The sequence below is a fragment of the Miniopterus schreibersii genome (assembly GCF_964146895.1).
Source record: "Miniopterus schreibersii genome assembly, chromosome: 5".
Lineage (NCBI taxonomy): Eukaryota > Metazoa > Chordata > Mammalia > Chiroptera > Miniopteridae > Miniopterus > Miniopterus schreibersii.
The window spans coordinates 10925873-11070051 of NC_138106.1; the positions used below are offsets into that span (position 1 = coordinate 10925873).

The following is a 144179-nucleotide window of genomic DNA, read 5'->3' on the forward strand; positions in this document are numbered from 1 at the left end:
ATCTTCAAAAGGAAAAAATTAAATAAATGGGAAATTTTGTTTGAAGAGAAGACTGCCTGTACTGGAGGTCAAAATTTCCTTTTTAAACTATTTGGAAGTAATTTACTAATGTTTCCAAAGGTAAAGCACTGCTGATTTAAAGTCTTCATTTCATCAGAAACACAATGACTATAAGCTGCTTTGCATAATAAACCGGCACTAAAGGGTAATTAAAAAAAAAGAGAGAGACAGAGACAGAGAGAGAGAGAGAGAGAGAGAGAGAGAGAGAAAGAAGCCAAACCAAACCAATTTTCTGGCTGAGGTATACTTCTCAGTTTTTTAAATCTCTGACAGGAAAAACAGAGATCATTTCAAAATTTTTGTAATAGTTGGTTTATTAGAATTAAATGCCTCTCTTAAAATAATTTAAATTCTTGGCCTGACATTATGAATAATCTATACAGAAAATCCTTAAAACTGCTTGAGTTGAGCCAGATTTAACTCTGGATCTTCCTCCTTAGCGCTGCTCTTCTGACAGTCAACTTACATCCTTCACTTGCAACTATATAAATTACTTTAATAACTTGATACTATTGGGTTAGTAATTTATTAATATTATGCTTTTATTTGATATGACTCTTTTAGCTCTGCTTGATTAGATGAAACAGGCACACATGCTTTAGCTGTTAAAATTCCATTTTCTGGTTCTATGTAAAGCAACATCTAAAGCAGCAGAGAAGGGAAACAGGTATATTTTTAAAAATAGTTAAGCCAGACTGTTTCCTGAAGATACTTCATTTATTTTCCATCCTCAGATGCTACTGGCTATTTTTGGTAGGGCTAGACATTAATACTGACCAGTTTAGCTTTCCTGACTGTTAACAAACTATCCCACAATGAACTGCCTTCATACTGAAGCCATTGTGGTGAACTTTAACATATACATATTCTAAAATATATGCTCAAAGTAAAAAGATCCAAATTCACAAGAGTATGAAATATTTATAAAAAAAATCATGCATCAGACTGTACAGCCTAGAAATAAAAGAAGGTTCAAATTTAGTAATAAAGGTAAGAGCAATACTTGCTCTCGCAGTTAACAAAAGACCTCGCAATCCCAGCGGGCGCTGGGCTCAGTTATCCTTTTCGGCCTGAAGAGAGGCCGCAGCCAGGGCCACTGCTGTGACAGGCTGGGCTATGCCGTGCAGCTGCATCTTCGCAAGTTTCTTCTGTTCACACTCTGTGACCAAACGGTTCAACTCTGCCGCACTGTATCCAATAAGAGTTTTCAAGTCACAAACAAACTTGTACACAAATCTCTTGCCTTGAACTTTACAAATCATGTCCCCATCATAATAATACCTTTAAAAACAGAAAAACACATCAGTTATATAAAGAAAACTTCAAAACATTATTTACTAAAATTTCGATTCTCGGTACTCCAAAACTATAAAGTTTATATACTAAATTTTCAAAGCATACTTCCCACAATTATGACAAAACACTGATTTTAAAATAAACATTATTAAACAAAACAAAAAATCTTGGGAGCAGTAACAGAACTTACGAACAGGGGTTGAGAGTCAGAATGCTAAGATTCGAAATCTAGCATCTTTAACTTTATTTCCTTTGTGCCCAGAAGAAAGCCACCTTTTCTCTAAGCTTTTATTCTTCATCTAAAAATGGAGTTAAAGCCCAGCTGGGTGTGGCTCAGTGGTTAAGTGTCGACCTAGGATCCAGGCGATCAGGGTTTGATTCCCAGTCAGGGCACATGCCCGGGTTGCGGGCTGCAGCTGATCAATGACTCTCTCATCATTGATGTTTCTATCTCTCTCTCTCCCTTCCTCTCTCTGAAATCAATGAAGATATATTTAAAAAATAAAAATAAATAAATAAATAAGTAAATAAAAATGGGGTTAAAAACAGTACTTACCCTCACAGAACTGGGGGGGGGGTGTGGTGTGGTGTGTGTGTGTGATGAGAAGTGAATCACAATCTCTCACTGTGAAACTCATACACAATATCCAAGTGAAACATGAAGTAGCAGTAAAAATGTTGAGAAATACAGAAGTAAACTGCAGAACTACGTTACTATATTCACTCTTCAAAAAATAAGAGACATAATTCTATGACATTCCTATATATTCTACTTCCCAGACTCTTAAATACATACACTGAATTTCCATCATTGTAGTAAACATAATTTCTTATAGTAATTACATCAAAAATTTCATTCCAGGTAGGGGAAATTATAAATAATTTTATTCCATTCCACTTTTATTAATGTAAAGGTTGGATATTCAGATTTAGGCAGATTGTACGGGGAGAAAAAACAAGAAAATGGGCCAATATTTTGTATCTTATTATAAAAAGACAATATCTGCATACTTGCTCAAGTTTATACTCAATTCACCTATGCAAATGACAGTATCTTTATCTGTTATGTAAATAATAGAAACCTCAAAGATTAAAAAATGTTGGTTTTAAACAGAGTTGTATATGCTTTTAAATAAAATAAAAACAAGTAACTTTTCCCCATTAGGCTATCAGATTTCTCAGCAATGTGATAAGCTGGGAGTGAGTAGAATGACATTCGAAATAATAAAAGGTAAGAACTGCCAGCCAAGAATAATCTACCCAGCAATTAATCTTCAGATAACAAAGAAGAAATAAAGGCTTTCCCTGATAAACAAATAATCTAAGAATAACCTTTTTAAAAACTCTTATGTACCTCAAAATTACAAAAGATATTTTTAAAAGTCATTTTTGCATGTGAAAACTTTTAGTTTTTTTTAATATATAAAGAAAACAACATCTTATGAACAAGTATTTTAACATCATTACCTAACAATGTTTACACCTGGAAGAAGTCATTTTTCAGAAAAGCTTGATACTCATTTTAAAAAGTACTAAATGCTTACCTTAATGCACGACTGAGTTTCTCATAGTTCATTGTAGGTTTATTTTTACGTTGTCCCCATTTTTGTGCAACCAGTTCAGGCTGATTTAGCTTAAACTCGCCTTCATCACCAACCCAAGAAATGCAGTCTCGAGCATCCTTGTCAGTAAGAAGTTCTAGCAAAAACTGCCACAGTTGAATCTGGCCATTGTTTCCTGAATTGACAAGGGGAAGCATTGACCATAGTGCTATGAATTAACAGAGGGCAAAGGCGATAGGTTCTCTGGTTCTTATCTCAGCCATATTAAAAGCACAGTTTTTTCAAATGCTAAGCACTGCCAGAGAACTAGCCTATACTCACAATTTTATAGGGAAATAAAACAAAACAGACATAATCTGACAGATTTTATGAATACCAGATGAAAATGCAAAAATACCTGTTCTGTTCCCAGGTGAACTTCTATCTTCTCCTGAAATCCTGGGAGCTCTTTGGACTTTAGCTGCCTTTGCACTGCTGTTTATACCTTTAATGGTAGTAGGTGTAGCTGACTGTACGGATGCTGGGATAATCTGGACAGCTGCAAAGAAAGACAAGGGAACAAACTGTCTTCCCTTCTAATACAAGCAGTGAAAAAAACTACTGAAAGACAAAATGCAATTAGTTTAACTAATGCCCCTCTAATTACCTCAACAAAAACCCTCATTTCAAAAAAAACCACCTTAATCCATAATAGTTTTGAACAAAATTACAAAAAAAGTTACAAGGACAAGGTATGATGTCTGTTTGCATTATGGTTCATGAACCTTAACTTAGTGCATAACAGTTGGCCTTATTTGTGAAATAACTTAGTGATGTATATGCAGTTATAAACTATCTGTTCATTAAAAATGGTTTATTAAATGCTGGAGAAAATGTGACAAAAGAGAACTCTCATTCCACTACCGATGAGAGTCCAAATTTATATCAACACTTTGAGAAAAATAACTGGTAATACCTAGTAAGATTGAAAGGTAGAAACCTTATGATGCTACAACCAGAATCTCACATATATTGACAAATACTTATTCAGTGTAATGTTAATGAAGTTTTAACATACAGCAGTGAAAATGAACTCGAGCAGTAAGTATCAATATGGGTAAGACTTGTAACTTTTAAACAAAAAAAGCAAGTTATAAAAGTATATTCATAGTATATTACCATTTTACCCGAAAAGTTTAAACATGCAAAACAATGCTATAAAGTGTTTATGGTTACATAGTTGGTAAAAATATAAAATATGCAAAGAATGATAAAAAGATTTAGTTTTTAACAGTGTATGGTGTTATGGTGTACAAAGACGTTGGTTAGAGTTTATTAGTTCTTTGTATACCTAAAATACTTCATAACTATTTAAGTTTTTCTTTTTATCCCTTGCAGTACTGAATGAAACATATCTTATTGATAAATGGGCTGTATACTATGGCATGAATACTCACGTTGATCAATTGTAACGATCTCACTCATCTGTTGTTCTTGGCTTGCCAATACATCTGAAGAACACACATAAAAATTTTTGTTTTCATTTAAAACCAGAAAGGCCAACCCAATCCAGTAAAACTGAACTTAATAAATATTCTTTTAAAAGAAACTCCACAATTACAACCAAACAAGAAAAGCAAAGCATCCAATAACTGAAACTTACTGGCATGGTAACTTTAAAAAATATTTGACAGTCACTTTAAAACGAACAGATATTTTTAAGGGGCGTAACAGAGAGAAAGCTTCAATTTCTTTTAGAGTTCATTATTCAGAGAACCACGGTTTTCTAAATATAAATGCCTATACTTAAATCTATTTACCTATCTACACAAAACCATGTAAACATGAAAATCTTTGACACCGATCAGAGATGGGAAGGTACCACACTGAAATTACTTAGATATATATTCACCACCAAAATGCCCCTCAAGACGACCTGAGAAATCTTCACAATTTAACCATCTGTTCTAACATCCACTTTTAGAGCACTCATTACTCATCTTTTGCTATTCCTTACTCAAATGCTCTTTACTTCTCAAACAAGAGATATACTTCCCAGTCTCTATTCCTTTAGCCTATTTAACTGCCCATCACTGCCTGGAAGCTTCTGTCTTGAAATTGAATTATACCCACCAGCAATCGTGTGTACTGAGAGTAAGTCCTGGGACCTGGGCTCCCAACACAGTTCTACTTAGGGTACCACAGAGGGATCCCCTGCCAGACACACACAGCTAGAGAGGGCTGGGGAACTAAAATGAAGTCTGAATCCCACCTGTTAGGTGGGAGTTTTCTTTGGGGGTCCTGGGTTTGGGGGTTTAAATAATTATATGGGACGAGCCTCACAGAGATCTGGGTTCTGACCTGAGCACTCACTTACTGGATGTGTGACTTTGGTTCAACCAACCTGAACATTAATTTCCTTGTTTAAATGAGATATCCCCCACCTACCACCTCATGAGGATTAAAAGAAAATGCTTTTCAGAAGCACAGTGCCTGAAATATAGTTAACTTCTCAGTAAACTGAAGATGCTACTGTTTTATCCAGATTCCTAGTTCTGAGCATGCTCCCCCAAGAACTGTTGTCTCTCTAAGAAAAATCCACACCATATGTTTGTGGCAGATTTCCCCCCAAAATTTTATAAAAGAACCTTGAAGAGGCAAAGTGCTATTGAAATGGAAATTGTTCCATTCATGACTGTAAATAAATAAAGGTGCCCTGGACTAAAAAGGCAAATGAGAGAGTCACCATCACGTAGCACAGGTGTGACCAACCTATTAAGATCATCTTCTAAGTCCTGATTCTCAGGAAAAGTTTGGTCTGTTCCCTGGGAACTATCAAAGTAAAATAAAAGGCACAACTTGGGAAGATAGAAGTTTTTGAAAGCTTGGAATAAGACCATATAGGCACTCTGCCTTAATACAGAGATTAAATAATACACATAAAACTCTTAGCACAGCCTAATTCAGTTAATAAATGTTAAGTATTATTGCTATTATCGATAAGCAATTACAATAACAAAGTTATAAAGAAATAAAATTAAACTTAAGTTACAATGTAAATAGGTAATAACTCCAATTTATACATTTTCGAAGAAGCTCCAGATGACTCCAGAGAATTTCTCCCCGAGGGACCCGCTGAAAAAAATCTTCTTGGTTGAGACTACATAATTCTCGTCCTGAAATGTTGAGTGTGCTGAGGTCTATATCAGTCATGCTGAATTCCTTCATTACCCAAACTACCCAATGCAAGACTTGGTCTGTGGACCACTGTATAGGATCTAAAAAGAAAAATATTACCATTAACCTAGTTCCATCTTAGATATTATATACATTTACAGTTAAGCTATCAATACACACACACACACACACACACACAGATAAAATCCAGACAGCTTTTTCCCATCAAGTAAATAAACTCAGTATATAAAGTAAAAAGACCTTTATGCTACATTTTCTCCTCAGCTCCTTTTCCATTTCTTCAACTAAATTTTTTATGGATTCATGTTCGTTCCACATCAGTCAGTCTGAAATTTTATCAAGACAAACAAAATGCAAAATTGCTCTCCAGTGGGTCAAATGAAATGGGAGATAATGTAGTAAATTGTCTTTTCTCATCTACCTTCTCTCACTTCAGCTACACTGTGAACACCTTAAGGGTAGAAGTGTTTGTTGTTGTTAATCCTCACCTGAGGACATTTTTTTCCGTTGCTTTTCAGAGAGAATGGAAGGGGGGAGAAGGAGAAAGGAAGGAGGGGAGGAGAGGGGGGGGAGAGAGAGAGAGAGGGAGGGAGGGAGCGAGCACACTCTTGAGCAACACAGCAGTGAGAGACACATCAACTGGTTGCCTCCTGCCCCCGCCCTGACTGGGGTTGGGGGGTGGAGCGAACCCCCAACCAAGATACATGCCCTTGATTGAGAATCCAATTCATAACCCTTTGGTGCATGGGGCCGACACTATCCACTGAACCACATTGGCCAGGGCTAGAAATTTTTATGCAATTGTGTGCTGCATTATGTTTCAGTCAACAATGGACCACATTCATGACATCGGTCCTATAAGACTACAATGGACCTGAAAAATTCCTATCCCCTACTGACACTGTAACACTGTGTGGTGCAAAGGTTGCAAAAATCAACCAGCTGTGGTTGAGATGTCAGAAAACTTAACCTGGGTGTGGAAGAGGAGGACACTGAGTCCCAGAGGTGGTTCCTAGGGAACTGACTCATGAGTTGCTGGAACTGGAACAGGAACACATAGCTGAAGAAAAGGCAAGAGAAAAGGAAACTGCAGAAGAAAAAGAACCCCCAAGAAATCTGACAGCGAGGGTTTAGCAGAAGCTTTTGCAGACCTCAACAAGCTCCTTAGAGAATTTTAAAACATGGACCCCACACTGAAAGGTTTTCATTGACAGAGAGGAATGTTCATGATGCATTATCTGCTCACAAACAAATCTGATAAAAACAACAAAACAAGCAAACCACTATGGACATATTTCTAAAAAGAGTGACACCTCCTCAATGAGCGCCTCAGGCAGGTCCTTCAGGTATTCCAGAAGGCACTGTTCTCATGGGAGATGACAGCACCATGCCAGTTCTTTATTGCCCCTGAGGACCTTCCAGTGGGAAGAGGTGGAAGACAGTGATACTGATGATTCTGACTCTGTGTTAGGCCTAGGGTAATGTATGTGTTTGTCTTAGTTCTTAGCAAAAAAGCTTAAAAAGTAAAAAAAAAAAATTTTATTTTTAAAAAGCTTCTAGACTAAGGATATAAAGAAAATATTTTTAGTACAGCTGTAAAATGTTTGTGTTTTAAGCTAAGAGCTACTACAAGAGCTGAAAAGTTAAAAAAATTAAGTTTATAAAGTAAAAAAGATACAGTAAGCTAAGGTTAATTTATTGACAAAATTTTTCTGTAAATTTAGGGTATCCCCAGTGTATAGTGGGTCAAGTCTACCATAGTGTACAGTAACTTCCTGGCCTTCACATTCATACCGCTCACTCACTAACTCCCCCAGAGCACCTTCCAGTCCTGCAAGCTCCATTCATGGTACGTGTTGCACAAGGGTATCGCTTTTATCTTCTATACCATATTTTTACTGTACCTTTCCATGTTTAGATACACAAATACTTACCATTATGCTACAACTGCCCACAGTGTTCAGTACAATAACACGACAGACAGATTTACAGCCTAGGAGTGATAGGTTTGTGTATGTGCGGCCTGTTTGCACAATGACAAACTGTCTAACAATGCATTTCTAAGAATGTATCCCTGTCTTTAAGCAAAGCATGATTGTATTTCTTTGTATTCTTAGCACGCAGAACAGTATTTGCCCATCATGTGTTACGGCCAAAAAAATGACAGCAATACAGAAAATCAATATTCTTCCTAAAAATCCTATATTTAAAACAAATTATAACTTATTTATTCTAGTTTCTTCTATGTCAAGCTTAATTCTTTTTATTCCACCTAAAATGTAATTATGTATTTTCTTACCATAGGGTATCCCAAGGCGCTCTTGCTCTTTCCTATAACCTTCCAGCGCGGCAGCCCATCTTGTCACTTGTTCTGAGGTTTCATCTGAAATGGTTGTAATGTGTTTTGTGCCATCGAGAGTTATCACCTGAGCTTCCTCTACAAGATGTGCTTCTGCCTCAGCGTGGTGAGCATCTGGATCAATAACTACTTCAACTGTTTCCGCAGGTTTAACAATTTCAAGGATGTTGAGCTTTGGTTCAATTCCTTAAGAGTGAATTTAAAAAAAAAATCTAAATGAAAACACAAAATTCACTAGGAAAATTTAGTTTAGTTTATATGTTTTCAAATGACAGAGCAAAACTCCATTTTAAATGTTTAGCAATATGTCTAGAGAATTTAAGAGATTCCTATTCAATGATAAAAACATCAATTCAACAGAACTTTAGTAGATTAGATAACAGTGTTGTGTCAATATTTCCTAATTTTGATAACTGTACTGTGGTGATGTAAAATAATTCCTTGTTTTTAGAAAACACATGCTCTGATGTATTTATGAATAGAAGGGGATCATGCCTGCAACTTATTCGTAAACAGGTAAAAAAAAAATTAGGGGGCAAGAAAGAGAATAAAGCAACCTCCTTTGCAAATTCCTCTTTTTGTGCTAAACTGCAAAGAACAGATCTCCTTGCAGCAAGGTTTACCCGATGTGACTTAGGCTCTAGAATCACTGGATGAGCCTTCTATTGAAAAATGAGTTAACAGGAAATAAGTAGGCACATGGCATCCATTTTTCAGCTCCTGTGGATCACTGAAAAGGCTGCATGGTTCCAGACCCTGGCAGGCAGGGCAGCAGCTTCCCTGGCAGCTCAGTGCTGCAGTGTGGCTGAGGCATTCTTAGAAAGCCATCTAGAACCTGTTCTTCCAGCCCTCTCTGTGATCCTGTTATTTACTACCCTACAATATATTCCTTGCTGATTAAACCAGGTAATATGTGATACTCTCTGCTTCATCCTGACATAAAATAATTCAAAACCATGAATATCTGGCTATAACATCACATTAAGTAATTTAGACAACCATCTAAAACATCCAAAACTTATGAGTTCTCATATTGGAAAAACACGAGTAAAGTTTTAAATAACTACACAAAAATTAACTTACCTTGGTAAGAAATTACCTGTACACTAAGCTGTACAGTACCATCTGTCTTTACTCCTTGGTCAAATAAACTTCGTTCTGGATCCAGCTAAACATGGGTAAAATGAGTAAGGTTATTTTCACACAATCATCTAATTTAATAAAAATGGATGTATCAAACTGTACTTAATTACTGAATTAAATTATAAGAACACAATTACCCAAGTTGTCATATCATTTCATTATTTGCCAAAATTTAAAATATTTTAACCATTGTGGGAGTAATTAAGGACTACATAAAGAACAGGATTTATTTTATATGACTATTTTCTCTAGCTCTGGAATCTAGTTTAGGATTTTAAATAATGCCAACAGACAACTGTTTATTCTGTAAAAGTATCTCAAGTGGAAAATTATGCAATTTATCTGTCATGAAAAAGCAAGGGTGTTTAATTAGTGGGGACAATTTAAATAAATTTATTAATACTTGCCACATGTCCTTTGTAACCAATGATATACATTTAAGGTCAGGGTTAATGCTAAATCTCTAATCACAAAATTAATAAAGCACTTATGACTTCACTACTTGACCTAAATATGAACATTTTTAATCATAATTTGATACCCTTTAAATATCAGTTTTCCCTTCATATAGCCTTACGGTGAATATATTTCACACAATGACAGATGATGAAAAGTTACTATGACTTCTAGACATTTTCTGTCACCTGTTTCAAAACAGGCTTCCACTGTAATTATCCAAATAGTGTCTATCTATCTCTATGTGTCTGCATATCATAGAGCTGGAGGTACAAAGCTCCCCACTCATTCCCAAGAGTTCAGTCAGTACTGACACATTTTGTAGTCACAGTACAAACACATTTTCTAATATCAAAAATGTGATACGTATAAAGCCTAAAGCCTTAAATGACTATGCATCTAACTTAATCAGGGACACAACAAACTGTGTAAACCCTGCAGAGAGAGAGGTCAAACTTGCCAGTTTGTCTCAATATAATGGTCTATGCCTAACATTTCGGTAAATATTCTCCTAATATCAAGATTTCTGCCCTCTCTAGTGGACACTGGTATAATCCACTAGGAGTGATGGCATGCAAAACTCTGAAACTGAGCTCTCAGTACTGAATACATGAACTAGTTCAGTAAAACCTGGCACAAGGACAAAACTCAAGCGTGGTATTTGATCGTGGGTCACACTCCTCAAACACTGCAACTCAGCTGTTCCATCAGCTTTGAAGTGAACACTCATGTGAAAACGCAAAAGCATTACCACAATCAGACTTAAATGCTAAAATATAAATCTCAAAAAAAAGAGATTACCTGAATATCTTGTAGACAAATTTCATGAGCATCCAAAGAACACTGTAGTCTTGGTTCTAGTAGTTTCTTTAAATTGCCTATTGGCTCATTGATATCTATGGCCTGGCTTACACATTCAGCTGGGGTGTAGGTTTGTTCTACAATGCTGAATGTTAAAGGATATAATGGTTAAAAATTATGTTTTTACCCTGAACATTAAAGTAACAATATGCTCAAACCAAAATTGAATAAATACTAAAACATATTTCTGGTCTTTGAAACACATTTCTGCACAGGCACCATTCATAGTGGTAGACTTATCACCAACTGGTGTTGCCAAAAGACTAACACAGAAGTGATATATGGCTTCTTAAACTAGGTTATGTAAAACAACACTGCAGCTTCCATCTTGGTAAGCATGTTCTCTCAGGACATTTACCATGTCATGAGCAGCCCTACAGAGAGGCCCATGAGGTGAGGAAGTCAATAGTTACCAGTCTTATGAGTGATCTTAGAAACAGATATGCTAGCCCCAGTCAACTCTTCAGATGACTATAGCCAGACTGACAGCTTAACTGCAAACTCATGAAGTACCCTGAGCCAGAACTAAGTTCTGGGGTAATTTGTCACATGAATGAATGAATGAATGAATACATATGAAAACTAAGAGAGACATGCAGTCACTATTGTTTCTTCTGCTGGAGAAAATAGCATAGTCAAACATGTTGAAATCCTCTATTAAAAATTTAAGGTCTCTAGGGCAGTCATGACCTTTTCTGTCAGGGACATATTTCTATGCCAGGGCATGGTAGCAGAGGACAGGACCGATGACAACTAACATGGGGTTTGTCTTAAGAGCTAGAGCCAGACCTTTCCCCTGAGAAGAGGAGGTGGCATAAATAACCACAGTCTACTGGCAGAAAACATGGGGAGTTGCTAAATAACTGGTATAAATCTCAATTATGCCAGATGAGTAAGTTCTAGAGATCTGTTGTATAACATGTGCTTATAGTTAACGACACAGTATTGCACACACAAAAATTTCTTGACGGTAGATCTCATGTTAAGTGTTCTCACCACAATAAAACAAATTTTATAAAAATTAAGGTCTTAAATCTCAGCTGCACTCCCAACACTCAGCATCCTATTCAACCTTAGTAATTTGGTCCATTCTCACTGCAGTTATTCTAAACCTTTATTACTATACAGAAGCTCTCTACTACTCTTTAGTCCCTTCTACTTTCAGCATATTATCTTCATCTCTGCAAAGCAGGACCATTAGCCCTAACCCCTAACCTTCCTTAACCTTCCTCTTGACTCCCAAATCTATTTTTACCTATATTCTCCCTCTGGATTCTGAATGTACAACCTCTGCCCTCCTTCCTTAATGGAGTCAGTATTATTCTATTACTATTCCAAGAACTAACACCTTTCACTACTGTATATGCTTAGTACTGTGCACATAATCACTCATATACCTGTATGCATCCTCAAATACATGGTGGCCTCTACAAGGGCAGGTAACCGTCCCATATATACTCCTGGCAGTACACAGTAGTTCCTTACAGATATATGTTAAATCAGTTCAGGTTGTGAACTAAATAAACACTATAGGAAATCAAAATAACCAGCATAGATGAAAGAAAAAAGAAACAGTGCCCTAAGGGCTAAAAACCATCACAATCAATTGCCTGATCATTACTAGCTATGCATATTACTATCTTTAGTTTAAAACTATCTTTCCCTGCCAGCCACAAATTAGAGGAAAAAAGCAATACATTATCCCCAAAAATGCTAACATCAGTTGAAGGAAGAAAAAAAAAGGCCCCCAAAGAACTCTGGCTTGATTCTTAATTTTAATTAGGTATGCTGATAATATAAAATGTGGTAAATTCAGATAGCACCAACCTTTCTTCTGTACATTCTGGTTTCTCTGTTCCATCAATCTCAATTTCTATCAGCTCCTCTGCTTCTCTTTTTGTCATGGTTGAAGTATTTCAAAAGCTTAGCCCTGCAAGAGTTAAATTTTAAGACATCTTGAACTTATCTACACAAACAGAAATGCTACACAAGTAGAGACCAATTCAAATAAAAGCAGAGGGCAATAGAACAGGAAGAAGTAATCTTTACACATAAAAGAAAATCCACATGATGCTGACAAACTAGTTTTTGTTTAGATGGTACTTAGTAGCCTGACATGAATTCTTCATCTTTCTATTGGATTTCTTGGGATTTGTTCAGCTCAATCTCAGTCAATAAATTAACTCAAGTTACTTCAAAATCAAGTGAAAGGTATGTCAACTATATTACAGCAACTTCACTCTAAACCTGCAGCTTAAAAATCAACATGGAGATGAACTACAACTGTTCAATTAAAAGCTGTACTGTATCAGCAGAATGAGAATGTGCTTTACTAGCATTGTACTGACAGTGATATAAAATTAAAGTTAACCCTAGCTATGATTTGTGTTACAAATTACATATCTTGTAAGCGCCAGTACAATATTCTAAAACAGCAAAATTAAGTGACAGAAGTTATCAATATGCACATTATTGTAGTAATTCATTACTGCAGCACTAGAAAACTAGTAGAGTCTTCTTTTCCACTTTAGCAAGGGCTGCACCTCTTCTCAGGTCTCAACATCTCCAACTACTGGGAAGTTGGTATTCTGTCAACTTAGTTCATAATTAACTGGCATCAAAATCTAGAATGCCTGGTACAAAATGGTCTGATTTTCCTCACATTATTAAGGCTGATCTCACATGTGCCCTTATAAGAAGACCAATATGAGTCTGCGGTTCTCCAGTAGAATAGAAATACATCATGCCCATCCAGCAGTCCAGCAGACTGCCTAGGCCCCAGCAGACTTTTGTTTGGATAATCAAAGAATGATGGACTTTTGTTTTCTTTTGTTCTGACCCTAGCCTATTAAGTCTTCCCTTCCCCCAATAAAGTCTACTCCTTAACACACTATGTATAAAACTGGAATTCATCCTGAGCACTAGAGCAAAATGGGTGGTGACTCTGTAGGACAACATAAGCTCCACGTGGTTTGAAGGGATATTTGTTTGTTTACAGATGTATACAAAATACTTTGAACAGTACCTCACTCTTGGTAGGCACTCTATTAAAAAAAATGTCATAAGAACTATTATACACCATATAAAATTGACTCCAGATGCCTTAAAGGCTTAACATGTGAAAGGTTAAACTATAAAGCTAATAAAACAAAATGGTGGGGATTTTTTTCTTTGTGGTTTAAAAATAGGAAAGAATTTAAAATTCCAAAAATTAAACCATAAGGGAAAAGAATGGATTTGATTATATAAAAATTAATATTTACGTTCAATAGACAGGTTATAGACTGAGAAAAGATATTTCCAATACCCGAAAGTGACAAGGGAATAATAACTGGAATAGACAGCAAACTCCTACAAATTGATAACAACCCCCCCAAAAGTCAGGACAAATTAGAAAAGCAGATAAAATATAGAAAAAAGAAAGTTACATAGGGAAAAACCAAAATGGCTAAGGATATGAAGAAATGTTCAAATTCAAATCATACAAAAATGCAATTTAAAACAAAAACTATATACCTCGATTGCATGTGTATGTGTGTAAAATTAGAACAGAATACTGAAAAGAATTAGCAGGGACGTGGGGACATAATCCTCTGCCTCTCGATGGAGTACAGACAGGTCCAGCTATTCTGGAGAAAAATCCAGCAGCACTTGCTTGAATCAAGTAGCTTATACCTATGACCCAGAACCCTGCCCTTAGATAAGCATTCCAGAAATAGTCTCATACTGATTGATAAGGATATTCAGAGCAGCTTTGCTGGTGATAGGTGGAAGCTGGAGCTAGTAAAAGTATCCATCGTAAGAAAGTATTGCAATACATGAAAATGTGAAAGAAGCACACACCATGGAACCTTAGCAGCAGTTAAAACAAGTAAATAATGTACACACACAAAATCATAAAAAGGGTTGTGTATTGAAAAAGAAGTGAGAAGCAGTAAGGTTTATAGCAGAACAGAACTTTAAAAGATATTTATGTTTTACTTCCAGGGCCCATAAAGAGGTCCACTCCTCTCTCCATAACCAATTTTTTAAAAAATAGATTAGAAAACAAGTGATTTTTCCAGGAACTTTGGAAAAAATAAAAAAGTATATGAGTAATCAACCAGGCTGAGAAATGGCCCTAAAGGCTTATCGGCAGGGTTACCTGTGGTTCCCCATAATATATACACTAAACAGGGAGCTGTTAAAAAGAAATGTATCCTGTGACCTTCCAAAAAAGTTATAGATCAGTCCCTAGAAGGTGTAAAATTAAAAAAAAAAATCCCATACACTTTAGAAAAAAATATGCATCGTCTCTGAAGTGATCCTTGTCTCTTTCTCAGTTCTCTAAACTTACCCTCAAAAGTTAAAGAGATTTAGGAAGTTGTCCAAATTGTTGGTACCACTGCTCTTTTTCTGGAACCAGGATTCTTTTTCAAAACTTACAATGGAGGAGAGAACATTACTTGGGAGCCCTTCCACCTAACGGTGCCCCCGACACGTTGGTTTCTCCTAGATTAAGTCTCACCTGGGGTTCAGAACCCTTCACAAAATGGATATAAACGAATCTTAACTAAAATGTCCAGAAAAGGCTAGTTTTTTAAAAAAATACAGTTATGTTTAATATTCTCTCTTGGAGCCCTGGCCGGTGTGCTCAGTGGTTAGAGCATCAGCCTGCAAACCAAAGGGTCTCAGGTTCAATTCCCTGTCAGGGGCTCGAACCTGGCTGGCCGCCAGTACAACCCCTGGCGCTGTCAGGGTGCTTTCAGGAGGCGACCGATCCGTGTGTCTCTCCCATGTCAACATTTCTCTCTTCTCTTCCCTGCCCTCTCCCTACCTTTCACTCTCTCTAAAAATCCATGGAAAAATATCCTCAGGTGAGGATTAACAAAAAAATAAAAAAGTATTCTCTCTTAGAGTTACAGATAAACCTGAGGATTAGTCTTCTTCATTGGAACACATTGTTAGTTTAGGACAATTTTCCCCAATAAGGACAATACTTATATGTAATATAAATCTGTATTGAACATACAATATATATTAAAGATATGATATATAAAATGTGTATCTAATATAAATATGTAAGTGTGATCTGTGAGTACATACTTGATCAACTGAACATTTTCTCAAAATAAAAAATACTTTTAAATACCTGAAGAGATTTTTTTTAAAAAAATTGTTTTTGAAAATAAAGTCACTAGCCCAGCTGGCGTGGCTCTGAGCTGTCCCGTGCAACAGGAGATCCTCGGCTGATTCCCGGCCTCGCACACGCCCAGGCTGCAGGCTCAGTCCCCAGGGGCATGGGGGCGGCCGATGCCTGCAGGGGCGTCTCTCCCTTAGCCCATGTCTCTGTCTCTCTCTCCCTACCTCTGAAATCAATAAAAAAATATTTTAAAAATGCCTCCCCCGCACCAGATGTCGATGTCCACTGTACAGTCTCATTGTATACTTTTTCAATTTTCCTGGAGATTTGAAGTTGTAAAAATAAAAGTTGGAGAGATTAAAGTTTTAATTTAGCATTCAGCCGCCACATGCTCGTATGAGTGGCCTCAATTCAGCGTCTAGCTCAGTATTTATCTACTTACTTCAGGACTACATGGCCCTCGTAACACATGGCCCTGTCATACGCAACCCAGGCAGAATTGGCTTAAGTCCCCCTAGTGTTAGAATATGCCTGGAAGTAAAGCAGCCTGGAAAGTCGGGACGAAGCCCTGAGAGCGGCGTCGTTCCCTGGGAGCGGGGTGGAAGAGCCGACCGGTTCCTCCCGCAGTGGAAGGCAGCGCGCGAGAATGCCGCCCCGCCGAGCGGGCTGCCCGGCCGCCGCTCCCACGGCCCGGCCGCCGCTCGTCACCCCGCGGGCCGCGTCCGCCCGGCCGGAGCCTCGCCGAACCCGGAGCCAGGGATACACACGCGTGGAAGCAGCTTTTCTCCCAGCCCACAAAAAACTTAGAAAGTTCGCAAACTACCCTAACCCACCGTGTTCCCCTCGTCTTCCTGCCTCTTTGAAAAAGAAACCCAGTGGACACAAAAAAGGGGCTTGGACGCAACCGCGGGGCAAGTCTAGAAAGACAACTGGATCTGAGGGGGACCGCAGTCGCCCCGTCGGCGAGACTCGTCTGGCATCTTCCTTTGAAATCCCGGGTCGGCAGGCTCGCTTCCCGACCGCGGAGACTGCGGACCGCGGCGGGCAGCGGGGACCGAGCGGCGAAAGGTGACAGGGGCCGCCCGGCCGGGGCGCGCGGCTCCCCCGAGCCCGGCGCCGCGCGCCCCCCGCCCCTGCGCTCCGCTCCCCGCACGGCCTCCCCGCCCCTCCCCACCCCGCTCCCTCAAGTCTCCACGAACGGAAATGGGAGTCGCAGCGCCGGGGACCAGCGGAAACAAAACACAGAGGTGGCCGCGGGGGGGCCGCTTCGGGGGAGAAGGCCCCGGAACGGAGCCGGCCCGCGCGGGCCCGCGCTCCCCTCCTCTCCCGCGGCCGCACTCACCCGCTCCGGAATCCACCGGGTCGCCCCCGCCCGCGCTCCAGAGCCGGCTGAGAACAGCAGCGGCGCGCGCTCCACGTGCAGCGTCTCTCCCGGTAAAACCTGCAGCTCCCGCGACTCGAACTGCGAGGCCCCTGGGCCCTTCCCGCGGAATCGGCGCGGAGAAACTCCAACCCCCCTCCCGCCTCCCAGGCACCCCCGGGTTCAGGACTACAACTCCCAGCAGGTTGCGCGAAACGAACGCCCCGAGGCAACGGAGGCTCGCGAGGCACAATGGAGCACAACGCCCCAGTCCGCTTTGTTTTACAGTCTTGTCACTCTGTCGGTACGTTCAGACACCTCAACAACCCAAGGAACAGGACTACTGATTCGGGGCAGGAGGGGCTGAACTGAGTGAAAGGCCAGTTCCAAGTGCGCAGGCGTACATAGGCAGGTTTCCAAGCAGATCTAGTTAGGGGGAAGGAAGATGGCGGAGGAGTCGCTAGGGGACCCGGAAGCACTTACCCTCCACTTCCTCCTGTTTGCCTTCTGCCTCACCTAGAGCCGTCCGGTCGCAGACTGTCTCCGAGACGCTTCCTGTCCGGTGAGCGCCGACCGACTGAAACGGCGGCCCATAATGCATTGCGATGGCGGGTAGGCGGGTGGGGGCGGAGCCAAGGCCGGAAGTAGAACGGTGGCGGCGGCGGCGGCTTTGGCAGCTCGGGACTGAGTGCAAGGTGACTGGGTGGGAGGGTGGCCGGGCTGGCTTGGCCCCTTGGGACTGCGATTCTGAGTTTTTTCACGGGGACGGGGCCGCCTGTTACCTTTGCCCTTCTTGAGAGAGCAACTTTTTGGCCTCGGGGACCTTGACGGCCTGTCCCGAGGTCACTGCAGACCTCGGCGCCCTTAGGCCCTGCAGCGTGTTCAGGGGGCTCCATGTGTATTGTAGCCTCGATTCACAGGCCCGCTCTGGCCGCGAGCCGGGGGTGCGGGGGTCGGGGACGCGGGGCTTCCACGGGCCGCAGCCCAGCCGGGCAGCCCAAGGTCATGCCCCGGGGCAGGTCTTCGCCAGGCCCGCCCAACCTGGGCGCCGCGGAGGGGGAGTTGTCATGAGCTATTGAAACAGACTGGGCACCGTAAGAGGGTGGTAACATAAGAGGCATTCAGATCTGCAGAGAACTTTTTTGAGTTTATTTGAGCCAAGCTGTTGACAAGTGCTGGGAAGCAGAACCTCAACAGATTGAGATAAAGCCCCGGAGAATGGCAGTTTTGCACCTTATACATTATAATGGAAAGAGGAGATGCACCTGGGTTACTTGAGATCCATTGGTGATAGATTAAGGAGGTGGGAGGAAGCCGAGCGGGGAAGCCTCTGGGATTGGATAAAAAGTAAAAGGACAGACACATACCTCTTACTTAGGTGGGTACAGGGTAGTTAACCATCAACAATTAACATGATAAAAGAGGATTCACCGTCTCCACCCTAGTTGGGGCCTGTGGCGTCTGAAAAAGGAGACTTACCTGACCTTCCAAAGGAATGTTATTGTAGTTGCAAAAGATAATAGGCTTGGTTAAGGCAGTTTCACCTTTGGGAAGATAACGGGCCTAGGACCTGACTACCCACCGTAAACTGCTTTTTAGTTAAAACATTTTAATTTCCGCCTAGCCGGTGGGTCAGTGGTTAGAGCATTGGCCCACAGACTGAAGAGTCTCAGGTTCCATTCTGGTCAAGGGCACAGACCACATACCACAGTTGCAGGCTCCATCCGAGTGCATGCGGGGACGCAACCAATCGCGGTCTCTTAAAAAATAGTTTTAGTGTCAGACCATCCTTTGTGGTTACTTTAGGTCTCTGAGTTTGCAAGGCCACCATGCAGGCCTTCCCTGAGCTAGTCTGGTTAGTGTCCTAGGGCCTTTGGTTATGAAGTTAAAACTTGCAATGGGCAGGGTATGCAGCGGGGATCAGGTGACTGTTTTTAGCATTCAGTGAGTTCTGGTATGCTTGAAGTTCTATAGCAATTAAGAGAATTTGATTCCCACTATGTGATATAGAGGTGTTTTACATTTATATACATATTAAAATATATTAACATTGTGGTGCTTCTTTTCAGTAACAGAATCACCATGATTCTTCAGAGGCTCTTCAGGTTCTCCTCTGTCATCCAATCTGCAATCTCAGTCCATTTGAGGAGGAATATTGGTGTTACAGCAGTGGCATTTAATAAGGAGCTTGATCCTGTACAGAAACTCTTTGTGGACAAGATTAGAGAATACAAAACTAAGCGACAGTAAGTGGGTAGATAATTAACCATGGTGTAAATATATTCAAAGTATGTAGGTTTTGGGATGGTAATAAAATTACTTGGTGTTTAGAAGTGTCTAAAACTTTCACTGGTCAGGCAAGTGCGGGAGGCAGCCAGTTGATGGGTCTCTCTCACATTGATGTTTCTCCCTCTCTCTCTCTCCCCCTTCCACTCTCTCTGAAAAGCAATGGAAAAAATATCCTCAGGTGAGGATTAATTTAAAAAAAAAAATGAATTTACTCACATGATTTTGTTTATAGCTTGAAAGGGGTCTCAAACCCATAGAAGGCCATTAATAGACACAGCCAGGGGTCTCCTCAGGTTACAAACAATTGGTATGAAGGTTGGACAGCTAAATGGGGGTGGAAAGAGGATATCTTTTAGGAGGAAATATGGTGTGAGCTAAGGCATGAAAACTAGAAAGCATACTTGAGAAATTGTGTAATGCTATTTCCCAAGGCTATAGAATATATGAAGAGTGTAGGGAGCAATAAGGGTAGAATGGGGTTAGAATGAGGGATTATGGAAGGCTTGATTATAGACTGGACAAGTAAGATATATGAAAAGCACATGTGACCTTGGGCAAGTTATTTAACCTCTGTACCTCAGATTCCTCATATGTAAGACGGATGATAACAGTACGTGTATCATAGGATGTTATAAAGATTTAATAAATTAGCATGCCTAGTATTTTTTTAAGTGAAATAAATAAATCTCCCTTGAGTGTCTGCTTTGTCCCAGTCACCATCTAGAACAAGATGGGCTGGGAGACTTGTAGTCAGTTGAGAAGGTAGGTGATTTTGTGGCTCCTTTATATTTGTAAGAGTACACATTTGAGTTGTGACTGCCATCAACCTATCAGTAACCAGTATATTCATGAGACTGGATCTTTTCAAAGCATTTTCTAAAGCTTGTGGATCCCAGAGCTGGAAGACAATCACCAAAGTATTTGGTTGAAGGCTCTATCAAGAACTGCATTGTATGTATCTCAGTAGCTGTTACTCACATGTGACTTTCCAAATTCTAATTTAGTACAATTAAGTTTATTTATTTATTTACTTATTTATTCTTAAATATATTTTTATTGATTTCACAGAGAGGAAAGGAGAGGGAGAGAGAGAGAGAGAGAGACATCAATGATGAGAGAGTCATTGATCGGCTGCAGCCCACAACCCGGGCATGTGCCCTGACCGGGAATTGAACCCCGATCGCCTGGATCCTAGGTCGACGCTTAACCGCTGAGCCACGCCCGGCCGGGCAGTACAATTAAGTTTAAATAAAAATTCAGTTTCTCAGTTGCCTTAGCCACATTTCTAGTACCCAATAGCCAGATGTGGCTAGTGGCTACCATATTAGACAGCACAAATACAGAGCATTTCTGTCATCACAGAAAGTTTTATTGCACATGCTGATCTAGAAGAAAGTTGGGTCCATAACAAGAATATCATTCGTAAGCTCTTAAATTAGAGCTGTCTCTCTATTTTGTGAAAATTCTGTAACATAAATAAGACCATATGCATAGGCATGTGTGAAAATATTATTACCCTTGATGGACTTTTCACTTGTAAATTTTTTGTTTATTGTTCATTGATACTTGGGCAATAACATTATGACACAAGAATTTATGCAAAGAATTAAGTAAATCTAATTGGCCTCATGGTGCTATATTTATCTTCCAAAGCACGACTCTATTTTTGTCATTTTATTGCTTAGCAAATAACAACCTCCCAGGCTTAACATTTCAGGGTTCCCATAATCTGTCCTGATGGGTCTTTTTCATCTACACTTATTCTTCCCACATAAAGCCAATGCTTTACCTCCTCCATATCTTTGTTTTTCAGTCTTAGAAGGTTGCACATTAAAATCTGACCCAAATGCAAATGCATGATTTGTCAGAAATACCACTTTTTTTTAATCCTCACCCAAGGGTGTTTTTATTGATTTTGGAGAGAGGAAGGGAGAGAGACAGAGAAACATCTATCGGTTGCCTCCTGTAGGTGCCCCAACCAGGAACGGAGCCCGCAACCTAGCTATGTCACCTGACTTGGAATTGGACCTGCCACTTTTCAATGCTCCAACCAATTGAGTCACCCCGCCAGGGCACAAATGCCACTTTTTTTTTTTAATGAAATTTCTTCTGATTAGCTCAGCAAAAGTATCCTCTCCCCAACTTAAGTAGTTTTTCGTTAAACCACTTTGAAGCTTATCACGTAACTCCCTTACAGCATAAATGTTCTAAATGGCAAAACCTGTGAGGATAGGGAATGATTTTGGTTCTGTAACTAGTGCCTAAAATGAATTTTTACTTGCTCATTTACACACAGGTCATCTGGAGGACCTGTTGATGCTGGCCCAGAGTATCAGCAAGACTTGGAAAAGGAGCTTTTTAAGCTTAAGCAAATGTATGGTAAAGCAGACATGAATGCCTTCCCTGACTTCAAATTTGAAGGTAAATCTCTTTAATCGTGGCTTCATCCTGTGTTACTGTTTTGACCAGGGGACCTCTGGAGAGAGAGCCGCTGGGACCTTCATTTTCAGGGGTTTTAAAGGCTGGGTGTTTAGAGGTGGTCTTAGGTGAGGATCAGTGGAATATTCATCAGCTTTATGCTGATGTACCAAAATGAGATTTATTCTCTTAATTTGTCTGTCCCTGAGTATGATTGACAAATAGCACTAATTGGGTTTCTGTTACCAGTCTTCCAGAGTAGGGTGATTTACGCTATTACCCTTTGGTTGGGGAGGAGAAATGCAAACCATTTACTTTTAAGTGTCCTTGGTTTAGGGAAGATAGGATTTACTAGTTGGCTGCTAACAGCTGTTTAACTATATCTCTCAGTTTCCCTGTTCCACTTGTCCTGGAATTTTCCTAGCTTACTATTCTATAACACTTGTGGGAGATCACTTTAAGAGGAAAATATGTTTACTTATTTATACTTACTTGGATTGTTTAGAGGATAAATGTTAAGTACACGTAGATTTATTAGGACAGTGTCGTGTGCATGGGAAGCTGTGGGATAAACAGTTGCCATTGGTATAGGAGATCACATAACATAGAGGTTAAATGATGGGGCTCTGAGATCAAACTCCCTGATCTTGAATCCCGACAGTATTACTGACAGACTGTGATCTTAGATAGTTAACTGGTACCTGTTTTTTCATCTGACGTTTGAGAAGAATTATAGTACCTTCCTTATGTGGCTTAGTTAAATGATATATATAAAGTCAGTTAATACCTCGCTCATAGCAAGTGCTGGATAAATCTTTAGCAATTGTTAATATTTCCATGTTGATGTTTAGAAAACAGTATTCACTAAAAAAAAAAAATCAAAAGATTGGTGAGTTAAATAAGCCTTCTCAATAAGGCATTTGATTGCAGTATGGCTAAGCTTGAACTTTTTTTTCCTCTTAGATCCCAAATTTGAAGCTGTGGAAAAACCCCAGTCCTGAAGAAATGTAAAATTTATTTGGTAATTTGCCCTAAATAAGTGTACAACTGATCAGAAGTATCAGAATAAACATACATTTCAACAACTGTCGAATGTTCTTTCATTCTAATTCCAATGAATTTGCTGATGTTGGGTGTATGCTTAATTGTATTTAATTCTATGCTTTAGCATTAGTTTTAAATCTTCCCATTTGATTATAATGAAACATGTGAAGTACTTGGATAAATTGGGTACAGCTTGTTTATAACCTGCCAGACTCTTCTCAGTGTACAGGGTATCGCTTACATTGTGGAGACCTACTGCCCAAGGGGAGCCACAGACCTAAGGAATGTTTGCTATAGAGGTATACTCTACCAGAAGCCCAGGCTAAGGAGTTTAGTAACAGATTATAGAAAAAGAGTGAAAGGCTTTTAGCAAGGGGAAAGGAGAAGGGAGTTGACATTGAAAGTAATTTGGCAGTGACTGACAGGGTGGGGAGATGGAGAAACTAGAGGGCAAAGGAGCCTTTAGAACATGGAGAAATTGTGACTAAGAAAGAGGACCTTTAAGGGAAGAAGTTCCCCAGAAGACAAAGGGTGTGAGATAGTAACAAAAGCCTAAGATAAAAGGATTAAAGTTGTGACAGTTACCAAATGTGCCAATGAATGACAGCCAATAAATGAATGGGAAGTTAAAGCTGGGAAGATTTAAAGAGATTAACCAATGAATTTATATGCATATATGCTGCATAATCCAAGGACAGACAATAGTGCAGGGAAGGCCTGGGAAGAGGGGGAGAGGGTGTCAATAAGGGGGAGAGGGACATCTGTGATACTTTCAACAATAAAGATTAAAAAAAAAAAATGGGGAGCTTTAGAAAAAGGGTGGTATTGATGGTGATAGAATTTAAATGTATTCATCATGATTAGCTTCAGTATTTAAAAAAAAAATTTCTTTAATCCTCAAATTGATTTTTAGAAAGCTAGAGAGAAACATCACCTGCCTCCCTCCTGTACGTGCTGTGACCTGGGACCAAATCCACAACCTAGGTATGTGCCCTGACCGGTAATCGAACCTGCAACCTTTTGGTGCACAGGATGATGATCTGACATACTGAGCCACCCGGCCAGGGCTAGTTTCAGTATTTTTAAATAGATGATGTGGGCATCACTGGTGAGGGGAGAGTGGACAAGAGTGAAACAGCCCACCGTGCCATTTAGACTAAGTAGAGGAGAAAGGGAAGACAGAAAAGTGTTTTGGGCTGTGAGACTAGGAACGGGTGCCCAGACCAGAGATTTCTGAAAATGAAGGGGAGGTAAAGTACAAGAATTTGGAAATTTAATAGGAATGTTGGGAACAGAGAAAAACGTCTTCATGTGAAACATCTTGGATCACATGCAGTCACGGACCCTCAGTCTCAGTTTCCTCATCTGTAAAATAGGACATTGCCCACTTTATAATATTGATGAGGTAAGATTTTCTCTACCCTCTCCATTTTCCCCACCTCTAACAGATATAAAATGTTCAATAAATAGCTGTGGCTTTTATTTTCAGAGCTTTTTTCCTTTTCAGTGTTTGAGAGGTTGGCAGGTATCCAGACTGAGAGATGATGAGATTCTAATCTCAGGCAGCTAAAGAGCTAGCCTTATAACTACAGGCAGTAAGAGGGTGTAGTTTCCTGGGTTTCACTGAACAATAGGTGGATGACTCTTTCCCTGCACTCTTAAATGAGGCTAAAAAAGTTTAACAAGTCCAGCTATTTATATTAACGTAGACTTTCATAAAACAAAACCACCTGTGAGATGAAGTTTTTTGCGAAGCTGTACTGAAAAACAACCAATTGTTCCAGATTTAGTTAGGTTAAACCCCCAACTAAAAATAAACCTAGCCCGGCCGGGCGTGGCTCAGCGGTTGAGCGTCGACCTAGGATCCAGGCGATTGGGGTTCAATTCCCGGTCAGGGCACATGCCCGGGTTGCGGGCTCGATCAATGACTCTCTTGTCATTGATGTTTCTATCTCTCTCCCCCCCCTCCTTTCCTCTCTCTGAAATCAATAAAGATATATTGAAAAAAATAAAAGTAAACCTAGTTACAACAGCAACAATAATAACTAAAACAAAGCAAAACTTGCTATTAAAGATTCTAGAGCCCTAATCCTTGTATAACACAATTTCACTGAAGGAAAATAAAATCCAAATCCTCTAAGAATTATAATGAGGTTTTACTAGTTGTTAGTGTTCAAGTCCCTCAAATAAAAGCCGTTGGAAACACAAACCCAGACACAGGTGAATATAGTTTTAATAACTGGAAAGTGAGTGCTCAGTACTTATCCTTTGTGTGGGAGAGAGCATTCTTCACACAATGATTTTTACTTAGCTGTGTACAATATTTTAAGATAATGTCTACATATTTGACATAAAGTGTTAGATGTTAACACTGCCTAAGGTGAATCCTTTCATCTGTATGGCCTAGAAGCTTTTCATGTATTAGTAAAGCTAAGGCACTACGTATTTCTTCCCCACAAAATGGATTTGTGTCATTTAAATCAAAGAAGTTGATCTCATGAGCAAGTAGGTAAGCCTGAAGAGGCATCTTTAAGACTCCCATGTTCCCTTGGCACTTGGCAATGCAAGAGGAAAGCATTCCTCAAACCAAAGCAACTGGAAGCTTGGGCAACAGTTGGCCTAATTTCTTATAAAAACTTACAGATAGGTGTTTTTTCATGCTTTACCACTAGGAATTGGGAAATTGTGTGTTGGCCAGATCTTATCTGTGCTTGCTGTTTTTGTAAATAAAGTTATATTGGAACACAAACATGGCTATTTAATATTGTCTATGGCTGCTTTTATGTGATAATGGCAGAGTAGAATAGCTGTAACAGACCATATAGCCTATACCTTGTATTGCTTAATATACCTATCTGGCACTTTACAGGAAATGTTTGAATGGGGATTGGTGAGAAACATTGAATGCCACAAACAAGTGTTTACGTGGTGGGGGAGGGTGCAGTCTGACTACAGGTGAATCCTGAGAATTTGCTTTGCTTATTGGGCAAAAAGAATGGAGTCCTTTAAAAGCAGCTTAACCATGTTCAAAGTTGTGAAAGGTAGCAAGTGACCTTTTCATCTAAATTTGCCCAGAACTGGAAAGATCCTAGCCATATTTTGTTTTTAATATGAATTAATAATCAAATTGTATTTTTAGCTGAGTCTAAGTGCTCTTACTATTAATTAGATCATTGGAATTTTAACTTTGTCACACTAGTTGGAGCCTTTGTAATTAAGCAGTTGAGAGACCAGAGGATTAGGCCCATTCTTCATTTCAGCCACCATTTCTCCTGTGCCCGAGATGTAGCAAGGGGGGTGGATGCCAAGTTCAGGGAGCCATAGGGAACTCTTTCAACTAATTTTACTTGTCAGACAAGCACTTCTCTCCTCCGTTTCACAGCTTTGTGATTAGCAGGATGGGCAATCCACTGACCATAACAGCAAGGGACTCGGCCCAGCCCCAAATTTCCCTGCACGATTTTTAGAGACAGGTATGTGAAGTCACAATCCCAGGAAAAGGTTTTCTGCAGGGTTCTGTGTGTTGGCTCCAGGTCGCTGATCCTCTACAAAGGGGTCTTAGTAGAAGGAAATAGCATCAGGCAGGTCTAGGGGTGAAATAAGTTACTTGGGCTTGGGTTTGACTGAGTGAGCTCTGGTCATGAGGTATTTTTCTTCATGTTGCTTTTGGTTCTTAGAAATGAAAGTAAACATGGAGTACAAATCCTTGGATATAAAACTCACTCCCACTACCTCCCTTCTGTGGAGGAATGAGCAAGAGAATAAGGAAAGAGGATTCTGGTGGAAATGAGACCAGAGGTTCCTTTGCATCTGTCAGAGTATTCCTGAACCCTCAAAATCAGACTCTTGCACAGAGAGTGCAAGCAGTTTATATTTGCATGCTCTGTGATTGCACAATCAATATATATTTTAGTAACTCTCTAGAAGTTAGGATATTTAACATTTCACAACACCCAGAATATTATTACCATGTATTTTGATTCTTTTAACTTAGTCCAGACTGTATTTTAGGTGCAGTCAGAACAATTGTTGTTGTTTTCTTAATACTTTTTATTTTTCAATTACAGTTTACATACAGTATTATATTAGTTTTAGGTGTGCATCCTAATGATTAGACATTTATATAACTTATGAAATGATTACCCTGATAAATCTAGTACCTACCTGCCACTATACATAGTTATTACATTATTCACTATTCTCCTTATGCTGTACTTTACATCCCCATGACTATTTTGTAACTACCAATAAGTACATTTTAACCCCTTCCCCTTTTCACCCATCTCTTCAACCCCCCTCCCATCTGGCATTCATCAAATGCAGGATCAGTGACCTGGAACCTACACATAGAACCCTGCAGAAAACCTTTCCCTGGGATGGTGACTTTACATCTCTGTCTCTAAATCTATGAGTATATTTGTCTTGTTTTGTTTTTTAGATTCCACATATAAGTGAAATCATGTGGCATTTGTCTTTCTCTGACTTATTTCAGCGCAATATTCTCTGGGTCCACCCATGTTGTTGCAGATGATAAGACTGCATTTTTTTTTATGGCTGAGTCATAGTCCATTGCATATATGCATCACTTCTTTAGCATTCATCTGTTGATGGACACTTACGTTGCTTCCACATCTTGGCTATTGTAAATAATGCTGCAATGGACATAAGAATACATGTCTTCTCAAGTTAGTGCTTTGGGTTTCTTTGGAATAAATACCCAGAAGTGGGTGTGTGAGAACTGACTGTAAGTACAGTGGACAAGTGGTTGTGCAGGGGCTGATTCTGTGGAGCTCGACTCGCTTTAGCAGGGCTGTGGCGCCTGCCAAGTCTGCCCTTTGAGTGTATCATTTGTGTAGGTGGTTGGGTGGTGTGCTCTGAAGCTGACTACCGGGTGTGTTGGTTCTGGGGTTATTGGGAGGTGCAGGCCAAGGTCAGCAGCTGCTTATGCCCTGCCCTGGGCCAGATGATCTGTAGAGGATTGCCACTTGTGCTGGGCTTGGGGCTCCTTAGCAAGAGGTACAGGGCACACTGCGGCCAGATGCTGCTTGTTTGGGGTTTATGAGCCTTTGAGTGACTGAACCTTAGGAAAGTTCGCAGCATGAACCAAGGCAGGTGGTTTGTTTGTCTGCAGAAGCCGCTGGAATTGGCTTGGGTGCATCTGAAAGTCGGGTGGGCAGGGCCTCAGGGGATCACCAAGGCAGGGTGAAGTGTTGGCCAGGTTAATGGAGACTCCGATATGGCACCCACCTGCTGGCTCTCTGGAGGGAGGGCTGTGCGAAGGGACAGTGGCCTTTGCCAGCACTTCTCTCTGGGAGAAAGCTGCCCCCCCAGCTCTTGCTCTGATGCCAGACAGTTCAGTTCCTCTCCTTGTGTGCTTTCATGCTGGTATCCCAGCGTGGGAGCTCAGCGAGTGAGTCCCGGTAAGTCCATCTGTGGGCTTTCAGGAAGAATGCCTGGGACTCTAGCATCCCTCCGCCTCACTCAGCCACAATCCCCACAGGTTTGCACAGCCAGGAGTTATGGGGACTTCTCTTCCCGGCACTAAAACCCGGGGCTTGGGGCCTGGTGTGGGGTTGGGACCCCTCCCTCCTCAGCAGGGACCTCTGCAGCCGAGATATCCCTCCCGATTTTTAACCGCCACATGTGGGTGTGGGACCAGCCCATTCTGCACCACCCCTCCTACCAGTCTCAATGTGGCTTCTGTATATCCTTAGTTATAGGACTTCTGTTCAGCTAGATTTCAGGTGGTTTTCAATGTTGGTTGTTCTGTAGTTTAGTTGTAATTTTCATGTGGTTGTGGGAGGAGGCAAGTATAGGGTTTACCTACTCCACCATCTTGACTAGAAGCCCAGAACTATATGTTTAAAATAACAATTTCAAATGATTTAGTGTTTATAAAAATTTTAATGAAATACCAACTTCATCTCCTTATGTACCTCTTGGCAAATGTAAGACAAAGCAGAGTTTTATAATCTTTTAATAACTGTGTAACAACTGTGGTATTGGTGTATCTCAAAGGTGGAATTCTTTTAAATTATGAAGGATTTCGAGTGCTTGAAATCCTATGGAAAGAAAGAAAAACCAAGTTTAAATATAGAGTATTAATTTATATTGAAAGAAATGTTTAAATCTTATGAGTATAAAGCTACATCCACTATAAGAACCTTACAGGTACAAACCAGCATATATTGAATTAAATCTATTTTATGGGGAATTAAATAATTAAATACTAGGCAACACAGTCTTTGAAACTATGCCTAAAGAGTAAAGCAATAGCCCCGTCCGGCGTGGCTCAGTGGCTGAGCATTGACCTATGAACCAGGAGGTCACGGTTTGATTCCCTGCCAGAGCACATGCCCGGGTTGCAGGCTCGATCCCCAGTCGGGGGCGTGCAGGAGGCAGTGGATCAATGACTCTCTCATCATTGATGTTTCTATCTCTCTCCCTCTCCCTTCCTCTCTCTGAAATCAATACAAACATATATTTTAAAAAAGAGTAAAGCTATAGGAGTGGGACTTAGAGCAGGAGAAATCTCCTTTGCTGGGGCTATGCTATGGGAGCTAGTGGGTCAAGGTCAGGGGTGCTGCTAAGCATTCTCCAATGCACAGGGCAGCCCCCCCAAAACACCAAATTATGCAAAATTATAAGAATTCATTATACAAGAATTATAAGAAAATGTCAATAGTGCCAAGGTTGAGAACCCTTTCCCTAGGGTAAAACGAGAACTGGAGACTCTAGCTCTCAGCTGATGAGAGCAACTGAGAGGAGGAAGAAACAGTGAAAGGCTAGTGCCCTTCCGACTCGGCCCCAGAGTGCTGTTTACTGTTTGGTGGGGTGCGGTTATTTTATTCCACATTCAGAGAATATTTTCCACAAGTGGTAGGAACAAGTATGGAGTGTTACATATCACTTGTCTGCGAATTAGAGGATAATACACTTTCTGTAGAGTAAACTACAAAATAAAATGACTTCTGTGATCGACAGATTCTGGCATAGATGATGTAAAAAACTTTTGATAGGAAAAATTCTTTAGAGCAGTTTGTGGGTGTTCAACACTCGTGTCAATCAGAATCTCTTCAGTGTTTAAAATACTGATGCTCATGCCCCACCCCCAGCTCCAGTGAAAGGAAATCTAAGAGAATCCCTGCCACAGATACTAAAGAATTCGGAGAACTAGGGCTCCATTTCTCAAGAAAGGGCTCAGGCTTCTAAAATCTTTGGAAACCTTCCTCCCCACACTGTGTTCCTGAAAAATCATCTAGAAATTTGAATATCCATCCAAAGAGCTACAGAATCTGAGCGATGTATTTACTGCTTCACTGTAGTGTTCACGAATGCGCAAGTACACCAGGTCCAAGTGCCTAAATTATGTCCCCTTAGCCATCTAAGTTAGGTAATAACTGCATCTTTTCAAGGGCATCTGAGATGCTCCTTTCAGCAATAGCAGAGGATATTGTACATCCTTAAAATTTCTCAGTGCTTTAAATAACCAAAGGAGCATCCTGGGACCACAGATCTGCAGAAGCGAGCTACTTGGTCGAGCTGAGAAAATCAAGGTGCCTGGTTCCCAGCTCTGCCACTGTAGTCCTCTGAGAGCTCGTCTTAATTTCCTTACCTATAAAATGGAGCTGATAATGCCAGCCCTAAAGATACTAAGAGGCTGACTAATAACAGAAAACACCAGAAGATAAAATAATGGCGTGGTAAAGCCGCCTCGCTCTACAAACACGCGGCAACTTGATCATGCCACCGCAGTCAGAGATGGAAGCTAACTTTATTCAGCTCCTAAGGACCAGTGGTAGACACTAGCACAAAGTTTATTAAAAGTGAGAATCTATGATTTCCACACAATTACTTCATTTCCTTGCCATATTCCCGAAACATTTGTTCTATAAATATGCTTTAAAAATACTCACATTTTCACTCACTGGCGTGGCTTTCGACGCAGAGCTACTCTTCCTGTTTGTGGAACGTAAAAGACAACATTTAGTCCACGATCGCTTCCAATTCTGAAACATACCCTCTTTCAGTTAATGTTACCTCCAATTTCTCAACAGGAAGATGAACATTTGTAGCCAGGTGCAAAAAACAGCCAGAAATCCCAGCTGAAGTTCTTATATTCATAGACAATATTCACAGAGAAAGCTATGCAACAAAGTATTAGTGTGTGTGAAGCCCTGTGTAGCTGGTTGGATGTAGGAAAAGGCCAGCAAACAACAAATGAACTCTGAAGGAGTTGGGTAGCAAGCTTCCCAGGATCGGAGATGTCCCCTTGAAAACGAGGGAGGCATTTCTGCCAGGAACTGAAAACAGATCCTTATCGATCTGGGAAGCTCGCCCCCAGGAGAGTTATGGCCTTAAGGAAAAATGTGAAGCATACAGCTCAGAACAAAGCCACTTGTTCTTGCGCATTTTACGGTTTCTGCTGATCACTATCTTCCACACCTGCTCTTCTGTGGCTCACAATAAAAATCGCTGGATGGTGAGGAGGGTGGCTGAAGCGCCTCCGGAGCCTCAACCCTCTGCATCTCCACCTAAATTCTACATTCTCCGTGTCTCGAGTTTTCTTCACGAGCACAACAGTTGGAGCCTAGGGCTAGTATACTAATGATTTTTGTGGAATATGCAAAACAGATGTACTAACATTTAACTTTTTGAAAGCTTGAGATTATAATCTCAAATTTCATTTTTTCCTTAGAAAGAAAGTTCTATGTGGTGACTATGGCTATGGGCTGAATTGTGTGGGTGCATCCCCCACCCTGTTTTGTTCACTGCTGTATCACCAGTCCCTAGGACAGTGTTGGGCAGAGAATCGGTATTTAATTAAATGTAAAAATGACCACTGAGTAAAATTTTACTTGGAAAATTTCAATTTAGCAAATTACAGAAAATATATTTTTAAAAGGAATACTATGGAAATGCCTATGAAGTCAAATTAAGAATGTGTTTCTTCTCTAGGTAATTAAACATCATTGACAAGTGGGCATGAGGTGTGAGCTGGGATGTATTTCTCGATGAACCTGAGTCACAGTCACTTACCATAGGATTAAAAACCTTCACAAATTAACTCAGCTTCCCACTTTGGACTTTAAATAGATGATTAACAGAAAATTTATTGATATGGGAGAGAGGCATGCATTTTAAGAAAGTATACTTACTGGAAGGAGGTTTCTTCTACAAAAAAATAAGTATATATCATTAATACAAGAGTTCATATGGCATGATACAGATTCATATAAAAATGAGTTTAAGCTTAATTTCTTTGTCTCAATCTTGATTCTCACGTGCTGGCATTTGTATCTTCTAAATCAAGGTTGCCAAACTTTTTCTGCAAAGAGCTACATGGCAAATATTTTAGGCTTTGTGGGCCAAGAGGTGAAATTGAGGATATTACGTAGGTAATTATATAACGAGAGAAAACAAACTTCCAAAAATTTTTATTTATTTAAATTTTTAATATAATAATAAAGTCTGGTGTCTACTAAACAGAAGAATGGAATTCTTTTGAGGGAGATAACATTTCTTTTAATTGGGACTCAAGGTGAGTGTTCCCTATTATCAAAAAATTGCAAATGTCCATCTTTAAAAACCATTCTTAGCTCATGGGCCATAAAGAAACAGGTGGCAGGCCAGATTCGGTCCACAGGCTGTAGCTGGCCCAACTCTGTCCAAAATGCACGTTCAAGAAAATGGTTCTCTTACATAGATTTTCTGCCAGATGAAAATGGGAGTCACATTCTTAGGGAATGAACTACTAATACCCACACCAAATCATTAATTCAGTATTTTAAGAAAAAAAAAAGTGTTTACCAAATCTTCAAAAAATGCTTATATATTATTTGCAAGTAGAGAGAAAGATGACAAGAATTTGAGCACTCTTTTGTCTGTACTTTCACTGGTGACCAGCAGGGGGACTCAGCAGATTCCAGTCACAAAGTTACACTGGACTGGACTGTGGCACTACTATACGAAAGGACAAGTGTTTATTCACAGAACGCTTCATTTTAAAGAATATCCTTGAAACCATGTTCATGGAAATATTTTATGACAATATCCACTTATAGGTATTATTAGAAACCCCTTTTCAATTTTTTTATTTTGGTATAAAATATTTTTTTATACCTAAACTCCCAAATTAATGTTCGCTGTGAAACAGTGGATCTAAAACTAGCTTACACTGTAAATTTATGTATTATTCCATTAAAAATTCTACTTTAGGAAGGAAAATGAATTAAGAGAATAAAACAGATTATTTTTAAATCCCACACATTTACATCAAACCAATCACCAAATGGGGGGCTAGAATTATAAGACTTCTAAACACGAAGAACTAAAAACCTTGCATGGAAGGAACTCTAGTATAACAGGTGTCTAGTTTTTACTGGGCAATCTCTTCTAAATACAGTTGTGCTAAATTTGACATTCAACATTCCACTGTTCTCTATTATAAAACAGCTGACAGATTTCAATGAAATTTCTCATCATAAAACTAGAAATCAATTTACCACTTGAGATAAACAATTCCTAACTTAAAAGGCTCTTCAATACATGTACATGTCCTATTAACAGCCATCCGCGTGGACTATCTCTTGGTATCGCTGCACTACGCCACTCCAGAGAGCCTCCTGCGGATGCGGCGGTGTCCCGGGAACCTCGGGCTGGGGCAGCTCTGCCTGGCTCCCTATGTTTACCAAGGTGCTTCATGACTCACCTGCATGTCATCTTGGATATTTTCTACTACTGAAAAAGCAATGAAAAATATTCTCCACAGTTTCTTAAGAGAAATGGTGTCTCATAAGAAAACTCTCTGTCCACAGGAATTTATCTAGCCAAGGGTGAAATTCACTTACTTGAAAAGTAGCCTTTCCTCTGAGCATAGCACACGCCAAGGCCACAAATGGAAATCACTAAGGCAACGACTACCACAGCCGCTATGATGCCACTGACGTTGAGATCATCTGGAATGCAAAATAAACCACGAATTCATGTCAAACAGACGGACAGATGTAGTCATTAAACTGAAAACGTTCAAGAAAGCTCCCATTTGCAGCTATACCATAGACAGATTTATGAATTCATTTTATTTTATTTTAAATATATCTTTACTGATTTCAGAGAGAGGGAGAGAGAGAGATAGAAACATCAATGATGAGAGTCATTGATCGGCTGCATCCTGCACACACCCTACTAGGGACTGAGCCTACAACCCGGGCATGTGCCCTGATCGGGAATCGAACTGGTGACCTTTTGGTTCTTGGGTCGATGCTCAACCACTGAGCCACAATGGTGGGCAACTTTAATTTTTAAACTAACTTATACAGAAAGAGCAGATATATGGAAATCATGTTCAAATTAAAGTGGTACTACTAGCAAAACAAACTATCAAATTTTATTTGTTATGTATTTACTGCATGTTGGGAAAATGTAACTAGGATGTCAAAACCATAACATCACATATTATTACTTCTTAAGATTGGCTAAATTAGGCATTAAAATTAAACATGGCCATTTAAAGGAAAAAAATAGTAATAATATGAATGGAACAAGGTTACGGTAAAAACCATGAGGCCAGTATGTGAATGAATGAAGTTAGGAAAACACTGGATCGTGTTAATTTTTGTAACAGATTCTGATTAATTTTCCTAATGATATGTATCCCTGAATTTAAAAAACACTGGAAATTCAAACTTACTGTGGAAATTAGACTATTGAATATATTATACTTTAGGATATCCTGAAGTCTAATAAGATTATATTTTCCTTAAAAAACAATGCTGAGCTTAATCATACATAGACAATGCACATTACTGCACACATATCTCTATACCCTTAAGTACACTGGGAAAATGAATTTCTGATCCTAAAAAGCTGAGGACAAGCTCCTAAACCAAGGGGAACCCTCAGACTTCTGCTCCAGGGTGCACAGTGACCTTTAACCCCTTGGGTACCATCTCAGCTCAACCTTCTCTATTACACAACCACTTTAAAAATGCATGGCTTTCACACAGGAAGAATTAAACCAAATTATTAAAAATAAAATGAAAAAATAATATGAAACTCTTATAATCTGAAAAGATCACTAATTTTATTGAATTTTAAGTTTATTTTGTGTAACATAATGTATGGCAGCTACCTTTTATAGCAACCTAGATCCATAATTATATTCAACGTCTTTTTTTGAGAGCCCACTTTGCAGTAAGTCTAAGCATAGTACTTCAGAAGATTGACAAAATTAACAATAATAACCTGATAGCAAGTAAACAGCACACTTACATAGCGCTCACAATATGCCAGCGCTACTCTAACACTTTCAAATATTATTTTTATCTTCATAACAACCCTGTGAGGATGGTATATTAATATTTCCATTTTGGGGGAGACCGAGGCACAGAGGTTAAATAGTTTGCCTAAGAGCATGTAGCTACTGTGTGGCAGGGCCCGAATTCAAACCCCCATACTGAGTCCTTGACCCTGAGTAATTTACAAGACTCACCTTTTGTCTGAAAGAAGATTGCTCCCATGAGCACAGTGTCAAAACAGTTATTTGAAAAATCTGTCAAGTATAATAAAGCTAAGTATTCTTGGCTTGTTTGCGAGATGGATTAAAAACAGTATCTTTGCTCCTTGCAACACATATGTCAAGCTAGTCTTAAATACTCCCTCCAGTTTTTCCTCCCAAGCACTCAGCCCTTTCCCACTCCTTGCTCCTTCCACCCCCAGCCACTTGCACCTTCTAGCTGCAAGCCATTTGCTCCTCTCGGTATTTCATGCTTACCTACTTGCATTCGTTTCCCAGGGCACCTGCGAGATCCAACAGAATTACGGGCTTCGCAGTAATACTCTCCGGTGTCCAGTTTTGAAACAGTGTTAAATTGCTGGAATTTTGTAGAAGAATAAAAAATAAATGTATTTTTTAAGCAATAAGTCTGCAAGTAGACTCCTAAAATAACCACGTCCTTTAAATTTTTGCAGTAAGTTGGTCTTTCCTTTTCAATGACTTAAGACTTTATATTTTTACTATCAATTGAAAAATCTTCCGTGCCTTCAAGGAGTAAATAGCTAGGCCTCCTGCTTAATTTGACAAAGAAAGACTTATGGAGAAGCATCTTTTTGTGTGTGATACTGTGAAAGATGTGCAGTTACGAAGGCAGTGGGCATTTTTTACAGTTTATAGTACACTTTGGTATTAAGTATTCCGGGTATTTCTATTCTCCTAGGAAATTCCATTTGTAAGTGAGGCCTCCTTGACCTAAACGGGCTGATCCTTTCTGAAGTCACAAGTGAGTCCAGTGCAGCAGCAAATATTAACACGCCCTCTAAAGAGCCAGAGTTACCACTAGGAAGAAATGTGGAGCCTGGGGAAATCATAATTGATGTAGTTCATGGGACTGTAAATCCTATCAAGCTGTAGAATTTTTTAAAATTCTGAAAACATAAAGTCCAGCCCTTGCTCCTTCCACTCCCTGCTAAAGCTACTGAAAGGAAAGGCTTTGATATGATAGGTTCATACTTGCTATTTGTAGTTTTATCCCCTTGGAGAATTTCTGGGAGGGAGTGGGGCCTTGACTAGGTGGGGACCCCACCAGGACCAGCACAGGGTAAGAGTGGCTCAGAATAGTCCCTTCAGTGCCCTCCTGTCACGCCCTCAGTCCCGCAGCCATCGCTGCTGATGGCCACGAGAGCCATGGACCTCTAAGGAGCACCTCCTCATGGTCTCTGATCTTCATGCAACATTATGTTCCTAAAAATAGCCAAGGTTCTTATTTACTAACACCTTTCCTCTCTCGCTTTGCTTTACCCACTACCTGCCTACTTGTCCTTTCTGGGTACTTCAACACAGTGAGATTAAAGTTTTTCCTCATTTATTTTAACTCTATGGAAGCATCTCTCTCACTTCTCCAAAGCCAGGACACTTAAAATATTCACCATGAGCTCAAGGCCGAGGTATGCACAAACCATTAGACTACACCAATGACCTTCCAGCACATTATAACTGATGATTAAAAGGAAGCCACTGGCATCCGAACACTGGCATCTTGGTTGCTCATTTCTCAGCAAATAACCCAGTTCTGCCCTTGACATCACAAGATATTTCAAGGGCAGCTGAGGAAAGTGAATCTATATCATTTCAGACTCGCCTTGGGGCTTTTATCACCTGCTCTGAGAAAAAATAAATTTGAAAAGTAAATATAGCAAAGTGTGACGGCAGGTTTTCTGCCCAATTTCTCCGTGTCAAGTCACTGGGACCTGCTGACTGGCGCTGGTGACGCCCTCGGGGCCGGAGCGGGGCCTTCCCCAAGGTGTAGCTGCATCTACTGATATGCTTTGTTATTTACCAGAGAGCCGAGTTTTTAATTGGTATCATGCACTTGTAGACTGAAGGCATAAAAGGAAACATTATACCCTCCTTTTAAAATTCATCTAATGCTTTCAACAATAAACATAAATTTCAAAGACTGAAATAAAATTCATCTAAATTATTGGGGGGATGGAGCTGAAAGAGTACACAGAGGGGAAAAGTGGTGATGGAAAAATAAAATAAATCATCAAAGTTATTATTACCATGCCTTTAAGATTTTTTGATAATGGTTGTGGTAGTGATTCTGCATTATTGGAAATCAGACATTTTTAAACTGATGTTATATTTCTTTGAATGAAAACAATAAACTTCAAGCCTAATGATCTTTATTTTTACTTCCACCTCTACCCTGAAAAGTCAGAGACAAACAAATGTAAAAACACTTTTATTTTTAAATGTCATTAACTTTAAAGAGCTTATTTGTTAGGTTTCCATCAGTATTCCTAGAAAGGCTCTTCAATCAGTCAGAAAATCTGGACAAAATCTAAAGTCATAGGTTCTTCAGTCACTGAGCCAATGGCTGATGATACAGTTATGGAAGAGTTTAATGACACAGTCATGCTATCATAGGTTGGGAAAAGTCACTATTCCTACGTGGCTGGCACTGGGGTAAGGGCACCCCCACCCCAGAGGGGTTTTGTGCATCTCCCTGATACTGTAAATAGGGGCCCGTACTTACTGCCTTTCCAGGCCAGGAAGGCAGCTGCAGTGAACTACCCGATTCGTCGTCGTGAGTCAGACGTGCTCTGTTTCAGGTCTCTGTGCAGACCTGTGTGCAGTCCCATCTCCCGTCGCAGCCCTTTCCCTCACTTCTCTGTGGATGCACCCCCATCTTTCCTGCCACCCTCTCCTCTCTCCACTTAATAAGCAATGATATCAGCCCTCTATCCTACATAATTTTAGCTCCAATAATTCTTTCCCCCTCCAAATGCAGAACAGTTATTATTAGGCCAAGGCTTGCAATGCCCTCACCAAAGTTCCAGACTTAGTGTTCATTGTGTACGAGCTGTTGGTGGTCTGGGTGTCAAGCTTCGGATTCCCCGACAAACGGGTGCCATCCTTAAACCACGCGTACTCAGGAGCTGGAATCCCTTCTTTGTCTTTACATCGCAGCTCCACCACGGTTCCACTCAGAGCAGAATTGGGTACTTCGCAGGATGGCACTCCTGGGGCCACTGAGGGATGAAGTCAAATGGCATTGGTTACTTATATGCTAAACAAGGATTTTAACAGCCAGAAGAAGATTTATCAGGTACCCATGATAGAGATTCGCTACTTGTTCCAAAGACCTGCTGCCCATCTTCGTGGGCACATAGCTAGCTCACATTTGCCAGCCTCCTTGCTGCCAGGTGGGGTCATAGGCACAAGCTCTGTGCCATCTCTAGGCCTGATCCATAAAAGCCTCCTGCACGATTCTCCATTCACTCACCCCCCACCCCCTCCCACTGCCAAGTAGGTGTCAACACCCATGGTGACCACAGAAAGCCATGTATTGAAGATATGAGACCTATCAGGTTGGGTTTCTAAAAATCTCATGAAGTAGAATAACATTGCTCCACCAAACTGCCCCCACCATTCAGACTTGACCTACATGAGAAACTTCTATCACCTTAAGCCACTCGCTGAGAGTGCTTTTCTGTTATAACAGCAACCATGGTGTTAGCTCATATAGCAACTACTCTTTTTTGGGTAAACAATCTCTACTTTTCCCGTCACCAATGATTTTAACGTTTTTATTACCAACTATATTCAAAAGAAATCAACCAGAGTATATTTTTTCAGGCCCAGTAGGATTGTATTCTGCCTAGAACTGGCCAAATTAGTGAATACTTGAGTTAGGTTATTCTGGTCCCAGGGATTTGTAAAGTCAACCAGACTTTACTAAGCAACTAAAATCCAGGAAAATCCAGAATTCTAAGTGGTGGGCAGAATTCTGAGTCCCCCAAGTTCCCCAGCCCTGGTACCTGTAGGCTTTCTCTCATTCATTCCATCAAACACTGATCTAGGTGCCACTCTGAGGGATTTGGGAGATGCAGTTAAGGTCCCAAATCCACTGTCCTTCCAATTGGGGCTGACCTAACCAATGACCCCTTTAAAAAACCACTTTAAAAGTGGTGTTTTCTGGCTCATCACAGAAGGGAAAATGAAAGATTCAAAGCACAAGAATGATTAGATATTCTTCTGTGAGACTGAAGATTTCAGCCTCGTGAAACCCTGAGCAGAGAGCCAGCCCGGTCACGCTGGCCTTCTGATCCGCAGAACCGTGAGCTAATAAATCGGTGGGGCTCCTACGCCTCTAAGTTTGCTATCATTTGTTACGAGCAACGGAAGGCCAATACACCAGCTCACTCTCCTGCAAGGTTTTCTGAATTTCTTCTGTACAAGTACATCACTAGTATTTTAGAAAGAGGATGAACTATTAAAACAAAAATAGTAGTGATTTTTCACTCCTGTACCAACAGTAATCATGACTTGTTAATATCCATCAGGGATTTTTACAGTAATTAGCTGTAGGGCTTTAGGGTTAACCCCACCAGGCTCCAAATCCTGGCCCAGACACTGACTAGCTGTGCGGCCTTGGGAAAACCATTTAACTTTGTTTCCTCATCTGTGAAAATCAGGTTGTCAGTGACGATGAAGTAAAATTACATATTTGAAAGGGCCTGACACATACTAGCTGCACAATAAATCCTAATTTAATTCCTTTACCAGGTAGTTTCTAATACTTCCCATGGCCTACCTTTCTGTTTTACTGCTTTTTTGTATCATCTCACGGGATACTATTTTATGTGGTAGGAGAAACACTACATATGCTAAAAGCTATTGCAAAATAAACTCTCGGGGGAAATGCTCCTACGTACAGTGTAGGACCATTAAGACTGACCTCAATCTTGAACAAAGAGAGGTTTTGTGATAATGAATTAGTCACAGTAACATTTCATGAGCCAACGAGGTGAAGAGAGAAAGAGGGGAGACTCTGCAGGAAAGGAGGTGCTGGCGGTCTCTGTGACTCAGCTGCCTGGGCCCCGAGGTGCCTCGCTGCCCCCAGGGCTGGGTGATGGGAAGGAGGGCGGGGACAGAGTAATGGCACAGACACAGGGACATCACCTAATACTTCCAGAGTGATGGTGTCCTCTTCTAGGCTTTGGCCTTTCTCAGATGGGGTACTAACTTCACAGCGGTATTTCCCAGCATCGGTTCTTGTAACATTTTTGATCCTGATACTGAAATCCATCATCTGAGCGCGATCTTTAAATTCACCTTTTAGAAAAAGAAGACGATGTTGGTAACAATGCGAGTAACTTTCTATATGCTACCTACCTCAAGTCGCTTTATTCAGTAACCCAAGTATTTTCCTGTTGGTAAACTCAGTCTAAGAACTTAAAACTTGTATGCGGGCGCCGCTACTTCAAACTTTTTTTTCTTTAATGGCATATTGTTCACAAAAAAACATTCGGTGCCATATTCCTATATTTTAAAGAATTCAGCCCCCCCTCCTGCCTCACGCCCTTGCTGGTAGTACGTTTATAAAACGATTCCTGCCTTCAAAAGGGACCAAAAGCCTAGTGTCATGAGCTGGAAAGTAACTTTCCCTGCTGTGCGGGGGCCCACATGACACTCCACAGAAGAAAAGGTGAGGGCGTCTTAAAAAACATTCTTTCGGTTAGTTTTTATAGTAACGTGTATGGAATTGAAATAGCGTTTCGTATCGTGTTTAGGTGCCGGAATTGGCAAATGTAGAAAACTCAAGTCGAGGTAGCTGTGCTATTAGCACCCTAAAGTCTGTAGCCTTATCTTGACAGGTAAGAACCAGAGGGATATATGAAATATTCTGGAAATACTTTAAGCATTTGTTTACTTATGTAATTCTTTAAAATCAAAGTAATGCACACTATTTTAAAATAACGTGTTTATTATACTTGTTAAATTATATTTCCAACTTTAAAAATTGTAATGGCCCATTTCAATCATACACAAAATTAGAGAGTGTAGTAAAATGAACCTTAGTGTACCCATCACCCAGCTAACAGCAATTAATGCATGGCCGTCTTATGGTATCTATACCCTAACCCCCGAGTTATTTTGAAGCAAATCCCAGACATCCAAGCATTTCTTTCATCCATTACTATCAATACTTTAAATCAAATGCTCATCACATCTTCAGTAGGAAGAACAGGGAGTAGAAATATAAAACAAAAAATAAAAAAGGAAAGCACTGGATAAATGTAGTTGTATTTACCCTCCTCTAAGTCTTAACTCCCTAAGTGTCTCAGTGATGGCCTAGCTTTCTGATGGAGATACGGAAATATGGGGAAATTATTATAACTGAGCAGTGACCCTGCCTCTCGTCTGCCTTTCTCTCAAGAGTTTAATCTACTGGGCCAGTAAGAACAATTGTATTTTACACCCTTGAGGACTGAGCTGAGCACCCAAGGGTACGGGGCTTCAGTGGAGGTCACCTACTTCTGTGTTGTGTTCCCTGGTTTTGTGGCTGTGTCCTAGGGCTCCATCACTCACTGTTGGTTTCATCTCACACTTACAAAAACACATTTTCAGTAGCCAGCTATGTCCTGCTCTCATTTGCAAACTAAAGGATCCCAGCTGCCCTTGGTGTTCATTCTCTGGCTCTCTCCTCATGTCCACAGCTTCTTACCTCTTAGAGACTGTTGATAGTAGACAAAGGAGACACTCTGCCCCAGTTTCTTCCACTCTAATCTGGAGGCCGCGGACTTCCGTGGGTATTTACAGGTTAAAATCACCTCTAGAAACAACAACAAAAATACTTATTAGCAAATTGTCCCTCTGAAATTATATTTCACTTAATTAAGCAATGAATTTTTAACATCCTTCAGTTATCCCTTTGTATTTCTATTTATTCCATTCATTCATTCATTCATTCATTCATTCATTCATTCATTCATTCATAAGTTCCCTCAACATGTACCACATTAGCTTAACCCAAAGGTAAATTGAAAACATTATAGCTCCTCCCCATAATAACTGTGAGACACTCTGTTACTTTCCCTAGTTCTTCAGCATCAGCTACCGTCTGTAAAATGAGATAGTAGCTCAAATTCTTGTGAGTCTTCAAATACAGTAATACATGCACAGTAAGTACTTTAAAATGGCAGCAATGACTGATTATCTTTTTCTTTCCAGGCTCAGACCTCAAGGATTTTATCGTCTGGAAAAAGAGGCAATTAAGAGAATGCAATTTCAGCCCAGTGCGATGAGCGCCAGCCTGGAGGCAGCAGAGCGCGCTCCCCCCGAGTGCCTAGGAGGGGCACCAGGTCCCGCCCAGGCCACGCTGTGGACACCCACAGACGCCCCCGCAACAGGCTGCATTCTCACTCAGCCCCTTCTGGGACTGCCTGCTCTACAAACAGATTAACACAAACCCAGTATTGTCTTCTAACAAACTGCTGATTCCTACTCCTTCCCTCAATCCACATACATTATGTTAAAATTCTCTCCACACCTCAGATTTTGATATTAAGCAGATTTGATGACATCTTAAAAAACAATTCAGGATATTACATGACACAGTAGATTAGAGAGTAATGCTTATAATACACACAGGTATGGGCAAAAAGCCTGTATAAATCTGTATGAAAATATTAACCCAGTGATGACTTCTGTGATAGAATTACGAATTTTCTTTCTGTTATATGTAATTTCTAATGCTTTTCAGCTCCACATGTATTGCTGGAATTACAGAAATAGAATAAAAGGGAAGGAAAATAGAAAGGAGGAAAAGAAAGGCAAGAAAAACACACAGTTGTTTTTTTCCAAAGATGCCTAAAGGTTTAAAGGCAGGTTTTACGTTACAGAGACATCATTTTACAGGCATGTTTACAATTCTACTGCAAAGACAAATGCGTGCTGAGGAACTTGTCTGAGGAAACACAGTTCTATTCTGTTGATTAAGGAGAATGGGTGGTGACTTCCCGGAGTCTTGAGTTTTAGATAGGTTTCCTTCCCGTATTTTGTTGAGTTTCCAACAATTAAACACACGCCCACACTCATTTTTTAGCCCATACTCCTCAGTCCTAGGAATAAATTTACACTCAATTGTTTTAACTAGACACACGCACACCCCTCTTGGTGAGTTCTTCCTAATTTCTGTCCTCACGGCTCTACGGGGATCCTCTGCAGAAATTATATTAAAAAATGCAACCAGTGATTTTCCTAAGTGCAGGGGACTCCACTCCAGCCTCACTGGCACTGAGCACGTCAGCTGGGGAGGCATGGTCTACCCAGCTTGTCTAAAGCACACTGAGCACCTACTGTGTGCCCGGCAGCGCTCTGGGGTCATGTCAGTGAGCAACACAAAGGGCTCTGTCCTTTTGGAGCTTACAATTTGCAGGGGGTCAGGCACACGAGAAACTTCGTAAAGTAAATTATACAGTATGTTAGGAGGTGATAAGTGTTATGGAAATAGAGTAGATCAGAACTGATACTACTAAGTAGTTGTTAAGAATTACCTGATATTGCTTCTGTGGAGAAAAGCATGCTGTTAAACCTCGATTTACAGCTCTCAGGGTTGGACACTCTACATAAGGCTGTTCATATAATTTACAAGCCTGGCAGAGCTGCCCTTTTTTCAGTCTTATTCTGCTTTTGGCACCACTATGGGAAGTGATACAGAACAGCAGTACTGAAAAGGAGGAATTAATTCATGATTTACTGACGTCACAGTGACAGAGACAAAAAGCTGAATGAATTGGATGGAACACACATATACACAAATCACAAAATATTTTTGACTGCAAGTAAAATTAAGTTACTGCCTAAAATATCCTATAACTAAAATGTGGAAGAAGGTAGAAATTTATTTTTGCTTTATGGAGAGCCAAGTTGGAATGACTGGGGGACAGAGAAAATGGAATCAAAATGTAATTCTTAATTAAAAGGAGCAGAGGTGAAACAAAATGATAGAAAATATTTATTTGGGAGCAAGACTAACATTTGATTGCAATAAACTGTAGAAGGATTTTCCACAGTAAACACAAAACACTCATTAAAATGTAATGTAAAGGCCTGGCCGAGTGGCATAGTTGGCTGGAGCATTGTCCTGTACACCAAAAGGTTGCGGGTTTAATTACTGGTCAGGGCACATACCTAGGTTTCGGGTTCAATGCCCAGCTGGGGTGCATACGGGAGGCAACTGATGTCTCTCTCTCTCAAATCAATAAACATATCCTCGGGTAAGGGGTGAAAAACATACTTAAATAAAAGTAATGTAAATGGCACAGGGTTTTGGCCTGGAGCGATGGAAATGTTTTGAAACTGGAGAGAGGTGCTGGTTTGCACAACATCGTGAATGTTACCCAATGCCACTAAATTGTTCACTTCAACAGGGTGGATTTTATGTTATGTGAATTTCACCTCAGTGAGTTTTTAAAAAATAATGGAAGACTAAAGAATATAACTTTGGCATTCTAATTCAAATATCATGGCACAGGGCTGAGGGGCAGGGTGGATGTATATCCACGGTACCCAGTTGCATCCAATGGTAAGAACCTCCAGGAAAGTAAAAAGTAGGAGACATGAATGAACTTTTCTCCCTTTGTCCCTCATGAACATCCTGACCTATCTTCCTTTCACTGCTCACGCTTTTGGCCTTTCCAGTGTCCTTGGCACCTCCTCCAGCCCTGTAACGCCCTTCCCATCAGTGCACTCCCTAGTCCCAAAATACTCCCAACCATTGAATCCCCATCCCCACCTCTGCCCATTTAAAACTAAGCCATTATGCCTGCTGATGTTTCTCTCTCTCTCTCCCTCTCATTTCCTCTCTCTGAAATCAATAAAGATATATTTAAAAACAAACACCTAAGCCATTATGAGTATTTTTATTAGCTTAATCATGTAAAATATTAGGACTTACGTGACTTATTAAGTGATGCTCTCTCTTTTTTAAAAATATATCTTTATGGATTTCACAGAGAGGAAGGGAGGGGAAAGAGAGAGAGAACCATTAATGATGAGTCATTGATCGGCCGCCTCCTGCGGCCCCCGACTGGGGATCGAGCCTGAAACTCGGGCATGTGCCCTGACCAGGAATCGAACTTCGACCTCCTGGATCATAGGTTGATGCTCAACCGCTGAGCCACACCGGCCGGGCTAAGCGATGCCCTTTTTGAATGACAGGCTGCCTCTTATTGTGGCATATTTTTACCAAATAAGCACATATAACACAAAGTGCCAGGTACTATCGTAAGCGCTGATATAATACTAATTCATTTAATTCCTCCCCACCCAGTCCTCTTCTATAATCTATCTTTCCTTGAAATCTCTCTCTCTCCAACTCCGGGAACCTAAGACACTCTGGAAGAATAGGAATCAGATGTTCAGGACTTGTTTCTAAATACCTGCAATCTCTGCCTAAACGAGCATATTTAAGACAGAGTCACCCTTCTATTTGCCTAGTATTATTGTGTTCTAGGTAAAAGAGCCTTCAGGAAAGTAGTAGATAGTCAATATTTGAGGTAAACGTACAAAAGCCCTTATAAATTTTGGGATATTTGAACCTTAATTTTTTTTTTTTTAATATATCTTTATTGATTTTAGAGAGGGGAAGGGAGAGGGAGAGAGAGAGATAGAAACATCAATGATGAGAGAGTCATTGATCTGCTGCTGCAGCCCGCAACCGGGGCATGTGCCCTGACCGGGAATCGAACCCTGATCGCCTGGATCCTAGGCAGATGCTCAACCGCTGAGCCATGCCCGGCTGGGCTTAATTTTTTTTTTAATTGTGGTAAAATACACATAATTTAAATTTAAAATGTTAACGATTTTTAACTGTACAGTTCAGTAATGTTAAGTATATTCACACTGTCGGGCAACCAATCTCCAGAACTTTTTCATCTTGCAAAACTGAAACAATATACCCATTAAACACCAACTATTCCTTCTAAATATTTTGAAGAAGCTAAAATAAATAACAAAATGGCACCCCCAAATAGGCTATATTAATGCCATCTTAAATACATTAAATATCATAAGGCTCGTGGTGTTAATTTCCATTCACCGTGTCTAGCTGGCTGGAAACTTTGCAGGATCGCCATCTCCCCAGTTTCACAAATTAGATTTGTTTTGTTGCAGATAACTGACGCAGTAAGAGACCTTTTTTGTTTATCGGGTCTTTCATCGCATATCCAAAATTTCCATTGAGGAGGTAAAGAAAATGTTCCCAAGGTATAAATGGCATTTTAGTGTGAGGTGAGGCAGGGGGTGTGGACAAACAGAAGGATAACATCATGTATGTCATAGTCTTGAGTCATTTAAACAAAACAGTCTGTGAAAATCAGGAAAGTACTCTACCTTGGTACTCGATTGCTGTGATTACTTGATGGTCTTTTGGGGCAGACGATCCATAGGCCTTATGACCTGGAAGATGAAAACAGATAGGATAATTAAAATAGTACAAAAGGTCTTTTTTAAATGTTTGAATGGGGTGCAATAGTAAAGAAAACTGGCCTCAAGTTTGGTGACAGTCTCACATAATTCATAGCACATAAGTTTTAAAGTATCAAAGTAAGAAAAACCGAGCCAAGCCATTATATGTCTCTTCTATGCTCTGTATTGTGGTTTTACCCTTTAAGCATTTCCTAAAGCAGAACCTATAAATCTATTAGGGCCCCCACCAGAAACAAGACACTTTCACAAGCCTGACTGTTAAACAAGAGTGTATGTCCTTAATTCAGCTAATATGTGATGTAGGGTCACAGGATATTGTCTCCCAAATAAAAACTAATAACATGTAGTACCTCATTTAAGGGTATAAACTGTTTTGCAAACTTATCCCTGACTATACCTACATCATCTGGAATGGGTCATTATGGTGATTATGGTGGCTAATGTGATCTGATAAGTTATACAGTGACGATGATGATGGTGACATCATCATTCCCATAATCTTATACAAAATTTTCATTTAAAAAAAGTGCACATATATACTCTTTAAAAATTCTATAAAGTTCAATATTCAGAGTGACCTTGTGTGCTCAACATTACTTTCTTTTAAATTTTTTAAAATTTTTTGCCCGGCCAGGCATAGCTCAGCCGTTGAGCGTCGACCTAGGATCCAGGCGATCGGAGTTCAATTTCGGGGTTCAATTTCCGGTCGGGGCATATGCCCGGGTTGCGGGCTAGGCAGCTGATCAATGACTCTCATAATTGATGTTTCTATCTCTCTCTCCCTCTCCTTTCCTCTCTCTGAAATCAATAAAGATATATCTAAAAAAAAATTTACTTTTCAATTACAGTTGACATACAATATTCTATTAGTATCACATATACAACATAGTTATTAGGCATTCATATACCTTATGAATAGACATACTAAGACCTGAAGCAAGTAGCAGAACCAGGAACTCAAACTTTCTGATTCAATCTTTGATATGTACCACTTTGTGTTATGAATGTCATCCTACAGTCCAGTTTAATAACCGCATTTAAAAATAATCTAAATCACTTCCTGGAAGTATACATCTCTGAAATACAAATGTTACAGGGGAAAGATTTTTACCTGGTGTATTCTCTGATATAGCCTGAAAACCTAGAACAGTGCTGGGCATAAAGCAAGGCACAGTAAATATCTGTTGAACAGATAAACAGTACCACTCCATCCATATTGTATGCCATGGAGAGGAATTCAGTAAATGGGGTCATATCAAACCAACACTAATGAAGGGTTCCTGAAGGCAAGCAATTCTTTGGGGAAGGTGTTGTAAGTATACAATACTGGCTGGTATTAATTAATTACTTCAAAATCAGAAAACAAAGCATTCTCGCTGATTAGCTTGAGTAAACAATTTAGGTCAAATGATCCAACTGCTGTTCTTCATTACTCACCCCTAAAATCATATATGAAGTAATCTAAGGCCACAGTAAACTGATCATAAAAATCTTAAGGTTATTTCTTGAATATATTTCTACAGTTTACTAGAAATGCTGTTTCTCTGTTCATGCTATCATCTGCCTTCTGTCTTCATTCGATCCACAGACCCTGTTTGCACCGAGGAACAAACCTACCTCACTGTTGCCATATCCAATGGACAGTTTTCAGTGTTTATCTTACTTGATCTCTCTCTGACATCTGACTCCGTTGACTTCCTTGGATTGTATGTTTCTCTCCTAGTCTTCATTCTGTCTCTCTTGTGTGTTCTTCCCATCCATCCATCCATCCATCCATCCATCCATCCATCCATCCAGTCAGAAACTGCTTTTCTGACTCAACTAACTCCTTTCTATATAATCTTTTATACTCTCATTGACTCAACTACCATTTACTTGCTCAAAAGTTCTAAATCTGTATCTCCAGCTCTAATTTCTCTACTGAGATTAAATCCATAAACTCCTCTTTCTACAGGATATCTATATCTCCATTCCCTGTAAGTACCACAAACTCATAGGAAAAAATAAACTCATATGTTTACCCCAATCTTTGTTTTCTTTCTACAAATCCCATCACAGTGAAAGACACCACAATCCACGTGGTCACTCATGCCAGAAACTCAGGTGTTGCCCATGATGTAACATCGTTCCATCTATTTACTAATCAGTTCCCATCTACAGACTGAGAACTGCATGTGATCCAAGACAACGTTTTGGAATATCTGCCCTTCCTCACCTTCATGCAGCCAACGGCTCTTTGCCTTAGGAGGGGATATAGGTAGCCAAAGCCAGAGAGAGAAAAGCAGGGTATTTCCAGCCTTTCCACATCTAGTAAACCTTGGCCATGAAGGAAACAGAAATGACTCATAGCTTATACAAACATTAAGAAAAATCATACTTTCTCCCCAGCCTTAATAGAGTGGAGGAAGTGAGTTGGAGAACATGGATTTTAATGGACCCTTGAAAAATAACAATAGATAACATTTATGAAGCACTTAGACGCTAGGCAACATCCCTAGTCTTTACAAATGTTAACTTACCTAGCTCTCACAACAATTCTCTGTGGCAGGGTACCATTTTTATTCACATTTTTTTCAGGTGAGGAAACAGAGGCACAGAGAGGGTAAGAAACTTGTCCATGGTTATACAAGTAGTAAGTGGTGAAGTTGGGATTTGAACTCAAGCCAGCCTATACCCAAAGCCACTTCCATGCACAACCACTCCCTTAAGCATTAAGCCCTAGGGATAAATAACATCTAGGCCTCAGCTGTGTTTCAGCTCCAAGACCAGAAAAGCAGCAAAACCAGACAAGCAATGCTGTGGACATTAGGACCCTGCCCTGGCTCTGGACCCTGAAAAGACACACCTGGAAAGCTGATGAATTTCCTATTGGGATCCTCCCCTGAAATATCCAGATAAATACCCTCAAGACAAAGACCCAGTGCAGCTCTCCCTCCTGGGAGCATCCTCCCCTCCCTGCCCCGCCCTGCCCCACCCCGCCCCAGGTGTGTTACCTTTACCTTTCCCTCTCCTAAACTCCAAGGGCGCTTGTTTTGCCTTTGTAATTTGTTTCTTGAGCCCATTTCTTCTACTGCTCACTTCTTTGACCCCTGTGACTTTCTAAATAAACTTTCTCTTATAGTTTGAGTCTTGGCTCTGAATTCTTTCTTAGCCAGAACTCCAGTACCGAGGTTGCTGAGCCAAGGTCAGGTCTGACTCCTCTGGTCTAACACCTGGTGCTGTTTCACTACTGCCAACAGTTTGAAGAACCAGGAATAGAAGTAAATAAATAGATTAAAGGAGAGCAAAGAACCATGTATTTAAGGATTTTGAAAGTTCCTATAGAAATTTCTATCAGAACTTCTCAAGTATGAAATAATTTATTATACTTCTGGGAAGTAGAGTAAAATCTTTCATACAACATAGCACCTTTTCTTTGATTTATTTACCTATATGTAAATTAGCCTTTCACTGTGCTAGACTATCATTTCTAAGGAACGCATGCTATTCTGAATTTTCTTTTCTCTCCCTTAGAAGCCTGAACAGCAAATCTAATTATGGGGGGGGGGGGGGGGGGAAGGTCAAAAATCTACAGGCCTCGCCCGGCAGGGAGTGGCTCAGCAGTTGAGAGTCGACCTAGGATCCAGGCGATCCGGGTTCAATTCCTGGTCAGGGCACACGCCTGGGTTGCGGGCTCGATCCCCAGTCAGGGGCGTGCAGGAGGCAGCCGATCCATGACTCTCTCATCATTGATGTTTCTCTCTCTCTCTCTCCCTCTCCCTTCCTCTCTCTGAAATCAATAAAGATATATTTTAAAAGAAAAAAAAATCCACAGGCCTCAAATTTATCTAGCTCCCCTGTCAAACATCAGGCAACTAGTCAGGTTGTGTCTTTCTAATTTGTAAACATCTCCATTAGGGAATTTGGCACCTTGATGTCTGCGTGAAGAGGGCAGCACTGAACTGATCCTTTTTATTAACAGCTGTAAATAGATTTGTACAAAGCCGTGAGCCGCGTCAGGGCCGCTGAAGAATAATTTCAGAATAACTGTTTTGCTTATGACTTTAAAAACCATGAAGGGGGTCTAAGCAATCTTTTTAAAGGTCATTTTTCCCTTCCCCTACACTTCTGTCACATACCAGAATATGTCCCGTGTTCCTCTGAACTCCCCCCCCCCATGCCTTTCTTTGGCAGCTTTCCCTCTCCTTCCCCAATTTTGTTTTGTAGCATCCAGGGGTAGGGTGGGGATCTTCAGAGAGCAGAGGAAGGGGAGAGGCTAAGCTGGTCAAGCCAGACCCCTCTTAAGTGAGCTGCAGAAGACGGGGCTTTGTGCGTTCTTATTGTATTATACCTGCATTTAAATCATATGCATTTTTATTTTATTTTTTTGCCGGTGATTCTAATTCCAATCCATTATTTTGTGAGACTTTCAAAGCACACTTCAAAAAAGACTCCTTTCTCCTTCAGCAACATGTACATTAGTGCCCTCAGAGACATGCCACTTAGGACTGGTGTTTCTTGTCATTTTTAAACTACTTTAGCATTTTTCAGACAAAACAATGACTCATATTCCCTAGAAACCAGCTGAGGGAGAAGTCCGGGCGCAAGAGGGAAAGATCATCTTTGTTCCCGCCACACCATCATCTCTGAACTGTTCAAACACCACAGTGCCCACTGAGAGTTTATTTTCTTCAGGGGGCCTGCGCCTTCTTTCATTTGAGGCAAATGTTCGTTCACCTAGAGGCTGGAAGATTGGGACTGGGGTAAGTCATTTCCCTCCTTTTCAATTTTTCTACTTGCTTAAGCTTCCCTTGAGAAGAATTTCTTAAAATTTTCAAAAATCACTTTAAAAGTTCTATGGAAATTAACAGCTCTTAACCTCAGATTTTCTTAAGTCCCTCATGACTTTTATACAGGGTGTCTCCAAAAAATGGATACACACTCCTAACCCATTATGAATTTCAATGGGTTAAATCTGAAAAGAAAGAAACATCAGTTGAACTATCAGCTGTTAAAGTGTGTATGTATATACTTGAACAGAAAAAAATAATGTGTCCCAGACACTAAAAAAGTTGGGATTGGTTGAATTGGCAAAATTATAAAGGCAAAATAGGTAAATAAATAAATAAAATGAGGATCAGTTTTAATGAACTAATAAATAGGTAGTTGAATACTTATTTTTGTGATTTTAAGCACCTTCTCCCAGCTACCTTCCTTCCTCTAATTCTATTTACTTCAAGATTTAATTAAGTAAAAATAATTAAAATATGTGGTTGCTTATATTGAACTTATTAAAGAGAAAGTTCTAAATCTTTTTAAAAAACCATTTATTTATTATAAGATTTCTACCTTGTTTCAGCCTTTCTAGTCTTGGCATTTAGTTTTAATTTTTTAAAACTTGCACTCAACTCTTCTTATGAAAACAAAATGTTGGATTCTTGTATAAATATTTCACTAACAGATGTTAGGGATAGTCTCTGTTGGCTGCTTTCTTGAGCTGATTTTTATTTTTCCTTCAGTTTTCTAGAACAAGTTAAATAGGAAAACAAATAAAATTGTCATGTACGTCCGCTGGTTGAGGTCAGCAATTGTTTTAACATTCGCTACAAAACATCTTTAATCGTTATGGGTGTGCGCCAAAATCTCTGGCAGAAGTTCATAAAATGAGGTTAAGAGATGATTATTTCCATAGTTGCTAACAACTCCCAGTCAAGTCAAATGAAACCTTTGTTTCTTCCCCTCCCCAACTGTAAAGATAAAAATTGTTATATTGTTTACCACTTATCTAAATAATCTGGTTTGACTAAAAATAAATACTTATTTATACTACCACAATTTTAAAATTTACTATGAAACTGTTTAAATGAACACTTTTCATTAAAAACATATTTAGCAAAAATTGACATGTTATAGAAGTTTTTTATTTTATTTTAAAATACATTACAGAGACCACCATGCACACAAGCAAGTTATAAAAACTGGATATAAATTATTTCATAAATTTTCAAAAATAAAAATTAATAGCCATATGGTTTTGATCATTACTAATATACAATTACATTAGCAACTATAAGAAAGATAGATACACAGGGCCAGCAGTAACAAAATGATACCACCCAATATTTATTATGGACAAATATTTATATGACTAGAAAGTAACCCAATGAGTTAGGAGTGAGGAGTTGAATACTCATCTTTCTCACTATCATTTAGCTATAGCAGGTCTAAAGAGTGGGGGAGAGAAAGGGGAGAGGAAGACAGATGTACAGACAAGACATGTCCTTCTAGTCTCTCGAACTGGACATTCTGGCCCTTCTTCTTAATGAGACATTGATACTCTACTTTCGGAGAAAGGGAAGCCACAAGGAAGTGCAAGGAAAAAAAGAAAAGATGTGGTTGACTTTAGAGCTAATGGTTGCTGACGTCCTGGTGAGTTAATGATGGCCTGGAGAACTCGAGGGTGACTTGACTATGAATATATTTTCCCCTTTAGAACCGAACATCTCAGTAAAATGTGGCTCCCCTGTGTTAGCACCCTCATTTGGCAGATGTGAGGGCCGAGGGGTGAAGTAGCTTTTGCTCAAGGTCACAGCACTAGAGAGCAGGGAAGCCACGGGTGCATCTGCATCTAGCGGGTCTGGCTCCACATGTTCTCCCCGCACCTAGTCGTTCTCAAGTTCGTGCAAGGCTTTGTGAGAAAGTGCTCGTACCAAACACAGTACTGCCAGGCACTGCAGAGAGCTTCATATCCATTTGCAAGCCTTCGGGTTCAGAGATATCATCCAGAGAGTGCACAACAACTTGCTATTTTTAGCAGAGAAAGGGTTCATGGGCAAATGTTTATGGCCAATGAAGTAATCTGAGTAAACCTTGTATGTTTATTATATACGGCACAGAAGTTTTCCCGTTTTCTGTTTTTTTAATCGTTTGAGTACAAGAAGGACGATTAGTGTTTTAGAACTGACTTTAAAAAGTTGTTTACATATAAGTTACATGCATTAGTAAATTTAGGGAAATTTTCAGGGCATTCTGTTACCCAAACAACTGGACAATTAAAATTTTGGGGTGATATTAGATAGAGATGAAGTAAATAAATCAACTTCTTACAGTTAAATAAATTCTCAGAATTTTCAAAGAAATGTCCTTCAGCACATCTTCAAATGTTTAACGGTGGCCAATAGCATCGAAGGCCATCAGCGGTTGAGCTTCACCAGGTAGTCCCCAGGAGGTAATAAAAGAAGCCATTTTAGTTTTTTGCGAAATTCCATTGATATTCTCCAAGTGACACTCTCAGACAAATAATATTCTTTTACCAATGGTATGACCTATAGATTTTAAATAGATGATATAAGTCAACTCAAATCCAGTAGAGACTCTTAAAACAAAAAGAAATGTCATTGTACAAAACTGATGCCAATAAGAATCACATACTCCAAGGAAGGCGTGAGTGCTGGTCATTCTATGCCCTAACTGGTTCTCCCCAAGATTAAGGTGCCAAAAAACAGTATCCCTAAAACTTTATTAGTGTGAAATAAGAAATTATTACTAAAGATGTCAGATATCAAAATAGACACATGATGTAATGGTGAAGAGCACTAAAATGGGAGAGGTGGGAGTCACAACCCAGAGCGTCTCTCCTCACTGTCTCATGTGGTCTGGGTTGTGTCTCAGGCACATCTTAGAGTGGAGATGGTGCATCAGGTTTTGAGAGCTTGATGACTTTTTTTTTTTTCTTAATATGTCTTTATTGATCTCAAAGAGAGGCAGGGAGAGGCAGAGAGAGAAACATCAATGATGAGAAAGTCATTGACCAGCTGCCTCCTGCACACCCCTAATGGGGATCGAGCCCACAACCTGGGCATGTGCCCTGACGGGGACTTGAACCTTGATCTCCCGGATCCTAGGTCGATGCTCAACCACTGAGACATGCCGGCTGGGTGAGAGCTTGATGACATTTTAATTTAAGATCATTCACTGCCCTTTAATCTGAAATTTTAGTTACTAATTCCTGACCTTAATATGGTTTTTTAAGAGTTAAAGTCCAGAACCACCAGTATTTGATAGTTCTATTTCTCAACAGGAATGAACATATTAATATACTTGTCAAATAAATACTTTTTGAGAGCAGGCACCGTAAATCATTCCTCTAGAGTTTTGATCAGCTCTGGGAAAGAGCTAAAACTGAGTTTCTGAATCTGGGTCCTGAACTCTGGTTCTGAAACACCAGCGTGTGGGAGTCTGGGAACCCTGCACAAATTGTCCTCTAACAGCTGATACACAGATTACTCAGTGGCCATCTGGCTCAGGGAAGAGTGAAATGGTTATTCTGCAGTCAGCTGATATTTATAAATCCACTTAAGCAACAAATGTGAGAAGATAGCACTCTACCATCTACTAAGCTCTCTGCACCTCCCACAGGACACAGGTGTTTGTTTTAAACTTTCTTTACACCTTCAGTGTTTTATTGCCTGGCCTTACTAAGTGAATTTTGGGAATCACAAAATGCATCAAAAGTTTTTACTTTTTGAAAGCATGAACACGCAGTTATGAATAAAATTTGTGTATTGTAGAGGTTAGTACCAAAAGGATCAAAAATTTGTTAAATTTATAATCTGCAAATGAAGTTATCTTTGAATTTCTTTTTTTTAATTTTTAAAAATTGTTTTTAGAGAGAGAGGAAGGGAGAGAAAGAGAGAGAGAAAGAGTGAAAGAGAGGGAAAGAGAGAAACAACATCGATTTGTTGTTCCACTTATATTTCATTCATCGGTTGATTCTTGTATGTGTCCTGACGGGGCATCAAACCCACAACCTTGGCATATCCAGACGATGCTCTAAACAACTGAGCTACCCAGCCAGAGCTATCTTTGCATTTCTTAAATGAACATAGAGCACTGCTAAAGTTTCCTATCTTTTTCTGAGTTAGAAGTGTTATAAATATAATGAAAGACACATAAAGGGAGGCAGACTGACCAGGAATTTAATGAGGTTTCCTTTGGGGTTCTCACTTGCATGAGCACCTCCCCCCAAAGGCCCTGTGGTGAGGTGGGGAGGGCCTAGCAATGTAAGCATATTTTGTAAAATCTGAAAGAATGAAATTTTTTGTTTAATTTTTCTTAGTGAGGGCTCCAATAATCCATTTCTGCACACAGCTATGGACTTCTCATTGAGTTTATTTAGCTTTCTAGATCTGACCACCCACAATAAAGAAAGCAGCCTCCAGAGTCCATTATCTGATAGTTCAACCTTTAAAATACTAAAAATTTTATATGACCAACAACTTAGAGCTCGTCTGCTCATATACACTAGCTCTCTCCCAAACTTTAATTCTTAAAATATATTATGTCTCAGTGGTTGAGCATCGACCCATCAACCAGGAAGTCAGGGTTCGATTCCCAGTCAGGGCACATGCTTGGGTTGTGAGCTCCATCCCCAGTAGGGGGCGTGCAAGAGGCAGCTGATCAATGACTCTCTCATCATTGATGCTATCTCCCTCGCCCTCTCCCTTCATCTCTCTGAAATCAATAAAAACATACTTTTTTAAAAAATATGAATGTTACATGAATTTTATTTTTCAACTCTCGTGTTTAATGATGATTCATAAGAACTTTAGCCCTTACATTTCATACATGTGATATAAACTTCTGTTAGCATAAATTCTTCCAGAAGACACCTGAAAAGTAGGGTCAATACTCCAGCTTATTATTGCTTCATGTTTCCTTTGATTAGTCTTCAGGAAGCCGAAGGAACACGAACCATTAATTTTGAAGTACAGACCGTAGGAACAATGGCTTGGCATTGCTTAAAGGTTGTATTTTACAACTGTCAGGGAAGATTGCTCAGAATTAGTTACCCTGATTTCTTGAGTGCTCTAAATGGAATCAGTGCCCTTATAAAAAAGACTCCAGAGAATTCTCTCACCCTCTAAGCCATGTTAGGACACAATGAGAAGTTGGCAGTCTCAAACCAGGAAACCAGACTCAGCAGACACTGAGTCTGCCAGGGCCTTAATCTCAGACTTCCAGCTTCCAGAAATGTGAGAAATGAATGTTTGTTGTCTGAGCCACCCGGTCTATGGTAGTTTTCTTACAGCAGCTAGAACTGACTAAGACAATCTGCATACGTACATTCAAACTGGAGCTGCCTACTGAAATGGTCAGAAAATGAATATGAGCTAATAGGGCTACAATTTTTGCAACTTACTCAGATCAAGTATTAAAAAGATGGACAAAAGTATTTGTGTCCAAATATGGCATGCAAAAGTCTAACTGTCATAACATAATTCAGGCAAAATGGTTGTTTTGATATCCTGTATTGCACAAGGATGACTGCATTTGTGACAGAATCAACCAGGTTATTTGAAATTATGCAGTCGGTCTTAGAGCTTCAGTTTTGGATGCGGTGGTATGAGAACTGACTTCTCACCCACTGGGTAAAGAGCTAACTAGTACTATACCACCACCACCATTTTTAACACCTTTGCTTTTTTACTAAATATCTGAAATCAAACAAAAAGCAACATGGAAGTACAGATGGGCGAGGAAAGGGTAGTCCATGATAGATGCGGCCTGAGTATTACAGATGGAAACAGATTCATTCTTTGTCCTCGGGGGGTCATAACTGAAGAAATGACCTGGCTAGGTTTAAAACCCAGTGCTATGAATCACTGACCACACAACCATGTGCAAGCTTTACAGCCATAACCTTCTAAACCCTAGTTTTCATTTGGGTAAGATGAAGCTAACCATGCTTTCTATGGGTTGTGAAGATTAAATAAAGTGTGTCATTGCTTGGCCTAGTTCCTGGCATATGGTAGATGTTCTGTAAGTGCTTGTTTCCCATATTTCTCCTCTAACCCCACGTGGCTTTTAATCAAATTTAGCTTCATAAGTGATTCCACAAAAGCCATGTATTAGGAGGGACTGAAGATAGACAATGACTAGTTAGGGGAACATTGCTGTCTTCCTTTTGAAAGTGATTAGCATGACCTCTTCATTAGAGTGGCTGCTCAGAGCAGGAAGGCCTGGGTCTGAATCCCGCTTCCTCTGTTTTTGCCATGGCGTGTCTGGGACAGTTACGGCCTCTTTGGGCTGTTTCGTCATCTGTAAAACATGATTTACAAGCCTTCCCTAGCTACCTTCATTGGAGACAATTCACCACACCCTTCTCCTTGATAACTTCTGCACTTACTGTCCAGAACAACACACTTTCCCAGGACGGATCTTATCCTGGGTCATCTCCTCTATCTGTACAGTACTTCCTTCTTTAATGATGTGACCCAGACTCATTGCTCTAAGCAGAGGCTAACAACTCCCAAAATATATATCTCCAGTCTAGATGTCTCTGCTGAACCCTGGACTCATCCAAATGCTTACTCAACCTTGCCACCTGAAGGTTTAACAGACATTTCAAACACTATGCCCAAACCTCATCTTTCTTTCTAAACCTGCTCCACCTTCCCCCACCCCAGATGATTCCAGTTGCCATAGCTCATATCCAAGTCATGAGCAAATCTTACTAGCTTTCCCTTCAAAACGCACCCAGACTCAGACCACTTCTCACTACTTCCATTGCTGCCACCTGGTCTGAGCACCATCATCTCCTGCCTGCAAAAGAAAAGTGATGCCACGGCTGACATCAAGGCCAGCTGCATCGACTAAAGATAATGTTTCTTTAATATAAAAGAGAAATAAAAATAATGCAATTTATAGTGAACTAAAATATATTTCAATTTATAAATGCTTACACATGAGAGTACACTAGAAGATACAATGAAGTTGGATATTAGTCTATACTTACAATGTTAAAGAGATTTAAGAGAAAAAGACCAGCAGCCATTCCGAATGGTGCAGGAAAATAAAGAACAGAGCTACTGTGGACATTAGAATAGAAACTTGCATATCTAGTTATACATATTAAGGCTGTGCAAAAAAAAAGGCTGTGTTTATAGGTAAAATAGTGTAAGTCACAGGCTTCGATAGTTATAAAGTTTTCACTTCCATGAACATGCAGTAGGACTTGAAAAACCATGACGGATGAAGGACACAGGGCAATTCTTTATCTTGCAATGTTGTCAGGCACATAGATATTTATCAGTACTGGTCATACGTCCACCAGAACTCCACAGCACCCCTGGGGCAGTGACAGCCCGCCTGCTGGGAGGTCCCTATTGAATTACTTGAATACACTCTCAGCTAACAGGTAGTTGTAAGCTTTGTTTATAAACTGAGAGTGTTCTCTGCTTAGCTGATGTAACATGAGCATAATGCTAATTTTTTTAAGAGTAAAACCTATGATCTACATTATAGTCCACTGGCGGTACTTGTTCTCACAACTGTGGACAAGAGAGGGGTCACACGCTAAACCTGACAAGTTGAGGAGAGGCCAGGATGGCTGGCCTGTCCACATAGGAGGCTCTGAACATGAAAATGCCTGAGGAGGAGCCGTCACTCCTAGGCCTGTAGCTTCTTGGCTAAAGGTCAATCTTTTCCTTAAGTGAGCCTGCCTGTTGACTTTTTTGCATCTAAGACAACATAGCCTTTTCGAGATGGTTTAGGGTACAATCTGCCACCTCACCAGAGCAGAATTCCTCATGTTATCTTGCCTGTATACCACCTCAGGGAGCATTTTCTCAGTCCGCTGGGATTTTGCTTCACTGCAGTTGTCATCAGTTTGGCTCAAATAAACGTATAAAAGTTCTCTACAGGCTTGAATGTTTCTTACGTCGACACAACAAAACTACGTAAGAGGTACTGGAGGGGACACAGGATTTATTTGAGACCTTTTTTTGTACAGTTTGGAGGCTTTTTCTTTTTTAATGTCTTTATTGATTTCAGAGAGAGGAAGGGAGAGAGACAGAAACATCAATGATGAGAGTCATTGACCGGCTGCTTCCTCTGCAGGCCCCCGACTGGGGACCAAGCCCGCAACCAGGGCACGTGCCCCAACCGGGAATTGAACCCCGATCTCCTGGACCCTAGGTCGATGCTCCACCGCTGAGCCACTCCGGCCGGGCCAGTTTGGAGGCTTTTCAATTCTGTAATTTTCTGTCTTACCTCTCTTGACTTTCAATTACTCACTGCTCTAAACTGAAGCCCAATATAATTCTTCCTACTCACAATACACTGTATTACAAAGGATAACTTTTCAGCTAAGAAACATTTAACCAATGTTGATGAGTTTAACTGTGATGACTGGTGTCTCCTTAGCTGTCCAGAATAGTATGCCTAAAGATACTTCATTTTGTTTAAGCATGTTCTACCACACTTAACTAATTTTAAAGCTCTCTGATCCAAGTCTTTAACAAAAATCGTTGAAAATGCAAACCTATTGTGAAGTCATAACCCAGTTTTCTACACCTTCAAAGATATAATACAGAGACTCATATTAAGTCAGCTATGAGTGCCTGAAGCCTAATTGGGAATACTTAACTCAACATTCTGAGGAAGTCTCAAATACTTTCTGACTGATTCCATTTCCATGGAAACTTAAGTTGAGAAGTAGTAAAAAACAAAAGAAATTACACAATGGTACCAAAGAAATCAGCTAAAAGATAAAACATCCTTGTGTTCCTCTATCAGATAACGCATAGCAACTTAAAAAATAATACCTATACAAAATCTAGGAAATACGCGATGTATAACAATCTTTATTTTTACTTAAGACAAATTAATGTTTTTCTTTTGATGTTAACTTTTAGAAAAAAGGCAAGAAAATTATGGGGACTTTTTCTATTTCCCTTTTAAATGATCTGTAAGGCTGCTAAAGTGACTAAATTTGATGATAAATCCCTCACAATATTGGATGTGCTTAGGTTTAGATATTTTTTCCATTTACTTAAACAATATTCTCCAGTCATGCAATATTTATTACAGGCTTGTGGCTTACCCTTCAGGTTAATATTACTTTGAATTCAATTTGGGTTGTGAATGTGGAAAGCATTTATATATGTTAAGAGACAACCACAATGCAAATAAACTAAATGTCAAAAAGCATTGTAATAACACATGAAGATACTTAGAACGTTATCCGCAATCTAAACAGAACATTCAAATTATTTTCTTAATATTCTAGAAAGGTCATCCTCACTGCACGCTGATTCTAAATCCATCAATAACAAGACAGAGGCTCCTTCTCTCCTGTCCTTCGGCCTTCTTCATACTGCGGAAGCGAACACTAGAAAACACCCACATTTGCCCTAAAATCTCCTCAGCCTTCTACCTTTCCTTACACCTTTCAAGCATCTTTGTCTCCCATACTGAGCTAGGATTTGGAGTCAGAAGTTATAACTTCTTCAAGTCCTGCCTCTGTGTACCCTACAAACATTCTAAGCCTCTGCTTCTCATTTATGAAATTACAATAAAAATAGTTCTAGGGACTGCACAGAGATGTTAACATGAGAGTTAAGGAATAGAATTCCTGTAGAAGTCAATCCTAAAGTTCTATCTAATAAATATACTTAGAAATATAGTTTATGAAACAAATCCACTTAAAAAGTGCAGGTGAACCCTGGCCAGTGTGGCTCAGTTGACTGAGGATCATCCCATGCACCAAGAGGTCGCTGGTTCGATTCCCAGTCAGGGCACACGCCCAAGTTGCGGGCTTGATCGCAGTAGGAGACGTGCAGGAGGCAGCCAATCGACGGTTCTCACTTATCAAAGTTTCTCTCTCTCTCGATTTCTCCCTCTCCCTTCCTCTCTCTCTCTCAAGTCAATAAAAACATATTTTTTTAAAAGTGAAGGTGATTCTGCCCACCATCTCAGTCAGTGTGAACATGCTCAAGTCACCCTGTCAGGGAAGATGTAACTCCGATATTGTTTCAGGTAAAAGATGAGAATCTGTTGGCCTCTGAAAAGAAACATTTATATTCAACACACTCATTGGTGAGATAACTTGGCTCTATAAAGGAAGTATTTCCATATCCCACTTCCAAAATCATGTTCTGTATTTTCTAACAGTTAGAAATACATTTCCTTGGATATTCTAGCCCACATAATGAAAAAGGCTGGTCTTGACGGTGTCATCATCGCTTGGCAGATTTTGGTATCTGACTGTGACAGATAAATCGTTGAACGTATGAAATGGTACCATCAAGAGAGACCCAACTTGTTTGTTAAAATAATTAGCATTCTAAATAGAAATCTATTAAGGGTGGTGGTGCAATCTTTCTTCATTGGAAAACTAAGAGTTAATGGAATGGGAGAAGTAAAAGTCCTTTCTCCAGTAACATCACACTCTCTTGCTCATAAATTCATCGTGTATTTGGGGAAAGTGTCATCCAGCAGGGAAACAGCTTCCGACACAAGTGACCACATCGGTGTTGTACATGAGCTGCTGACACAGGCTCTAGGCTGCTCCCAATGGATAGTGAACTGCCTCTATTCCTTCCATTCTTTCCCGACAACCATAGTCTTCTCTAGAGAATCCTAACAGCTTAGGGATCTTCAGGGTTACAGCAACTATGGGAAATTAAATCATATAAAAAACTCATTGGAGCCCAGCTGGGAGTGGCCCAGCAGCTGAGCATCAATCTAGGATCCAGGAGTTCACGTTTCTATTCCCGGTCAAGGCACATGCCCGGGTTGCAGGTTCGGTCTCCAGTCAGGGGCGTGCAGGAGGCAGCTGATCAATGATAACTCTCCCACCACTGATGTTTCTATCTCTCTCTCCCTCTCCGTTCCTCTCTCTGAAATCAATAAAGATATATTGAAACAAACAAAACACCTCATTGGAAAGCTGATATTAAGTTATTAATGACATAGATTTGAACATTACATGAATATTTTAAAAAGTATGAGTAATTCTGAAATGTGCTTGAGTTGATATGTGCAATGCTGGAGACAACCTTACCCTATAAGAAGCCTGCAAGAATTCTCTTTTGTTGATTACAAGAGCCAGAGGGTTGACCAAAAGAGCTTGAATGAACCAGTCTCCATTAAAGAGGAAATTTTTTTAATTTTCAGGAATTTAATCAACTCTCTTTTACATTTACCTTTTCTTGCCATCAGTCCATGGATATGACATGCACTCATTTAATGGTTACTTTTACATTTTAAAAAATAAAATATTAAAGCCCCTTTCAAATGAAATGAACAGAAAGGGCTACACTACTTTGTGAATAAAAATGTAGCCTTTATGCAGTGGATTTACTAATGGACTCTGCTATATAACCCAGTATCTTGGAGTTCCAGTTAATGACAGGCTGTGTGTTTGTTTTTAAGGCATTTTAGTTTTCTACTAGTGTGAAATAGACTGAATAGATTAAAAAGTGGGCCGTTCAAACAAAATCTGAGTTTCTAATACTGACTACTCTGGTTAAAGTGTAGAGTTTAAGAAAATGTATATTTCAGTATTTCAAGTAGACTCACTTTGGTCTATTTATTTTCTCTTTAAACCAGCAGACACCAAGGTGAGGTATACAAGAAAACTCACAGGGGTGAAGAAAGAAAACATTAGAATTTCTGTACCATATTTATCATATTCTACTCTTTTTTTCTGTTTTTTATAAGTTTAAATAGGTTTTATTATGAAAAGTTTCAAACATCCACCAAAGTAGAGAGAACAGAACAAACCCCCATATTCTGTATTTATTATCAGAATTCAACAGTTATAAAGATTCTGCCACATTTATTTCATCTATTGTTTTTGTTTTGAGGAATTTTAAAATAAATTCTATACATCAATTTTCTTTTCTATTTTAGTAGTTATCAATGCAAATTAAGGAAATATCTTATTAGAAGCGAATTTCATTTGTTTGATATTTATTGCATGTATGTTTTTATAATTAATGTACTATATTGATACAGAAATGCATGTATATATAATTTATAACCAGAAGCTTATGTTGGGGCATATGCTCTTTGTATACGAAGTAGGATACGGGCCAAAAAAGTTAGAAGACCAGTGCTCCTGGCAGCGATGTTTGAAGATCCCGCACCTTCAGAAAGCTTTCCTGGGGGAGTAGCCCAATAGAGCCAAGGTCCTTAGGATGTGCCAATTCTTGACATTTGTCTAGTGCTCAACTCGGAGATAGTATCCTTGGAACGAGATGATGAGTCACCTGCATTCAGGGAAATTTTTTCAGGCTAATCAACAGGAATCAAGATCCCACAAGAAGATGTTATGGTGACTGGACAGGAATGCTCAGGAGAACCATCTGCGGCTTAAAAATAAAGATCACTTTATCAGGCCCTGTCCTCTCATCTCTCTATAAACTTTTGCCTGCTGCAGGACATAGACTGCTGTGACATCAATGAGTGTCAAAAGAGGTGGGGCAAGTCTGCAGTTCCCTACTCCAGAGAGCACCTTTACAATGTTCTAGCATCCTATGTTGTGTTATATCTCAGGTAACTTGCACGGAGGTGCTGTTTGATTCACCCGAGTTTTTAATCGACGCTTACTGACTCAAGGAAGCATCAGGCAGTCAGCAAAATTTCTCAGAACTCTGAAAGGCTAGACCACTCTCCATATTTCCTTGTAACTCTACGTTGGCCATGGTTAATCAGGAAGGAGGGAGTTCTAAGAACAGGACAATTAGGCATTCGCTAGGGACTATTAAATTTACATGGGTCCCGGGGTTTTTATGATTAAAAAGTTATGTAATTTTATGAAGCCATGAAACAAATAAACCAACGTTACACTCCCAGTTACTTACTTCTATTTAACGATTAAAGAATCTCTAGGTGCCAGGCACTACAGTAGGTGCTAGAGACACAAAGCTGTGTTGTCTCTGCCCTCAACAAACTCACAAATGCAGAGAGATGCACATGTAAGAAGTACCATAAAAGAACCAGGAACATACCAAGAGCACCGGGAGTCCAATATGCAGGGGACACTGGCTCTGAAGAATGGATGAGATGGGAAGGCTTCTGAGCAGAGGTAAGGGGTTTTGGAGTGAGACCTTCAGAGAGGAAGTGCGTTTGGCCACATGGGGAACATTGCAGAGGAGAGGGAGGTCAGAGAGGAGAAACATATCGGGGTAAAGTGGCATAGAGGTTCACTCCCTTACACACACACACACACACACGGGGCACAGAAGAACCTGACTGGCTCTGGGACCAAAAGCATTATATGGGACCCAAGTATCATAACCCCACGGGTCCAATCGGCTTATGTAGAGTGTTCATCATATTTTTTATATGGCTTGCTGCATCTTTACATTACTTATTAAATAGTAGATTAACTCACTAAGTATTGGATTAAATAGATTCGTGTCTACACTTGAGTCATTGCTTATGCCATCATGTCAGTTCTCCTTCTGATCAGAACCTTTCCTATTTTAAAGTGTCTCTAGAGCATTTCTTAGGACATTAGCACCATTCTCTCTTTTCAAATTTAGCACTTTCCCAGTGGTTCAACATGTTCCCTTTTTATTTGTGGCCATTCCTTCTTCTTTGGTCTCCTTTAAAAATAGCCCCAGCCTGCACTTGTCTGTCAGTCTGAGCGGGTGCCGGTGTCTCTGTCTTCCCTGGGCGTTGGTCCCTACCCTCTTCTTTGGCCTTGTTCATTGGGTCTGGGTTGGAATTTTCCCCTTTCCAGATTTGGGCACTGGTTTGGGGGCATATTTCCCTCTGTTCTGTTCTATCTCTGTTTCACCACTTACTTCTGGTAAGTTTTAACTAGAAGGTAGCCCCTACTGCATTTTGCAGGAGGGTTTTAAAGGCCTCTGTAAGATGTCACCAGGAGTCCCGTTTCTGAGAACTAGCCTTGAGTTGCCGCTTCATTACTAGTAAAAGTAAGTGTTTGTAGGGAGGTGAAGAATACTACATATAACGTGATTTGACTTGTTGAAAGGTGACAAATGGTAAGCAGAATAAATTTTGATTTTAATTTTTAAAGAAACTATATCATATATGCTGCAACTATACTCTTCCTCCCAATTTTTCTGGAACTATATGCAAGAAACCTAAGTGGGTTACTTGTGAGGAGTGGAGTCGAAGTCGGAGGGCTGGAAAGAAGCCGTATTTTTCATTTTATAACCTTTCTGTGCAGTTTGAATTTGCCATATACATATTTTTAAACATGTAAGTAAAGGCATTTAACAATGACCTATTTTTGTCTTTGGTTATGTCCATAATAAAGGAGTTACCAAGTTCTTACAGTGTGAGCAACGCTAAAATTAAAAACAGCAGGTGACTGTTGTGAGCGAGGACACTGGCCTCACACAAAGAAAGACCCACCAGGCTTTTCTACTCCTTACAAATATAAAGACAAATCTGTCCCACACTGTCCCTGTGAGACATTGTGAAAACTCAAACAAAATCCAACAAAACAAATAAAAATGTAATGCCGCCTGGCCGGCGTGGCTCAGCAGTTGAGCATCGATTCATAAACCCAAAGATGGCAGTTCGATTCCCGGTCAGGGCACAGCCCTGGGTTGTGGGCTCGATCCCCAGTCAGGGGCGTGCAGGAGGCAGGCAATCGATGGCTCTTCATCACTGATGTTTCTCTCTCTCTCTCTTCTTCTCCCTTCCTCTCTGAAATCAATAAAGACATATTTAAAAAATAATAACCAACTAAATAAATAAAAATTTAATGCCAATGACATAAGGAAGAGGCAGAGAGAGGCAAGGCTCTGGACTTAGGAACGACACTGAAGTACTGGCTTAGCATTACTGCCCCGACGTCGCTATGAGATGAAAGGAGTTGATATTTTAAATAATGGCCTTGAATGTTTTCTGCTGGTCTGACTTGAACAAGGCAGGCCTGCTGACCAACAAGAGAGGCTGTTCCTCAAGTCTAGAGTCCGAAACATCTTCTCCACCCAAAAGGCCCCAGGAGGGAACCAAAGTGAAGGAACCCACGGGTAGAGCAAGCGTATGTAAATTCACATGGGCCCTTCTCATTGAAGCGCTCATGTGGAGGGATAATTAGTCTTCTCAGCCACAGGAAACTCCTGGTTCTCTTTATGCTGATGTTTTTGTTTTGCCTTTTAAAAAAATGATTTTAGAGAGAAGGGGAGAAAGGGAGAGGGGGAGAGAGAGAGAAACATTGACGTGAGAGAGAAACAGCGATCATTTGCCTCCTGCAGGCACCCTGACCCGAGACCAAACCCTAAACCTGGGTTGTGTGCCCTGCCCAGGAACTGGACTGGTGACCTTTCAGGGATGCTGCTCAAACCAGCCGAGCCACCGTGGCCAGGGCCTGACTTTATTTAAATGTCATTCCTGTCACAGTCTGGAAACGGCTGTTGGATCTACCAGCCAGCCCACCTGGATCTTCACGTTCATCAGATAATAAAACCGCGTGAGGATGGAACCAGTTCTCTTCAGCGTTCGTGATAAAGCTTTGCTTTCAACAATGTTTACAGAGGGCAGAACCTTCCTAGTTGCTGCTTTGGAGGAACCTTGTGATTTTACAGAAGATCCAGAAGACCTTACAGAAGACCCCTCGCCAGACCCCGCGGTCCTTATCAGCTGATGAGAAATTACACACGATTCAGGCAAAGTCGACTGGCTTGGGTTCCAGTCCAGATGCCTGAGGACCCGCTGCTACCAGCCATCAGAGTCAAGGACAGCACACTGCTCTTGCTCACAGTCAACTCCTCGGCTTTGAAAGATCCCAGGGTGCATGACCATCTCCTCCCCTGCCCCCCGATACTGAACATTCACTTCTTTTGTTTTTTCGAGGTATCAGCTTAAATGTCACCTTAGAGAAAACTGACACCCCGCCTACGTAGGGCTTCATGGTTTAGAATATAATCATCAACTTCCTCCAATTTCTTCCACCCACTCCACTTCATCCCCTCCCGCCAAACCAACAGGTATATATTTATACCGACTACCAACCAGGCACTTTGCTCAGTGCTGGACCAACAGCGGTGAGCAAACATCGAGAAATTCTCTCCCTTACGGAGCTTCCATTTTGGTGAGAAATAAAAGTATAATTCAACTAAACACACAAGTAAATGTCATATATCAACAGGCACACACTGAAAGCATCGTTTAAATAACAGCAGCAACAATAAAAAGAGTCTTCCAGGCTACAAAGGAAGACAAACAGAAATAAAAGGAAGAGTGGAATAAGCATGGTATCATACACGCTGGGACTGGGACAGAAGAGCGTACAGTTATATCTGGATAAATGTTAAGATGAGTATGTAATTAGAACATAAGAAAGCCACTAATTCCACTAAATCTACTCCATTCTCCTCTTGAATAAAGACAGCACAAGGGTAAAGCACTCAGAGAGAAAGATAAGAAATCCAGCTCTCTCTGGGAAAATCCTCAGATCTTTAAACTCCAGTTGCATCTCCTTCCAGACTAAATAAGCGGGCTCAGACAAGTAACTTAGTGTTCCCGAGCCTTGAGGCCTCTACCTATAAGTTTCAAGATACGTTCTATTGCTCATTCTCATGAGTTTGTCGAGACCTTAAAAAGAGACTGTAGGGTTAAGGGGAGATACAGCCCAATTCCCCTCTCAGTCGGTGGAGAGGTGTCCACCTGGCCAGAGGCCACAAGGAGCAGAGCAGCTCCTGCCCAAGCGGTTCCCACGTCCTTGAGGGCTAACGAGCGTCACCAGGCTCTCTGTTTGTCCTTGGTCTGCACGCAGGCCTTTCCCAGCATGGCTCCCTCCCTCGCCCCTCTGCTAGATAAGCCATTAGCTACCCTGGCCAAGTGTGGAAACTCACCCGACCTACCTACCGGACCTGCCAACTGACCAGTTGACCGGCCGCCATCAGGTCTTCCCCAGATGTAAGTAATGAAGGCTTTGTCTTTCCCCTCTGGTCCCCCCCCCCATGGTTTTTTCAGACTAGCAAAGAACAGCGTGGCACTCTGGAGTTGGAGCTCCTACAGTACAGAGATATACAAGGAAGCCCTTAGAAAAGTGTCTGCTGTACACATAAGACTTCAATACACTGTTTTTGGGTCTGGACATGAACCCTGAGTAGATAGATCACAAAGAGGATTGTAGAGTGAAACAGCCTTGAAGAATATTCTTGTTTTTCAACAACACACCCTAATGGCAATGAGCATAGTTACTGCCCAGATTTGGGTTTCTAATACCATTCTCCAACCAAAGGAACCAGGGATTCTTTGGAGATATGGCTGAGTCTAACAGTGGAGCATGAAATATACAAGATCAGCCTGGAGCATTGTGTGGTGCCAGAAAGTAAAGAAATGTTAAAAACACATGGGGGCTGAATGATGGAGATATGTCAAACGGACATAGAAACCAACTGAAAACATTCCCACTGGCCAAAGCTGAAATAATCTGAGTACTAAAATACGTAAAATAGTATTGGACTATAATCCAAAATATAAAATAAATGTTCATGAGTGCATACTGATATAAAAATGAATGAATGAATGAATGAATGGGGGATGGGTAGGCACATCTCCCAAGGAGAATTCCAAATAATTTATGGAGATGCTCCATCTTCACGGATATGAAACATAACTCTCCTTCCTTAAAGTGTGATTTGCACATAATGACTTTCCTTTCAAAAAATACAGTTTTGAAAGGGAAAAAGAGGGGTAACCTGAGGAGAAACCTGATCTATATTACCTCAACCAAGTGATGAAGGTCAACAACAATGGCAAGTCATGTTCATAGTATAGGGTGTCCCCAAAAAATGGATACACACTTTTTTCTGATAGCTCAATTGATGTTTCTTTCTTTTCAGATTTAACCCATTGGAATTAGTAATTATTCAAAGTGTATATACATTTTTTCAGGGGCATATCCTGAATGTACCCTTCAGGTGATGTGATGAAAATGCCACTTTACCTCTGTGACCTTCCTCCAAAAAACCAACAACAAATCACAACTATTAACTCAAGTCTAGTTATAAGAAAAACAACAGAGAAATACCAACTGAGGGATGTTCTACAAAATGAGAAACTGTCACAGTTAAGAGGAGCCTAAGGAGACACAATTATCACATGTAACATGGTACCCTGGGTAAAATTCTGGAACCAAAAAAAAGGCATTAAGTAAGAATATAGGAAATATAGGTGTGGGCTTTAGTTAATAACAACATATTAATATTGGTTCATTAATTGTGGCAAATGTGTCATACTAATGTAAAATGTATAATAGAGGAAGGTGGGTATGTATAATAGGAATTCTCTATACTATCTTAGCAATTTTTCTTTAAACCTAAATTGCTATAAATTTTAAAAGTGTATTTTAAAAAGGCAAAGGAAAAAAAAACAACCACATTCTTGCAATGCTAGACCTTTGGGCATCCCGGAACAAGGCAGAAAAGACCCCACATTAACTCCCTGTAGGAGTCAGGGTTGGGAGAGCCAAAGCGTTGGATTCACCCAAAGCCTGAGGACCCCGAAGTTATCCTGCGCATCCCTCCAAGCCTGTGTCACTTGCTTCTTGGCTACAATGTCAAACTTGGGGTGCATAGTTTTCATTCTGATTACTGAATACAAACAGCACAGTAAAACCCTTTTGTCTAACCAGTGACAATTCGACGCTGAAGTCACAGTCTTCTTTAATGTGCAATTCAGGATGGTCAACAACCACGTAACTTTCTCAGCAGCCGTGTTGCAGTTCCTGCAGCCTGACTTTTTGTTGCCTTTCAGCGTGAGCGCGTTTTGTTTCTCTGCGTGTTCAGTAGGACACCAATTGATACTGCAAAACTGGAGGCTGGTTTTATTGTGAAGCTTGCCTTCCCGGTCTGCTTTTCTGTAACATGTAAGTCAGCATGTGGCCCTCAGGGCGCCAGCCCGCACCTCCCATCTCACTAAGGAAGGAAGCGCAGCGCCCTGGGCTGAGCAAGCTCCCGCGGCAGCCAGAGCAGGACAAGCCGTCGCACTAGGGTTTAGGCGCCCATCTGGCAGGTTACTGTAAGTGTTATTATATTACCCAGACTTGAACAGCAACAATAACTTATTCTATCAAAAAAAAAAAAAGAAGAAGAAGAAAAAGGAAAAATGACCCAAGGGAAAAACGAAAGAAAAAAGACTTCATTGCTTAGGTGCTTAAGATTTGGTGTCATTTCCACCATTTTCCTAAAAAGTTAAGGAGAAGAAAAGAAAATAGGAAACGTTCTCAGGATTTTAGCTCTCATGAGCCCAGAATCCTTGAAAACCCCATCTGGAACCACCCCTTGAAAGTGGCTCTGGGACGCGTCCCCTCGTTTCACCCGCAGCTCAGTCACTCGGCTCCGGCACCTTCCTGACAGTCGTCCCCTCGGGCGTCGCCTGGAGGGCACAGCAGCTGGCGGGAGCCCCCAGACCAGAGGGGAGCCGCACGGAGATGTGCAGGTGGAGGGGATACGGGCAATTCTGGCTCCGCAGCCACGAGCTCCCCGCGCCCACCGCAGCCCCACAAGTGCGCGGCGCGTCGGGGCGCGGGGGACCCTCGGGAGCGCGGGGACTGGGAACACCGCCCCCTCCTCCCGCACCGCGTGCGGCCCGCGCCGCCTCCCAGCGATGCCATCTTGGGATCTTAGCATCTCGCAAGTAGTTCGTGAGTTCTGCATTCCGGTCACGTCCCTGCGCCTTCGAAAACTTAACCCAACTTTGCCAGACGACAAAGAACCTGGTGGTGTGGACCCTTCACGGTCTCGTAACCAGAACAGACAGAATCGGATGCCGCCCACGACGAGCCGAATCCCCCGGGGCCCCCGCGCCCCCGGCACCGCCGAGCCCCCGCGGGCGGGGAGCCAGGTCCCGTGCGCCCCGGGGACTCCGCGTCCCGGGACCGACGCAGCCCCGCGCGGGCGCCGCGCCCGAGGCTGGAGGGTCGGGGGGCCGGGCCCCAGCGGGAGCGGGCGGGGAGCCCAGGTACCCAAGCGACTTACAGCCCAGGGCGACCACAAGGTAGCGCAGCAGCAGCAGCAGGAGGCGGTGGCGGCTCCTCCTCGCCATCTTCCCGCGGGCGGCGGCTCCTCGGGGCGGAGGGTGCGGGCGGCCGGAGCGCGGAGGCCGAGCTGGGGCCCCTGAACTTCTGGGGCGCGAGGAGAGGAGAGACTCGCGGGGCAGTGGGAGGGGAGGGGAGGGGAGGGGAGGGCAGGGGAGGGGCCGGCGCCGGCGACGTCAGTGTCTCCCGGCCCGGGGCGCTTTCGCGGCTGGCTGGCTGCCTGAGGATGGGTCTTCCGTGCGCGGGGACGGGGGCGTCTGGGCCTTCCTCTGGGAGGGGCGGGGGCGGGGGCGGGGGGAGCGGTGCCGGTCCCGGCGCGCGGGCAGGAGGAGGCGGGAGCGCAGGGCAGCCGGCGGGTCCCCCCGCCCCGCGGGGCTGAGCGGCTTTGTGTCTGGCCCTGCGCGCGGGGCTGCCAGCTGTCCCCGGGGCGCGGAGCCGGCGCGGGGGGCGGGGTGGGGCGCGCCTGCCTCGCTCCAAGCCCCCGCTGGCCCTCCTTGGCACACAACTTTTTGGGTCTGCAGCCTGGAGGCGGAGATGCTTGTAAGATTTCTGGCGGAGAGGCGCCCCGGGGAGCTGGGGCTCGCCCGCCCCGCCTCGGACGCGAGGTTCAACAAGCACCGGGACTCGAGCTGGAAGGCAGGTCTCAGATTTTGGCAATCGCCTTGGCCCCTTCCCTCTGGGAGCATTTTGCTTCGGAGAGCTAAGGTGTGTTTCGTGTCCTTCGCTTTGCACGTGTCAGAGCTGGAAGTTCCTCTAACCATGTGAAATATTCATCGTGGTTCTTTCTCGTTACATAACTGCCGCCTGTGGAGCTTTCCACATGTTAAAACTCCACAGCTGCCCTTTCTCGGGTTTATTTTTGGCCTACGGGGCTTTTAAAGCGGAAACCCATGACGCGTGTTCTGTTGCGTGCTTTAAAATGGACCCCACGCGGGCTGCCACACCGCCAGGCCAAACGGGCAGCCTTTGGATTTGCTCCTCGGGACCAGAAATGTCTGGTGCATTTAAGGTTATTGACAGGTCTGGACAAAGGCCATCACCAGGAGACATTGTTAGACATCTTATTTTTTTAAAGCTAGAATAATGGATCTAGTGGTGTGCACACAAAGAATTTCGCCAGCTCGCTGGACGAAGGCGCGAGTGTAGATATGCGGAGCTGTGAGGAATGGGGCATCTCGGCTGTTTCCTTGGTGACAGTGAAGGAAGCTTAGTACCCAGAGAGGAAAGTCAAAACGGGAAGATGACCCTGGCCGGTGGCCAGTTCAGCTCCTGTCGGGGCCCAGACCTAGGCTTCTGGGTCCAGCCTCGGGCCAGGGAGTGTGCAGGTGTTCGCTCTCTCTCCCCCTCCCTTCCTCTCTAATATAAAAAAACAAAAAGAAAACACCTATCGATAATTTTTTTTTTTAATGGCAAAAATGTTCAAGTTCATACTGCAGTCAAGTAAGGAGAAGCAGATTTAACAACAGAATTACTCCAGTTTTTCTGGGGCAATATCAAGAAATGTGGCAGGTAGACAGACAAGAGCAGAGCAAGGAAGATGGGCCAGGTACAGAAGGTCACCAGGGTGGAAAGCCCTGGGCAACTAGCAAAGGACAGTTGTTCCCAGGGCGACCTTTCCTCCCCAGCATATCTATGATCATGCAGGTAGGACCCCCTGACCTTTCCTCCTTACAGGTAACATCTAGGCCTCAGTCATATTTCAGCTCCAGGCCCAGAAAAGCAACAAGAAATAAGTATAAATATCATCAGCACCTCCTAGAACAGTTTCCTGCTCCTCAGAATCCCCTAAAATCCTTAAATAGGATTCTCGGCTTAAAATTATGCTAAAATTCTGATCCTCAGACGTTACAATCTCAGGAGCATCTGTGAAGCTGTATTCCTAATAAGCACCCTGGCTGATTCTGATGCCACTAGGCCATGGGCTGGTATTTGAGGACCTTTCTAGAGGACAGGAGAAGCCATGAGAGGGAATAAATGACAGCAATCAGGGAAAAAGGTGAATATTTATCTAGAGATAAACCTAAGAAAATAAATGCAGTAAAAGGTAGGAAAAAGACCCATGCCAAAAAAAAAAAAAAAAAAATCTAGACATAGCCCTTACACTCTTCACAAAAAATCAACTCAAATGGATCACAGAGCCAGAACTATAAAAATCCTAGAAGAGCCCTGGCCAGTGGGTCTTGGTTGATTGAGCTTTGTCCCACGCACTGAGATTGCCGGTTCAACACCTGGTCAGAGCACCGGGGCTTGCTCCCCCGTAGGGGGTGTGCAGGGAGCAGCCCAGCAATGTTTATCTCTCAGGGATGCTTCTGTCTCTCTCTCCCTTCCTCTCTCTAAAATCAGTAAAAACATATATATATTTTTTTAATCCTAGATTACAGAGAAAATCTAGATGACCTTGGATTTGGTGATCACCTTTAATTTTTAGTTATTTAAAAAAATTTGTTTTTAAATTCTTACCTGAGGATATGTTTTTATTGATTTTGAGAGAGAGAGAAAGGGAGAGAAAGAGGGACATCAATCAGTTGCCTCCTGTAGGCGCCCCAACCAGGGATCGAACCCGCAACCTACGTATGTGCCCTGACTGAAAATCGAACCCGCCACCTTTTGGTGTATGAGATGAAGCTCCAACCAACTGGGCCACCCGACCAGGATTTAAAATTTACTCTTTAAAATTTATTTTTTAATTATTGCTGATGTAATATTATATTGGTTTCAGGTATACAACCTAGTGATTAGACGTTTACATATTTTACAAAATGATCACCACTTTAAGCCTAGTACTCACCTAGCACCATGCATAGTTATTGCAATATTATTGGCTACATACCCTTTGCTGTACTTTACATCCTCATGACTATTTTTAAAATTGGCAGTTTGTGCCGGGCCGGGTGGCTCAGAGGTTGAGCGTTGACCCAGGAACCAAGAGGTCACGGGTTTGATTCCGAGTCAGGGCACACGCCCAGGTTGCAGGCTCGATGTAGGGGGTGTGCAGGAGGGACGTGCCAATTGACTGATCGATGTTTCTCTCTCATTGATGTTTCTATCTCTCTATCCCTCTCCTTCCCTTCTAAAATCAATAAAAACATAACTTTTTAAAAATTGGCAGTTTGTGCTTCTTAATCCCCTCCACCCTTTCCACCCATCCCGCTGAACTTCACTGAAATTAAAAACTGCTCTGCAGCCCTGGCCAGGTGGCTCAGATGGTTGGAGTGGCATCTGTACACAGAAAGGCTGCGGGTTTCTTTCCCTGGTCTGGGGGAGGCAACCTTGACGGATGTTTCTCCCTCACATTGATGTTTCTCCCCCCTCCCTTCCTCTCTCTCTAAAACCAATAAACATATCCTCTGATGAGGATTTTAAAAAACTTGCTCTGCAAAGGACAGTTTGAAGGGAATTAGAAGACAAGGCATAGACTGGGAAAAAGTGTTTGCAAAAATATATCTGATAAAGGACTGTTATCCAAAACATACAGAGAACTCTTAAAACTCAACAGTAAGAAAACAACCAGATTACAAAATGGGCCAAAGACCTTAACAGACACCTCACCAAAGAAGATGGCAAATAAGCATGTGAGAAGACGCTCCATATCATATGTCCGCAGGGAAATGAAAATTAAAACAGCACTGAGATACCACTAAATACCTATGAGAATGGCCAAAATACGGAACACTGACACCACCAAATGCTGACAAGGATGTGGAGCGAAAGGAGTTCTCACTCCTTGCTGGTGGTGATGCAAAATGATACAGCCACCTTGGAAGGCAGCTTGGTAGTTTCTTAGAAAACTAAGCATGTTCTTACCACACAATCCAGCAGTCACACACCTCGGTATTTACCCAAAGGTGTTGGAAATTTATGTCTCTTACAAAAACCTACACACAAATGTTCATAGTAGTTTTATTCTTAATTGCCCAAACTTGGCACCAACCAAGATATCCTCCAGCAGATGAGTGGATAAACTGTGGTACATCTAGACAATGGAATAGTAATATTCAGAGCTAAAAAGAAATGAGCTATCAAGCCAAGAAAAGACATGAAGGGAGCTTAAATGCATATTACTAAGTGAAAGAAACCAATCTGCAAAGGACACACATGGTATGATTCCAACCGTAGGGCGTTATGGAAAGCTCAAAACTATGGAGGCTGTACAAAGGCCAGCGGTTGCCAGGGGAGAAACGGGGTGAGGAGGCAAAGCACAGAGGATTGTTAGGACAGTGGAACTATTCTGTCTGGCAGATCCTACAGGGGTGGATGAATGTCCTTATACATTTGTCCAAACCCAGAGAAGGCACAAAACCAAGAGCGAACTCTGCGGTGAACGGTGGACTCTGAGTACTGATACGTCTGTGTAGGTTCATCAGCTGTGACAAATGTACCACTCTGGTGAGAGATGTTGACAATAGGGGAGGCTATGCATGTGTAGGGGCAGGGAGAACGTGGGGAATCTTTGTACCTTCTGCTTATTTTGCTGTGACCCTAAAACGGCTCCAAAAATTAAAGTCTACTAACAAAATTGAGACAAACAAACGAACCAAAGAAGACCTACAGAAAGAACACAAGAAAGAGCAGTCAGAAAAGTATGAGAGGGACCAGGAGAGACTAAAACCAAAAGGCAAATGCGCAGGTGTCTATAGCGTCAAGTGCTAAAAATCAAAACCAACACCAGCTACAACAACAAAGACTGAGAATTGTCTCCTGCATTTAATAATTGTGAGGGCGCCAACCACTTAGACAACAGAGAAAGCAAGCCTTAAATCAACCGGCAGAAAAAATTTACACACTGCTGTTCCATGGTTAATAAAGCATAAAACTAGTGCATAAGGTAAAACCATAATGAGATGGTTACAAATAGCAGCAGCAGGATGGTGAAAGGAATAGCAATAGTTAATACAGCTTCATGAAGGAGTGGCCGGACGTTGGCTTCACTACTGCTCCGCTTGCAAGAATCCCTAGGCCAGCAGCAAGGGACAAGCTGCAGGGAGTCGCTCTAAACTCTGTCCTAGTCTCCATGACCATACTCTCCCTCTCCCAGCTGCCAAGTGACATAATCACTTTCACTCTGACACCAAAAGCAGTTTTGTCAGGTGAACATAAATGGGGACTTGGTGTTTTAGGACATCTTACCATTTTTTATTCTTCCCACCCATTCTAATTCTGAATTTGAAGTAACGTTGAGGGGGTGTCCAGGCACATTGCCTCAAAGAAGCAACGTAGAGAAGGGGTGGGTTTAAATTGAGTGACTTCTCACAACATCTCAGACTTGGTATTTCTGCGTTGGATGGGTTATTTTTTCCCATGGGTGTGGAGAAGGTGCTGGAAAGTGTGCCCACACACTGCAATTTAGAGAAAAGGGAGAAAAAAAAATCTTCCATTTTCAAAACCACACAATTTCCAATGTCTCTCATATAAATTTTAAAAAATTTATCTTTATTGTTGAAAGTATTACAGATGTCCCCTTTTTTCCCTATTGACCCCCTTCTATCCCACCCCTGCCCACTCCCCAGACCTTCACCACACTATTGTCTGTGTCCCTGGCTTATGCATATATGCATATAAATTCTTTAGTTAATCCCACCCACCCCCACCTTCCCTCTGAGATCCCTCAGTCTGTTCCATGCTTTTATGTCTCTGTATCTATTTTGTTCATCAGTTTATTTTGTTCATTAGATTCCACATATGAGTGAGATCATGTGGTACTTGTCTTTCTCTGACTGGCTTATTTCACTCAGCGTAATACTCTCCAGTTCCCTCCTAACTGTCTCAAAGGGTAAGAGATTCTTTTTTTTTTTTTTTACAGCTGTGTAGTATTTCACGGTGTAAATGTAACTAAACCCCTATGGATAGAATGTAAGGTTTTTAACTAACTGGACCCTCATCATTATTTCCCCAGATCGTTTTTTGGAATAAGCCTGATTTCAACATTCCATTCTGATGTTCCCACAAGCACACTCCTCCTGCTTGTGCTCAAACCACAGTTCTGTCCAGACAAGTAAACCTATTCAGAGAAGCTCACAGCGTCCCCAGTTTGTAGCCTCCGTGACTCTCCCAAAGTGACATCTTTTTTCAGGTACATTATAACAACTCAGAGCTCAAAACTTTCTTCCATGCCTAGCCTGCTTGGCTTGGTGGTCAGAGTGTCCGCCTGCAGACTGAAGGGTCCCAGGTCTGATTCCGCAGCTGCAGGCTCCATCCCCCACCCTGGTCGGGTGTGTGTGATGTGTCTCTCTCACATCGATGTTTCTCTCTCTCTCTCTCTCTCTCTCTCCCTTCCACTCTCTGAAAAGCATGGGAAAAATATCCTCAGGAGAACATTAAAAAAATAAAACAAAACAAAACAAAAAAACTTTCTTCCAAGGAGACAAAAAAAAAATTAGCCTCACCTAGTTCTAATTACTACAGGCAGGAACATTCCTTCCTTCACGTTTTCTTCTAGATTACTCATCACTAAGTGATGATTACTGTCGTCACTGCCAATTAAGTGAGGTTCACCAGTGATCAGTAAATTAGTGGTTAAAGCTTTCTTTCTTTATTTTAAGGCACATTTATGATTAACTTAACAGTTGTGGTGTGTTTTTTTAATTGAATGACAATTAGAAATTTCATAGGGAATTAGATAATATGAGAATGATTTTTTAAATGGAATTTACTCGGAGGAGCTAGTGTTACACCAGCATTTGCCTGGGGCAGACAAAGCACGGACAGGCACCAATTAGTCTACCAGCAGGGAATCATAGCAACTGAGATGTGGAGAGAACTTAGAGATAATTCCTAACTCCATTCCCTTCCTACATAACCCTTTGCAGAGTTAAGATGTTGAGGCTCGAAGTGGTGAAATGACTTACTCAAGACCACACAGCAAGATGAGGAAAGAGCCAGGCCTGGAACGAACACCAGCTATGTCTTTCCTGTGCAGTCCCCCAATCAGCATAGGTTCCTCTGCACCGTCTGGGAATGGAGTTGCCATTTTATATATAACTTGGCCCAAGTTATAATTGATTTTCCCCTGGAGATCCCTTGCCAAGGACAATTATGCTTAATATATGTCTTTAATTCTGGAGGGAGTGGGAGGGTAAGAGCTCTGCAGTCTAACTCAACGTCTTGGAGCTGGGGTGATACAGCCTGGATGAGAGGATGCTGAAGGGATTTGGGAAAGATTCAGTGATTCTCCCATTGGGTCGCTGGTCCCCAGAACACTCCTAAAGATAATGATGGTATTAAACATCAACAGCTATTAAGTACTAACACGCTTGGCACCGTGCAAAGCACTCACAGGCATCACCTAATAAACAGCTTTGTGAGGACATACTATTGACTATCTTATAGATGGGAATAAACGCTTCGAAAGTTAAGTCCCTCACCCAGGACCAGGCAGCGATAAAACAACTGAGCCAGATTTAGACCCAGGTTTGTCTGATTTCCAAGACCCATGTTCGTAACCACTAAGGTATCTGAAAAGACGGACTCCCGAGAAATGCGTTTGTCCCTTCTAAGAAGAAGGAATAGCCATCCTGAGTATTGCTATTTGGCCTCTCGAGTGGCAATGTCATGTCCATTTGTTTGACACTTGATGTTTTGGAATTTTCTTCATATGCGTTTTCTCTCTGAATCTCTGCAGCAACCCAGTGAGGAAGCCGGGGAAAGGTATGATTATGTGTGTTTTAATAACCCTTTATCTTTAACTGACAGATGACAAACCGGTGGCAGACTCTCATTTCTGCATGATCAATACTCAGCTGTTCTGAGGGGCCGGCTGGGGAGAGAGCAGCCCGGGGACATGGGAAGCATGTTTTGGGAGTCTGGCTGGCTGCAATAATGTCCTACGTCTCTCTGCCTGGCTTTAAAGAGGCTCAGAGATGGTATCCTGCGCATGTTCACACAGTTAGTGCCCCCTAAGCACCTGTTTCCGAGACCCTGCTGTCACCCATTCCCTTGCTTCAGTTGTCTCCCATGTCCTAAGGACTCTTTAGTCTACATCTCTCAAGCTTAGATCTGTCTTCTCTACTCCAAATCAGCTTTCCTTGCTTTTAGAACATCTCTCTCCAGATGTACCACTCAGAATCAATGAAAATTGATTTTAAAATTTTAAAATTAAAATCAAGGCTAAATTGAACTGATCTCATTACGTCTTGTTCCCCCTCATTTCTCCGCTTTTTCCCTCCCTCCTTCTCTTCCGTCCTTTCTGCCTTCCATTGTCCAACATGAGATAAGCACCTACTATCGGCCGGCCGCTGTGCTAACTGTGGGAGACACAGTTATGTGCAATCACAGACAATGTCTCATCTCGCAGAGATGCAGGTGGGGGAGACAGACATCAATCAGGCAAAGCAAACGTGTTCCAAGGGAGGTTTTCACAACGTGCTTACCTAGTTGAGGTCAGGGAAGGCTTCTCTCTGGAGTGACGCTTAAGCTGAAATATGACGGAACTAGGAGAAGGCAGGTGAAAAGAACAGTCTATGAAAAGGGGACATTATGTGAAAGACCTGATGACAAGTAGGAGAGAATGGGAGTAGGCAGGTGGGGCTGTAGCACCAAGGTGGGGCGGGAGAAGACGGAGACTTTGAGTGCCACTGCTTAAAACCTTCAGTGGCTTCCAGCAGCTTTTAGAATAAAATCAGAATATACAGCAGTTCCCCCTTATCCACAATTCTGTTTTCCACAGTTTCTTATCTTTTTTTTTTTTTAATTTTAAATATATCTTTATTGACTTCAGAGAGAGGGAAGGAGAGGGAGAGAAGAGAGAGAGAGAAACATCAATGATGAGAGAGTCATTGATGGCTGCCTCCTGCACGCCCCCTACTGGGGATCGAGCCTGCAACCCGGACTTGTGCCCTGACCGGGAATCGAACCTCAATCCCCCGGATCATTGGTCCATGCTCAACCACTGAGCCACGCAGGCTGGGCTGTTTTCCACGGTTTCAGTTACCCCCAGTCCACTGTGGTCCAAAAATATTAAATGGAAAATTCCAGAAATAAACAATTTGTAAGTTTTATATTGTGTGCTGTTCTGAGCAGTGTGATGAAATCTCCCTCCATTCCACATAGGATGTGAATCAACCCCTTGTGCAGAGTATCCAAAGTATATACGCACCCCACATGTTAGTCACTTAATAACCATCTGGGTTATCAGGTCAACTGTCTCAGTATTGCGGTGCTTGTGTTCAAGTCACCCTCATTTTACTTAACACTGGCCTTAAAATGCAAGAGTAGGGAAGCTGGCAATTCAGATATGCCAAAGAGAAGCCATAAAGTGCTTCCTTTAAGTGAAAAGGTAAATATGTATAGAAAAAAACATTATAAATATACATATGGTTTAGTACTATCCGAGGTATCAAGCGTCCACTGGGGATCTTGGAATGTATCCCTCATGGGTAAGGGGGGACTACTCTATATCAGGGCGTCATTTCTTCTTTTCCCCTTTAGTATTATCTAGCATTTATTGAATATTTCCTATGTATTAGTTTCTATGCTAAGCCCCTTTCATATTATCTAATTCAGTTCTCATAACAATCATATTAAATAAGGAAATCTATTATTTCCATTTTACAGGTGAAGTCATTGGGACAGAGGGATTTAGTGACAGGCCCAGACCCACAGGAGCTTGTGAGTGGCAGAATGTGGTTTGGAAGGGCACCTGGCTGACTTCAGACTCAATATTCTAACTTATGTGCACCAACCTCTTTCACCCCCACCCATCTCATCTGGTCAAGACCAACTCATCCTTCTGTCTGCTCAACTTCCATTTCTTTAGGAAATGTCCCTGCTCTTCTTGACTGGATCAAATCCTGCTATTATCAGCTTTTGCTACCTCCTTCCTCTCTGGACTTTACACTCAGCTGATCACAATCAGTAACCAGCAATAGACTATGGACTCCATGAAGGCAGAGTCCATCTAATTTTTGGCTCATTATTGTATTCTATTTGCCTAATGAAGTGCTTATTAGTTAGTAAATGCTCAATAAATATTTGGCTACTGATGAATATGTAGATCTGTATATTTTTGACAAGAGTGTGATTGTTCTGTACGTTTTTCTAACTTAATGTCTTAGTCAGTTCAGGTGCTATAGCAAAGTACCATAGATTAGGTGATATATAAACAACGGAAATTTGTTTCTCATAGTCTGGAGGCTAGAAGCCTAAAAGCAGGTTGAGAGCATAATTGAGTTCCAGTGAGTGTCCTCTTCTGTTTGCAGAGAACCAACTTCTCTTGCATCCTCACACAGCAGGCAGAGGGTAGCTACTTCTCTGACCTCTTCTTATAAGGGCTCTAATCCCAAAACAGGGAATAAAAACTTTATACTATTCTGACTAACCATGAAATGGAATTAGAATTAAATGTACTAACAAACTGATAAAAGAAACTCACATACTGACATTTCCTCAAAAGCATGTTTTAGGCAGCAGCAGTTCCAGTTCCCCTTTTTGCCAGCCTCGGTCCCAGGAGTATAGCAGATGCCAATGGCTGGCCAGGCTTGCAACATCCTGTCCTCAGACATCAGCAATAAAGCCCTCAGAGAGAAAAAAATGCCAGATGCTGACTCACAAAAAAAACATCAAAACCACAAGAGAGCGGGAATGTGAAACTGCACAATTCCTTAGTTCCCCTCTTCCCAGGATCCCCCTGTAAAAGCCCTTTGCCTACCCAGAGATGTTAAGAGCCTGACATCTTCTTAAGTTGTTGGCACATGAATAAATCACTTTCCTTCCATTAGCACCTGTGTCATGTGTTTGGTTTCACGGTGGCAGGCAAGAAAACCTGAGGGTCATTTGGGCTGGTTTCAATCCCATTCATGAGGGCTCAACCCTCATGATCTAATCATCTCCCAAAGGCCCCCCACCTCCAAATATAATCACACTAAGATTAGGATTTCTTATGAATTTTGAGAGAACACATTCAGTCTATAACACTCAACAATGTCTTTTTAAAGTCAATAGTACTTTTAAGCTTCAGTATCTCTTTATGGCAATCTCATTGCTAAATACTCTATTTTCATTACCTCCTTTGATTCTCCATAGGAAGGAAAAGAGTTGGACTGAGGTACAATAAATTCCCCTAGGACACCCAGCTGGTCAATTGCAGAATAAGACAGAATTCCAAGTCTGTTTATATCTAAAGCGCTACTCTACAACACTACCATGTTACCGCCACTCTTCTAACCATCTTTCCAAGGCAATCAATCGAGAGAGACAGAGAGAGAGGGAGAGAGAGAACACATACAACTCAACAATAAAAACAAACAATCCAATTTAAAAAATGGGGAGAGGACCTGAGTAGACACTTTTCCGAGGAAGACATTCAGATGGCCAACAGATATATGAAAAGACGGTTAACATCTTTAGTTGTAAGGGAAAGGCAAATCAAAAACACATTGAGATACCACCTCACACCTATTAGAATGACTATTATCAATAAAACAAGAAATAACAAGCGTTGGAGAAAATATGGAGTAAAGGGAACCCTTGCACAGTGCTGGTATGAGTGTAAATTGGTGCAGCCACTATGGAAAATAGTATGGAGGTTCCTCAAAAAATAAGAATAGATATACCATATGACCCAGCAATCTCTCTTCTGGGTATCTAACCAAAAAATGTAAAAACATTTATTCGTGGAGATATATGTACCTCTGTGTTCACTGTAGCATTATTCACAATAGCCAAGTCATGGAAACAATGTAAGTGTACTTTGATGAGTGACTGGATAAAGAGGATGTGGTACATATATGCAGTGGAATACTACTCAGCCATTAAAAAGATGAGATATTGTCATTTGCAACCACATGGGTGAATCTTGAGAGTATTATAGTGAAATAAGTCAGATGGAAAAGAAGAACCATATGATTTCACTCAAATGGGAGATAGAAAACAGAAAGCAACAAACAAACAGACAAACAAAAAGCAAACTCATAGATACAACAGCATGGTGGTTACCGGAGGGGAAGAGGGAGTGGGAGAACCATGAAGAGGGTGAAGGGCGGTGAAAGGAGGCTAGACTTCAGGTTGTGAGCACACAATAGAGTATAACGATCTTATGTGATTACAGACTTGTACACCTGAAATTTATATAATGTTGTTAACGAATGTTATCCCTGTTAAGTTCAATTAAAACACGAGAAAGCTGTGATGCACACCTTTATATATTTGTACTCTTGTCTGATTAATTCCTCAGGGTGATTGGTAAGTAAAAAAGTCAGGCAGTTTTTGAAGTTTCTGATTCATATGGCCAAATTGGCAACAGGGATATTTGAGTTTTTAGTAGTGAATTCTATCGCCTACCTATTATTTGCCAAGAGCGTTTGCAGAAACAAAGAAAAACATGACTTAAAATAGTTTTTGCATTCTGGTTAATTTGTCTTGGAGTACAGAAAAAAAAGATTGAATCCGTGGTAGCCCTTTTTACTGGGGCCTAGTCCTCAGGCATCCTTCTGAAGTGCAGAATTTAGCATGCACTCCCATGTAAGGCAGATAAATGGGGGGACGTGTAGCAAAAGCAGGCTGCTTGTAATTCACTTGGTATTTTACTGCCGATCCTGAGCACATTTTTCTCTGATGTGTCTGCATAAACTTTCAGTTTTTTTGCATAACCAAAGTCTTAATGCTGATGAAATTCTATACCTAGAGTAACTTTTCTTGCCAGCATGTCAACTGCGTTCTTTCATCTTTAAGATCTTTGGGAAGGGTTAGAGAACATAATGAACTTGGTTTACCTTGCTACAGCAAAGGTAACAGAATGATGCTTTTTCACTCCCAAAGATTTAGGAATCCCACTGTGTTCTTGGATCTGTCCCCTCGAAACCAGGTGGATAGTTTTAGTCTTTCTAGAATGTTCTTTTTGGCCCTGATGAAAGGTAGCTGACTGGAAGGGCAGCAGAAAAGTAACAGTTAGTTTCACAACTGTTAGCACTGTCACAACATTCTGTGCACCACACAGGCCAAGATTTATGTTTCTCTGGAGAAGTCATATTTTTTTTTTCATATGATAGCCCTCAAAATCCTCTCAATGCTTTGCTGAGTCTTCAGGCTCGCTTAGTGCCTTCTAGATGTGAGTGCTCCTAGGAATGGAACAGTTGTCAAAAAAAGATGCACGCTGCGGTTCGCCGAGGTGTTGGGGATCGTCACGGGGGTTCAGGCGCCTGTCTGCTGGCTGGGAGCCAGTGAGCACAGCGGTGGGGAACCGTGGGGGCTTGGGAAATGCGCAGGGAGGTGGGGCTGTTTAACAAGCAGGATATGGCATTTAGAGGGCACGGCAGAAATGGCCATCCTTGTCATTCCTTCCTGGACTAGGGACTAAACATCCCGAAGTAGTAAAAATCACAAGTGGAGACATGCTGCTCAGTCCACCAACAGCTTTTCCCCTAGAAACGCTCTGAGATAGCCACCTGTGGGACTTCCGTTCCTCCCATGCAGAAAATGGGACCCAGGATGGGATTTTAAAGGCATTTCCAACTGTAAAACTCGACTGCTATTACGACCGAGTCTTCAGATTCAGAAAGGAAAGAGAAACAAGTCTTCTCATGACAATACCATGTCGCCCTGGTGCCGGAAAACTGTCGCTGTAATAAGCAACCTGAGCTCAACTACTACGGACTTTTTCCTTTCTCCTCTTGCCCCCCAGCCACTGAAACACCCCCCCCACCTCTCTCTCATGAGTAAGGTATACTTAATTTTATCTTAGTAAGTCAAATATATTAGAATAGAAAGGAAACAGGAGGCTAGAGGGAAGAGGTGCCTTGATTACGGCATTGGAGTTGGAGTTTATAAGACCATCTATTTATTTTCTCTTCTGATTTTCCTCTTATCACCGCTTTTCTCTTTTCTACTCTCCCTTCTAAAACTGCAATAGGTTGACTGAGATTCTTAATTCAGAAAAAGCCGCTGGGGCATAGCCAAGTCTCTCCACAGCAGTTTTCAACGAGGAGAGCTCTGACTTTTGGCCTAACTTGACCGCAGTCTTTGTTAATAGTTTAGAATGAAAGAGAACTTTGCTTTCTGTTGTCAGAGCCCCTCTGGAAACACCAAAAACTAATGTCTCAGCTGGTCCTGGGACCAATTCAACAGGCCCAAGTTTCTTCCCTTGTCTCCTGCTAGTAGGGGAAAAAGTGATGGGAATAATAATGGAAGCTTTGTGGTACTGAGACTCTCTCCAGTTTTAGCCTCAAACATTTTAGTCAAGTATAATTCATCTTTTGTGTAAGAAAATAATTTAAAAAAAGATACACAGACAAAATAGGGGTTATAAAAATGTCATAATATCTGTAACATTAAAATACTTTAGAAAAATATAGGAGCAAAATGCGGCAAAGGGTTAATCTAGGAGGTGGGTAGATGGCATTTGTAATGCTATTTTTTCTTCTTTTCTGTGTGGCTGACATGTTTCACACACATTTCGAAATTTCGTAAATGTAACCAAAACAATAAAAAAAAAATAACCTCATTTTCATAAATAAAGAACCAAAGCATATAAAGTGAATTTGCTGTTTCTCCCCCATGCTAACTTGCTGGCTGTTCGAAATAGCAGACTAGATAAAAACTCTGTACATCACTGGCTCCAAGAGAAACGATCACCATCAAAACAAATGTAATTGTTCAGAGGCCCTGGCTGAGACTTGAAGGCCAATGCGGCGGAGGACGGAAACAAATTTCTCTCCATTGTTTTTATCTTGCTCTTTCCATGAATTCTAACACCCCTGCTTTGGGGGCAAAAAGAGCAAAGGAAAGAAAAAGATTGGGAGGCAAGGCAGCGAGACACGACTTCATGGGGATTTCACTTGAAAGGTAAATAAAATTAACCTTTCTCAACAAACAGATAAATAGACAAATGACACCCAGTTCCGGGTTCAAAAAATAATACTGATGGCTTTTAAGAAAGAAGCTTGCGTAGTCAGGACTTGAGGGAAAGGAGTGGGGGGACTTACCTGCTTTTAGGGTCTATGAATATTTTTTGCACTCACACCTTATTTTCATATTTTCCCACCGAGGGAGGACCGTACACTGTCCTGTGAGCCAGTGCTTCTGAGACTCTAACGGGCCCCTGAATCTACAGAGGAGCTTCCTAAAAGGCAGCTGCTGATCCAGGGGGCCTGAGGCGAGGCTGAGCGTCTGCGCGTCTAACGAGCTCCCAGATGCTGCTGCTACCGCTGATCAGAGGCCCACAGGAAAGAGCAAGGTGAGCCCTGGCCGGTTGCTCAGTGGTTAGAGCGTTCGCCCTCGGACTGAAGGGTCCCGAGTTCAGTTCCAGCCAAGGGCACGTACCTCGGTTGCAGGCGTGATCCTGTGTGTGGGGGGCACCCAGTTCATGTGTCTCTCTCACATCGATGTTTCTCTCTCTCTCTCCCCCTTCCACTCTCTCTGAAAAGGAATGGAAAAAATATCCTTGAGTGGGCATAAAAATAAAAGAAAAGAATACAGCAATAGCCAATGTAATTGAGTAGCTGCATCCTTTCCTGCCACTGACAATAAATAACAAGCTGCAGGGAGAGCGGCGTTTAGGAAGATTGTTCATCTTACATTCTCTTATCATATAAATCTGAATATTCCACTACATGAATTCTCAATGGATGCAATATTGTTCCCAAGGGGAAAAAATTATTTGTTGAGGCTAAAAAAGCTTAAACAGATATAGAGTGTGTCAATGGCACTGAAATGTCATGGGGGCTTTTGTCGAAAAAAGCTACTCGGGGAAGGTACAATCATATGAAGTTTGAGAACCACTGTTCTAAACTGTTATAAAATCTTGTGAGACCGGTGCAAGTAAAAACCAGCCAGCCAGCTTGTTTATAAACTAAATATTCAGCTACCAACATTTTGGATATTTTACTACCTAGCTTCTCAAATTCTCATTGACAAACATGACAGCATACTGGGTTTAATTCTCTAGCCTTTCAAGCGCCTAAAGATTGTAGATCGCAAAGGAAAATGCACAGTGACTAACAGGTGATTTATACCAACAGGAAAATTAACTTAAGTCGAACACGAAACAATCAGATTATAAATAACTGAAAAATTTAAAACTGGGATAAACAAACGCACTCCCCTTTTTCAATGTTTTATTAAATGTTCACTGCCCTCTAAGTGCATTTCTTTGTATTCCTCATATATTTTATGTATAATTCCTTTTCTAAGAATGGGATAATGTGAGTCCCTTTTATTGTTACACACTTGATGGAGAAAATTTTAAAACGAAATAACACGTAGTTTCGCTTAACTACAGATGTGCACTAAACCACCTCCCTTCCCCAATGGCCGGGCTGACAACTGATGGCAGGGCAAAGAGGCCCAGCGCCTCCTGCTAGGTTAGGGAGCCCAGCAAAGGCACTGCTGTCGTCTCCATGTGACGCAGAAACATGTCCCAGGAGGCGCCGGGTTTGAAGATGCCACTCCCAGCGACAAACTGACCTTACTGAATGTGCCTGTAGCCTTCCATGTATTAACTGCTTTAATCACCCCCAAGTGCTATGAGGCAGGTATTATAATTACTCAGATTTTTCAAATGATTAATTGGAAGCGTGAGGTGCGAAAAAACTTTAATAAGTCAAGGGCTAGGAAGAGGAGAGGAGGGATTTGAACGTAGGCAGCTGGACCTGGAGCCTGTGCTGACTCACGTTCTCTTCTGGGCAGTTCATGCCGATTGCACCCAACTGGGGCGGTTTGGGGTTGTCAGGATCCAGCTCGTGTCTTCTCCCCAGGACATCCTCAAAGAGACAGGTATGTGTCATGACCAAGGGACTAGGAATAAGGCATTTCACAAGAGGCCAGCCAGACTTGCCAGGAACTTTTAGAAATAGATTTATTAAGATACAATTCAACCTCTTTCTGCCTCCTTGGACCCCGTGGAGGCCCGCTTGGAACAGGACTTCTGTAAGGACAAGCATGGCTGGAAGGCTGTGGTCCAAGGCCATTTTTGCCGAATATAAGCTGGGTCTCCAGTACCAGAGGGAGCACACAGTTCTTCTTAAAATTGAAGGTGTTTATGCTCCAGATGAACTTGAATTCTGTCTAGGCAAGAGGTGTGCTTATGTGTACAAAGCAAAGAAGAACACAGTGACTCCTGGTGGCAAACCAAACAAAACGAGAGTCATCTGGGGAAAGGTAACTTGTGCTCACGGAAACTGGTGTGGTTTGTGCTAAATTCTGAAGCAACCCTCCTGCTAAGACCATTGGACAGAAAAATCCCTGTAATGCTGTACCCTTAAGGATTTAAAGTTATCGAAAAGTAAATAAATAAAATGGGAAAAAGGATATAATTCACATGCTGTACAATTCAGCCATTTAAGGTATAAATTCAATGCTATTTAATACATTTGCAGGGATGAGCAACCAGCACATCGAATTTTAGAACTAACTTAGTCCCTCCTAAAAGAAACCTAGTACCCAGTAGCAGTCACTCCCCTAACTTCCCAACCCTCTTCCCCAGTCCTAAGTAATCGCTGATCTACCTTCTATCTCTATGGAGTTTTCTATTCTAAACATTTAATATAAATTCAACGATGCAGTATGTGATCTTTTGCGATGGTCTTTTTTCATTTAGTTCTCTAGACTCATTCATGTTGTAGCATGTGTAAGTATTTTATTCCTTTAATTGATGAATAATATTTCATTGTATGAATAAACCACATTTTGTTTCCCATCTAGTAGTTGACGGACATTTGGGTTGTTTCCGCTTTTTGGCAATATGAATAATGCTGCTATGAACATTCAGGTACAATTTTGTGTGGCTGTATGTTTTTATTTCTCTTGGTATATGCCTAGGAAGTGAATGGCTAGGTTACATAATAATTCTATATTCAATATTCTGAGGCACTGCCAGCCTGTTTTCCAAAGCAGTTGTCCCACTTCACTGTCCACCAGCAGCGTATAAATGTTTCAATAGTTCCACATCTTCACCAACACTTGCTAACTTCTGCTTTTTAACTTAAAGCCAACCTAGTGGCTTTAACACCTCATTTGGCTTAGATGTGCATTTCACTGATGGTTAATGATGTTGAGGATCTTTTCATTGCTTTTCATGCTTGCTTAAACTTATTGAAAAGTAAATTTAAAAAATGGGAAATAAATAAAAAAGTAAATAAATAAAATGGGTATTTGTATGTCTTCTTTGGAGAAAAGTCTATGCAAATCCTTTGCCTATTTTAAAAGTGGATGTTGTCTTTTTTTGTTATTAAGTTGTGTTTTTAATGTATTCTGGATACAAGTCCTTTGTTACAGATATGATTGACAATTTTTTTTTCCCATTCTGTGGGTGTCTTTTGACTTTCTTAATGACTTACAGCACAAAGTTTTTATTTTGATGTAGCCCAATTTATCTATTTTTTCTTTTGTTACTTGTGTTTTTGGTGTCTTATTTAAGGAACTACTTACTGCCTAACTCAAGGTGAAAAAGATTTACTCCTATATTTTCTTCTAAGAGTTTTTATAGTTTTGGCTCTTACATTTAGCTGTATAATCCATTTTGAGTTAATTTTTGCATTTGTTGTGAGATAGAAATACACTTTTTGTGTATGATGTCTGGGAATTATATTTAAATAAATAACTCCATTCTTTGCATGTGTCTCTCCAGTTGTCACAGCACCATTTACTGAAAAAATTATTCTTTCCTCACTGTGGCTTGGCACATTTGTCAAAAACCAATTGGCCGTGAATGTAAGGATTTATTCCTGGACTCTCAATTTATTCCATTATTCTCTGTGTCTATTCTCATGCCATTGCCTCATTGTCTTGATTACTGTAGTTTTGTAAAAAAATTTGAAATCATGAAGCATGAGTCCTCCAACTTCATTCTTCTTTTTTCAGTATTGTTTTGTTATTCTGAGTTCCTTCCAATTCCAAAAAAGTAAATAAATAAAATGGGTATTTGTATGTCTTCTTTGGAGAAAAGTAAGAATTTTAGGATCAGCTTGTCAATTTTTTCAAAAGCCAGCTGGGATTTTGATAGAGATGACATTGCATCTCTGAATAAATTTGGGCAGTATTGCCATCTTAGCAATATTAAGTCTTCTGATCTATGAACATGGGATGTCTTTCCATTTATTTAGGTCTTTAGTTTCTTTCAACAATGTTTTGTAGTTTTTAGTCTACAATTCTTACACTTCTTTTGCTAAATTTATATCTAAATTTATTCATTTTGATAGTATAACAAAGGAAATTGTTTACTTAATTTTATTTTCTGAATTTTTATTTTAGTCTATAGAAATCCAATTGATTTTTGTATACCAATGTTAAATCTTGCAACCTTTCTGTACTCTTTTATTAGTTCCAATACTTTGGATTTTCTATATACAGGACCATGTCATTTGCAAATAGAAATAGTTTTACTTCTTTCTTTCCAGTGTACATGCTTTTATTTCTTTTAATTGTCTAATCGCTCTGGATGTAACCTCCAGCACAATGTTAAATATTAGTGGAAAGAGTGAACATTCTTTTCTTTCTTGTTCCTGATTTTAGCCGAAGTATTCAGTCTTTCACCATCATGTATGTTGGCTGTGGATTTTCATACGTGCCCTTTCTCAGGCTGAGGAAGTTCCCTTCTATTCTAGTTTGTGTGTGTGTGTGTTTGAATCAAGAAAGGGCGTTGGATTTTGTCAAATGGTTTTCCTGTCTATTGAGAGTGTCCTGTGTTTTTTTGTTCTTTATTATATAGCACATCACATTGATCGATTTTCATATTAAAGTGCTGTTGCATTCCTGGGATAAATCCCATTTGGTCATAATATATAATCTTTCTACATATTGTTGGACTCAGTTTGCAGGTATTTTTTTATTTTTTCCATCTATCTTCTTGTCTTTGTCTGGTTTTGGTATCAAGGTATTTTTGGCCTCATAAGAGATAAAAGTACTCCTGCCCCATCTAACTTTTATAAGAGTTTGTAAAGAATTAGTATTCATTCTCCTTCAAATGTTTGGCAGACTTCGCCTGTAGAGTCATCTGAACCTGACCTTTTATATGTGGGAAGTTTTTAAATGACCAATTTCATCCGTTTAATTGTTATAGCTTTATTCAGATTTTCTATTTCTTCTTGAGTCAGTTTTGGAAGTTTGTGTCTTTCTGGGAATTTTCCCATTTCATCTAAGTTATCTAATTTGTTGGTATACAGTTGTTCATAGTTTTCCTTATAATCCATTTCATTTCTATAAGGTTGGTAGTAATGTGCTTTTTCTTATTCCTGATTTTGTTGGGGGTTGTGGGAACGGCACCAGGTATTAGACCAATGGGGTCAGACTGGACCTGGGTTTAGCGATCCTAACCCTTGAGTCCTCGGGGGGGTCAGTCTACCTAAAGATTTGTCAATTTTGTTTATCTTTTCAAAGAAACAACTTTTGGTTTCATTGTTTTTTTCTATTGTTTTCTGTTCTCTATTTCATTGATCTTGCTCTAATTTTTTAAAATATATTTTTATTGATTTCAGAGAGAGGGAGAAAGAGAGAAACATCAATGATGAAAGAGAGTCATTGATCTGCTGCCTCCTGCACACCCCTGATGGGGATCGAGCCCGAAACCCAGGCATGTGCCCTGACCAGGAATTGAACCTTGATCTCCTGGATCCTAGATCGGTGTTCAACCACTTAAGCACACCGGCTGGGTTCTGCTCTAATTTTTATTATTTTCTTTCTTATGCTAGCTTTGGGTTTATTTTGTTTTTATTCTGGTTCCTTAATGTGTAAAGTTAGCTATTTATTTGAAAAATTTTTAATGTAGGCATTTACAGCTATAAATTTGGAAGAAACCAGGGTTATCTTTAGCCTGAAGAAGATTTAATAATCTGATAGAAATCCACCAGTAAGGCTGCATTATAATTTTACTTGGATGCCTTTACTTAGCCTCTGATACTATGGCCTGGCAACATTCAGTATGAACAAATTAAATCCATAAACTCCAGTAAAGCTTTTATTTTAATAATGACAATTATTCAAAGAGTTCAAGTAATTTTTAATTTCGAAGGATGATTTATTTGATGACAATTGTGAAACATTCTCAAACCTGTCATGTCTAGTAATTCTGTAGTCTGAGAAATTGTTACTGGCATTTGCAAGCATGGCAGAAATTTAATAAACTGCCGCCAAACCATTTGCTTGTTTGAATGCCAAGGTTTCCTTCCCCACATCACATGCAATGTCCTGCTGCCAACAGTTATCAAAATACTCCCACAGTTGTCACAGAGAGAATTGTTCAGGGAGTTTTATTGCTTTATTCTTATTGTCCCTATATTTCACTGCCTGGCCACTTCTACGTGGAGTTTTATTTGAATAACCTGACTAATGTCAGATTGGAGCAGTTAGATATTAAATAATGGATTGAAAAGTAAGAATATCTGAGATAGAGCTATAGATATAGAATGCAGCGGGAATGGAAAATATGACTTTCACACTTTATGTAGCTAATGTCTGGATTTTTATAGAGAGATTATATTACTTGCGTGATGTAAAAAACCAAAAAATTTGAATTTGCATTTTCTGCAATGACTCCAACAGGTAAATATCAGACTCCAACAGGTAAATGCCAGGCCAGGTTAGAAAAACTTCTGTATATAAAGAAAGGTATTTCTTTTGAAAGAAGGAAGAAAGATGGACCTCAGTCACAAATTCAATGGTGCATGAAAAGTGTAGCCTTTACTACCATGATAATATTTGCAACCATCACCTAGCATGAACATATATCTGCTTTGGTCATGTATGTTAATGGCTTTGATGGGCACGTTGGCAGCACCTACCAACATTTAAAATGCATATAACCTTGACCAAACAATTCCACATTGGAACTGCTAGGAACCTCTTCTGAAGAAATACTGAAAGAAAGTATGGTTAAGTAAACATGGTTCAACTTGTCCCAGTGACCTCCTAGATCATAGGTCGATGCTTAACTGCTGAGCCATAGCGGCCAGGCGGTTTTTGTTTTCTTAAAGGAAAGATTTCAACCAAGAGACAAAGTGTAGAAAAGCAAGAAAGAATTTATTTACTGCAGCAAGAGCACACTTGGGACAGTGAGACAAGGAAGGACATCGAAGCAGCCACAGGAGAGCCCAGGCCGGGCTGCTCTGGCTCACTGGGAAGTCAGAGAGAGGAGGGGGCTTGGAGACAGGCTCCGGGGGTTAGCCTGGGATGAGCTGCCCCTGCCCATTGCTCCCCTGGCTGCAGGTCTTGTGGGATCCCTTGGAGTTTAGGAGATACATACCTTGGGGGAAAGAAAGGGGGAAGCGAATGGCATGGGTGTGCTCCCTGAAGGGAGAGCCGCTGGGACCTTCATTTTCAGGGGTTTTAAAGGCTGGGTGTTTAGAGGAGGTCTTAGGCGAGGATCAGTGGAATATCCATCAGCTTTATGCTGATGTACCAAAGTGAGATTTATTCTCTTAACTTCATCTGTCCTCGGGTGTGGTTGGCAAAGGGCACTAATTGGATTTCTCTTACCTGTCTCCCTGCGTAGGGTGATTTGAGCTATTCATCCTCTGGTTGGGGAGAAGTGCAAACCATTTACTCTTAATAACTTGCCGACAGGTCACAAGTATACAGGTGTTTCTGTGTCCAAATGTTGCTGACCGGTCACAAGATAACTCGTGTCTGCACTTACATTAATGTATTTTAAACACCTTGCTGACCGAAGTAGCCAGGTGGACAGGTGAGTTCTGGCTTGAAAGAGCTAGTCAGAGAGGTGTTAAGTGTCCTTGGTTTAGGGAAGATAGGGTTTACTAGGTGACTACAAACTGCTGTTTAACTGTCTCAGTTTCCCTATTCCCCGTGCCCTGGAATTTTCCTAGCTTCTTATTGTCCTATAACACAAGGTCATAGGTTAAGAAGTAGAGATGCGAGGCCCAGGAGATAGATCACAGTTCGATTCCCGGTCAGGGCCCATGCCTGGGTTGCGGGCTCGATCCCCAGTTGGGGGCGTGTAGGAGGCAGCCAGCCGATCAATGACTCTCTCATCATTGATGTTTCTATCTCTCCCTCTCTTTGAAATCAATAGACATATTTAAAAAACAAAAACAGAGATGTGGGAACTCACCTAGGCCTGATTCCCTCACCAAACTGCATTTCAGGAGTTAGTGGGTGTAGGTGGCTTTGGGTGATCAGCACTCAGCTTGCACGGTCTCCAGGATATCTCAGGATTAGGTGGTGGGAAAGGAGTGAGAACAAGCAAGTGTCCTAGCCAAGGGGTAAAGAATAGGCCTGGGGAAGTCAGGAGTTTAAAGTGGGAAAAGAGCTCTGTATCGTTAAAGGAGACGGATTCTGGAGGAAAGCATTTTGTTTCACCAAAAGAGCATTACCTCGGCCAATGCTCGTCCCACTCCCAGGAGCCACGAGCCCCACCCTAAGAGACCCTCAGTGGGCTTGTAGGTGGTGTGCCCGGCTTCCCTCACGGAAGCAGGATGGGGGGCTGAAGGAGAAGCTGAAGAATATATCTGTCCCTTTTCTTCAAAGAGCATCCATACTAACACATGTCCGAGGGATTAGTACACTTTGAAACCCTAGGCAAATGGGAGGGGCATTCCTGCGGCGCTCGCAAAACTATGAAATGAAGGATCTGGTGTGGCTGCTGCCCCGTGGGACGATCCAGAGCGTTTCAGAGAGCACATGTCAGTTTCGGGAGTCCTGGCATTTTCCGCATACCCTGGTGTTTCCAGTTATTTCAGATGCTACATTACATTCCGTACGCCTTGAGACGAACACTAGCCTTTCTGTCACCCGTCTTCTCTGTGTGGTAAACGAGGGGCTGGGACAAATGATCTTTGCTATCCATAATCCCTTCAACTTGTGATTTCATTTATCCTGTTTCAGACTTACTGAATTATTCACACTTTAACAAACATTATTTGGCATTTATTAACAAGGGTAAGAAACACAAAAATTGACTTTCTTAACACAATTTGTGGACTTTTTTTTTTTTTTTTGGTAAAATGAAACAGAAAATACTACCCAGGGAAAGAACTGGTAAGATTTCCTTCCTTCCTTCCTTCCTTCCTTCCTTCCTTCCTTCCTTCCTTCCTTCCTTCCTTCCTTCCTTCCTTCCTTCCTTCCTCCCTCCCTCCCTCCCTCCCTCCCTCCCTCCCTCCCTCCCTCCCTCCCTCCCTTTTTCTCTTAAATATGTTTTTACTGATTTCAGAGAGAGGGAGGGAGAGGGAGGGAGAGGGAAACATCAATGATGAGAGTCATTGATCAGCTGCCTCCTGCACGCCCCCTGCTGGGGATCGAGCCTGCAACCTGGGCACGTGCCCTGACCGGGACTCGAACCCTGACCTGGTTCATAGGTCGATGCTCAGCCACCGAGCCACGCAGGTTGGGCCTGGTGAGGTTTATTGAGGTGTAAGGAGGACAGGGGTGGCTTAAGGAGAGGTAGCAGGAGTGAATCTGTGTAGATCTTTGCATCCCACTGTTTCATTCCTCCTGAAACCCAGTGCGCGCACACTCTCCACGCCGCCTCGGCCCACTAGGGAGCTGGTAAGGAAGGGTGTGGGTGAAGGTGCCACTCAGCCCAGGGCATCACATACCAAAGGAGGCAAAGCCGTGGGCACACCTGCTCTCTCCTCCCGTTCTCAGGAGCAGCATGTTCACCCTCACCCGTCGGGCCGGCGGGAGTGGGCGACGTCGAGCCCTGATATAACCGATACGAGTGCTGTGTGTGTGTGTGTTTAATGTAAATCATAGCTAGTGCTTCTTTCATTATTTGATTTCTGAAATGCAGCTTATTTCATGTGCTTCACTGGCCTCAAATTACAGGGACCATGACTGACCAAGGGCCCCAGTTGCTGAGCTGAAATCCAATGTTTTTTGCTCAGACACTCAGCCCCCCTCCCCCAACCGCTTCAAGCTGAAGACCGAGGGTGGTGGGATACTGAAGCACGCCTGCTCCTGGGACACTGGGGCCCTCAAATGACGGACTCCGGCTCGAGGACCCCCCCCCAATGAATCTTCTTTAGGCTGCACAGGTCGTCAATAATCCCTCCACTTTATCTTCCTTCTCCATCTCATGTGGGGCCAACCTTACCTGGCTCCTTGCCCTTTTGTGTTACAGATATTTCCCCTAACAAAATCCTTACACATTTAACTCTGTGTATTTATTTGAGTTAGCAGAGAGAGGCATCAAGAACTGCTACCCTGTGGGAGGCTTTGGTAAGAACTTGTGAATGGGGAAAAGAGCTAGGGGAGAGGCTTTTCACTGGGGAACTTACATTTTTGATTTTTCCAAGCAAGTGCATGAATAATAATTTGAAAATGTAAAATCAAGTATTTAGATAAAAACACATGAATTTGAGAAAGAAGGAAGTGTAGGCTTTGGAGACTGATCTGAGTGTGAGTCCTAGCTTATCTTTGTGATCTTAGGAAAATTACTCAGTGCTATTGGATTTTTTTTTTGTATCTAAACAGATATTTTTATTTTTACTTTTTAAAGTTTCTTTTTTTAAAAATCACACTTGACGCTCATTATTATATTAGTTTCAGGTGTACAGCATAGTGGCCAGATATTTATATAGCTTATGAATCGACACCCCCCCAATAAGTCTAGGACTCATATGACACCATACATAGTTATTACAATATTACTGACTATATTTCCTAGGCTGTACTTTACATCCCCAGGACTATTTTGTAACTACCAATCCGTACTTCTCAGTCCCTTCACCTTTTCCACCCCCCCCCCCGCAATCTGGCAATCAGTTTGTTCTCTGTATTTATGAGTTTGTTTTGTTTGCTTGCTTGCTTTCTAGATTCCACATATAAGTGGAATCATACGGTACTTGTCTTTCTCTGTGTGACATATTTCACTGAGCATGAAACCTTCCAGGTCGATCCATGCTGTTGCAGATGGTAAGATCCCATCCTTTACTATGGCCTAATGGATTCCTGATTTCAGTGGTTTGCTTTCAAACACTGGCCTCCTGCAGAAGGCATGCACCTGCCGACTGGACTGCCAACAGGCTTGGCTGTGGGAGTCGCTGGGGACGGGACAGTGAGGCTGAGCACTAAGTGGGCCTGAGCAGGCCCCAGGCTCAGAGTCCTCCTTGGTCTTCTTTCCCTCTGCCACCGAAGCACCAGCCCAAGGAGGGGGCTGCTGCCACAGCTTGGATTCTGGAGTAAAACCATGGAGCCACAGCTGGCCTGTGGCCACGGCCACGGCCACCGCCCTGCAATGTGAGCTGCACACACTTCTGTGGTTTAAGGACTGTGCTTATTCCCTCAACTTTTTATTTTGGAAAATTTCAGAATTTTTTTTTTTTAATAAGAGAACATTTATTTGGAAAATCACAGAACTGGAGAATTAATGCGTAGAAGAATTGGGATTAGGAAACAAGTTACCGAGGTAAAGGAAGGGCCCTTGGAGCTGAGAAGTGAGCAAGGTCAGGGGGACGGCGGGAGGGGAGGGAAAGGCCCCGGGCTTCCAGGGGGGAACTCACCGGTCCTCTGCCCTAAGGGCTTCAGGGTGGAGATTTTACTCCCCTAGCAGCTTCACGCACACAACAGGGCATTGCTAACGCTGTCAGCATGTTATTCACGCATCCATCCCTAGGGCTTCATCGCATCGCTGGAGGTCCAGCCCAGGACCCTCGCGCCCAGCCCGGGGGTCGCAGCCTCGGTTCCTTAGCCGGTGCTTCCCCCTGGCGGCGGCGCGCTCGCACTGCAGGTCGGGGAGAAGCGGGAAGGCCCAGGGCAGAGCCCGAAAGCCGGGCGCCCGGAGAGAAGCCGCCGCGCTCGACGCCGCGGGGGGCATTTCCACGCCGCGCCCAGGGGACGCCTCCTTCGGGAGCCGGAGCTCCGGCACCACAAAGGCCGTGACTGCCCCGCGGCTTCCTGCGAGGGCGCTCGCTCCCGCACTCGCGCACCACGCCCCCGCTGAGCGAGCGAGGGCCAGGCGGCTCAATGAATGGAGGCCCGACCTGCAAGCTCCCCTGCAGGACGAGCGCTGAGCCACGAGCGAGCTGTCCTGGCGTGGCCGCCGGGACGACCCCGAGGCAAGAGCGAAGGGAACGTATCTTTCCCCAGTTTTTCTCCCCAGGAGTATTCTTGGCGGGAAGCTAGGGCTTCGCCCAGTCGGCCGGGCTCGAACCCGCGGACGGCGGAGGGTGAGGATGCACGCCCGGCGCGGAGGCTCCAAGAGAGACGCCGGCTCGAGGTGGGGATCCCGGCTCCCTGGGGGTCGGCACCCCTCTGCGCCCTCCGCGCCCCGGCAGCGCGCCCGGGCTCCAGGCGCCGGACCTCCCGCCAGGGCGCGTGCGCGAGCCGCGGACCCGCCCCCCGAGGGACTGAGCCGGAACGGAGCCGTCCGCCGGAACCCGAGTGCGCGCTCCGCGTTTCCGGGGGGAGGCGGACGGAGCGGACGGGCGCGCGGCGGCTCCTGCGGCGGGACCGGGGCCATGGCCGCGGGGGTGCGCCGGCTGCGGCTCTGGCGGGCCGCCCGCGGTGGCGGCGCCGGCTGGAGTGAGTGTCGGGGGCCGTGGGGACGCGGGGCCGGCGGCGACGCTTAGGGGCTGGAGTCTGCCTGGAGTGGGCCGGAGGCGGGTCCTGGGAGGTCCCGCGGGGCCCTGGCGGAGGGGGTCGGGGGTGGGGCCCAGGCCCAGGCCCCCGGGCCTCGGGGTCGGGAAGGTCGGGGGCCGGGGCGCCCGTGGGAAGGAGCCCACGTCCCGGCGCAGCATGGCCGCATTCGCCGTTGGCATACTCGTGCTTGCCTCGCCAAACCCTGTTGCTTGGCGTTGGGTGGATGCGCCCGGCACTTCTCGCCGAGATGGCGGCAGCGCTGGCCGGGCACCGCCGGCCTCCCGGAGCTGAGTCCCCAAGGCCTGGGCAGGGGACAGCTTGGCCGCCTGCCCAGCGACTGCTCTGGGTTCCATTGCCTGGTTACCCTTTTGCCCCTAGCTGTAAATCACAGATGGGAATACGGCGGAGGAAAGTAGTGGGACCTGGAGATCCGACGGTGAAGCCAAGGCGCGGGCAAGGCGCGGGTCGGGGCCGGCTGGCGGTTTAAGGGGTAATATTGGCAAGTGGTCGGACTTTGCCCCTGAAGGCGTTTTGACCAAATTTCTGTCGCGTCCTGCCTCCTTTCCGTGTAGGAAGATGGTGATTTGGGAGCATACGAGGTGGGGTTGGCACTACGTGATTCACTTCTTCAGCTTTCTAATTTATTGTCATTTCTGCGCAGGATTTATAGCAACATCACCAGCTTCCCAGCCGTCACCAGCCGAACTGATAGAAATGCAGAATGATGTCTTTAATAAAGAGAAAAACAGGCAGTTGTCGCTGACTCCCCGAACCGAGAAGATTGAAGTTAAACACGTTGGGAAAACTGACCCTGGCACTGTGTTTGTGATGAATAAAAACATTTCGACTCCTTACAGTTGTGCCATGCGTAAGTAATGAGTCAGTCAGGGTGCAGTTTTGACTGTTTTTACCTAAGCTGTGTGGGAGGACAGGTGCAGAGGAGAGAAGAGGCTGTTATTGCTCTCATGAGTGTCCCAGAAGTTCTACCTTTTCGGAGCATCTTACTCTCTGTCCACTGTCACTTTAGCTGTACAGGGTGCCGTGGGTCTTGCAGGGTTGGTACTGTAATGCACAGATTGTGCTGGTATTTGTGTGAAGCTGGCTAAATATCAGGTGCTGTCCAGTTGTTTCTGGTAGAAGAAGGCAGACGTGAAAACATTGTTACTAGTAGCTTGTCTCTTTTAGATAGCACTCTGATGTAATGAGAACAGTCCCCATAAGGATCTCATTAAAGGATTTGGGGGTAAAGGCACTACCCTGGCTCCAGATGACCAGCTATTTTGGCTTCTTTTCCTTTCTAGTCCTTACAGCCTAACTTAAATCATTTATCTGCTTACCACATGCCTCCTTCTGTGTTGTGTTTTTGTTTACATGTATGTGTGGTAAATGTGAGAGTCGAAATGTGCATGGGGTGAGTGTGATTGGGGTAAAAATGTGTGTTGTGTTCATACCTTTTTTTAAAAAAAAAAATATTGATTTCAGAGAGAGGGAGAGATAGAGATAGAAACATCAATGATGAGAATCATTGATCAGCTGCCTCCTGCACGCCCCCTACTGGGGAACCCTGTACATGTGCCTTGACCCGGAATCGAACCACGATTGCTTGGATCATAGGTTGATGCTCAACCACTGAGCCACGCCAGCTAGGCTGTTGTGTTCATACTTTAAGGGAGAAACTGCATTGTGTGTGATTTGGTGTGCACATGAAGGGAACAGGGTCTCAATATTTTTATTTTTGATCAAAATGCTTGTATAGTACCTTTGATAGAACTGGTAGTATTTAAAATTAGCCCTCGCCCCAAGTAGCTGTACACACACATGCTCACTCATGTATATGACTAGCTGCATTGTTCAAACTTGGATAAACTCAGTAATGATTCCATTTAAGTGACAACTTTAGTTATCAGCTTTAGTTGGCCTATACACTCTCATTGTTTGTTTACTCTGGCATTTGAATTAGTGTTTATGATAACTGTTATTTGTTTTTTGAGCATTTATTGACCCTCTTCTACATGGTAGGTGTTAGGATTTCAGATGAAGATAAGAGAAGCTCAAAGCTCAGGCCTTAAGGAGCTTTATTCACATCACGTAGAGAGATGAATGAAGCTTCTCAACCACACTCAACATGACCCCTGCCCTGAGACTTGCTTGTCATTCATACCTTCAGTCAGTCAGTGAAGTTATGTTGAGTACCTAGTATATTTCAGTCCTAGTACTAGGCTTGGGATGTGCTGATGAGTGAACAAGAGTAGACATGATTCCTGCCTTTATGGAACTGATGTAGTGGCTGATAATTTAGACCCTGTAGTTTGACCACCACTTTGAGTAGCTGTGTACTTGAAAACCATCTAATTAGGGAAGTGAGAGATAGTTTGGGAGCAAGACCCCAAATCCACCTACAACAGATTTACTGTGGAAGTATAGTTAAATATTTTTCCTTCTAAGTCGTGTGTGCATATATCCAAATGTATCCATGCTGCTGCTCTCTGAATACATAAGTGTAGCTCTTGGAAAATTGTTTATTAATTAATGATTGACAAATTAATTTCAAACTGGACTTAGCCTTAATGAGTTTTGTAAATGGTTTGGGTAATTTTCTTAATAACAATACATTGCGTGTGTTGGATATTAGTTTTTATTGATTACAGAGGTAATATGTAATACTTTTATTTCCAGAAAAAAGAATCTTGCAGAATCTTGCTTTCTATTGTTTTATTTCTTAATGTAGCCCTTAAACATGCCGCTTTTCACTTTTAGATTTTATCTTTAATCTATTTTAAATTCCTAGATTTAAGTGAGTGGTACTGCAAGAAGTCCATTCTGGCTCTTGTCGACGGACAGCCGTGGGACATGTATAAGCCTTTGACCAAGTCCTGTGAGATTCAGTTTCTTACTTTCAAAGACCGTGATCCAGGAGAAGTTAATAAGGTATTTCTGTCTCCATACTCTCTTTCCCCTCCCTCACCCCCAGTTTTTTTCTTCTCCTTTTTATTAAAGTCTGTTTTCTTTGGCGTATGAAATGTTCAAAGACAGCCAAGGTCAAATGTACTGTACTAGGTTGTGTTTTACTTGTTAGATTAGGCATTTTCATGGTTTAGATAATACCAGTAGTAACCATTTCTCTGTATTTTGATTTGAGGAAACGGTATGGCATGCGTTTGGCATTTATATCTCTGTTCAGCTGACACTTATTGATCACCCTCTATGTTGTGAGTGATTTTATTCCAACTACTACTGCTGGAATTCAGCCTTTGACCATCTTTTCTGCATTTTTTCAGGAACTTTTTAACTCTCTACCCCCACCCCCCTTTTTTAATACTAAAGTCTTCCTTAATGGTTCTGTAAGAGTTTTATTAAGAGACATGACTAAGGATCATGTCACTTACCCCTAAAGAACTTGCCTACATGATAACTGTTCATGTAGCTTTCCAGGACCTGTGTGATCTGACCTCAGCCTGCCTTACCTCCCACTGCATCTTTCCACGTCATCTTTGCTCTTGCCACACTAGAGGACTTTGTCATAAATGGTTTATCCTGTGTTATCTATCCTACTTGCTTTTGTTGATGCTCTTCCTTCAACTCTTGAGTATTTTCTTTCCTCCTGATTAAAATGCTATCTGCTCTGTACAACCTTCTTGTTGGAATTAATCTCTCTTTTCTCTAGGACCTCACAACACTTGGCTAATGTCTCTAGAGACAATATTTTAACTTAAATTCTAGATACAATATTAAATTTTTAATTTTTAATATTTTAATTTTAATTTGGCTCTTTGAAGACAGGGATCATGGCCCTTATGGGACCCTGTCCGTAACTGACATACAGTAGGTATTTAATAATATTTTAGAAATAAAATACTTAAATAAGAAAATGATAGACAAGATAATAGTAATAGCCAACACTGAGTATTTATGATGTATCAGGCACTGTCTTAGGTGATTCATAGGTATTAACTCATTTAATCCTCATAAATGCCATAAAATCGGTGCTATTATCTCCATCTTCCAGATAAATAAACTGAGGCTAGTGAGAGTTTCACTAGCTTAACCAAGGTTACCAGTTTAGGAAGTGGTGGAGCCTGGATTTGAACCTAGGCATTCTGTGTCTGGAGTTCAACAGACATTATAAACATTTATGTAGGATAGACGAAGAAGTACATTTTCCTACTTGCCTTCAAGGCCCGTGTTTATACTTATTCTTAGTGTATGTGATGTGATTGTGTAGAATACATTCTGGAGCAGTCTGCCCTGCACAGCCAGGTGAGCCCACTCTTGTCCTCAGGTGTGGGGAAGAGCTGATAAAAGTCAAGTAACCAGTTACAGTAGTGCTAGTATGGGACATAAGATGAGCAGGTGTGTGCAGGACTCGTGTTTCTCTTCATGACTCTGACAGTCATTGGATGGTACCGTCTCAGGCATGTCTGTGGATCAAAATGTGCTAGGAAAATGAGAGCCTGGTTAATAGGGCGGTTGCTTTGCTATAAATATGTTTAATTTGAGTGATGGACATGATGTTAGGTATAGGAGTCATAAATAATTCTTGAAAGTTGAGTTTTCCCTCCGTATTTATATATGTTATAGATGTATATATTAATATATTTATTTTACTTTAGCACATGTAGGTTAACAAGTTAACTTTATCCTGGCTTAAAAGTGAAGTTACTACCAGATAATAAAACTATTGGTTGATAAACATCATGGTGTCTGATATCTTGCACAGAAACATTGCTAACAACATGAAGTTGTTTTATTATTTCGTGGTTTTAGTTTAGTACAGATAGTGTCATGGCCTGATGGTCGTTACTGCTACGTGCTGACAATGTACAGAAATTTAGAAGTAGTTCCTAAGTCAAAAGTCAACCTAAATGTTAATGTTGAATAGATCTCAGTGAATCTTAGTGTGTATGTCAATTTCATTTTTCCAGGCTTATTGGCGGTCTTGTGCCATGATGATGGGCTGTACAATAGAGAGGGCATTCAAAGATGAATATGTGGTCAGTTTGGTCAGAGCTCCAGAAGTGCCTGGTAATGTACAAATATAAATATAAATACAAATATACTTTTTGTAATCTTTGAATATTTTGGTACCTGTCTTTGATGTATAGATTTCATTTCTAATTTTATCTAGTATAAATTAACATACTTACATTCCACTTATTGTGGGTAACAAAATCCATATTTAATTATGGAGGTCAATAATTAATGTAATAGGATTAGAGGAAAATGTTTCTCTTGAATGTGAATTTCATTGTCTCAGTGTTTTTTTCTTATCATGTTAAGCGTTTATTTCCACATCGAATGTGTGGAGGACAAGGAGATGGGAGTATAAATAGACTTCTGGAGAGAGCTACACTTAGGTTATACTATGTCACCAGAAATGGCTGACACTCTGGAGAAGTTCATGAAAGAGTTACTTTTTGCAATTTTGCTAAAACTAGGATTTTGTAACAGTATGTGTAATAGGATTACATTTGTATTTTTTTAAAATGTAGAAGTATATACAACCAAAAGTATTTGGAAAGCTCAATAAAGGGTTATAAGAACAAAACAACAAAAATAAAGATATGTAGGAGATACCAAAAAAGAAATTCACCATTTCATGTCCACTTAGTCATTTACCTGCTTATTAGATATCTTGTTCCTTTTGGAATTTTTATATCTAGGGGCTATTTAAAATCTCTGTGGCAACATTATTTCTGAGGAAAACTTGAACATTTCAAAAGTACTGGTGATCTTGGGCTAATAATGGGAGAGTTAATTTTTTTGGATGAGGGAATGTTGGTAGAGCTCTGACAAGCACCTGGAAAACTGGTAACATTTTTATATTTTGTAGAGTTGGGAAAGATTGCTAACCATTTTATGGTTAAAATATTCAATTGTTGCAAATTGGTAGCTTTCTACCCTAATAGATTTGACTTTGCTTTTAATTTTGGTTGGGTTTACAGTAATCGCTGGAGCCTTCTGCTATGATGTAGTTTTGGATAAGAGACTTGATGAGTGGATGCCAACAAAAGTAAGTATACTCTTTGGAGTATTAATTTTAGAGTGTGTGCTTTTCTTTGGTGGAATGATTCCTGTGTTAGTATTGTTGAATGGTATGGCGTGTTGAGGATGTTTAAAGGAATGAATCTATCCATCTAGCATCCCTCTATCTATCTTGTTGCTTTCTTAGTGTATTTAAGATAGAGACATATGAATGAAGGCAGTCTCAACAGTATGGAAGCTGTATGTCCTACTTGACCTTTGCTTGTAATGCTTTCTTCCTTGTACTGTTCCTGCTGTTCCTTAAGATAGTGGTTTTCCAGATGACCAGAATATAAAATGCAGAAGCTTAACTATCTTGGTTCATGTGGTGGTAGGGGGCCTGGAGCCTTAAACTTGGATCCCCACAGTGCAATTTGAAAACCATTGCTCTAAACCCTTTAGCCTGTTGCATACCGTGAGATCCCCCTAGATGCAAGCGTCACATTGAGTGGGGGCAACAGACTAAGCAGCAAAAAACTAGACTGTGCAGATGGTCTGCCTTCATAATGCAGGTGCTCCTTGTTGGTCTAGGACTTGGGTAGCAACAGGGCCTGGCTAACAGGGATGATCTAGTCAGGTGTTCTGTAGGGGGAGAGTGCTCATGGCCTTCAAAACTCAAGCCTAGAGGCTTAGTTATGATTGAGGAGAGCAGGCAAATGCCCAGTTGTTAATTAAGCAAAACTCTATGTCCCACAGATTGGAAATCTGGAGATCAGAAAAGGGGACATGGTGTAGCATCCCATTTTATCAGTTCCACTCTGTACATTTGTTCACATTTTAATATCTCCGAAAACAAACATGTCTTAGAGTAGTTGGCGTCTTATTTTAATTGATAGTGTTTTTTCCTTAGTGGTACATCTTAGATTTAGTGAAATGCTTAATTTCTAAAAGCAAGAATTTAAAACAGATGCAGGTTAAATTCTGGCTTTGGAAGTTATTTCTTTTATAATCCTACCCATATTATTTTTTATCAAGAGGGAAAGAGAGGAAGGGAAGAGAGGTGGAGTGAAGGGAGAAGGAAGGCCAAGGAAGGAACTGGAATGTTTCTTCACAGGCTCTGGATTTGTGTCATTGTAACTTCTTCCCTTCCAAGTATGCCTCCAAACTTAAGAAGAGATTCTTTATTGGAGCAATTAAGTGAAAACCAGTAAGATCAAGATTCAACTCTCATTACCTGTGGAACTTGCTGCCTCCTTTCCCTTTTTTTAAAGATAAAACTTTAACAAAGAAATGTACTAGATAATTGCTGGCTCCATGGGATTGGGTGGATGGCTGAGAGAAAATAGGGAAGAGTTAAATTCAAAGAACATCTCTGTTAAACCATGAATGTAGATTCCTTATACAGTAAATGACCCCTTCAAGAATGGAGAAGAGTGATTTCATGCAAAAAAAAGTCTAAAAATAGGAAGTTTATGGAAAGAATTTTATTACAAAAGTTATTTGACTAATAGTGATCTTTTCTGTGTTAGTAATGATTTATAGTATGAAAACCTAATTACAGTTTTTATTAAAAGTCATATAAAAGTTGATAAATATATTATTAATCATTTTAATTATGTAAAATTGATATTTGCATTAAACAGAAATTTAAAATATTGGAAATAAGGTATATTTTGTACAGGGCCAATGATGGTATTACATGAAATTTTCTGAATCACATAAACAGTTCTTTCCACATGCATTTAAATAGCTTAATTTTGCTCATAGTGTAAACAGATTTTTGTATCATACTACTTATTTATTATCATTTCTATTTGTTATATCATTTTAGTAAACATTTATAAGGTTATATAATTTGAGTGAAATAGTTATTAAAATTTCTTCATAGTATTATCTTTAACAATTATTAATACAGGCTGATATTTTAATTACAAATAAATTGCAAGTTTTATAGTTTGTAGAGTTGGGAGAAATTGCTAACCGTATGTTCCATGGTCCAAATATTTAATTATTGCAAATTACCAACTTTCCTGACAAATTTGCTTTCCTTTTTAGTTTGATTTACAATATTAAGCATATAACTTAGCTTATTTGCTTTATGTTGAAATACTTTTAAGTAAATTGTTACAAATGTTAATACTTTTCTTTTTTAAGGAGAACTTACGTTCTTTCACAAAAGATGCTCATGCTTTAATTTATAAAGACCTCCCATTTGAAACTCTGGAAGTTGATGCAAAAGTGGCCTTAGAAATATTTCAACACAATAGGTAAGTGCAGGCTTGCTTTAAATAAGATTACAACTCCCTAAGTTACATGTAATGAAGGAAATTCAGGTCTTAAGAATTCTTATATTCTTAAAGCTGAATGTAAAAATTTAGGAAAAAATTCTAAATAAAAGCAAATTTTGTTGGGAAAAAATAAAAATTGAGCTTGTAATAGATATATTTTATGATAGATATATTCTCTGGTTAGCTCATGAAGTCCTCCTTTATCAATACCCTCCCTGGGTTGGCATTTTTCAAAGTGTTGTGCCTCAGGAATATTCTTCCATAAGGCATTAATTAATTTGCTGAAAAGCATGTACTGTGTTCAGCTGAATTTGGAGAACAGTGCCATAAAACAGTTTATTCATGTGCGCTCTAAACCCTCCCAAAGTGGACATAGAAGACAATGATTTTCAAACGTAGTAGCTTGTGCAACTCTTTTTTAACGCAATTTTTAGCATATTCTGGAACCAATGTACTTAGAAACTAGTAAGAATATACTATTTTAACTGAACCAGAGTAAAAATAGTACTATAGAACCAAACCACCATTGATTCTGTAAGAAAATTCCTTGGATTATCAGAACATATCAGGTCACCATGCCAAAATTCTTGGGTCATGCTGCCCAGCAGAAATACAATGTGAGCTATCTTTAAATTTTCTAGAGGCTACATAAAAAAAAAAAAAAAAAAAAAAAGTGAGGTTAATTTTAATCATAAATTTGAACAATATATCTAAAATGTTATTTCCACATTAAAAATGGTAATGATATTTTTTATTACCCTTCTCATACTAAGTCTTCAGAATCTGGTGTGTATTTTACACTTAGGCACATTTCAGTTAGGACTAATTAAATGTGAGTGTTCCATAGCTACCATAGTGGACGGCATACTAGACTTTCATGCCACGTACGCTAGGATTTTCCTTTCCCATGCTCAGCTGTTAGAGTCTAGCAGAGGTGTGTAGGACTTTTGTAGCTTAGTTGAATGTGTGGGGGAGGGAGGGTACGGTTTGGGGGTAAGTTTGAAGGGACAGAAGAGTTTTGGATGATTCATGGTGTATCAGTGATCAGGCCTTGGCTCTCAGGGGACAGGAGCATCTCTTAGAGGTGGGTCAGGAGATATAAATGCGGGGGTGGGGGGCGGGCCCTGACAGTAAGTGAATGTTCTTGTGTAGGCTAATTTTCCCAACCTTCCCACACGCTCACATAATATTTGTTTAGCACTCTGTGGTGAATAGACAAGGCTCTTGATAGTAAGTGGTAAAATCATGATTTGAACCTGGGCTGTGTGGCTCATCTCTGCTATTAGCTCTACGGACAAAATGGGGTAGATTTGGGAGACAGGCTGAATTGACATGACTTGGTAATGAACTGGATATAGCGGGTGTGGTGGGAGAAGCAGGAATTAAGGAAATCTCCCAAGTTTTTCACTTGTACATGTGGTGGTTGGCAGTGTCATTTACTAAGCTAGGAAAATAGCAACTAAGCTCTCTTATTCCTAAGCTGGGAATAAGAACAAGTTTGGTGGGAAAAGCGGGGGTAATATTTTGTTTACTTTGAGGATTTGGGAGTTTAAGGGACTGGGGAACACCCTAGTGGATGTCCATGAGGGTCTTGGATATACATTTTAGGGCCCAGGAGAGGTATGTGGATTAGAAGTAGAGCTGTGGAAGATATAAATGCATAAATGGTAATTAAAGCTGTATAAACCAAGGAGCTAGCCCAGCAAGGATGCTCAGAGTGAAAAGAAGATCTAGAAAAATCCTTGAAGGCAGAGAGAGAGAAGGGTGGCCAGAGAGTTAAAATAATAAGCATTTTGAGACGTGGAGGTGAGCAGTGGTGGTAAGAAAGTGAGGACCCAAAGTGTCCGTTAGGTTGTCATCAAGGAGGCTTCTGTGGCTTTGGTGAGACAGTTTGGTGGAGTCATGAGTGAAGGGGGGTCCTGAAGGGGAGTGAGGAAGAGGGGGCTCCAAATGTAAACCTTTCTTTCAAAAACTGCTGAAGAGGAAGAGAAAAGATTTCTTTAAACTCCTTTTTGTATGTTCATAATTAAAATGTTTTCCTTTGCTCCATTTTAGGTATAAAATCGATCTCATAGAGGAGAAAGCATCTCAGAACCCTGAGAGAATAGTCAAGCTGCACAGGTAAGTAAAAATTAAATAATTGGCTGCTATGCTAATTTAGAGTAAGGGTTTGCTTAGTAGGTACCTGAATGTAGTGTGCAACTAGAAAAGATGGACTCGTGTCGTAGGCCATTATTCTCATTGCCTTGTTCTCTATTGCTTTGTTTGCTGTTTTCATAAAGTAGTAATTGGAAGCTTTAAATTATCTTCAGGAAGTCGTGGTTTCTGTTCCTCATTTTATTGTTATTTTTATTTCTGCATTTCAAGGGTGAAAACCATTGTTCAGAAATGTAATTTTTAAGAGATAATTTTGAAGTTGAGCAAAATAGTCACAGTTATGAATTGCACATGATAATTTGTGTGTATACGGAAATATGAATTCTGACTAGTTACTCCTTATAATACATACAAGTAAGTTAAATTGGAATGTGCTTTCTGATGTGGGGATGAGAGAGGTAAGACAACTCATTGTGCAAAACTGACTTCATGGTCTGTGACTGTTTACCCAACCCCATGTTTTCTTGATTTGGACTTAACTTTTTCCTCTAGAAAACTGTTCTTTGTTGCTGGACATAATCTGTCCTACATATTGAATTCTAACCTCTGTTGCAATGAGTTGTAAGATTGTAGGTTGTCAGTTTTAGACAATGGATCCACTTGATAGCATGATGTGTTCAGTGATCTTAAAAATCTTGAGGCTCTTCACTTGAGATTTTTATGCCATGGCCGTTAGAGGCTGAATGGAGTCATGTAGAATGTTCTCGATTAGGGATGTAGCAGCAAAGAGAATGAATATATTTCCCCCTGCAATGTATTGTAAACCATTTGATTTTGAGGTTTTGTTTATTTTAAAAATCAAATCAGATTTGGTGACTTCATTGATGTGACTGAGGGCCCTCTTATTCCAAGAACAAGTATTTGTTTCCAGTTTGAAGTGTCAGCGGTTCACAATCTTCAGGCCACCGGATCAAGTCTTGTACGAAGATTCCAGGGTCTCTCCTTACCTGTTCATTTAAGAGTAAGTTAAAGTTTCAGGTCATCCAGTTTGGGTGTGGGTGTGAGTCTAGTCTTGATTTTATACCAGTTTGAAAGCCATAACATTTTAATTTTCATTAAGTTGTGTGACACTAATATTTTAGAAACTTGGGTTTACAACTTAAAAACAGTTTTTCCTAAAATGTAAACAGATAATTTGCAGAAGAAACATTAGTTGAAAAAGTTAAGTCAAGTTGAGATAGCATTTTTAATTTTTCAAAGCAGTATGGGAGAGGGTGCATGAAGAATATTGGAGTGCTGATTGAAAAGACCGTCTGGAGTGCCTTTTGGCCTTATTTTAGCATGCTCTTCTCCCTAATTTTGATGGACCATTCATGACCAAAGCCTTTTATGTTCCATATTGCTATCACCTTTGGTAATTCTTTTATTTTTTAATTAAACTTTTGATTTTGAGATAATTGTAGATTCCTATGCAGTTATAAGAAATAATATAGAGAGATCTCAAGTACGTTTAACCATTTTCCTCAATGGTAACATCTTCCCAAACTACAGTACAATATCACAGCTAGAGTATGGACACTGATACAATGAAGATACAGAACAGTTCCTTCACAAGGGTCCCTCATGTTGGCCTTTTATAGATAGCCACATTCACTCACTCCCCTGTTCCCCGCTCTCACCTCCTTACCCCTGGCAACTGCTATTCTCTTCTCTATTTCTGTAATTTTGTCATTTCAAGAATGTCATATGAATGGGATCATGTATTATGCAATCTCTTGGGATTGGCTTATTTTTTCACTTAGAATAATCCTCTGGAGATTCATCCAAGTTACTCTATCTGTATGTCAGTAATTCATTCTTTTTTGCTGCTGAGTAATTTTCCTTGGTATGGATAAGCATTCACCTGTTAAAGGACATTTGGGTTCCTAGTTTTTTGGCTATTGTGAATAAAGCTGCTGTGAACATTTGTGTACAGGTTTTGGAATTTGTTTTCATTGCTCTGGGATAAATACCCAGAAGGCACATGTTTAGTTTTTAAGAAGCTACCAAACTGAGTTCCAGAGTGGCTGCATCATTTCATTCCTACCAGCAATGGGTAGGAATGAAATGTTTTCAACTCCTTGCTAGCATTTATTTGTCACTCTTTTCTATTTTAGCCATTCTGATTGGTTCATAGTGATTTCTCCTTGTACTTTGAATTTGCATTTCCCTGTTGGCTAATTGTGTTGAACATTTTTCATGTGCTTCTTTGCCATTTGTATATCTTTTCTGGTGAAGTGTCTGTTTATGTCTTTTGCCCATGTTCTAATTTGATTGTTTGCTTTTTTTGTTGAATTTTGAGGGTTTTAAAAAATGCACTGTAGATACCAGCCCTTTGTTAGATAAGGGTTTGCAAGTGTTTTCTCTCTGTATTTTGTCCTTTCGTCCTCTGAACAGCTTTTTGCAGATCAGAAGTTTTTAATTTTGATGAATCCATCTCATCAGTTTTTCTCTTTGTTTTTCACGCTTTGGGTGTCAATTTTAAGAATTCTTTGCCTAGCCCTATATCGGGTTCTTTCTCCTAAAAGTTTTATAGTTTTATATTTAAGTTTGTGGTCCATTTTGTATAAGGTGAGATTTAGGAGAAGGTTCATCTTTCTTGCCTATAGATGTCAAATTGCTCCAGCACCATTTGTTGAAGAGGCTGTCCTTTCTCCATTGCATCGCTTTTGTACCCTTCTTAAAAATCAGTTGGACGTGTTTGTATGGTTCTGTTTCTGGGTTCTCTCTTCTGTTCCGTTGATCTATGTGTCTATCCCTCTCCCATATCACACAGTCTTTAGCTATAAATAGGTCTTGAAATCAGGTAGAATAATTTCTCCTATGCTATTATTCTTTATAAAAATTGTTTTATCTATTCTAGGTCTTTTGCTTTTCCTCTAACTTTAGGGTAATTTTTTCTATATCGACAAGCTTTGCTGAGATTTTGATAGGAATTATATTAACCCTGTATATCAATTTGGGGAGAGTCGACATCTTTACTGAGTCTTCAATCTATAAATAGTATATCTTTTCTTTTATTTAAATCTTTCTTCACCTCTTTCATCAACACTTCATAATTTTTAGCATACATGTCCTTTACGTGTTCGATGTTTCTCTACATGCCTGCTTCCTTTCCTAGCTTTCCCCGTCTCAGAAAACAGCATTGTCATTTACCTGTTGGAGGTAATCCTTGATTCCCTATTTCCCTGATAGCCATGCCCCATCCCTTCCATCAACAAGTCCTTTCAGCTCTTAATTCTCAAACATACCCTGAGCCCATCTGCTGCATAGCTTCTCATCTGCGGCTGCCCCCACCCCAGGCCCTCTTACTCTCCACTCCCCTTCTGTTTTCATTCTTGTCCCCACAGCGCATTCTCCACTAAGTAGCCATGTGACCTTTTTAACACGCAAATCAAATCATGTAATTCCTCTGCCCCAAACTTTCCAGTGGCTTTTTGTGAACAAATTCTAACCCTTCCCTGTCTGATAAAGTCCTGCATTATCCCGCTCCTGTCTGCCGCTCTGACTTCATCTTGTACCTCTTCCTGCATCGCCCGCCATAGTCCGTCCACACCGTAAGGTCTCTGCACCAGCTCTTCATTCTCCCCAAGTCAGGTGTGGTTTTCCCTTTAAACATACCAATGCTGCTCTTTTTTCCGAAGGGTTGGCATGTACATAGTTAGTAATTTTACCTTTTATTGTACATTTTACCTGCTCATTCACTGTGAAATAGTCCCTGGCCCACCCTCGTGCCTCATTAACCCCTTCAATTGACGTAATCAAATTGATGTGGTCATTATGCACTTTGACAGTCATTAATACATTCTGATAATCCTCTACCACATAGAACTGTTAAGGATTAAGGAAATTAGCTCTATAATTTGTTTGTTGTTTTTGTTAGTTTTTACTTGCTCTCAAGGGTAATTTGCTAAATCCTGTAGGTCTGCCATTTCAGTGTGAGGTGGGAGATCTCACGGTTCGCAATGAACCTATCCTTGTGTGTGATTAAGATGCGAAGAATGGCCTCTAAGCACGTTGAAATTGGCTACTTAAGGAAAGGACTGTAATCTACGGGAAAGTGGGGCAGATTTTTCTTCCCATGATAAGGAATGCTGTCTGTGATGGTAGTGATTCAGAACAAAAGAGGAAGAGTGGCGTATTCAGGGCTCAAGACTTTTCTTAAATGAAGCTGTTCTTTATGGTACATTGTTCTACTCTAATCCATGTTTATAACCATTTAGTCCCATTAGTACTATGTATTTGTTTTGTTTTAAACCTGTATAAAGACTCAGTCCCTTTTATTTTAACTTTACTGATTTATTTTTTCATAGTAAATCTTTTTTTTTTCCAAGGCACATTTTACGATATGGGATAAGCTATTGGAAAGGTCTCGGAAATTGGTAAGTGTTTTTGACAGCTAATGAATACTCTTCTACAAAGAAATATTCATTGAAATTAAGCAAGCAACAACAACGAAAAGAAAAGAAGGAAAAAAGTAATTATTAGTTGTCTCAGTAGTTAAAGCAGCTTTGTGGTTGTTGTTTACACAGTATTTTGGCAAGAGAAAAACTGTAGCTTGAATTGTTTTGATTTTGTTTGTTAATATTATGGAAATGATACTGTAGAACTTGAAGAGAAATAAGAATATTCTATATAGTAGTAATAGTTCTTAAAGGTTGTAATGGTGTTAATTGGGTTTTATGATAATTATTTTGTATTCCTAATGAGCATTTAAAAGATTAAGATTAGTCAGATCTATTTTAAAACTGCCTTTACCGTTGGCATTAAATGTGCAAGTGTCCTGAAAAACAAATTTAAATGCTTGTGTTTTGTGGTTTGTTTGTCATTAGCATTTAGATTTCATAAGTAGGAATGATAATGTTTTTTGACCTTAACTATCCCTAGTCACTGTCATAGGCTGTGTTCATCTTTTGCTTAAATTATCTGATAGCTGTTCTGTGTAATCCGGCTGCATTGCATGAGCCCTTTACTAGTTTCCCTAGTGTTGTACTCTAGTCAGGCTGCAAACATACTGATCAGCACACGTCAGACTTGTCTTCAGGCTTGTTTATTTCTCCATTTCAGTTCTTCCATCGGGGGCTCATGTTCCATCCTTCTGTCTGCTTGCATCCTGCTCATCCTTCAGCACCTTCTCCACAGAACACTCTTAGTGTCGTTGCTTACCAAATACCCATTCGAACAGCTTCTGCATGATTACATACCTCCTCTTGCTGTTTTCTGCTGCTTTTTGCTAGTGCCTTTACATTCAATCTCTTAACCTATTCAGGGTTTATATGTATGTGTCATCCCAAATTTTGAACCCAGCATTTGGTACACAGGGTGGGGGGCTTACCCAATAAATATTTATTATTTTTGTGATGATGTTTAAACTTAGTCTACATGAATGAATTTATAGGTAGAATTTGTTTTTTAGGTACTACTTAGCCATAATGGTCTTGTGTAAAGCTTATGTAACTTCCTTTGATGAGAAAGTATATTTGAATAGATGGAATAACTTTGTCTCTTTGGTTGATTACAATAATTATTTTAGATGAAGGAAAGAGAAGAAATGAGTGTAATTTAGGGGAAACTCAGGAAGCAATAATAACTGAATACTTTAAAGCAAGGAAAAATGCAGAAAAATAGCAGATACAGTAACCGAGACTAGTAGAAATCAGCGAGTAGCTGTTTTTGAAACATTTATTCTGGTTTAGGTTTCTCCTTCCACTGTTCATTTTGCTTGTCTGTGAAGAGTAGGTTAAACATGATTCATTGATGCAGCCAGCATGGACTTATTAGGGTTTCTGCCAGGACCTGTAGGTATAAAAATGAACAGAACCTCTCACTGTCTTCAAGGAAGTTACTTTCATGGGGTAACTAGACATAAGCAGCCAATCAGGTGGGGGATACAGAGGAGTGGGACTCAAACCAAGCCCGGAGGGTGGTTAAGGAAGGTTCCCAGCAATTGGTGTCTCTGAAGCTTGTTTTAAAGGATGAACGAAAGTGGGGCAGGCAGGTAATTTGCTGGGGCATAGGTTGGGGGTTATCTCAGATGGGAGGAGAGCATGAACGTGAGATGAATCTGAACGTACAGTCCTGTGTAGAGTGAGTTATGAGTCCAAAGAAATTTGCTTCAAACAGTGTATGAAGGGCTCATCTCCCATGATGTAGAATTTTCATTCCCCTCCTGAGGGTGATTGGCCTAACTGGAGAATTTTAACAAGGAAGTGAGCTCTTGGGCAGCTGTTCCTGTTTAAAAGCTCATTGGGGGGAGGGTATGGGAGATAGCTGCCACTTAAGTCAGCAAGTACTCTTACTAAGGGCATAGAAGATGATGAGATTCTAAAGTTTAGGCATGGCAGTGAGAATGGCTGTGAAAGTTACTCAGGCAGAGTTAGTAGGACTGTTTATTGACTATGCAGGTAAGAGAACTGTGGATTCTCTAATACCCTGTGTGGGCAACTGGGTAGAGCCCTTCACTGAAATAGGTATGCAGGAGGTGGAGCAGGGTGTGGGGTGATGAGGAATACAGATTAGCCCCGTTTGCTTGATGTGTGCGAATGACACAATAGACAGACAGCAAGCTCTTTCATTCATTTAATGTTTTGTTATAAAGATGCTGTGGGAACCTCACTGTGGCTTCTCTCAGTTAGCCTATAGTATAATTGGTTTCTTTATATGGTGTTTGGCTTAAAGTTGCAGAACCTATTGATGACATTAAGTAAGGACTTACTGTATGGACATACAGATACCTATTAGTACTAAGCCTGTAATATACTATGTTAAAAATAGTATTATACCTCCCAACAAAATAGTGATTTAAAATATGTTGTTGCAGCACTGCTGGTGTTTTTGTTACACTGACGATTCATTTTATAGATGAGAAATAAAATGACAGCCTGGAGGAGCCTAGCTGCGGCCTCCTCCGGTTATATTGTTAATGGAATTGTGCTCTACTTGATAGTTTATATTGGGAACTTGGCCTTGTAAGTTTTTTTCTCTTTCTACTTAACTTTCTGTAATAATTACCATTGGAGAAAGACAAAGGTCATGTAAGGGAAGGACTGTGGGATGGTTTCAAGTGGCGGGTGGGGGGTAAAACTAAGTGCTCTTTAGAAAGTAAAGCTGTTCATGTTTTCACAGGTAACCGAAGATCAAAGTAAACCTACAGATGAAAGTACATCTACCTAGTAACACCTAAAATTTAAACATGTGTAGTAAATTAAAATAAAAGTTTTCTGTGTACCATTTGTGTGCTTATAAAGATCCACTGTCTTTTTCTAAGATTTATACTGTGTTTAGGTTTTTCTTTCCCTAAAGGATAGAACAACTCATGTTGTTGACTATAAAAATTTCACACAGACATAACCCCATCCCTTCATTCCCCAGATGTAGCACTGGGCTTGTTTTCTTCTTTCCTGCATGCATGAACTTAATGTGCACGAGTACAAATGGAATCTCTTGAAGACGTCAACAGGATCATGCTAGTTTCCATTTTTCCTTATTTTAAAGTGGTTCAGTCAACATCCTTGGGCAAAATGGCAAGTGCTTTGTGGATAGATAGGCAGATAACTGACTGTTTACTAAGTTAACTGTTTCTTATATACTGGTCATTTCACATGGAACCTTTTGTTTAATCCTCACAACAACGTGCTGTTCAGAGGTGTTTCCATTTGGTAAACAAGGAAACTGAAAGAGCACAGAACTGGCAAATTAGCAAAGCTGGAATTTGGACCCAGGTAATTTCACTCAGCCTCTTATGCACTGCTCTATGCTGCTCACGCGCCGGAAGTTTTGTAGGAAGAGGTTTCTGGTAGTGGAATTAGTGAAAGATGTTACCTGATCCTAGCCTCTCAAAGGTTTTGTCAGACGACAGTCCCAATGGCAGTTCTGAGAGTACCTGTTTCCCTGTGCCTTGGGCAAGTCTTGACTCTCAGCCTTCTAAAAATATTTTGCCAAAGAATTTCTTCCCATTCCTTTCCAAGCGCTTGCTTTCTGGGCTTCATGCACAGGTTTCATCTCAAGATTTATTTCTTCAGTCCTGGGTGGGATCTACTTTTTCTAGAGTCCATGTCTTCCTGTTCCCTGATTAACTTTCCTGTGTTCTGAGAAAAAGTGTTCAAGGGGTGAGCTGTTGCATGTCTAATGTGGCTTTACAGCTTACATTTTGCAGCTTACATTTATCAGCTTTTTGGCTAGATATAGAATTCTAGATTGAAAAATAATTTTCTCTCAAGTCTTTGAAATTAACTGTTACCTTCTGGCACCTGATGTTGTTAATGAGAAGTCTGATACCAGTTTAATTCTTGGTGTATAAAATGCTAAAATTTAATCTATAACTGGATAATCAGTTCATCACTTAATTCTCCTTGTTGACATCTGTCCAATGTTGACATCTGTCTTGAGCTCTAGGGAATTTTCTTTAAAAAAAATGATACCTTTTTCTTTTCTCTGTTTCTTTAATACCATTTAGTTGGATTTTGGATCTTCCGTATTGGTCCTCTGAATTTTTCTTGCATTTATATTCTAATCTTTTTACTTGAGCTTCTTGTTATGTCAAGCATATTCTCCTTTCTGAAAGCTCCTCTGCTTGTTCATAAAACCTTGTTCATGTTTAACAGATACAGTGTCTGCCTATTCGTTGAAAGGCTTCCTCATGTCATTTCCTTACAAGAAGAAACACTGTCCTGTCAGTGCATTTCCTTACCTTTCATGATTTACAAAGTATAATATTCTGTTTTAAAACGAAACATAATTGGTTTTATGATTCATGTTCTTTTCAGTTTGCTTGTATTGCTCAAGAGTTGTTTTCACATTTAGTATGTTGCATGTAATATACATGCAGAGGTGGTTGATACATACGGAGCTCTGTAGTATTCCATTTACTGTATACTGTATGATTGATTCATTCTTTCATTGATAACCATTGAGGATACATTTTCATATCTCTATATTTTCAATTATGGAATTTCTTAAATATGGAGACTGCTTTCTTGATCTGCAGAATTTAGGAAAGACCAAACTGATGCTTGAGCTGTCTGTAATGAGTGCATACAAGTCAGCTTGGAAAAATAATCCCTGAGGTTGGAATATACACGTATGCCAGGTACAGATAGTCTCGGCATCAGAACAGGCTGTGTTTCCAAAGTCAGTGGAGACTTGGATATATTTTCCTGTTCCACTCAGGCAGCTGTGAGCAAGGCCCTGAGCTGAGTGAAATATGAAGAAGTTTAAACTGATATTTCTTCCTTACAGGAGCTCATGATCTAGAATCAAGGACAACACATACACAAATAACATGTGTGGGGCACAATGTGAAGCACTTTTGTAGGAGAGCTACATGCTGTACTTTTGAGAACGGAGGAGAAAGATCATTTCTGTGTGCGACCCTTTTCAAAGTTCATTTTCTTTGTGGTTGGCATGGGCTGAGGGATTAGAAATTGCTGAGCTGACAGCATTTGGGAAAGGGTGGGATTTTCCTAAATGGAGACTGAGTATAATGATGGTAAAGCTTTGCAGCTTTGCAGCCCAGGAGTTGGGGGGGCAGTGATATAGCATGGCAGTGATATTTTGTAATTGTTTCATTAGTCTGTGAACTCTTTGCAAGGCAGGAACTGGCTTCTCATTGACCTTCGCATTGACCTCCCCTAGCCACTGCTCTTAACAGGAGCTTGTCATTTGGGTCTCCATAGTACATGGCCATTGATTGGCTGCAGCTGGTGGTAAAATGCAAGACAGTTTCAGTGGGGACTTGCAAGTCAGGTGGGTTTTACTGAGATGGTTAGGATGTTTTTGGTGGGGAGGGATAACGGGACCTGAAATTTAATTGCTGTCATCCCCCAAAGAGCTCAGTGACAGGGCACCTCACTGCACATCCCATGTTACAAAACCTCTCATTGTACAGTGAATGGTGTGCAAACTGAAATTAAATCTATGGATTCTGCTGAGCACCATTCCTAGTTGCCATTTCAGCGGCATTACTGGTGTCAACCAATTTCTCAGAGTTGGTTTATGAACCACTTGCATTCTGGATCACCTAGTTAGCCTGGTGAAAGGTAGTTTCTGAGCTCCTTTAGAGAATCAGAATCTCTGGGTGGGGCAGGGAGCCTGGGAATCTGCACCTTGGCAAGTCCCCGAGGTGCAAATCACTGTCCTAGCTCTCCAGTTATAATATGTAGAACTTTTTAGTCTTTATTTGCTATAATGAACTTTTACTTACCAAAAATCACCTCTTTGAGCCTATGGGTATAAAGTGAAATATTCACAGTATTTAAACTCATTTCTGCTTTTACAGTTGGACTTGGAATAATAATGATGTATTGAGCCAGTAACCATTTGAGTGGGATAAGAGTGCAGGTGGTGGATTGGCCTCAAGGGTATCGCCTCCTCCAGTACAGTCATTCACACACCAAGAGAGCGCGGCTCAGTGCCTTAGTGCTAGTGGACTGGGAGCTGCTGAGCCCTGCCAGGAGGGGTGCCTGGAGACAGAGACATCGCTGGGATGAGGTCTGAGAAATCCACCTCAAAAACATCTAGTGCTTAGGTGGCTGGGAATGAGTGCGTGTAGCCAGGTCAAAGCAGTGGTGCCAGGGAGCAGAGTCCCCTTGTGTGAACGTTGTTTCCGTGTCCTTATTGCTGAGAGAGTTGGACTCCAAAATGGGAAACTGCTCTTAGGGTAAGTTTCATCTGTTGGTTTCTAGTCATTACTGGTCAAGAACCACATAAGATTTTTTCCAACTGCTTCCCATTTCTGGACTTTTTATTCTCCTCAAGCTCTATTTCTTCCATTTTCTTTGACGTATTGGTCACCTATTTTCAGAGACATTCTAATGCTCCAGCTTCACTTTTTTCCTCCTGATTCTAGTTTTTCCCCTTATTTTTTTAGCTGCTAGGTTCATGTAGCTGCTGGCAGTGAATAGGAAAGGCTTGGTCTCGAATTCAGCAAGTTTTGAGGAAGTGGGTCAGATCCTAGACAACCCCCTTGATGTTCTTCAATTTTTAAAAAAGAAACCATGTCCTGCACTTTAATGCCTCATTCAGTTTAGTATTCTCTGTACCTTCTCTACCACAGAACCCACTTTTTCTTCAGCCACCCTTAGTTTGTCACTGCAAAATACACACACACACACACACACACACAAACTCACACACTGCATTGCTAGTTAACCCTTCCTCCAACCCAGACATACACCCAGTCTTACTCATGCTCCAAGAATTCTAGAGTGGCTGAGTATACTGGTCAGGAGGACTCCATCTAAGACCAGGAGGTCGGGAACTAGAAGCCTAGGAGAGTTGGGCATCACTGAAAACCCAGTGACCCTGGCATTATCTAGGTTCCCTGGGTTGACATCATGGAATTAAGGATGGATCGGAGCTAATGTGTCCTTGAGGAGGTCTGCTCTGGTAGATATTTGATGTAGATGATTGAAACAGTTATAATGAACAAAGTTTTAAAGCCAGTGTTTAACATTTAATGTATAATAGATATTGTGCTCTCATTTTTTAATTACAGTTGACATTCATTAGTTTCAGGTGTACAGCATAGTGATTAGATAATATATAATTTCTGAAGTGATCCCCTTGATAATTCTAGTCCCTGCCTGGGGCCATACATAGTTATTACAGAAATTGTGCTCTTCATGAGCACTATTTCATTTAAGCCTACCTTCCTTATGAAGTACAGTCATCACTTTACTGATGAGGAAACTGAGGCCGAGGGAGATTAATTTGCTTAAGTTTCATGTAGTGTATTCTAGTGCTCGTCACAGGAGGCATTTCAGTGTTCTTAGTCATAGCTTTTTGATGGCCATAGCTTTCCATTATAACAGGAAAGGCAATGCTGGATTAGTCTTATTCCAGGCCTAACATTCTGGGACTTTGTGGTTTTATGTAGCAAGCAGGGTTTTGAAAAACTGGGACTTGAAACGAGGACAGTGCAGATAAAATGAATAGTCTGGCCCTGGCCGGTGGGCTCAGTTAGGTGGGCATTGTCCAGTGCTCTGAAAGGTTTCCGGTTCCATGCCTGGTCAGGGCACATGCCCAGGTTGTGGGCTCGATCCCCAGTTGGGGGAGTGCAGAAGGCAGCCGCTCAATGTTTCTCTCTCTCTCCCTTTCCTTTCCTATCTCTAAAAATCAATTTAAATATCTAAAACAGAATAGTTCGAAGAAACACCCTTGAATGGGGCACACCTACATGGGGGCTCCATGGAGCCAAATGTTCATTCCAAGGGTTAAGAGGAGAATTTATCTTGGCAGCATACAGCTTGAACAGAAATGGAGACTAGGCCAAGGGGGTGCCCTCAGTGAAAAAGACTATGTCCTAGGAGTCAGGAATGTTCCCTTTTAGGAGTCATATTTTTTCCGCGCGCGTGCGTGCGTGCGTGCGTGCGTGTGTGTGAATAACTTCTGAAATTACAGATTGTACCTTGCAAAAGGCCATAAAATGAATATTAATAACTAAAGACTCAAGATTTTTATTTGGTTATAGTGAATAACTTTGACAAAATGCTGAGAAGAGTTGCCAATACAGGTATACATTAAATATGCTAACAATTAAAATTAGCTCTTTATTTGTGATATAGTTAATTATGGAGAAAAATTGCATAGAGATCCAAACCTTAAAAATTCTGTCAATCAAATCATTAGCCTTTCTTTGTCAAAGTGGGAAAACTAGTTCTTGGATTATTTTTACTGTAACAATGTGGCACCTTATATTTTACAAAATAGTTCTCTAATGGAAGCCTCACACCAACCTTGTAAAGTGTTAGCCCCATGCTATGGATGAAGAAACAGGCTGAGAGAGGAAAAGTGGATTCTCTGACTCCATGGCATTATTATGAGGCTAAGCTACTGAACCTGGGTTTGGGACTTAATTTCAGATAGAAATTTTTCAATTAAGTCTGTATTTTGTAGGAAAAAGACAGGGAGTTAGCTCTTAGACATCCTTTACCATGCTGATTGGTTAAAAAAATGTTTCATTTTTTAAATACAAACTCAGTGTAATAGCCTTTTGATATCTCTTAAGATTCAATTGAAAGTATTTTTTTAAATTTATTTTCAATTATAGCTGACATACACTATTCTGTTAGCTTCAAGTACACACATACTGATTAGACATTTATGTACCTTATGAAGTGATCACCACAATAAGTCTAGTATCCATCTGGCACCTTACATAGTTATTATAACATTATTGACTATATTCCCTATATTCCCTACTTTATATCCCTGTGACTATTTTTATAGCTTGCAGTTTGTATAAAGGTGTTAATTTTAAACCAAAGCTGTCAAAATAGAAAGTGATTACATGGGGGAAATACCATTTTCTAAATCTTTTTAAAAATGTTGTTAGGCAAACCAGGATGTAACTTAAGGATAGCAGTCCTAATTTCTAACAACAGAGATATACTAGAAACTTGTTTCAGAATGTCTTTAGTTCATATGTCATAGTGGAAGCATTAAAAGTGCTTATGTACAGTTATAATGAACAAACCCAACTTAGAACTAAAAATTACATGAATACATTTTCCTTTAAATGTTAAAAACAAAGATGTGTGTTTGAAGATTACAGTAAAAATGCTCGCATTCAGAATACTGCTGATACTTTTAAATGACCTGGCTCTTAAAACCTAAGTTAAGGTGGAACAGCCCAGGGACCAGATTATGATTAACAAATTACAATAAAGCCCGGACCTCAGTCTCTCCAGCAAGTGACTCATGCTTCTTTGTCATCCTCCCACAGCACCAGTTTGTTCCACGTGAATGCTAGTAACAGGCATCATACCCTGTTAATGCTAACATGTAGGAGTCAGTCGAGGTAAAAACCCCTATCACGATTAGCATTAACAGCATACAGCCTCCAGCAAGCCTCCAGCATTCAGAGTACGAGACAGAGAGAACTCAAACCACGGATTTCCCCTTCCTGGCGTGCACCACCTGCAAGAGAGAGAGAGATGGTTGTGTACGCACTTGCAGTTATGTTGGACAGATACAACTCTGAAAGCAAAAATAGTCTTTATTTTCTATTTAAAGGACAGAGCTCATTAAATCCTAGGAAGTAATTTGTTGAAAAGGGTAGAGAAGTTGGCAATTAAAAGATGACACTCTTTACCTTTCAGCGTATTTGAAGGCTGTTTTTAAGTTTATATTTTAAATTTTGTTCTGTAGTTCTGAATTATTTACACATATGTATAATCTTTAAAATAAAAACAAAACCACATTACAAAGTCCCCAAATGCTAAAATGCAAAGGGGTGGGGGTCTTGAGTTCTGTCATACTATCTTCTGACTTATATCTCACCTGGGAACTAGACAATTTAAGTAAAAGGCCAAAATATTCAAAACAATACTTTATGATTTATGAAAATAAAAGTTGAATTAACCTGTTGTACAAAAGTAGACTTTGGGCTGGATTTTCATTCTGTAACAAACAGTTGAGGTTTTATCTTTATTATTTTTTTAAGAAACAGAATACAGGCAATGAAGGCCTTGCCTACAAATGAATCCATCATAAAACGTCCCCATCTGCTATAGAGCAATTCCTCTGGGGAAAGCACTACCCAGTGGCTTTGGTCTTGATCTACGTAAAGGAAGTGTGACTTACAGAGTGCCGTTTCTCAAAATACTTGTGTTCAGCAAAGAGTGGATTAAAAAGAGAAAAAGATGAATTTGCTACTTCCTGTTAAGAGTAAGAGTTTACTGTCAGATAAAGTGACATTTCTCCCACAGCTTCTGGTTTCGGAGCTCCTGTTGCAGAACCTAGAATGATACCTAGAGTATCGTTCAAGTATGTGGTCTCTTTCAGTGCAAGAGGGGAATCACCTTCTCTTTTATTTAATCATGAAACCAGCTAGTTGTGAAATAGTGATTAAGTTCAAAAGAAATGTATCAAGTTAAAAATTCCCCAATGAATATATTTTGATAGGGCAGAATATCGTGGTTTGGAAATTTCCAGACCAAGGAAATATATCATTCTTACTGATAGTAATTTTTTTTTTAACTTACTGTTATCTGAAATGAATTAGTTTAATGATGAAGAGCTTTGACTTAAATCATGTCAAATCAGAATTTTAATTCATTTTACTGATTTTCAGTCAGTCAATATTTTAAAAATAAGGGCTTTTTTTTTCCTTCCTTCCACACAGTATGTAGGCCAATATAAATATTCAATAAATATATTAATATGCTAATGTTAGTTTCTCCCAAACTAATATAATTCAACCTTCTCTTAAAGAGATTTGTCAACAATAAAATAAAATTAAGTTAAAAAAAAATAAAGCAAATTGCTTGCATACTGTTCTACCCATAATTTTTTCTCCTGTTCTTTGAAGGTGACATCTGAACACAGGTATTAAAAGAAATACATTTAGTATGATAATTGTTTTTTTTCCCTCTTTCATCTTTTTTCACCTTACATATGAATTGCCTGATTAGAGTGCTCAGAAAAGTGACAAGTGTTTTTCACAGTGTGCTATATACTGTGTTAAAAATTCTAACAGCTTTTATTTTTTTATTGGTTGAAACTAAAGGTTTGCTGAAATAAAAAGCATCACACAGGCCCTCTTTTGTTCTCAATGCTCAAACAGAAACTGACACTGTGTTATCTAGACTGCTCAGGCATGATGAATTCCCAAAACTGCGGAGAAGTGAGCAGTTTGTCTAACTATACAACACAATCTTAAATCTCATTTAAAACATACTAATAGATAACAAACATTAGTCCCAATAAATAGAATAAAAGAGGAAATATCCCACAATAGTTTTTTTAAAAAGTATATTCAGTAGACTTTTAGACATGAGAATGGCCAGAAGGCCAATCCCTGTTGAAGCTGTGATCACTTCCAGTGTTTGACTGAGTTGCAAGGAGGACTCAAGCTAACCAACAACAGAATTGCTGTTTCTAAGTGGGAATTAGTGATCACAGACAACAAAGGCTAATCTATTAGCCAAGCACTGGGCAGAGAATGAGGTCACGAGGTAATAAGAAATGAAGTGGCTCCTCTGGAATCAGTATAGCTGCACAGCCGGTAGAGTGGCAGAAGAATTATACACAATTGAGACCTGGCAATCAACAGTGACCGCTGCTAACCATTTGATAAGAATGTGACTCGCGTAAATTGCAATGTATAGCAATACAGGAGAAATTTGTATGGATTCTACCATACAGAGTGGGGGTCTTGACGAGGCTAATTCTAAAGACATCAAACCCCGACTGCACGGTACCTTCAGGCCTAGAACATGACGTATCCATTGTCAGTATGCACTTCACTAGAGCACAACAGAAGTTGAGGACAGGTATCAAGTTAAATGTAGTATTTGGAAGAATCCATTACTCTGTAATTGTCCAAACTATTCCTTTTTACCTTGAATAAAAATCTACCAAGATGAAGCACTAGATCAGTAATAATACCAGGTATCTTCATGATATGGCAGGTCTACTCTTTCTCTGTGCTGAGAACTAAACTGAAGGCAGCGCTCGGGGAAAATGCTCCTCATTCTTTTCTAAACGATGACTTTTTTGGAGGGGGTCATATGACATTGTTTTTTTTGTTTGTTTGTTTGTTTTAAGAGAGAGGAAGAAAGAGAAGAAAACATCAATGAGAGAAACATTATTGGCTGCCTCCCGTACATGCCCCAACCGGAGATCAAACCCAAAACCTTTTTGGTGTAGGGGTTGGTGCTCCAACCAACCGAGCCACCCAGCCAAGCTCCATCTATCCTTTTATTCTTATCTGACTGGTTAGTCAGGACAGATGTTATCAGCAGTACAGTCATAGCAGAATAAGTCCAAAGTTTGTCCCTAAAGATCTCTTTTCATATATGAATCGTAAGTTATATCCATCCACAATTTTATAAATTTCTCTATTTTCTTACTTTGCTGCTTATCCTCAGCACCAACCACTTAATATTCGTCCATCAGAACTGCATGCCAACAGTCATGATGCTTGACTCATAACCAAGCCATCGTGTGACTCCCCTGATTTTATTTACCCTGAAATGTACAAATACTTGGGAACTATTAATTTGTGCAAAGTGAATGTACACTTGTTTCTACTGAAAAAACATGATCCTATATTTATGTAGTCATACAAATTCTAGCTCCAGAGCCATTCTGGCTGTAAAGTAATATAATTATGCTTTTGAAAATTAAAATGATTGTTTAGATAATTGTTTTTAAGTATTTTCCCCTTGTTATTTAGTTTTCTTTTGTATCAGTAGAAATGTAATCATTAAAATGGAATTTAATGTTGATTGCTAAAAGCAACTTAGCTTATAATTAATTGCATAAGAAAGCTCTATAAGTTCTGGCTTTCCCACCAGAACTTATCCTGATTCCCTGTATTCTCAAGTTGCTGTTTGGATTAGGTCATGAAAGTAAGCAGTGAAGGTTAATGCGCCAATCTAAAAATTAAGATCCTGAGAAAATTTGGACTTGTCATAGCTATTCTTTGGAATGATGATTTCTTGATTACCTTTTCACTTAGGGTCAAAAGATGAAGGTGAGGGCAAACATGATGCTCCGAGGACTTGTTCCTTGGAAAATTCTACATCTTTCACTGCTTCCCTTCCCTCCCCTTCTGCTAAGTCTGAATTTCTTACCACTAGAACCATCTCCTCTGGGTGGGAGAACCTAGGTGGCAGGTCAGGTTTCAGTAAGCTGCTCTTGAAATGCAACGAACTTATCTAGAGAAGGGGAAAAGGGTGGCAGTGAAGGCCCTCCCACTGACACATCGACTTAGACTTGTTTATTGGGTTAGTTAGCTGGTCATCTCTGAAAGCAGAGGTCAGGGACTGAGGCCCGTAGACCCAGGGTGGGTAAGTTTTAATGGGGATGAAATGACTTAGAGAAAAGATGAGGGCAGACCCAGGTAGTCTGAGAGCTCACCCTTTCATGCCGCCATAGAATTATCACAGGTGAGCGGTAAAACAGTGTGACCTAAGTTTGTTCAGTTATTTGTGTTTCAACCTCTCCACATGCTGTTAAAACCTCATTGTTTAATTTCCCAGTACTGTTTGTACAATATTTTTTATTGATTTTTAGAGAGGAAAGGAGAGGGAGAGAGAGTGAGAAACATCAACCACTGTCTCCCGCACACCTGTGCCCTGACCGGGATCAAACCAGCAGCCTTTCGGTGCACAGGACAATGCCCAGCCAACTGAGTCGCACCGGCCAGGGCCCCAGTAATTCTTTATAAAGGCCTTCAGTATACTCTGACCAAAGGAAATATTCAGGTGACTGGTGTTTGGAAGTGTGTTCATTCCTGTGAAGTTATTTTTTTTAAATTTAAATTACATGTTTTGTGTAGAACATGATCATTCTGTGTTCCATCTCAATAGCTTCTGCACTTTCAGAAAGTGGGGCAGAGTAGTATGTTTCCTCTTCAATTCATACAAGTTCCATCAGTAAAAAGGGATTGATGGTATGTCCTGCTACTGGCTGAGATGGTAACTAACTGGGCCGTGTTCATCATCTTAAAACAAAGTTAAAATGCATTGTTCTGTAGGAATAACCTGTATCCTGACCTCTTGGGAAATGATAAGACTACTTTACACTTAAGAAAAATTCCCTGTAGAAGCCATTGCTGGGAAAAAAATGACAAACGCACTATGGCATATTTTCTTCCCACAAAAATTTAACAACCCTTCTCTTGATAGTTCTAATTAAGAATTCTTTAACAAAAATACCCTATTCCAAAATAAGAGCTCTTTATTGAAAAGACTGGTTTGTACATGAAATAGCTTGTTATATAACATACCCTTCTATATTCTAAAATTTAGAAAATGAGAGTTTTTAAAGATATGTGTCAGTAATATATTAATACATGAAACTAAGGGTAACATACTTTTGGGCTGTCCCAGGAGAGAGCTAATGGGGATACCATAGGATCACTATGGAAACATTATATTGAGTGACTGTTTCATTGTGAATGCATAAGTGAGAAAAAATATTGCCCTTAGAGAACTATTCTGCTTTTTTCAATTTTAAAAACCAGGAAGTTTTTACTGAAACAACTTGTGGAACTTACTTACAAACTAAATAACCTGCCCATAGCTTTATTAAGGACAGTGATTAATTCCTTCACTTTTCCGATAAGGCTGTGGAAAAACACAGGTTAGAAATATTTTCCCCCAGAGTCATTCTGTGGAGTGAGCAGGAGGAGTAGGCCGAGAGCCCAGCTCCACGTCCTGGACCAGTGTAGGGGGTGGGGGTGGGGTGGACACTTCCTCAACACCCTGACCTCACACTGGCTCGGCTTCAGGCCTGAGGCTTTGGGAAAATGTTATCAAACATGGGTGAAAGCAAGGGGAGGGAAGGAGAGAGCTGGGAGGGGGTGAGGGGGGAGATGAAACCTGTTGCTTTAAATCATGGCTATTCATTCGTATTTCATATTTACTATTTACACAAAAGGTTTTCCGTATGTCTAACAACTTAAACTTTTTAAGATGACACTTCCATAAGAGAATTTTAATAAATAGTTTTCTCTTTTTCACTCACAATTTATTTTCAATATCCTTTCTCCCCTACCCGCCCCCCCCCCTTGGAAAAAAGAAACCTGATGGCAGTTTACCTCTGGAGTATTTGCCATCCTTTACCAGCCCCCTCTCTAGGACACCTCCTCTGTGCACATGACTGCCCACTGTTTACTCTCAATACTGAATTTCAATAAAATTCCTCCTCTGGAACTTTTATGTGTAACCTGTTTGTTAGCCATATGTACAGGGTCCCATATGTCCAGCACCATAGGAAAAAAATCCTATTTCTACAAGCCACAGATCATATTTTTCTATTTTTACACAAACAAGGAAAGATTTGTGAATTGAGAATGATGGGAGACAAACTGAGTAAATTCTGGGAACAAAAGGTTTGGTTTTGCCTGTTTAAAAATTAGTTTCCTTATGATGCTACATGTGTGGATGCCCTGTGTTACAGGCAAAAACCATACTGTCACTTTTTACAGCCCCACAGCATTTCACTCAGGGCCTTCACACACCAAACGAGGGTTAAGCTTGGGCTCCCCCCATGCCCTCTCTGGACGTAATCTCATACATGAGCCCCTGGTATACCCGCTTCAAATTGCTCCTCACACATGGACTTGCCCACCTAGCCTGTTTCTCTCTCTCGAAGGCAGCGAACTCCTGGAGGCTGGGTTCCCTCCAGCTCCTGATGTGGCCTCCCTCTCTGCCCCCAAGGGGGTTAGTCCTGTCCTCAGAGCGCTCATCACTGTGCTGGAGGATTTGAGTAAGACTTTAACTGATATTCAGATTCTTGGAGGATTAGTGTAGTACAAGCTTATAAACGTGGGAATATATTAATGAGGTTTATTGGTCTAATAAAGATTAGTAATGGGCTATTTACATTTAGAGGACTCCAGGCGTGGATCTCAGTCCACCAAGTACAGTGGGTTTAGGGCAAAGGTGGGGCCTGCTACCAGAAATAACCACCTGAAGTTGTAGGTAAAGATGAGCTTCCAGTCCTGGTTCCTTTAAACCACACATGGGTGCCCTGATCACGTGTGTGCACTACGGAGGGGCATGTCCTTATTCTCAGGAGATGCGTGCCAGGTCTGCCTATAGACAGGCACGCAGGGATAGGCGGGTAGGGACAGAGAATGAAACACGCGCAGCTGTTACCAGGTAGTGGACAGAAGTGAAGGGGTTGGCGCGGTTACTCCGTTTTCAACTTGCCTGGGTTCCCTTGAGCCCAGTGGTGCTACTGGCTGTGTGATGGTTGATCATTTAAGTCTCTTTTTAACCTCTTTAAGTCTAAGCTGCTTCTCTAAAAATGGAGATAATGATAGAACCTACTCAAAAGGTTGTTATGAAGATGACGTGACACTGAATAAAGCATTTAGTCGGGTGCTGGGCTCACTGTCAGGGCTCAGCGGATGTTAGCCACAGCACTAGTGCCATCGGTCATGAATACCTGCCGAGTACCTGGACAGCCATCACATGGTGCTTTAAAAGTACAAGTCAAGATACGTTTGCTACTGTAAAACTGAATCATGATATAAATCAGAGGTTATCGAAAAACACATGCCAAATCAAAGTAATTCTTTGGTTTCCTAATCTCTAACAGGAATAGGTAACTGCTAAAAGGTAGACCAAAACATTTCTTTGGAAATTGTTTTTCTTTGGGTTAAGGGGAAAAATCCATTCTGAAACTGTTAACTCTTTAAAACCAAACCATTTTTTACCTTGTCAAGAATTTTTAGAGACTACTTTGTACACATTCACTTGACTTTCCCAGACTGTTTTTGTGTATCTGTTTCCAAATTGGTTTTGTGAAATATACAGGATCATAAATGTGCACCTAATAATTGCAAACATGAGCACCGGGTACGAGTTTGATTACTTGATGTACATGAACTTGTTTATTCCTCCTACAGTCTTAGGAATGAGTGTTACCATCCCCTGCTTACACCCGGGGGCAACGCGGCTCAGACACTTGAATTAACAGGTTGAATGTTGGCAGGGAGGACCACTGCTGGGATAGACACCTGAGCAACCAATGTGCTGGCCTGATGGTGGACAAGCAACATGAAGGAGCAAAGCCCTTTGTTAACACAGCCAGGAACCTATCCTGTGCGCAGACCGTGCTCACTGGAGAAACGGCACAGATGCCACTCGCTGTGCTGGGTTGTTTGACCTTATCCAATAGCGCCACTGTTTCATTAAATCAGCTGTTTGATCTTCTTTACTAGTGTTTTTTCCTTCTGCCACTGCCTTAACCCCATGTACCCTCATGTGGATATTGTTTTTCAGACTTGGCACAGTCAGTCACAGTCTTTCAAAAACCTGCCACTTGGCCAGTGGTAAGCCTCATTATCTGGTGAGCGTGGCATTGCGTGTAAGGTGGGAACTGTGCCTTTTGGTTCAGACAGATCTTCCACATTGCTGAGAGTCTCTGAGTCGAGAATGAGAATGCTGAACTGCTCAGACATGTGATGTGTTGATTTGAAGGTAAATCTGCTTTGGGGTGATTTTGCTGGATACCCTGAATATTGTAAGCCCAAAGACAAGATGGGTGGAAAAAGCTTAAGTGTTTCATGGCAGGTGAGTTTTACACAGTTGTGATCAAATTAAGAGTGTTGCATTACCTTAGGAGTCTGAGATAAAGGGAATATATATAAGAAAGCTATAGTCAGTGAAAAAGAGAGGCTTTTAAAATTCAATATTTTTCTTAGAGAAAAAATGTTTCAGTTTTCTTATTCCATCCAATTTCAGCAAACGTGACAGTTCTGAAGCCAGTAAGATTAGTGGAAGACAAACATACATTCTTTAGTCAGTTTTGCTGGTATGTACTTACTCTGACTGCTTTTAACAGAGGATGTGAGTTCACTGAGTCCAGCTATGTCATAGGAGATACATGAAAGTGAAGTGGCAGTCATACTGGAATCACAGAATTTCATCCGTTTAAGGGACTTTAGAAATGACTCAACCCCTCAGCCACACATTTCAGAGATGTGAAAAATGAGGCACAGGAATTTGCAGAGTTGGGACTAGAAACCTGCTATGGTTCTCAGGCTGGTGCTCTTTCCACAGTACCAGGCTTCTGCACTGTTGGCTGGAAGCCTAACATCAAAGTTATTAAAATCAGTAGTTTCAGCAAAGCTATAGGCAATGACTCACAAAAATGTACAGACCCCAGCGAGTCAAGGACAGAGGTGCTCAGTCTAGGTGCAAGGTAAGGAGTCCACACACTGCTCCACCATTCAAGCTATTTAGTGCTCTTAGGTTCACAAAGGGATCGTGAAACTCCACACCCAGGAGGGTCATGGCTGAGACTTAAGGAAGCCTGGAGCTCACTGACATGAATGCAAAATTGTGAGGATGCACCAAAAAAAAAATATATATATATATATATGGGAAAAGCATAGGTAATTGCCATTAGATATGAGGTAGGAAAAAGGAGTTAAGAATTGTTACTCTAAGACAAAAACCTCTTTAAATTGGTAGATCTTAGTCATGACATAAAATAGCTGATGAAAAAACTTTTCAAGAGTTAAAACCTAGGGCTTTTTTGGGTAGAATTTTTGATTCACAGAAGACTGATTTGATGAGCTGTGAAGAAAGATTAAGGTTTTTTTCCATGTTTGCCATTGGAAAGTACAGAATGGCACGTTCACAGCACATTCTGACTAGTTGCAGTATTTATGTTACTGCATTTGAAACGATATAAAATTGCATAGCCACATCCTATTAGTCTTTCCTCTCACTTTTAGATCTGTGGGGGTAGGGCTCACTCACATCTGTCTCCTCTCCGGCATCTGGAATAGTGTCTGGCACAGGCAGACATGATGATGGCCTTCCCATAAAGGGAATGTGGCATTTTGCGGGATTTTGTTTTTTTAAAGACCAATAAATTATACTTTTTGCATATGATTAGGTAAAATCAAGAGTAGAAGTTTATGCTAGTGTTAGTGCTCTGCCTCGAAACAGTGTAGGTCTCAGCCAGTGCTCATGTTTTTCTTTCTTAATAAATGTGGTTAGGAAGCCCCGTCCTGTGTCCAGGGGAGCTGACCCCACCCTGTGAGGGAACTTGGTAATTACTGGCCTTTACGGAGTAGTCCGTGCAGCAGAAGTAATTACTAAATGTGCTTTGGTCCTCTGAAAGAAATCAGGGACGCAGCCAAGTAATTGAAATAAGCCTGCACCCGAGAGACAAAAGGCCTGTGGTCTGCACTCCCCCCGCCTCCCCATCCCACACCCCACATCCTACCTAAAAGCAGACTTTACACGAAGGGCAGTGACCCTACTAGAAAACAAATTCTCTGAGCCACAAGTCCTCATGGGCAAAATGGGGATAACACCACCTACCCTGCCAGTTTCCTATTATTGTGGCTGTCAAATTAGACAATAGGCAGGAAACTGTCCTGTCAACTTTTTAGCTTATATTACTGTTCTCATAGATAAGCAGTTAAATACTTTATACATACCCATTTTAAAAGATCAGTCTTGTAAGTTCAGCTGCCCTAGAGCACACATTATGTTAAAGGCACATAAGAAGCACTACTTCAGAGTAACGGAGATACTAAGGAGTAACTTTAGCATGAATTAGCTGCGTAATATCTTGTAAAAAGTATACTTAACCTCATCTATTTGACACAAGATACAAACTAAATTGTGAGCATTATTAGACACCCTTGGCCTCTTCAAAGCACGAGGGATCCTGGATAACTTTGCCTCTCCGGGCCTCCTTCCCTCATTGCTAAAGATTGGATTCTCGGGGACATCCTTGTCAGTTTAATTCCAGGTTAAATTTGATTCATAACCATCCAATACGCCTGCTTTAGGTGATATAAAATTCGAAAGACCCGGCGCACCCTTGGGAGCTGTACAGACCCCCGAGGCGGGGAGAGAATCAGCGCTCCGACCACGCAGCCCGCCCGGCAGAACGCGGGCAAATCAGCACAGGCGCGCCCGAGCTTTGCGCAGCCCTCACGTCTGTTAACTGAGCACGCGATCTAACACGTTATGATTCTAACTTCTATAAAATGAGAGTATATTATTAGCTGCTCTTCCAAAGAAGACAGAGGACACGGGCTTTGAAGGCAGCCCCATGTGCCCCCGCCCCTGGCTGCCCCGCACGCCGTGTGGCCGCTCGAGCGGCGAGGTGGTCCCGCGCCAGGGCGGAGGCACCTCCCGTCCCCGCTACGGGAGCTGCGGGGAGCGGGGGCGAGGCCCTCCGCGCCCCCTGCCCCCGGAACCCTCGGCCACCTCCGGTCCCGGGGAGCGGACAGCGCCCCTCGGACCCGCGCTCGCAGGCGCGCGGGCCGGGCGCTGGGCAGCCACGTGCGCGCCGCCCCGCCCGGCCCGGCCCCAGCCCCAGCCCCAGCCCCAGCCCGCGGCCGCGCGCCCGGCCCCGGGACCCGCGTACCTGCCGGCCGCTCGGCCGCCGTCCTCCCCGCGCCGGCTCGGCCCGCGCCCGCGCCCGCGCCCCGGCGGCGCCCGACGTGGCGGCCGCGCTGCGCCCGCGGCGCACAGGAAGCCCGCGCCGGCCGACGCGCGACCCTTTTATAACCCGCTCGTGACTCATAACCGACCCGGCGCCTTCCCTGTAAAACCCCCCGCCTCGCCCCCCTGCTGCCTGTTCTTGGAACCTACAGCTTGAAAAACTTTTTTCTTTTTAAAGGAAAAGTCGAAAAAGCCCGGTGCCCGGAGGACGGGTGTTTTCCCCTTCTCCTCCTCGCGGGTCACCCTCTGCGCGCTCTCTCTCGACACCCGCACTTTCCTGCCGCCGAGCTCCGGCTCGGGCTCCAACCTTTGTTCCTCACGGAGAGGAAACGCGTCGCGCCGCACCTTCAGACGGGCGGGGGAAGCTGCTACCGGGTGCAGCCGGGCGGCGGGGGCGTCTTCACCGGGCCCTCGGAGGGGACGAGGGAGCCACGGGCAGCGCAGCGAGGCGCCCTGCCCGGCGGCGGCGCGTCGCTCACGGGAAGGCAAGGCCCGGGGCTCCTCCGGGGCCTCCCGCCGCGGCCGCCCGCAGCCGGGGCTGGGTTGGGGAGCGGGCGCCGCGCGCCCCGCGCACTGGGACTCGGGGATGCGGGAATGCGGGGCGCGGGCCCCCGCAAGCTTGGCCTCCCCTGCGCGCCTCCTCCCCGCCCGGGGCTCATCCCGCCCCCATCCCCCGGGCGCGGGGAGACGCGGGTGAAGCAGACCCGACCCAGACCCACGACTCGTTCAGGCCGCAGCCTGGCTGCCGTCTCATGCGGAGCCTCGCTCGGCTCCAGTGTCAGACCCGAGGAAAAGAAAGAACTGTGGGGTGCGGGTGACCAGGAGGGGGGCCTGGAGCGGGCTTCGCGCGGCGCCAGGTGACTCCTGCCTTTTTGTAGACGAGGGAGGGCCGCCGCTGGGCTCCTTGGATCTCCATCCCAAAGGGAAGGAACATTTTAGACTAGCGTGCATTAGGCTGACGTCAGAAAAGCAGTTTCTAGAACCCCCAAATGCAGGGCAGAACACACGGGCCTTTACTTAAAGAGGGCCCAGGTTGCTTAAGGAACTTGGGAGCCTTTTAAAACCCTCTATTCTTAAGGCTTATAGTTCCCCTCTTCGCTGTAATTCAAAAAAGAATGGCCATAATAACAAATACATTTATATATAAAGCAGGTACGGCGTGCCAGGCCCTGTTCTGAAAGTCCTTAGGTGTGTTAGCTCTCTCATTCCGCACTGTGATCATGGGGTGGGGAAGGGGGGCACTGAGGCGCAGAGAAATTAAACACTTTGCTTTAGGTCATAGTCAGTAGGGGAGCTGAGAGTCAAACCCACCTTGGCCCCGGGCAGATGGCTCCATAGTACAGTCTCACGGCCCGCCCATAGGTGCTGTGTCCAGGAGCTGGAGAAGGGGCGGTGGGCTGTGGGGACAGGAATCCTGATCCCCCCCAGGGCGAGTCATACCTCTGCCGGTTAAAGACACCTGCAAAACCTTCCCAAATTTCCCTTTTCTCATATCAGGTCCTAGCTTGGGACACCTAGTAATGGTGGACAGATAAATGGTTTTCTGGAGTGCGACCAACGTGCATTTTATACCAGTTCTAGCTTTGGGACTTGGGGCTTCACCTTCCCGTGCCTCAGTTTCCCCCTCTGTAGAAGGAGGATAACAATGGCTTCCACTGGGGATTGCTCTGGAGTAAAATTATGGCCCTACCCCCAATGTGTATATTGAAGCCCCCCCCCCATATCACTGTGGTAGGATATAGGGCCTATGAGGAGGCGATAAAGGTGAAATGAGGTCGGAGGGGTGGGGCCCTAACCTGATAGGGCTGGTGTACTTACAAGAAGAGTGTTGTCCTGTCCTGAAAGGTTTTGGGTTTGATTCCTGGCCAGGGCACATACCTAGGTATTGGGTTCGATACCCCAGTCAGGGCATCCTGGAAGGCAACTGATCGGTTTTCCTCTCTCACGTTGATGTTTTTCTCTCTCTCCTTCCCCCTTCCCCTCTCTCTAAAATCAATAAGCATGTCCTTGGGCGAAGGTTAAAGAAAAAAAGAAGAGACAGAGAGCCCAGTGCTCCCTCTCTCTAAACATTTGCACAAAGAAGAGATCCTGTGAGTACACAATGGGCTGGTGCCTGCCTCCAAGCCAGGAGAGAGTTCTCGCCAAACACTGAATCCTGCTTGACTTTCATCTTGGGTTTTCTAGCCAACAGAACTGAGAAAATACATGTTTGGTGTTTAAGTTACCCACCTACGGCATTTTGTTATGGCATCCTAAGCAGGCCAAGACAGGGAGATAACAGTTAAGTAAGATGATAGCTGAGAGTGCCTGCTCCAAATAGGAGCTTGAGAAAGTAGGGGCCACTTACTGGCACAGTGTTGTCCCATTAGTGTTTTTATGGGTTCAATTGTGTCTCTCCCAGTACTTTAGATTGTGACCCCATTTGGGAATGGGGTCATTGCAGATGTAATTAATTATGATGAAGTCTTAGGGTGGGACTCTAATCCAATAGGACTGGTGTCCTTATAAAAAGAAGTGCCACATGTAGAGAAAGAGACACACAGAGGGAAGATGATATGAAGAGACGCAGAGAAGAGATGGCCCTCTACAAGCCAAGAGCAGAAGGCTGGACCAGATCCTTCCCTCATAACCTTCAGAAGGAACCAACCCTACAAATTCCTCGATTTTGGACTTCTAGCCTCCAGAACTGTGAGGCAATAAACTTCTGTTGTTTAAGACACTCGGTTTGTTACGGCAGACCTAGCAAACTAATCCAGATGTGTGTCCAGAGCTCATGTAGCTGGTGTCCATATCCCTCCTCATGACTCCTCATGAGACTGAGCAGGTCAGGTCAAGGATCTCCCAGATAAGAGTGGTACTTGTTGATATTAGTTATTGTAGATAATGATGAATAGATTGTGGCGGCTGGCACAACTACATATCAATGAAGAAGTCTTACTAAAATCACCATAAGTTCATGAAATTCTGCAGAAGCCACAATAATCACAGGGAATGGTTAAGGAACCAGCCTACCATCTCTTTCCTTAAAAAAATTAATCATGGAAAATAGAAAAAATTCCCAAGGGCTAAGTACTAAACTCATCTTGGAGCTCAGGCCTTTGTAAAAATGTAAGAGAGACACATTTCTCAGAGTGAATAAAACTTTTTAGATGGTGGTTGAAGAAACAGACCAACATTTCAGGATGGACCAGCTTAATGAATGTAGCACAAGGTTTCAGTTCACTCTGCCCTCTGTCGGACAGTAAAATGGAGATAATTCATTACTCTGTGAACTTGTGGACACCCTCTGTCCCTGGGGATGAAGTGGGTTGAGTCGGCTTCCTCTAGACCCCACCAGTGGCACAGCCACAATTAATACCTGAGGCTAAAAATGTTGCCTCATAGATGTTCAGACTTAAGGAAGAGTATTTTATTTTTCAATCACAAAGCATCAGAAGTTGTGTGTTTTTTCCAATCATAATTTAATTTTATTCCTTTCACTGTCTTAACATCTTGGTAGCTCAATCTGAAGTCTATGTTTTTCTCACCCACATTTCTTCTGGAAATGGGTTAATGGTTTAGGGTGTTGTGTGACACTCTTAAATGTTGGGATGCCTTTCTCTTCAGAGGCTAAAGGAGAGGCTGGTTTTCTTCTTTTAAAAAAGTCTCCATCAAAGAGATGAAGTTTACAAATTACAGAGAATTAACCTTGTCACTGTATCTTTCCCATTCATCCCCCCTGCCCCCAAATCACAAGAGAATGAAGTGAAACCTCTGAATGGGAGAGTAGTGTTGATTGTGATGAGTTACAGGCTCTGATTGGCCATGTCCTGATTCTAATTATTCGTACTCATCAATTGTCTCATGAGAAGCTGCCTTCTGTAGACAATTTCTTTCATAACCATAACGGTTAAACTTTTCGGTAATGCTTATTTTCTGCTCTAGGCTCATTTCTTCCTTTTTTAATGTTTTGGGAAGCCTGTTGGTCACAGCCTGTTGGAAAATTTCATGTAACGGAGGAAGAATTGGGGTCTTAGGACTGAACTGAGATTCTGAAAATATTTTGGTTCATGAGCAATGTTGATAGGGAACCATTCTACTTCCCTGTCTACTATCATCCCAGAGAAAATCCTTCTGCCCACGACCCTTGGCACTCACTCCACTCAGTACCTGACCTCAGCCTGTTCTAACCTCTACTCGCCTGGCTGACTGTTCTCAGACTCAGCTGGTGAATTGATGGGTCACTCATAGTAAATCACTCTCCACCGTCTTTTTTGTTTTCCCCCTGAAATGACCAGGAAGACTTCTATAAGCACCAGCTCTTGTGCTCTGTTTCTGCTGAAGGCCAATGCGTATGAACCAGGTACCTGGGATGGAACCACTCTGCAAACTCCATGCTACTCTGTTGTTGTTCACTGTCTTAGCTTGAGCTGCTATAACAAAGTTCCATAGACTGGGGGCCTTAAACAATGGGCCTTTATTTCTCATAGTTCTGGGGACTTGAAAGCCCAAGACCAAGGTGCCATCCAATTGGGTTCTTGGGAAGGACTCTCTTCCTAGCTCATAAAAGGTCACCTTCTTGCCATGTTCTTACATGGCCATTCCTCAGAGCATGCACATGGAGAGAGCTCTCTCTCCCTCTTTCTGTTATTACAAGGCCACTAATCCTATTGGATTAGGATCCCAGCCTTATGACCTCATTTAATCTTAATTACCTCCTAAGAGCCCCATCTCCAAGTACAATCTCCTTGGGGGCTAAGATTTCAACATATGAATTTTGGGGGGACAGAATTCAGCCCATAGCATTCATTAACTATGGCAGTGGTGTTTTGTTTTCTCCTTGTATTCTTATATGTAAAGGAAAGATTCCCAGTTTTCTCTTCACAGAGACTTACTTATAAATTAGTTAAATATTCCTGGTGGCTCTTTTGCAGGCTTTTCAGCATCTCCAGGCCTGTTTTAAGAACAGTACTAATGTCCATTCTGTTGGGATAATTTAAGAATGAGCCTAGTCCTGGGCTTAGGAAATGGGAAAAAGTGGATCTAAAGGAGTAGCTTGAATATTGACAGTAAACTGTAGAAACCAGAGCCAGTCTTGAGTTCCACAAATGGGTAATAGAAATATGGTAGAAACAGCAAAAAGGCGACTTAGCATTAATATACTTAACAGGAAACACATGGGACTCAATATGTTCCAGGCTCAATTATCTCTGAAATAGCAACAAAATCCATTACTAGATAAATGTAATTGGAAGACCTAATTTTTCAACCTGCTGTATTCACTGAAGCTTCAAAGGACTGTGACTAAAATTCTATTGTAAAAATGTCCAATATCTTTGTTATTAGTGAACAGAGCTTTAGGCATGCTGATTTCTACCTTATCTTTTGAACACAGCTTTTTGTTGGGGTTCCATATTTATTCTTCCACAAAATCTTCCCTGATTTTTCCAGCCTTCACAGTCCCAATTTTTTTGTCTCAACTCTATTAGTAGCTTTCGTATTTAATACTTATCACTTGATTTCATTATTTAGCTGTATAATCAGTGTTTGTTTTTGTCTTGCTAATGAAAATGTAACATCTTCAAGAATTCAATTCATGTTTTAGTTAGTGCATTACTCTTCCTCATAATACTTAGCATAGTACTTAGTCTTAAGCACAAACAATAAGTCCTGAATTAAATTTTCTAGGAGACCGGGCCTTCTAGGAGAAGGGTAGCAAGTGTATATACTTGAAGGTAACCTAAAGATGGATATAATTTTTTTTTAAAAAAGATCTTTATTGATTTCGGAGAGAGGGAGACAGAGAGAGAGAGAGAAACATCAATGATGTGAGAGTCATTGATTGACCCCTCCTGCATGTCCCCCACTGGGGATTTAGCCTGCAACCCGGGCATATGCCCTGACTGGGAATCGACCGGGGATCTCCTGGATCCTAGGTCAGTGCTCCACCCCTGAGCCACGCTGGCCAGGCAAGACGGGTATAATTTTGAGTCAACCTCCAATTGAGGATCTATGGATGCTAATGAAGCATTTAGAATATACGAAAGTATTTTGTAGATCTCTATATATGTGTATCGATAAAATGCATTGACTCATGAATGCCCTTGCTTGAAGAATAGCAGAAATTAATTTTCAAGTTCAGAGCTTTTGATTTATGTGGCCAAATGTATTCCTCTCTGGTATTGCCCATCTCAGTAATTGGTGCCGCCATCCACATTATTGCTCAGGCACCCCTGATTTCTTGCTTTCTCTCACCCCACATATTCAATTAACTGAAAATTCTCTAGACTGTACATCATAGCCTGACTACACCTACTTCTGTCCATTTCTACTGCTACCACCCTAGTCTAAGCCACCATCCTCTTTTGGTTAGTCAACTGTCTTGCTTTCCCCTTTGCCTCCTGTAACGCATACATAGCCAGGGTGACCTTTTAAAAACCTAATTGAAATGTTATATCCTTACTCAATACTCTTCAATAACTTGCCATTGCACTCAGAAGACATTCCAAACTTCCAACTTGGCCTGCCATGTCCCGTAGCATCTGGGTCCCACTGCCCCCTTGGACCTCATCTCATAAGAATGGATTTCCCATTCTTACTATATTTCAGCCACAGTGGCCTTATTTTTATCCCTGGAATTCATTGATCCTGCCTGTATCTTAAGAGTTTGTACTACCGTGACCACTGTGCTCCTTCTGTTTATGTTCTCTAAACAGTAAGAGGGAAGTTTCTGCGAAGATAAGCAAACAAAACTGTTAGACACTTGCTAACCCTGGTGTTTTAGGGGAACCAACTTCACTGTTGCCAGTAAAATGGAAGTGTTCCCCAGTGATGAAGCCAGGCAAGAAATCCACATGACTTCTCTTGAAGGGTAACGTAAACACTCCAGTGTATCTTTACAAATACTTTGGGTTCTTTGTGAGGAATGGTGAGCCAAAGGCGGTCAGGATGAGTAATGAGAGAGCTCTGAGGAATATAGCTCGATAAAGGTCAGAATCTTGTTCTACCACATATGCCTACTACCTCAAAGCAGAGGGAGCATTATCCATGGAGCTGGAGCATCAGTCCCCAGGGCCCAGGTTGTTGCTGGCCCAGCACTGGTCCTCCACTCTAAGAATTAGTATATTTTACACGGAGTATTTCTGAAGCCCCACAAAAACCCTTGATGTTCAGAGATGTAAATTGTCTTTCCCTCATGCTAAACTAGTTTTCATGAAGTGACCATTTCCTCGGAGTTTGGTGCCCAGAGTGTTCAGTGTCTTGAGTACCCATCCCCTAGGTATTGGCAAGGTAATAGATCTAGTGCTAGCATTCTCTCAAGGCAAATTTAAACAGTATATTAGTCAGGGTCTTCAAGAGAATCAACCACCGGGACATTTACATGTATGTATGTATATGTATAAGTAAGTGTATATGTATCAGAGATGCATTTATTTTAAGGAATTGGCTCATGTGATTGCAGAGGTTGACAAGCCCAAAGGTCGTTGGGTAGACCAGCAGGCTGGAGACCCAGGGACGAGCTGATGTTACAGTTGGAGTTTGTAGGTAGAATGTGGCTGAATTCACATTTCCTCAGGGTGAGGTCGGTAAGACCTTCCACTGATTAGATGAAGCCCACACATTATGGAGAGCAATCTGCTTTACTCAAAGTCTACTGATTGATTTATTTTTTATTTCAGATATTTTTTATTTCTTCAAATTCGTTGTTTATCAGGAGTGACTGAAATAAAAAATGTAATTGAGTCCCATCCTCATCATGGAAATGGCTTTAAGAGAAAACTGGTCAGATGAATATTATTGATTCCCATTTTCTACCAGTAGATAGTTGCCACTGAGAAACAGACAACCAAAACAGTCTGTCCAGAATGCTCAAAGATATGTTACATAATACAACATGCCTGTTCATGGGGGTTGGGGGAGGAGGGAAGACTAGGAAATAATTTATATGAACTTCTTGATTTCGTCATACAACACAAACACAAAAGCACCACCCATGCCTCTGAGAACATTGGACCACGCACCCTTGAAAACCGCCTTGCCTCCTTCATCCCGAGCGATCTTCCTCCAGCAGCCGATGTGCCTGTGTACATGATATCAGTTCCTTTGCACCCGACTGCATCATCATGCAGTGACAAACAGTGTCCAGTGGGTAGGAAGTCAACCCAGCCACCGCTGTGATGGACTCTGTGATCATCCAGTTGATAAAGATGTGAGCATTCTTGGGATCTGGAAGCGACCCCTTGGCGGTGTCAGACACTGAAGTAGGCAGCTCGGTAGATGATGATAGCCTGAACAGACATTAAAGCCTCGGCACAGGCCCTTAATCCCATCACATTTGTAGATCTTCACCAGGCAGCCGCCGAGGCCTCTGAATTCCCTTTCAGCTCCAGCTTTGCCCACATCAGCTGCTAGATGTGTACTGTCAAAATCAAGAGGATACACAAAACACAAGGAGGTGGCCCCAGCGGCACCACCTGATGCCAGATTCCCTGCAAAGTATCGCCCAAACTGGGCGCCCTTGTCCACATCACCCAGGAAGATCTGCTTGTATTTATCTTTGAAGGCAAAGGTGAGAGCCTGGGTGGGGAAGTATCTGATGACACTGGCCAGGTTACCACGCCAGAAGGACAGACTCCCTGCTTCTTGGGGATACGAACCCCACAGTCTATAATGCCCTTGTCTTGCTTATCTGCAGTGATTTGCTTGCTGCATGCTGCACCCGCAGCTCGACCCGCTCGACGGGTGCTACCGCTGTCTTGAAGATGGCTGTGCCACTCCACCTGCCAGGAGGTCCTTGGTAAAGGACACAGAGGCATCTGTCACGTTGAAAGGAAAGAAGAAGTAGGTGATTGCGGGCCTGGGAGCGTAACCGGCTGGACTCCGGGACTCTAGCAAAGTCTGCGGACTTTAAATGCTTGTTTCATCTAAAAACTACCTTCACAGAAATATCTAGAATAATCTTTGACCAAATATCTGGGTACCGTGGCCTAGCCAAGTTGACACATAGAATTAGTCATCACAAGTGGCTTGAATTTAAACCACAGAAATTCCTTCTCACTTCCCAATTCAAACGCTGGTTCCCAAGGTGGTCGTGGGAAACCCCTGTGTGTTTGTGCTGCTCCTAGGGAGGGTTACAGGTTCTAGTAGGAAAGGTCTTCAATGTTCCCCACACCACACACCAACAACACTCACAAAAAAGTCTAAACAGAGGTAAACTCTCAGCAGAGTGGCAAGCCAGAGAGCCACTGCTTTCTACAAGCTGCTCATTTCTGGGATGCCACACTGTTCTGCGGTGATGTCACCCTATGATGACGGTTTCATAGTAAGACCTCTATCCCCATCAGGCACCTCTGAGGACTCAGGGAGCACTCTCCCTGGAGGTGCCCACAGAAGTCCACCTCCTCCCGTTCCCATCAGTAGTATGTTGTGGTCGTATTTACCTATTTTAAAGAAGAAGTTTACTACTTTAAAAATTGCTATTTAACACTGTACTCTTCTCTCTCTCTTTATAAATAATATACATACACACAGACAAATGCGACTTTAATAATAGACAAAAGAAGCTTAAGTGTAATAGAAAAGAAAGAACTAATAGCTGTGAAATTATTTTAGTCTGCTCTCCATGTGAAAAAATAATTATCCTTTGTCTTTTGTATATTCTGCTCAGATAGCAAAAGTTTCATTCACCCTCAGCTGATGAATTCT

At 41.4% G+C, this 144179-nt stretch overlaps 4 protein-coding genes and 1 pseudogene across 12 annotated transcripts in view; 2 read left to right on the forward strand and 3 right to left on the reverse strand.

Annotated features, from left to right (window-relative positions):
• Positions 1-353: 353 nt before the first annotated feature.
• On the reverse strand, positions 354-17968 carry GABPA (GA binding protein transcription factor subunit alpha). 3 transcript variants are annotated; one of them, XM_081138715.1, is made up of 10 exons: positions 17880-17968; positions 12742-12844; positions 10855-10999; positions 9538-9622; positions 8395-8640; positions 5981-6175; positions 4355-4408; positions 3316-3456; positions 2901-3093; positions 354-1341 (listed from the first exon to the last, which is right to left on the reverse strand). In XM_081138715.1, exons 2-10 carry the CDS (start codon positions 12816-12818, stop codon positions 1113-1115), a joined length of 1365 nt encoding a protein of 454 aa, XP_080994841.1. In that variant the 5' UTR covers positions 12819-12844; positions 17880-17968; the 3' UTR covers positions 354-1112. The 3 variants fall into 3 exon arrangements, with proteins under 3 accessions (XP_080994841.1, XP_080994840.1, XP_080994842.1); XM_081138714.1 differs by lacking the exon at positions 17880-17968 and adding an exon at positions 17379-17469; XM_081138716.1 differs by lacking the exon at positions 17880-17968 and adding an exon at positions 16046-16129.
• Positions 17313-23189, forward strand: ATP5PF (ATP synthase peripheral stalk subunit F6). Of its 3 annotated transcripts, none has more exons than XM_081138719.1 (4): positions 17313-17700; positions 19466-19642; positions 21982-22106; positions 23067-23189. In XM_081138719.1, the coding sequence occupies exons 2-4, from the start codon at positions 19479-19481 to the stop codon at positions 23102-23104; spliced, it is 327 nt and encodes a 108-aa protein (XP_080994845.1). In that variant the 5' UTR covers positions 17313-17700; positions 19466-19478; the 3' UTR covers positions 23105-23189. The 3 variants fall into 3 exon arrangements, with proteins under 3 accessions (XP_080994845.1, XP_080994844.1, XP_080994843.1); XM_081138718.1 differs by lacking the exon at positions 17313-17700 and adding an exon at positions 17874-17958; XM_081138717.1 differs by lacking the exon at positions 17313-17700 and adding an exon at positions 17915-18091.
• A 5842-nt stretch (positions 23190-29031) lies between these two features.
• On the reverse strand, positions 29032-72115 carry JAM2 (junctional adhesion molecule 2). Of its 2 annotated transcripts, XM_081139418.1 has the most exons (10): positions 71664-72115; positions 46831-46896; positions 42161-42268; positions 40615-40767; positions 38479-38681; positions 35923-36022; positions 33998-34105; positions 32306-32321; positions 31064-31106; positions 29032-29209 (listed from the first exon to the last, which is right to left on the reverse strand). In XM_081139418.1, exons 1-10 carry the CDS (start codon positions 71728-71730, stop codon positions 29177-29179), a joined length of 897 nt encoding a protein of 298 aa, XP_080995544.1. In that variant the 5' UTR covers positions 71731-72115; the 3' UTR covers positions 29032-29176. The 2 variants fall into 2 exon arrangements, with proteins under 2 accessions (XP_080995544.1, XP_080995545.1); XM_081139419.1 differs by lacking the exon at positions 32306-32321 and having other exon boundaries at positions 33994-34105.
• A 26202-nt stretch (positions 72116-98317) lies between these two features.
• MRPL39 (mitochondrial ribosomal protein L39) lies at positions 98318-131234 on the forward strand. 3 transcript variants are annotated; one of them, XM_081137713.1, is made up of 10 exons: positions 98318-98813; positions 99837-100043; positions 101964-102103; positions 104098-104197; positions 105118-105185; positions 107291-107403; positions 109480-109545; positions 110389-110542; positions 113895-113942; positions 116686-116792. In XM_081137713.1, exons 2-10 carry the CDS (start codon positions 99890-99892, stop codon positions 116731-116733), a joined length of 891 nt encoding a protein of 296 aa, XP_080993839.1. In that variant the 5' UTR covers positions 98318-98813; positions 99837-99889; the 3' UTR covers positions 116734-116792. The 3 variants fall into 3 exon arrangements, with proteins under 3 accessions (XP_080993839.1, XP_080993838.1, XP_080993837.1); XM_081137712.1 differs by lacking the exons at positions 98318-98813; positions 116686-116792 and adding exons at positions 98993-99118; positions 130928-131234; XM_081137711.1 differs by lacking the exon at positions 98318-98813 and adding an exon at positions 98993-99118.
• Positions 131235-142415: 11181 nt separating this feature from the next.
• Positions 142416-144179, reverse strand: part of LOC308557933 (ADP/ATP translocase 2 pseudogene) — a 2740-nt pseudogene continuing 976 nt past the window's right edge. The window contains exon 2 of the transcript in view: positions 142416-143331. The product of the transcript in view is annotated as an ADP/ATP translocase 2 pseudogene (transcript). The remainder of the gene's footprint in view (positions 143332-144179) is intronic.

Coding starts and splice junctions, on each gene's coding strand:
- GABPA (XM_081138715.1), bottom strand. CDS start 12,818: ATGACAAAAAGAGAAGCAGAGGAGCTGATAGAAATTGAGATTGATGGA. Junction 8,641..9,537: donor ACAGGTAATTTCTTACCAAG/GTAAGTTAATTT, acceptor TTCACTCTTAAG/GAATTGAACCAAAGCTCAAC. Junction 4,409..5,980: donor TCTGGAGCTTCTTCGAAAAT/GTATAAATTGGA, acceptor TGTGTTCTTCAG/ATGTATTGGCAAGCCAAGAA.
- ATP5PF (XM_081138719.1), top strand. CDS start 19,479: ATGATTCTTCAGAGGCTCTTCAGGTTCTCCTCTGTCATCCAATCTGCA. Junction 19,643..21,981: donor GAATACAAAACTAAGCGACA/GTAAGTGGGTAG, acceptor ATTTACACACAG/GTCATCTGGAGGACCTGTTG. Junction 22,107..23,066: donor CCCTGACTTCAAATTTGAAG/GTAAATCTCTTT, acceptor TTTTCCTCTTAG/ATCCCAAATTTGAAGCTGTG.
- JAM2 (XM_081139418.1), bottom strand. CDS start 71,730: ATGGCGAGGAGGAGCCGCCACCGCCTCCTGCTGCTGCTGCTGCGCTAC. Junction 46,897..71,663: donor CCTTGTGGTCGCCCTGGGCT/GTAAGTCGCTTG, acceptor TTCATCTTCCAG/GTCATAAGGCCTATGGATCG. Junction 34,106..35,922: donor TGGGAAACGAATGCAAGTAG/GTAAGCATGAAA, acceptor TTTGCATTCCAG/ATGATCTCAACGTCAGTGGC.
- MRPL39 (XM_081137711.1), top strand. CDS start 99,055: ATGGCCGCGGGGGTGCGCCGGCTGCGGCTCTGGCGGGCCGCCCGCGGT. Junction 104,198..105,117: donor CAGAGCTCCAGAAGTGCCTG/GTAATGTACAAA, acceptor TTGGGTTTACAG/TAATCGCTGGAGCCTTCTGC. Junction 113,943..116,685: donor TGGAAAGGTCTCGGAAATTG/GTAAGTGTTTTT, acceptor ATGTTTTCACAG/GTAACCGAAGATCAAAGTAA.